This window comes from Sciurus vulgaris (assembly GCF_902686455.1).
Source record: "Sciurus vulgaris genome assembly, chromosome: 1".
Lineage (NCBI taxonomy): Eukaryota > Metazoa > Chordata > Mammalia > Rodentia > Sciuridae > Sciurus > Sciurus vulgaris.
In genome coordinates this window covers 178,557,481-178,701,659 of record NC_136461.1, presented here as the reverse complement: position 1 = coordinate 178,701,659, position 144,179 = coordinate 178,557,481, and the positions used below count along the sequence as shown (strand labels likewise).

The 144,179-nt window shown below is 39.2% G+C and overlaps 1 protein-coding gene across 1 annotated transcript; it reads right to left on the bottom strand.

Moving 5' to 3' along the window:
* Positions 1–80,672: 80,672 nt before the first annotated feature.
* On the bottom strand, positions 80,673–121,860 carry LOC306657023 (uncharacterized protein). The gene is made up of 7 exons (XM_079132680.1): positions 121,780–121,860; positions 117,798–117,912; positions 116,815–117,155; positions 115,100–115,249; positions 102,071–102,169; positions 101,429–101,570; positions 80,673–80,766 (listed from the first exon to the last, which is right to left on the bottom strand). Exons 4-7 carry the CDS (start codon positions 115,158–115,160, stop codon positions 80,718–80,720), a joined length of 351 nt encoding a protein of 116 aa, XP_078988806.1. The 5' UTR covers positions 115,161–115,249; positions 116,815–117,155; positions 117,798–117,912; positions 121,780–121,860; the 3' UTR covers positions 80,673–80,717.
* Between the last annotated feature and the right edge of the window lie 22,319 nt (positions 121,861–144,179).

Here is a 144,179-nt window from a genome sequence, read left to right as displayed (position 1 = left end):
CACAGAAATGAAAAGGTCTGAGGATACATATGAGGTACCAACAAGGCCTGCTGTACCAATTAGAATTGATTTTTTTGCTTTATCCACTATCTATTTAGTTCCATTTCTGCTCACCTCTATATCCTGGAAAAACACCCTTTTTTCTTGTTCACTGTTTGCAGGCATAATAGGGGTGGCATGTATAAATGCTGTCTCAATAACTCATTTTTGCCCTCAGTCAAGTTTTGCAACTATACCATAAGTGCTACTTCATTGGTTTGATATACATATAATATGTTTTGTAATCACCTATTTATCACTATGTCATTGCAATGCCCAACATAGATGCATAGATACATGTATTTTGTTAGCTTCAAAAACATGTTCTAAATTTCTGAATATTACAGTACTTTAAATTTAATGAGCCATGAGAAGATTGAATTGATACCTATTATACAGGTCACAGAATTTGGAAATATGACCTAATCCATGTCTTTGCTAATGTATCAGAGATATATGGAAATATATCACTTCAGCTTTACAAATAAACATCTCACTGAGTTTTAAAAGAAATCTGTGTCTTAAACAGTCTACTGATGCTGCCTAAAATACTATTTGGAAAGTTGATTTCTAGAATAGTTAAATTTAAAGTCATTTTAATGTACAAATTTCTGACAAGAACAAGAAGTGCAACCTATCACCCTGGGAAAAAAGATAAAATAAATGTAGATTTAAAAAGACTTGAATTTCTTTAAAGCCCTCAGAAAATGTTACCATTTAGTAATGACATTCCCTATTCATTTGACCTCAGCTTGACACACTGAATTGCTCTGAACGGCTGTGGCCAGACACAGAAGTTCTCCATCTTAACTCTTGCTTTTCTAATTTGTACAAAAATGCACATTAAAAGAATGCCAAGGCTAGAGCCAGAGACAATAAAAGAAGCAAAGCCATAAGTAATTATAAAATTCACATCTACCAGTGCAAAGAGGTTACCAACATTTCCCCGCAAACTTTGATAACATTCCACATGGAAATAGCTCAGACTCAGAGATATGCCAAGCTTCTTCCCCAATTCCATGGATTCAAAATGCCTGAATTAACAGTACCTGAACTTCTGTCTTTCAAATTGAAATTTAAAAAGGAACACCTTCGTGCCTGTTTGATGCCTAACTGGATTGTAATATGATTATGAGGGAAGTGAGGTGAAGAGAGGAGGTGTTGAACTATCTCAAGAAAACCCAGGAAGTAAAAAGATATATGAACTAATTTCCATGCCAGTGTTAGCTGTTCCCTATAATGATGACTCAACTCCAGAAGGTAGAAGAGAGAAAGAGACTGAGATCACTCAGGTTTTAGTGATTCTGCATGGTTCTCAGCCTTGGCCATATATTAGAATTACCCAGGAAACCAAAATGAACAAATTAACAACAACAAAAAAAAAAAAACAGGGGACCTGGCATCTCTGAGACTGAACTTAGGGACTGAGATGATGTTAATGTTCATCCTGAGTTGAGAACCACCACTCATTTTTGGTAGCAAAGCAAAGAATCACAATACTTATTACACATAGATACCTTTTGTTGATTTCCTACGAAGCCATGATCTAAATATTCAGTTGTCTATAAAAGCAAACATTTTAAAAGTATATAAGTATATACTTACTTGGATTAGACAAAGTGGAATGAAGGGAAGGAAGAAGGGATTGGGAAAGATAGTGGAACATCTCAGTCGTAACTTTCCAATGTTCATACAAATACGTGACCAGTGAAACTCCACATCATGTGCAATCACAATGGGACCCTAATTAAAATAAGTTATAGTCCATGTACGTCCAAATACACTCTACTGTCATGTATGTCTAAAAAGAACGAATTTTAAAAAGTGAAAAAACTATATAAGTATATACCTAATATATTGACTTATTCTTTCAGCAGAAATTCACTGAACAACTCTTGCATGCCAGAAACAGTAATAAGAATATACGTGTAAAGATTAATAAAACATAGACATTGAACTTATGCTCAGATAAGAAGAAACACAATTGTTAATAGGATTATTACAATGTACTGGAATAAATACTTTAAGATATGAAGGTAAAACAAAAAAGGAAGTAACAAATTCTACCTGGGGAAGTCAGGAAGGGCCTCATAGCAAAGGTAAAAATTAAATATAAATTGAAAGTAACTTTAAGTCTGGAGAACCTAAATGATTTGATGCATTTTTTTTCTCTTTTTAAAAATTCTTATTAGTGCATTATAATTATACATAACAGTGGGATTCATTGTTATATACATATACAAGCACACAACATAATTTGGTCAATTTTATTCCATAATACCTCCCCTTTCCCTTCCCTCCTCCCTCCCCCAGTCTCCTTTCACTGCTGTACTGTCTCCTTTCCATTTTCATGAGATCCACTATTTTTTCCCATTTATACTCTGTAGCTTCCACATATGAGAGAAAATATAAGATCCTTGACTTTCTGAGTTTGACTTCTCTCACTCAAGTTCATGCATTTCCATGCATATTACATATTTTCATTCTTCTTTATGGCTGAATAAAATTCCATAGTAGAGTTTTATTGATAACATTTTTTATATCCACTCTTCTGTTGATGGACATCTAGGTTGGTTCCATAATTTGGCTACTGTAAATTGTGCTGCTATAAACATGGGTATGCATGTGTATCACTTTTGGTATGATGAGTTTAATTCTTCTGGATAAATACTGAGGAGTAGTATAGCTGGATCATATGGTGATTCTGTTCCTAGTCTTTTGAGGAATATCCATACTGATTTTCATAGTAGTTGTACTAACTTACAGTCCTACCAAAGGTTTAAAAGTGATCCTTTTCCCCTGCATCCTCACCAGCATTTATTATTATTTTTATTCTTGCCAACTGTAATTCTGGAGTGAGATGAACTATCAGTGCAGTTTTGATTTGCATTTTCGATTGCTAAAGATGTTGAACATTTTGTCATATATTTGTTAGCCAATTGGATTTCTTTATTTTTTTCTGATAACTGTTGGTTTTCTTAATATTTTTTATTTTTTATTTTTTTATTTTTTTGTTCTTTTGTGTTCTGGATATTAATTTCCTATCAGAAGAATAGCTTGCAAATATCTCTCCCATTTTGTAAGTTCACTCTGCACATTCTTAATTGTGTCCTTTGCTGTGCAGAAGCTTTTTTAATTTGATTCAAGTTTTTAAAACAGCCTCCTGTGGGTAAAGGACGTATAAAGACATTTCTCCAAAGAAGATAGACAAATGCCAATCGACCCAAGAAAAGATTCTCAACATCACTAATCACTCAGAAAGGCAAACAAAAAACACAATGAGCTATGACTTTATACCATATAGAATGACTATTATTGAAATCCACAAAACAAAACAAGTGTTGGCAAGTATGAGAAATCAAAAACTTATGCACTATTGGTGGGAATTAAAATTTTATCTCCTATGAAAAACAATATGGCAGTTCCTCAAAACTATGAAAAATGAAATTACCATGTGATCCAGCAAGTCCACAATTCTAATTTGGGCATTTACCCAAAAGAATTGTAAACAATTTCTTTAAAAGTTATTTATTTGCATATCCAGGTTCATAGAAGCATTATTCACAGTAACTAAAACATAGAAACACCTCAATATCCATCAGTAGATGAATGAATAGCAAAATATAGTCCATACATACAACAGAATATTATTCAGGCTTAAAAAGAAAAGAAAATCTGACATATCCTACAACCATTGAAGACTAATATAAGCCAGGTAAAAAGCCAGACAAACACTATGGGATGCCACTTAGCTGAGGAAACAAAAAGTCAAAATCATAAAAACAGAAAATGGAGTAGGGCTGCAAGGGCCTGGGAAGAGTAAGCAAAGGGGAGTTGCTTTTTAATGGGACAGAATTTCAGCTTTGCAAGATGAAAAGAACCCAGGAGATGGATGACGGTGATGTCTGCACAACACGAGTGCTTGTCACCGAACCATCGCCTGAAAGTGGCTAAGATGGCAAGTTTTACGGTAGGTGTTCTTAACCACAGTATTTTAATGCAGGGAAAAAAATACCTTGACTTCCAATAACCTCTCAATAGCAGCACTTTCCGGAGGCTCGTCAATGACGTTGAATAATCAGTTCCTCACTGGGGTGATGGAGCTGGCCCGGTGAGTCTGGCAGTGAAGAAAAGGTTGGCATTGGCTGCATAGCGGTTTCTACACAGGTCAGTCTGGAAGAGCCACAGCCAAATGGCAGAGCTTGGGAGTCAGAAAAAGCTATGGCTTGAACTACACATACCAACTTTACAAAACTACTAAAGAAAGAAGATCAGGAGTGATCAGAGACAGGATTTAAGTGAAGGGATATTGGAAATAGGAAAGAAAGGGATCGGCGGTGCTTGGGTTAAGCTATCCTTCCCATTCACATTGCAGCAATTTATTTAAAAGTCCCTTTATTCCACTGTGTATCCAGCTTCTCATCTTCAGTTGCTGGAGCTTGGGCCCAAGAGTTTGGGATAGAAGACAAAACTGAGTTGATTGATTAAAACAGGAAGCAGACATGAACAATGGCAGTTAGAGAAATAAGTTTATGGCATTATCACTTTGAAAATGTTCTTCCAACGTGTGGCAGCCAGAATTTGGTTAATCAACAAATTAGTTTTATACGCACTTAGTATTTGTCAGGCACAAGAAACAGTGCAAGATCTGCCCTTGCAGAATTTATAATCTAGTGGCAGAAATAAACAAATAGAGTAAGTTACTCGAAGATAGGAATTATATTTTATTTTCCTTGCTTCCCCACCCCGTCCCTACTACTATCTCCATTCTTTTTAGAAGTGTTCAACAACTTAAAGGGAGAACATAGAAATGAATGGTTCAGACTTCCAACATCAGAACTATGTAAGTAAAAGGCTGAGTTAAAACTTATAACTTGTGCAGAGCAAACCTTTCATTTTATAAATAAAAAACTGAGAGGAAAAACTCTAACTTGCTCAAAGTCATAGCTGAATCTTCTATTCATTCAGGGTTCTTTTCACAAGAATCTTACACATGACCAAAGCCTTTCTTCTAGTCCCAGTGAAAATTTCTCTTCAGAAAAACTTGAACCATGAGAAACACAGAGGACATCATAAACTACAAGAATATTGTCAGAGTAAAACAATAATGTTTGGCCAAAGAGATTTAATTTTAAAAAGTTTAATGGAGGAAGGGAGACACTAGTCCTCTGTCTTGATGCATTTTCTGATGCTACATATAACAGAGTACCTGTGACTGAATAATTTTTGAACGATAGTTTATTTGACTTATGGTTCTGGAGACTGGGAAGTCCAAGGGCAGGGCACTGGGATCTGATACAGGTCTTTGTGCATCCTCAGAACACAGAGGAAGTCAGAAGAGCAAGAGAGTGCATGAGTTAATGAGAGAAAAATCAGGTCCAATTTGTCCGTGTGATCAGGAGCCCACTCCTAAAACAGGTGAGATGATACTGGCATTCATGCACTCATGGGGGCAGGGCCTGCATGGTCTAATGACCTCGTAAAGGCCACACCTCTTGACACTGTCACAATGGCAATACAATTTCAACATGAGTTTTAGAGGGAACATGAAAACCATACCATACACCTCATGTTGGAAGGAACACGAAACCAATACACTCTAATCACCATGCGGAAAGAGAAGAGAATACTTGACTCAGAAACAGAATTAAGAGCATATCAAAATTTGTTATAGTATGAAATGTATATGATAGATCAGAGGGTAGTTTACAATTGTTTTTTTAAAGGTACTAGAACAACTGAGAAGTGTTTAGAGAAAAATTAGATTTTTCCATGACATTATATTCTAAAATCCCAGCTGCATTAAGGAATTAAATGTAAAACAAAAGGATGGCAAAATAAAATAAAATAAAATCTCCCAAATCCAAGAAATTGTGAAACTTAGGAAGTCTTTGAAGATAGGAAGATTTATCACTTTTAAATAATGAAAAAACTCACAAAAGATCATGACAGATACAATCATAAAATGCTAAACTTGGAAGATTTAAAATGTTACCAAAATTAAAATCCAAATAACAAATAAAATATTGGCAACAAAGATAACAAAGGATTAATATATTTATTTTGGTAAAAATTTAAACCAGTAAAGAAAATACCACAAGTCTATAGAAAGGAAATAATTTAAGTGGACCATTTGTGAAGTTAAAAACAAACTTCTAATAAGCCCACAGAAAAATGCTTCATGCCAAAGGCCACTAAGAGACATACATGTGTCACCATGAGCCAGGAGCGATTCCCAGATGACACACTGAAGGGTAAAAAGTAATTACTCTCAAAATTCCTCTCAGATTATGAAACCGAGAAATGTTCATTTTTTTCATGTTGTTCCCTCATTCCAACCTTCAGATTTCTTAAAGTCAGACCTCCTAGCGGGTCTGCTTTAAAGACTGCCCTTTCAAAACAAAGTGATCTACTGTTAAAGAAGACAGTGTTGAAGAAAGAAATAAGTGAAAGGATGGATGGAGGGGTGGGTAGGTGGAGGGATGGTAGGTCTGGTAAAACCTTGCACCATTATAACTTTAAAACTCTGAAGGGCTGGGGTTGTGGCTCAGTGGTAGAGCACTTGCCTCACATGTGTGAGGCACTGGGTTTGGTTCTCTCCACCACATAAAAATAAATGAATAAAATAAAAGGTCTATCAACATCTTTAAAAACTTTAAAAAAATAAATAAGTAAAATTCTGATAAAATATAGCAGGGGAAAATCAACAAACTGCAAGGAACAACACTAGGGAAATTCAAAGCATTTTTGAGGCATCAAACCAGAATTAACAATTAATTCTAGATAAGTTGATGCATCTGCTAAGATGATGCAGATAAAATCATGTCCACTTTGATTTCAGCAAAACAAGTAGTTTTGTGAATAAAAGAGTAGGTTCTGATAATAAGCACAAATTTCTATTAAATTCTCAAAGGAATTGTATAGCCCTTTTTGAGGGTAGTTACAGACACTTGTAAATATTTAGTTGGAGGAACCACCCATCTAGTTGCTAAGCACTGGAGAAGAAAGCAGAGCCATATGCTACATTTGAACAGGAACAGGATGAAAAGAAAAGTCCAACCCGAGGGACAAGGGACCTGGGCTCTTGTTCCAGCGATGACTCAGGGACAGAATCCTAGGAAGCCACAAAATGCTAGTATGGAACCAAGAAAAAGTTTCAAGGAGAAGCAGGAAAGTTTGCTCAAAACTGAAAAGAATAAAGGAAGTGGTAAAGAGGGCTGGGGTTGTGGCTCAGTGGGAGAGCACTGACCTGCTATTGTGCCTGCGGCCCTGAGTTTAACCACAGTGACAACTAAAAAAACCTCAGCAAAGGTGATGGCCAAAAACAAGCCATAAAGGTTGGTAATTCAGAGAACTTCATGAAGGCTATTTTTCTAATGTAGGAAAGCACAAACCAGATTATTGTGAAGAGTCAATGTGGAAGAACTAAAAACATCAAATGTAAAACATTTTTAAGAAGTTTGTTGATATAAGAATAAGGAGATTCTCTGAGGTAAAACTATAAATTTTTAAAAAATCAACAAGCTACAAACTGCCAAAACAATACGAATGCAATTTATTATTGTTATAACAATTAGTTTTTGATAAATTATTTCAATGTTTTTGGATTCAAAGTCCCTAAATATTTCCCAGTATGTTTGTTAGTCTTCTTGTGTGATTTTTAATAATTGTAGGATCCTAATGTCTACTAGATTTTTGTAAACAGAATCAAATTATCTAATCTCCCCAGTTCTTAAAGTTGGCATTTTTTAACATTCACTGAACCTCACTAACTTTATTTCAAGGTCTTTTGATTGTGCCACACTTGGGAATATAACCTTTGCCATGTAATCCCTTTGTCAGCCACGCCCTTTCATGAATAGCCTGTGGAGATCCTTTCATGTGCCTTCTACCTTGCAGAAAAAGCACCCTTGTTATAATGTTATAGGAAGAAATATAATTAGCAGAGATAATTTATTAGAAACCAAAAGACTAAAGGCTCAGAAAAGTCCCAGGATTCTTGTTTAAGAATTTTTACTAAATTCCCAGACCATGGAGGAGGAGAGAAAGGAACTAAAACCCAGGGTGGTTTTACAGTCCTTTACATTACCCACATCCATTCAAACCCTTGATTTTCTGTATAATTCTTCTGCAACTGTTGTCTTGCTCCATAACCTATATCTACTCCATTTCTACTTAATATGCATTGCTGGCATGGCCACAACAAGGAACCTGTAGCTGTTTCTGCTCAAAATTATCTCTCCATTCTCAACGTGGCTAGAGGTTTCTGACTCAGCCACCTCCCAAGAAACATATACCCATGTACTTGACAGCACAATTCTATAGTGAGAAATGATTATGCCTCCAAGAAACTCCTTATCAATTTTTCTCCTGCCCGTGATAGAGCAAGCATGGCACCTAACAGGAGGTATTTTCTAACAATGAACTCAAAACTTCCCTCTCATCAGGAATATAATTGAGCAATTCACCTAGCATTTGGACTCATGGATTCACATTCCCCAAAATTTCTGGCTTTCCAGACCTGGCCCCACAAAGTATAGAGTGCCAAAAGACCTATTCTAGAAAGGTAGTTTACTATATAAACATACTGGGAAGACTTGAATCTAGTCACTAAGGCTATGTCACAACATCATTCTGGCTGACCACCTGGCCCATGCAACACTTTTAAAAATGTATGCAGAGATCGTTGGCAGGCCCATCCATGACAAGAAATGCTTCAGGTGTCAAGAAATGGCCTAGCCAACCCAAAGAAATACTGTTCCCCAAATATCTCCCAACTACCACCATATCACTCTGCATCTCTGACTTTCTCTTCCCTCAACTATGAGAGCATCCTGGTAGCCAAGAAACATTTAAACTCCTGATGGTTAAATTCCCATTCTTCTTACCTCTACCCACCTGCTCCCTCTAACTACACACCCCAGCTTGCAGTCCTGCTTTAGATAATCTTGTTCAAGTCCTTTCACATTCAAGCCCACCTAACCAATATTAGAAAATGGATTTAGGAGCATGCTCATTAAACTTAGAAGATCTCCTCATTCGAAACACTACTCATGTGTGAACAATCACCCCACCTACGTCATCCCTGAATCTGCTTCTAGCACCCATGTTCACAGTGCTCTGGTATCCCTGCTGACTTCTGTCATTTATCAGTGGGTCTCATCCAATAACGCTCCACCCAAACTCTGACAACTCCCATATCAGGAACCCTGGAGTGGAGAGCTGGTCTTCTGATGATGTCAGACCCCAGCCTGTCTGGGAGGTCAAAACAGAAGCTCACTGAACATTAGTAATAGGGAAATCTCAGTATGGTTCTGGGTAAGGGAGGGACCAAATAAAAGATCATAAAGCACTGCTGTCTGTCCCTTTATCTGATCCTAGTTCATCCCCACAAGATACCCTCAGAGCAGTTTAACATCTCAGCTTGGGAATTGCTCCAGGCCATCTCTCCCCTTTGGCTCATCTTTGGCTTTCTTCTGTATCAGGCTCACAGGACTGTGTAAATTAGTTTGATTCCTCTGTATTTCTTCCCCCTCCTCTTCACTTGGCTCAGTGAACAAGTTCTGACTGCTCAGTTTGTGTTCTGACATCTCCACAACACTCAGCACTCTATCTCAAGACCTATACCCTGCTTGGGTCCCCAATTCATCATCAGAGGGAATATGAGCAGGATCCCAATCCTGTAATTATCAAGTACAAGAGACACACCAAGGTAAAGGCTTCTCTTTGTCCCAGGGCCTACCAGCTTTTGTTAAATAGATCTTTTCCTTTCTTGAAACAGTCCACGACCTCAGCAGTGGCTCACTGTAGTTCCATCCCTGTGTCGTCAAATTGAAAGGATCAGTCAAGACCCTCTAGATTTCCTGACCCTTCCATGTACTTCCTCTATGAAATTTTATGCCTCTTCTGCTACCATTTCAGTAAAATAGGAATAAAAACATTTGTGTCTACATACACCATTGAGGTGGTGAGGATATTTAAAAATTCACACATGTATCATAGGCTCAATCATTTTTAACTTCATTACTATTTCTACTCAGAGAAGACTGTCACTCAAAAAGAGGAAGATGCAAACCAGCTCTCAATGTTTGCCTTCAGTAATAATTCCAAGATATAATGTAGGTTAGGAAAATAGCAAAATCAAAAAGGAAGAAGCAACGGCATTCTCCAACTAATCCCTCAATTTCATTGTTATTCTTTTCCCCTAAAGAAGCTCACATACCTAGAATAATTCTTCCAAAGTTTTATTCTGTTTGTATTTGTTTCAGAGGAGTTGAACATTCTGTCTTTCCAAGTCTCACCCCAGCCCCTGCCCCTTTTTCTGGAATATTATAATTTTTAGATGCCTCAGAGACATTCCATTAGATTAATTTGGAGGCAAAAATGTCTGTTTCATTTTATTTGTTTTCCCGTAGTTTCACAAAATGGCAAATATCACTTGACTGTCCCCAAAGTATTCAGTGTTGATTTCTTTCCTTACCAAGAAAATGGCATATACAGTAATCCCTCCTCCACTGTATATAAATTCCAGATGCTACCTTAGCAGAATTATGAAGTAAAAATGAATGCTTTTTTAAAGCATTTATGGAGACTGGGGAATAAATGATAGAATTTTCTTATATTTCTTGTATATGCAGATAACAGATACATTTAATGCAAGAAGGAAATAGAATTTTAATAGAATTTTTAACTAAAGATCTTGAAACAAAACTAGACATACATTTTAATTGAATTTCTGGCTCAAATTACAGGAAACCATTATAAATCATTAGGAATCAGTTTTAAAACTGCTTTCACTTTTCTCCGTATTACAAACACAGAGGTAAGCTTTTACAGCTTCAGATAAGTGTTAATAAATTACCCGAATTTCAAAATTAATGGCTGCCCGGCTGCTTTGGGGAGATATCATTGTGTTTCATGAATATTTTGATTTTGTGATTAGATCAAAATGCACTGAATTCCTAAACAGTCATAACCAAGGTCTGCTGATCATAAACTGTTCTTTTTTAATAAATTATATTCCTCACAAATCTGCTGATATGGAATAATTAGAAATTGGTTGCCTGCATTTACTGTAATATTTGCATGACTTTAGATCTCCACCTACTGATCTAGAGGCTGGCAGGAAATGTACATTTTGTACATTTCTAAATATACCTTGCCTGCAGAGATAATGGTTTATATTGTGATGGTAAGAAGGTTTTTATTTGCAAAAAACAAAGAGGTGTCACTTGCCAGTTCTGGAAGACATTGATTAGGCAGTTTATGTCATTCCTATTCAGAACTTATTCTTTACAGCTTTCTTGTTTCCTTTCCTTTGTCGGAGATAAAGATCTATATCTTGTAAACTGCTTAAAGAGTGTCTTATTTTGTCTTTTTAGGGAGTCTTGAAATGCATTTCACAAAATGCAAGCATCCTGAAATTAAGTGTAAACTGAGTAAAATAGAGAGTCCCAATCTATTATATATCTCCTAGTATAATCTTTAAATTAAGTGGTAACTAATAGTACACTGAGGAGGAAAAAAGAGTCCCCCAATGTGAATACATCCTTTGTTGTGTAGCGCACACACGTCTATACAACCTACATTATATAATCTGATAATTAAATGCAATAATATTGGAGAAACCACTGATCACAAACACTTCAAACTATTTTTTTCTTCTAACTCTAGTGATCTTTTACCAATTAAGTGACTACAACAGCTAAAAGTTAGCATTTTTCAAACATCATAATACATTAATATTTACGGAACATTTCTGCAAGTCTTGTTGAGAAAGAGGTTTTCAACAAGACGCCAAAAAATAATTCTTGACTGACTCCAGAAAAAGATTCAGGAGAAGGGTGCACAAGACTTTTAGCTGTTGTTTCTTATCATTTAAAGGCCTGAAAATTAAAGAAGGAGTCCTTGGTGGCTCTTCGTTCATTACAGTCATGAAACAATAATCTTCCTCTGAGCTTTTATAAACTAGATCCAAGGCATCCAGAGTTCCCTACACATGGGATTATCACAAGGAAGAACAGTCCTTCCATGGGCCTTCTGAGTGGAGATTGGGGTCAATCAATTGTCCTGCTGTGTTTCATGGAAGATGGCACTTTCTCAAAGGGCTTTAAGTCTTGACCAATCAAAATCATTCTCTCTCAAGATTCTTTGCAACCTCCGGACTAACTGCAAAGACCAAATGAAGCTTTACAAAAAGATTTGATTCAAATGCCTGAGAGTCCATGACAAGGTTTCCAATAACCAATATTTAACTTGATGAAAGATTCCACCTGTTCAATACCGGGAACACTTAATGTTCACTTGTTTAATGGAAAAGTAAAAGCTTACTGTGGTTTGGCACATTTGTAAATATATCTAAGAAAATATCCCAAAATCCTAGTTAGAGTCCAGGAAAGTCAATATAAAACTCAGAGAATAAACTAAAATTGACTATTTATCTCTCTTCATCACTATTATGTGGATTAAATGAGAAAAGCAGGTGAGATGCCGCAGAGTCTGGAGTATAGTAAACCATAAACATTACAAAAACACACAAAATAAACAAAAACCATGGAAATACTAAGGTTTTCACAAACTTTTCAGTATGGATTTTTGTTGTTGTTTTCATCTGACATTTTTATATGTTTTCAGTTTTCAACCATCTGCAATTCCACATAAATCTTTATGCTTATATTTGCATTAAAAAAATTCAGGTGAGAATTTTTTTTTTTTTTCTTTTCAAAAGAGAGGGCATTTACATTAGTCATATGTGTCAGCATTTGCATACCCAGGAAGCATCTTCATGGCCACAACCAGCTCTGTGCTCCTTAATGTAAGATAAAATCTGCAGAGTAGAACCACATTTTATCTAAAATCAGCCCTGTTATAAGGAAGCTTAATCACACTAAAATATATTCTTCCCTCTGAATTTTTTTATGCACCATACATGTGTGTACATGTATTTATATATATTAAGTTTATATTTATATATAAATTAAAATGTACATATTTTAATTTTAACTGGTTCTATTTCAGATATATGATTGCTACTTTAAAAATAAAGATGGCATTTCTAATAATAGAGTGGGTCAGTCAAGACTGACTTATCCACATAACTATCAATTGAGCATCTGTTCTTAGCTAAGCACTATGCTAGACTCTTGAGATCTAAGGGTGAATAGAACCAGGTACAAATTCAGGAAGTTGAATCCATAAGACAGGAGGAAATAAAAAAACCATGTCCAGTTTTAGCTCACTATGGTCAGCTCTATGGTAGAAGCTTGTAAGTTCACTGTGGGACCAAAGGAAGTTTTTAAGTCAGACTGGGTGGTCAGGAGAAGCTCTCTGAGAAGCTTGGAGTTTGGAAAGGTGAGGAGGAAGAAGCCAAATGATGGAGAAGGAGAATAGAGCATTTGGAGGGTCTACGCTTGAGGAGACATGAAGTCGCACACCATGTTTGAGAAAGATTGTATTGTATTTCATTAAGGTTAAAAAAAAGGATGTCTCTGGCTATCCAACAAAGATAATTCCCATTTACAATCCTTTTCACCATGTATGGACACTATGGTTTTCATCTGAAATGTCCCCCCCAAAGCCCATATATTAAAAGCTTGTTCCCTGGCTTGAAACTATTGGCAGGTGGTAGAAACTTAAGGATGGGGCCTCATGAAAGGCCTTTCAGTCACTGGGGGAACCCTGCTCTCTTCCTCTTTCCCTCCTTTCCTTCCCAGCAATGAGGTGAGTAGGTTTGTTCTACCACATTTTCCCACCATAAAGTGCCAAAGCCCCAAATCAACAGGACCAAGTGATCATGAACCGAAACCTCTAAAACTCTGGCCAAAATAAACCTTTTTGCTTTACAAATTGATTATCTCAGATGTTTGTTACAGTAATGGAAAGTTAACACAATAGGCATTATCTCTATTGGCCTGGGTGTAACTCTGCAAGAATTCTACTCACCACTTTTCCAATCCATTGAAGCTATAGGGAAATAAACACCTCATGAGATACAAAAATGGAATTCTTGATCTTCTCACAAGACTTACTTCTCCTCACACCTGCTCATCTTAGTCAATGGCACCAACATCTACTTAGTCAGCGGACCCACGGAAGTCATCCTTTAACGTGTCTCTCTCCTTCATGTAACCCCATCCACATCTCCAGTACTCTCCCAAGTACAGGTAATTAAATTTCAGATTATACCTCATTCATCTGCTTCTGTCCATTTCTCTTAAAACACTGTTGTTCAAACAGCCACCATATCATGTTACACTACACAACTATTTTCAACCCAGACTCTCCACCTCCATCCACAGAAACCATTTAAAAATCTCTTTAGCTTACAGCCCTGCAGTAACTACTCTTTGCTTGGTGAGTAAATCCTCACCAAGAGAGAAACTGTCAAGTGTCCACTAAAATTCATTCTTTCCTTCTTCTCTGACAATACAGTTACATTTAGGCAAAGGATATTTCAATAGAAATGCACTTCCTCTAGGACCTAGGTGAGACTGCAGAACGTGGTTCATGAAAGGGAGGGTGCGTGCCATTTGCACACCCAGGCCTTCAAACACACCCTTGTTCTCTCCTCGCTTTCACTAACCAAACACAGTAAGGAGAGAAGCAATTTTAGAAGGGAAGTATTGAGAACAGCAGAAAATGCACATTTATCTTGTATGAGTCATTGCACTTTGGGAATCTCTCTGTTCCAGCAACCTACCTTCCACTCTAATCCACATACTTATCCTGGTTTATAAATTATGACTCGAATGTCCCTACCAAGACTCATGCCGAAATCCAATCTCCACTGAGAGGTAGTAAGAGGGTGAAAATTTAATCTATGATATTTGGGGGCAGAACCTTTAGGAGGTAATTAAGGTTAAATGAGGTCATAAAAGTAGGGCTTTAATTCAAATGGGGCCATTACTTTATAAGAAGAGGCAGAGAGACCCCATCTAGGACTTATTGTTTCACATTGTGATATCCTACACCAACTTGGGACTCTGCAGTGTCCTCACCAAAAAAGTCCTCACCAACCTTCAAACAATGAGCTGGATAACCTTTTTTCTTTGTAAATTTTTTAGTCTGTAGTTTTCAGTTATAGTAACAGAAAACAGAAGAAGACAATAAACCTTTCATGACTGGTTCCCTGAGCATTATCTGTGGTATTCTCCCCATGTTCACATCTGGTTTGAAAGTAAGAAGTTCTTTTCTGCATCATGGTCCTTATACATTCGGATCCTTTCACTTTAAATGTGTACTCCTGTCCTTTTCACCCAACTCTCCTTCTCTTTCTGACTTCTATTTATCATTCAGGTCAGAGCTTCCAATAACTCATCGAAGAGGCTTTCCTTGAGCTTGAAAACTAAATCAGGACTCTCTCATTGTGTCCTATTCTTTTTTTTTTTTTTTTTCATTCTTTATTTCAATAAAGATTTATGAGAATAATACTGAAAAATATTCCAAGGACTGAAAACAAAAGTTGTGTGTGTATGTGTGTGTGTTTGTGTGTTTATACACACATATGGGCTGCAGGCTATGAGAAGAGAGAAACATACACTAATAAAATAATTTCAAATATTGGTAGGTGCTGTGAATGACTTAGAAATGAGTAAGGGACGCTATCACTTATTATAATTTCTAATTACTTCATTTATGAGTTTACTTATTCATGCCTATGTATCCCATTCTAAGTTGTAAGGGTACATTCACTACTTTGCACAATGCCTGGTATATAGAAACCACTCAATAAACAGTGTGTTGTACAACATAGGTACCAACAAAATATATTAAGCAAAAACTGACAGAAATGAATAGAGAAATAAGACAATTCAATTATAGTTACAGACTTTACTATCCCACCTTCAATTATGGATGGAAATCTAAGCAGAAGATTAGTCCAGAAACGAATGCCTGAAACAGCACTATAAAACAACTATACCTAACAGACATCTATAGAATCTTTCACTAACAAAGCAGAATATTACATAGAACATAGTGACTAGGTCATATAACAAACCCCAATCAACTTAAAAGAAAAAAAATAACACAAAATATATTCTCTGGTCAAATGGAATGAAATTATATATCACTGACAAAAAGAAATTGGGGAAGCACACAATCATGTGGCAATTAAACCACAATGTCATAAACAAAAATGAATTAAAGAAGAAATCAAAATGGATATTAGAAAATATCTTTGGGTGAATGAAAATGAAGGTATATCATATGAAAACATGGGTTGCAGCTAAAGAAGTGCTTAGAGGGAAATTTTTATCTGTAAATGCTCATATTAAAAAGGAATAAAGATTTCCAATCAATAATTTTATCTTTCACCTTAAGACACTGGGGGGAAAAAAAGAACAAACTAAACCTAAAAGGAGCAGAATTGAGCATATGTAAAGATTAGAGAGAAAATAACAGGATGTTCCAGAAGAGTGCTGAGAAATGTTCCAAGGTCACATCCAGACCAGAAGAAAAAGTGCTGTAGAATACTAATGTTTGTCACAATTAGGAGGACAGGGCTGGAAACGGACACAACAAGCTAGAAATCTGTACCCTGAATTCTGGTCTTATTAATGTAGATCTCTATTTATGTTTGTGTTGTAAACACACATTTTAGGCTTGTATTTCTGAGAGGGTACTTCCCTACCCGGATGCTTCCAGTTATTTTTCAGTGGGCAGGTCACCAAGGCACCAGACCGTCCTCAAGAAAAGTGGGTTTCTGTGGCCAGTCTAGCATTGCTAATGAGTCACAGCAGAACCAGGAGGACTGCCACACTTCAGCCTGATGTGGAGTGGTCTAGATTAATTTTCTTTACAATACCTCCTCGAGCCAGAATGCTGAATGGTTCCGGTTCCAATCCTCCAAAGCTATTAGCTGACCCTGAACTCACCTAATTTCTTGCACCATTTTGGTATTATTCTGAAGTTTGAAGTTATCATACTAATACATTTTACAGCGCAATATATACTGATGGTTAGAGCAGACATTGTGAATCTTGATTCCATGAATTCAGATTCTGATTTTCGGACTTAGCTCACTATGTGACCTTGAGTAACTTACTTAGCCTGTCTGTACCTCAGTTTCCATATATAAAATGAAAATGAAAATAACCACATAGGGTTTTTACAATGATTAAACAAATGCATTGAAAGTATTTAGTAGAATGCCTAATGTGCAAATGAATACATGTTGGTCATGATTTTTTTTCTACAGAGAGTTTACGCATATATCGTCTTATTTAATTCTCACAGTTTAGGAGGTATTTTATGCTCACCTAACAAATTGGGACATAGTGTCCCAGAAGTTGATGTTTCCCATACATTCACAGCTTTTCTTTACAATACCTCCTGGTTTAGACCCAGGGTTTTTTGTTTGTTTTTTGCTTTTTGCTTTTGTTTTTCTCTCTAATTCTTTTTTTTTTTGGGGGGGGGGGGGGGTTTGGGGTTCATGGTGCTAGTTGGCAACCTGATACTCTGAAACAAACGGGCTCTATGACAAGTAGACCTGAGTTGGAACCTCAGGTTGTCCACCTTGTCATGTATTTTGGGCTCCACATTTGTAGGAAGGGTATGCTAATTCCTACTTCATGAAGCAACAGTAAAAATAGCTGTGAAAAAATATCTCACATAATACCTGTTACATATTACATGATCAACAAATGTTAATTTTCTTCCTTTCACATCTCCTCTTAACAATAAAAATACTTCCCTCCTTACAGTGAGCTGTACTCAAGAGGATCCCTCTGAGGCTGTCAGATCAAGAGAGTCAGCTTTGAAATGCTCTCTCAGTGCTTTGTAATGTTAAACATTTAATACAATTACTATAACTAAGATGTGCTCATTAGTATTGGATGAGATGCAAGTAAAAAATGAGATTTCTCATAGTAAGGTTGTTGTGATTTTAATTTATCAAAATGCCATAGAGTGGTGAGAAGAAGTCTTATTTTGGTTTTTGATCACTACAAAATATGACAAAACAAACAAGGAGTAAAGCAGTTTTAAAGCAAAAAAGAGCGGCAGAGATCCTAAGGGAGAAAAGACATATGTAGATTATATTGATATAGGGAAGTATCCTGTAAATTTCTGCATCTCTAATGGAAATTAAACATTTAGGACTATATTGACAGATAATAAATATTCACTCTGTATATAATATTCACTATGTTCAGTTAGCAGACTCACATGAATGGAAGGGAAATATTAGTGAAGGAAAAAAACCCAGTTTCTGTAATTGCATGCAATTTTTATGTCTTCTCAACACAGGAGAATACATTTAAAAATACTTGCCAAATTAAATAAAGAAAGAAAGAAAAGAAAAGTTCCACTTAATATTATTTTCCAGGAAGGAACTGGTAGAAAAGAAAATAGCCCCATGGCCTCCCCCAAGCTGAAGGTTGCCATTATTATCATTTGCACGAGCAAAGAAGAAGGTAAACAACAGCTCCGCAGAGAGGCTATGGAGAGACTACATATGTGGGTTTCATCGAAGAAAAAAAAATGCTTTTGTTAGAAACCTGAAATAAATATATAGGATTTGATAAAAGGCAGTCATCAAAAGATAGAAACTATCGAGGTCAGTCCTAGATTTCCGTTTTCAGATTTGGGACCCAGAATCCCATAGTCAATAACATCAAACATAACAATTATATATAATAATTAATTGTGTAATCTAATGTATATACACATATATATGTATATTATATATATGCATATAATATATATTTATATATTTTCTACATATATTATATATATTTTGCCTTCCAATCATTGCTAGCATTGAGCAAAAAACAAGCAGAAATAGCCAAGCTTGGCTCTGTGGCCACACTATGAGCGACCTCCAGAAAAATAGGACTCTGATGGCCATGATATGATATAATGCGTTTCATCCAACTTCATTGATAAAGCTCTCCTTCTCTCTTAAATTTTCAAAAGTTATCATCCATACCTTACAAAATGGACCAAGCACTCACAATGGCTCTATTTCCTAGGCATTTAACAAGAATCAGGGACATTTATAGAATCATAAGAGGTCAAGGGAATATTTTATTAGGATAAATTTAAAATGCATTCTAAAGTTTGGATCACTGACTTTTGACATCTTATGTACTCTACTTTTGTATTTTTACCACCTGTAATTTAACGTTTCATGTTCTCTTCAGTTATATGTAAACTTCTGGAAATCCTGGCTTATATTTAATAGTAGTGAAGGTACTGATAAGTTATTGATGAAATGACATGATGTCTTTGAAAATCTCCAAATTTTTAATGTCACCATAGTACTTATTTCTCCTATCAAAATTAATTAAATTATAAATGCAAAATAAAAGTGAACCTTTGGTCTTAAAAACAGTTACTGTGTACAGAGAACAACTTGATTTGATTGAACCCAGGGTGTTGATAGTCAGCCATGTCCATTTCAGAGTTAAGAGGCTTAACACTCAGTTCTAGTCTTATAGCACCAGTGATTCAAATTCATTTTGTTTAGCAAAATGAAATCACTTGTACTGTGCTCAAAGTACATCTTCAAAATGTTAATTGAGACTGAGCATGAAGGTATATACCTGTAATCCTAGCTCCTTGGAAGGCTGAGGCAGGAGGATTTCAAGTTTCAGGCCAGCCTAAGTAACTTAGTGAGACCCTGTCTCAAAATAAAAAAGAACTAGAGATGTAACTCATCGGTAAATTCACTGCCTAAAGGGGTTCAATCCCCTTACTGAAAAAAGAAAAGTGATTTGATTGCATTTTCAAAGCACATATACATAGAAACATGTAAGTGACTCACTTACAATTGGGAGTCATTAGGATGACTTCCTTTCCTTTGGAAAGAACATTATTATTAAGAAAATAATAAAGTAAAGACACCAAGATATGGATCAGGTGCCAGTCAACCAAATAATTAGGATACTCAGAGTAAGCTAATTGTAAGCCTAGGCACTTTTTAAAAATGGCATCTAAGAGAAATACAAGGGCATTTCTTCATTGCAGGTCCTCCATGCACACCTCAAAAGTAAAAGATCTATTGCAATTCCCCACAGGCACTTGAGTCTTCTCATCACCACCAAATCAATGTTTCAAAACATGGCAACTCACCTCTGAATTGCAACATACATCCCAAATACCATAATACCCATAATAATACACCTACATTGCTAGGGAAGAAAAGATACTATAGTGGTATCTGTGCAAAGCCTGGAATGAGACATTTAATTGTTAGAATAAAGTCTAGATAATACTATCACAAGCTGGGCACAGTGGTATACATCGGTAGTCCCAGCAGCTCAGGAGGCTGAGGCAGGAGGATGGTGAATTCAAAGTCAGCTTCAGCAAAAGTGAGGTGATAAGCAACTCAGTGAGACCCCATCTCTAAACAAAATACCACAATAGCCAGACTGTGGAACCAACCTAGATGCCCTTCAATTGATGAGTGGATAAAGAAACTGTGGTATATATATACAATGGAATATTACTCAGCCATAAAGAATGATAAAATTATGGCATCTGCAGGCAAATGGATGAAATTGGAGAATATCATGCTAAGTGAGATAAGCCAATCTCAAAAAGCCAAAGGACGAATGATATCGCTAATAAGTGGAGGATGACACATAATGGGGGGAAGGGAAGTGTTAGTGTTAGGGTTAGAGTTAGGGTTAGGGACGGGGGGCAAGTATGGAGGAAGGAAGTACTGTATAGAGGGTAAAGAGGGGTGGGAATGGTGGGGGGAAGGGAAAAAATAACAGAATGAATCAAACATTACTCTATGTAAATTTATGATTACACAAATGGTATGCCTTTACGCCATGTACAAACAGAGAAACAACATGTATCCCATTTGTTTACAATAAAAAATAAATAAAAATAAAAATAAAAGGTTACCAATTCCTGTTTCTAATACCTCATTTTTGTCACCTTTATTTTAGAATTGGTACCTGTTGGCATAACCTTCCAAACTCTCCAAAGATCTGGCATTTCATTAAAAACAAAAAAGACTATAGTCAAATAAAAATATTAAATTCCCTAAGGTGTAATACAGGGAATAGAAGGTAGAAGGAAATAACTAAACTGTATAATATATAGTATGTTCATATACAAAAACACAGGTGTAAAGTATTAAGTAACATAATGGAGTGTTCAGTGGAAGAGAATCTAGGAATGCCTAAATTCTACTTTCACCCATTAATTTCTTCTCCCTCTCAAGTACTGAGGAAGCAATGGAAGACAAGACCAAATGGGCACATAGGCACTTTAGCAGTAGCTGGGCTACTATTCTACTTCAGGGTTCTCCCATAAAACTAGTTCTGACAGTGCATCTCATGCTCAAAATTCATACTAGGTTACCATGCCCCAATCTCAATCTCTAACTTACTCACCGATAGTGATGAGGTAGTGATGAGAATTTAGAAATTCATACAGAGGAGGAACAGGAGAGACTGGTAAGGGAACTTGGCACAGTTTACAGTCACATCTCTTGAGGGAAATGGAAAGGAGAAAGAGATATCTGGATGCAACAGTACATCAGTTTACAAGAGTAAATCCATCCACTAGCACACGTGGCCCAATTATGCTTCCTCTAATTTGACCAGATTGAGACACTGTAAAGAATAAGAAAGAAGAAAACTTCTATCCTCCTCCCTTCAACAGGAAGTCTCAACAAAAAGGGGGACGTTGGAATCAAGGGGAAAGTGTGTTTCTGATGATCTTTTTCTTCTCTCTTTCCTATCTACTTCCTTGGCTCCTCTTCCTCAATTATTTCTTAAGGTTTCCATCTGGGGTATCCTACAGTGCTACAGACTCAATCCAGCCATGAGATGCTGCTTGGATACTGGTTAATCCTAACTAAATCTCAATTCAGGCTTGTCTTCTGAACTTCAGGCTGTACTCCATGCTTCTCCTGCATTATCTAACTTCAAGCATCTTCACCTAATGAAATTATTAGATGATTAAAATTTGTCTCTAGCATTTTCCTCTGACTTCCCCTTCCAAATCTTTTCCTTATGCATTGTTTTTATTTTATTTGTTCTTTTTAGTCATACATACAGTAGAATCCATTTTGATGTAATTATACAAGCAGGAATATATTTTTATTCTAATAAGACCCCAGTACCTCTCCTTCCTCTTCCCCTCCCCTCATCCTCTGCTCCCTTTTCTCTATTGTTCTTTCTGCCATTTACCCATAGTTACTTTTTAAATTAATTTATTGTGGATGTGCACAATGGTGAGATTCACTGTGGTATGTTCATAAAAGTAATAGGAAAGTTAGATCAGATTCATTCCACTGTCCTTCCTTTTCCTAACCCCCTCCCTTCCCTTCATTCCCCTTTGTCTAATCTACTGAGCTTCTATTCTTCCCCTTCTATGCTTATTGTGGTTTAGCTTTTACGTATCAGAGAAAACATTTGACCTTTGTTTTTTGGGGATTGGCTTATTTCACTCAGCATGATAATCTCCAGATCCACCCATCTACAGGCAAATGTCATAAAGTCATTCTCCTTAGTGGCTAGTAATACTCTGTTGTGTATATGCTGCTTGGATACTGATTACTCAAGCAGTTATTGTGTATATATGCCATATTTTCTTTATCCATTCATCTGTTGAAGGGCACCTGAGTTGGCTCCATAGCTTAGTTAGGGTGAAATCTGCTGCTATAAATATGATGTGACTGCATCACTGTAGTAAAGCATTATTTTTTAAAAGCTCAGTTTGTAGTTCCACTGTTCTGTATGCAAACCGGAAGTCTGGGAGTCATCACTGACTCTCTTTTCCTAATCTCCAAAATGAATTAATAGATTGCTATCAATATTATTCACCAAGTATTTTTTTTCTTTTATTCCCTGCCCCCCATTTAATTCTCTCTTCCCCTAGATTATGTTAACATCTTCCACCTATGATCATTGGCTATGGTCTTTTCTTCCTCCAATCCCTCTCAACAGAGCTTCCTGCTTAGTTTACCTACAATACAAATCTGGTCATGTCACTCCTGTGCTAAAAGCCATTCATGTTCCCCACCATCTATAGGACAAATTCCAAAGTTTTCAACAGGTACAGCAGTTCCTCCCCAAATTCTGTGTAGCTCTCTGATTTCATCTTCTGCATTTCCTTACTGTTGTCCCTGCAGCTCACACAAAACCTACCTCCTGGTGGTTTCATCAAAAAACTCATTTTCTCAGCTACCTTGTGCTGTTGCTAGTGCTGAAGTTTAGAAAGGCCTGGTGGTTTCATCAAAAAGGATTGATGATGAATACAAATTGGGACATACTGAACTTGAAAGTGTATTAGATGTACTTGAAGACACCTGGGGTTGGAACTCAGGACAGCAAATGTGGCTTCAGAAATAGATTAGGAGTCTGTGGATGTCTGTATGATCTGTCAGCATGAGGGTATAAATGAGTTCATATTTTATCTGAATCATATCATGTTAGTATCTAAAATGTACTAATACAGAGCCTTCATGAGGTAATATAAGAATTCAACCCTTCTCTCTCAGCTCTATGTACTTTTTTCTGGATATGTATAGGAGTCTCACCTCAGGGATTACTTTCTTCTATTCTTCTGTTTATACCACACTATATTTTTCAATCCTGAAATCGGAAGGAAACTCACATGACGTCCATGTTGACTTTAACAACTGACTCGCAGGCTTTTTCTCCACACTATTCTCAGGAAGTCCTTGGTCAGGTCCATATCAACCTTGTGATGCTTCTACCACCTCATGGTTTGATACTGCTAAAACCAACATGGGTTTCGTGTAAAGCCATCCTTCAGATTTTGGCAATGAAATGCCACAGAATGGTATAAATGGATTTTTAGGGAAGTACATGAAGAGTAACCTAAAAATTACCATGTAGAGCAAATATTATATTTATTTGTTCCTCCCCTTCCTTCATGAAAGCAAAATATTTCCATCTATAGGAAATCAGTTGTGGTTTCAAATCTGTGGAACTTTACGGTATATAAAGCTATAGTTTCCATAATTTGTATACACCTAATAAGTGCTAGTTGCACATTTAGAGATTAATAAATATTTGTTGAATTGATCCGATCCAGAGTATACTTGTAATTCAGTATAATGGCCAAAAAATCAAAATTCAAAACCCAGAGAACACAACATAGAGAATAAAAGCATTGTAAAGCAGTCTCACCAATTATTAATAAAAGCTCCTACACTAAAACAAGTTCCTCTCTTTTGCTTAAAATGATAAATTTCCAAATGGGGATTTAAAGACAACCTCAAGGATTTGTAAGAATAGTGACTGAAGCGCATTTTTTCATAGGGCTACAGGCATTGTTAGAAGTTTGGTCTGCCTGGCTTATCAGATGTTGTACATCTCTCAGAATCCCAGTGTTGTTAATCAAGATAGATGGCCGACTAGTTAATGCTGCTGTTAGTAAGACTGTGGCAAAGATTAAAAGGTTATCAAACAGATATAAACAGGAATTCTAGGATTCCTATCTAACATATGAAATTAACAACTAATAGGTATCTTTCTTTGATAGTTGATTTGATTGAGTGCATGTGGATAAAAGTCAACAAGTGAACAACTTGATTGTCTGCTGAATTAATAGAATGGAAGAACTTTGAATGGTTCTGAAAGCTAATTTAATTCAGAAACCTCAGTGAGGTTCCAGCTCTTTTGTGAAACTAGTGAATAAAATGTTGGCAATTCATTCTGAATAAAATGTGAACATTAGCTGCTTCTGTTCTTGGAATAAAAAAAAATCATGTACAAAACTGATCTTTGCAAGGAGGGAGCATCAAACTTATGAGTATGCTCATATTATCCTCTAAATAAACACTGGGAATTAAAATAAAGGGAAATTGCCCTTCGAATTTACCTCAAGTTTAAAGTCAATTCTATTTCAATCGCTCTTGCGTTTGTCTTCCCAGACGTTTTCATTTATTTGGATTTTCTTCTCTAACAATTAAAATTCGTCCTTTTCTAGGCCCATTTAAATCTCTATTGCCAATAGGACTTGGTTGTTTCAACCGCTGGTGGGCATTTATTGGATTCTACTATGTATTCATCAAAGGATGCCACATAGGAAGGAATTTAATACTTATACACTGAACTCATTCACTTGATTGTCATGCTCCAACCACCCTGGTCTGTTCCCCTAGTCTAGGCTCCTTTCTTCCTTATGGAATTGGTATGTTCTTCTCCCTGAACCTCAATTCTCTCTTTAGCTAAATTTCCCTGGACAGATCTTATGTATCCCTCAAGTCTCCCATGAAAACTCTTCCTGGGGAAAGTTCTTCTCAGCTACCCGTTCCCCTCCAGCTTCTGCTCCCAATTCACACACAGGCCCTTCTCCTTTTCTTCCATGACACTTCCCAGCATTGTAATTAGGCAGGAAGATAGTAGTTTCTGCTTTTCTCTCCTACTGGTTTATAAACCATGGAAGCTGAGGCCATGTGGGTCTCATTAACTATGCCTAACAGAGTACCTGGTTCAGTGACGGCTCAGGGAATATTGTTCACCAAAGGACACTAGAGGACAGGGAAGAAGCACTAGGTTATTCCGGAACAAAAACAAACCCAAAACTAATGTCTGGTTTGAATCTACTAAGGTCCACCTGGACTCCTTCCAGAAAACAGCACAAAACATGTCAAAAATCAGGAGTCAGCTCAGTTTAAATCTTTCCTCTGTATTAGACATCTTCTTGGGTCTTTAAGAAACATCCTGCAAGAGAATTGCCACACATGGCCCTGCAGGACCTGAGAACTATTTTTTTTTCTTTTTGATAAATTTCAAACACTTCTACCTGCTCCTTTTCTATAATATTTTTCCCCTATAAAACCCCCTAGCTTACCATTTTCATGTACCTTTTATTAGATCAAGCCCTTCTTCTCAGTAGAAGAACAACACAGGTCAGATTATACTTCCCCAAAATTTGAAATAGTTATTCAAATTTTAGCTGGGACAAAGCAAAAAGAATAATTTTAAATAGGAAAAGCAGTATTCAAAATGGTTTGAACTGTATGAACCTTGTTGTGATCTGTTAATAAAAAATATCAATCTGTTAATTAAAAAAAAGACTGGGAAGAAATAACACCAAAATGTCAACTCTGGTTATCTCTGAGTTGAGAATTGCTGTATTGTCTTATGTTTCCCTTGCTGTATTTTCCAAGTTTTAAAAAGGATGAGTATGTAATATTTCTGTAATCAAAGAAATAAATTAATTGAACTTATAAACAATGTCCAGCATGTAGTACAGACTAGAAAACTGCCTGCCCCCTCTCAACTTTCCCTTTTCCTTCACAGACACCAAGTGCATGTTCTTAAAGCCCAATATTATATAGGTCCTGATAATTTCTAGTTCTCTCTTTGCATGGAAGGAACATGGGTTTTGGTGGCAGTCCATGGTTTTAACTCTATCTGCTATCTAACTAACATGATGATTGTAAGGTATTTAAGAATTTTTATCTCTAGAAAAAGTGAACTCAGGATTTTTAATTAAATAAACAATCAAATAATAGCAATGTTGTCATTACGCAATGTTTAATGTGCTAGCTACTCTGTTTTGAAACTTTCATAAAACTCCTATGAGAGGTGCATAATCCATTTCACTAATGAGGAACTGAGTCTCAGAGGTTACATGACTGGCCCAAAGCCACGCAATTAATACATATTCAAACAAGGATTGAAATTCAGCTGTTCTGATTGTACAGTCTGTCAACCACACTGTCTTTCAAATGAAGTGAAGACTTGTCAGACAACAGGGTGATTTTAAAATATTTACCAGACTCTTAGAATTCTTGAAGGAGTTGTTTGACAAGAGGTTTTAAAAACATTTATCAGAATCTTAGAATTTTTGAGTAAAAATAGAATTAAGAAAAAAAAATCCAGTCTAACACCCAAGGAACTAATGTAGAAGTCAAGTAAAAACCCAGGGGGCAAGTTTGTATGACTTTCAGTATGAAATATGGTCTTTTATTGTAAGCAACTTAAGTCAAATTTCATTTAATTTACACATATTTCAAATATTCTAAAGGATTTGCCATTCAAAAGACTCCAACCATAAATTTCATTTACAACTAAAGGATCATTTTGGCAAAGCACCTGCCCATAATTTATTTTTAAAGATTGTTAAAATATTCAACTTGGTTAAAGCAAGATAAACCTGAATGGAATTAATTAAAATGTAATATTTTACTATAAAATATAGTGAAGTATAATTATTATTGATAATTGGATAAGGAATAATCTTTTCATATTTTTGAAACATATTTATTATAAATTATTTGTTTTATATACACAGTATAAGTTCAAGTCCCACTGATGTTCTCATGACACCAAAATTAACTGACATCCTTGTCTAAAAATATTAGACTGAAACCTTCAATATTATTGTTATGAAATAAGGAATATTCAAAATAAGAGAGTATTAGCACTCCCAAAGTAGACCTGACTCTCTGACCCAAGATATCAAGAAATCACTGTCCCTGATTATTCTTTCCCCCATGTTGGCCCTTTTGACATTTGCTATAACTTAACAGATTCTATGAGACAAAAATTATGTACCCAAATTAATAGCAAAGATACACATTGCCTTCCTCAGGGAATGCTCCAGTACAATACATTACCTATATCAATTTAAAGGCATATATTCTAGTACCCTTCTTTCCTAGAAATGTCATTAAGGCAGAAATTCATGACACCCAGAACTCACTAAATGTTATTCATAACAATAATGATGATGTTATTACCACTATCATCTTAATAATTATGGGCAATACTGAAACCATAAGAGGCTCTTCAAAATACAGCTCCCTTCCCTCCTAGGAAAGATTCCCTTCTGTCCCAGGAAGGTTCCCTTCCTTCCCTCTTACTCCTTCCCCTTTCCTTATCCCAAGTAAGATACAGTGGAAAATGGCCATTTTCCACATAAAATGGTAAGAACAGTAACCTCCCAACTTGTGGGGTTCTTAGGAGAATTTAAATAAGTTAGGTCACACATACATAGCACACTCAGAAAGACATTAAGTGCATAGTAAGCATGCAACAAATATTTACTATTTTTATATGTATACCTCACTAGAAAATAGGAAGAACAACCCTGCATACCCAAACTTTTATTGAAAAATTGTTTTCAGATTGTTACTGAAATTGTTACTCTTACTTTTGGAACACAACGGTAATGTATATAGCATACAAAACTGATACAACAACTATAATTATCCTTTTACTGTATCTTTTGTTACTCATTTTCTATGTGTTACTTCCCTGAGGATAAAAGTTAACCCTTTTATAAATGTATTCTAGTCTTACCATCTAACTTGATACTGTATTCTCAAAAACCATCAATAAGATACCACTAACTAGCCTTTGTTCATTACATATTATGTGCCAAGCACCATCCTGAGCAGGTAGAAACACAGGCTCTCTCATCCTGCTGCACTGTAAAGTATTCTTATTGCCATTTTGAGTAAGAGAACAAAGAAGAACCAAGAAGCCAATTAACTTTCTCAAAGTCACAGAGTAAGGAAGTGATAGGGTATCTAAGCCCCCAACCCTGATGGCCTCTGCTGTCACATGCTCTCCCACCAACAGAGTGCAGGTAGCATGCCTGGCTTCTTGGTGGGTTTCTCAGAAGGGTCCTGAGGCACGAGCAATCAGAACAGCCTGGATGCAGGAAGTTCCTGACCCACTATGACTTCCGGGTGTTTGTTCCCAAATTGCAATGGACAGAAATGAGATTTGCCCAACATTCTCATCTCAAGAAGGGGAGTCCTGAAACCTAGGACTTCTCATGGAAGTTCTGAGTGAAAGTGCATTGAGTAGAACTGACCTGACTGTGCTACATGGGGAAGCAGATCCTGTAAAACATAATCTGGGTGACAAAGAAATGAGAAGCCAAGACAACAACACCTCTACTCCCACGTAACCTGTTTTGCTTTCTTCTAGAACTGTTAGTCCTACTCAGGGGGCCAGGGGTGTAGCTCAGTCATAGAGCAAGTGCTTAATACACACAGGCCCTGGGTTCAGCCCCCAAACACCAAAAACAAAACAAAGCAGTAGAACTGTTATACCTATCCAGATCTTTAAATTTGACTCCCTTTTCATGGTAGCATTTTTATTGAGTCTTTATAGTGTATCCCTCACTGGGATAAATATTTTCCACTCTCTTTTAAATTATTGATGTTTTACAACATCTCAGTAAAGAAGGTATTCCTATTCCAATGTTTTAAGAACCGAGGCATGTAAAAACCTTGCCTAAGTTCACATACCTAGTGGAAGGAGGGGCTTGGATTCAATTCCAAATCTTTGGACCACTAGGTTTTACTGAATATGAATTATTACCCATCCTTTTTATTACCATTGCCATTAAAACCAACACAATGTAAGCTTTGAACAAGACACCCTCCTTCCTTTAGCTGAGGGCCCACTGAGGACATCCAAAAAGTTCTCTGTGAAAAGAAAGAATTCCACATGCTTCTGACAGGCTAGAGAACCAGCTGGAAGGCACTGCTTGGCATTCTAGCTTTGAAAGGCCAAGTTCCACTAAATAAAACCTTCACTTTGTGTATGTGTGTGGAAGTGATTAGTCATTTAATACTGGAAGCTCTACCTGGAACACATTTCTTAATACATTTTTTTTCACATGCATGATGTCTTTCCACAATTTATTGCCACATTTTATTAAACTCTTGTTACCTAGCGTGTAATTGGAATCATCACTGATACATGAAACACGAGTATACAAATCTGAAACAGAGTGGAGGCAGGTCAAAGTAGCAGCAGCAAGGCTAAGTTTAAAACTGGGGGGTAAAGACATAGACTGCACTGCTGCGAATTGCTGCACCCCTCCAGCCCAGAGCAACTGCTCCCAGGAAAATCATCTTATCCTCTACACCCACATAAACTCAATCCTCTGTGAACCAGAAAGGATGGGCGAAAACATTAAAAACAGATTAGAGGATACGAGAGTGAGGAAGAGGTGAGTTACCACAATAGATGCTTTTACATGTTTTAACTTTTCAGAAATTGCAATTTTACCAGAATTAAGTATAAATTTCGCTTCACCTTTTACCTCATAAGGCCACTCTGGTTTTTCTCAATGTCTACATACCTGATGCAGACTTAAGCAGCTGCTTATACACTTGCCCTGAAATTTAACTATCTGTCTTTGTCATTTTGTCAATATTCCTTTTCCAGATGCTAGAACAGAGCCTGGCACAGTGTAAGACCAAAAAAAAAAAAAAAAAAAAGTTTTAGAAATGAAAGGATAGGAGGATAGGTAAATAGTGAATAGAAAAGAGGGATTAAAAAAAAAGCACTATTAAATAAACACTAGGAAGCTTGTTAGGATCCCAGGGAATTTTTCACAAGCAAAATTATTCCCTAGGTCCTTTTGTGAAATTACTGTCTCTTTTTCGGATTCAGTCTTTTAGAATATTTTTCTGAATTCACTGTCTCTCTTCTTTCATCTCCAGATTACAGCCTTATTTTCACCCCAGAGCATTATATCTATTTCCAGGTACATTCAAAGGCCACACTAGAAATTTCACAGTACAGATATTGTCACCTGTAGACAGAAAATATTACACTTATTTTACCGAGAGGCAGGCAAAGAACAACAACAACAAAATGAAAGGAAGAAAATGAAGAATTCCTCTCACAGTTCCCATCATAATCAGGCACAACCATTCCTATTTTCTAATTACCATGTTTATTATCATTATTGACACCATAATTATTAATCATCATCCTTTGCTTAAGCATGGCTAGCTGAGTATAACTTGTTACACATTCTTATTACCAATTACCATCTAGGTGTCTATGAAGATATATAATCAAAAATTTTTGTCTGATCAAGGTTTCATAGTACTTTAAAAAACATCATTCTGATTCTGAAAGTAGGTTTATTGAATAAAATACGTACAATGTAGAAATTATAAATAAAAATATGTAAAGCTCCCTAATTCCATATCCACAAATAATTACCATGATTATTTTATTTTATATGCAAAAACTTATAAGGATTTCATGTATAAAATAAATGACAAGTTCCTTTTCTTTCACTCTTCCAAAACGTGTCCCCACAGTCAAGGATAAAAGTCAATAAACAAACACTCCCTGTGTGTACCTGGGCACCAAGAACCACCCTGGGTGTTTGCCTGGGACTCAGTGTAGAACATGAGGAATAGGGCTCTTTCTTTGAGACACTCGCACTGTAAAGTCAATGAGAAAATTAAAAAGACCAGTGTTATGAAGATGATGGAGGTAGGAAAAGAAGCAGCAAATGCTCCTGAAAGCAGCTATTGCCAGAGAGGATATTTAAGTGTAGATCTAGATTTCAGGAAAAGTATTTTGGGCAAAAGAAACATTCAGAGCTGAGGTAAGACTATGGGAATGGGTTTGGATTTTTTGAGGAGCAAAAATAAGACCAGTGTTTCTAAAATGTGAAATAGAGACACGATGAGGAAGACTGAGTTGAAAAGTTAGGGAAGAGGCAGATCCAAGAGAGCCTTTGGAGAGTTTGGATATATTCTCCATGCAAGGGATGCCTAGAGAGGGTTCGAAGCAGGGAATTGAAGGGGTCTGATTGATGGTTTGAGAAGTTCACCCTGGCCACTGTGGAAATGGTAGGCCCTGAGAAGGCAGGTGATGGGGCAGGGCTGCTGGGGCCTCTCACAGGGGATGCTGGGGACTCAGACTCAGGTCATGGCAGTGGAGGTGACAAGTGGTTAGAAGCAGGATGCATTAGTAAAGGGATAGAACTTGCTGCCAAATCAGATATAGTGAGGAGGAGAAAGGAAAGAATCAGGCCCCAAGCTGCTCCTGCTGACCAGCAGCCTATGTCCATTAGACGTTCTTCTCACCCATGCCCCACTGGAATCTGTGAGGACATTTTCTAATCCCTTAACTGTTGATAATAATAACAGCCCCATGTGCTATGTATGGGAGCTTCACATATATTATCTCAATGAATTGGTACTCATTTACTAACTTTATAAGATAAATATACAGTATTATCAGCCCCACTTCATAAATAAGGCAACAGAATTAGTGGTTAAGTGGTTTACCCAAATTCACATAGCTGATATATTCAATGTAGACAGAAATCACACCTGTGCCTAGGAGACACTAAAACCCACTCTTTAATCACCATGGACATAGCTGACAAATATGCCCACATTTATTCAACCAGTTCCCCTCATTACACATTTAGTCTGTTTTCAGAGTATCCCTGCTACAAATAACGCTATTATGAGCATTATTGAACATATACCTTAGACGTTTGTAATTATTTCTTTAAGGTAAATTGCTAGAAACTACTACATTGGTACAAAAAATTACAGAAAATGTTAAGGCATTTGATACATATATGAAATTGGTGTTATTTTTCAATTTTACTTTCAATTTAAAGTCTTGCCAGGAGGGAATGCAGCCAGTTTATGCATCATCATTATTTTCATGATTATTTACTTTAAAGCCATGTTGCATCTTGACTATTACCACACATCTAGCAAGAAGCAGCACTGGAATTTGAACACAAGCAGACTAACTCCAGATAGCTGTTCTTAACAATACATTATACACTTTCCTGACTCTCTAACATAAGACGAAGTGACTGATTTAGAGACCTAACTTTTTTCTTCTTCTTCAAATTTTTAATACTACACCATTTTTGAAAACAAAATCAAACTTTTCACGATTGGTCTGTAATATGTGAAATGCCAAATTGATAATAACTATTAGTGTTATTATTATTTAATTAACCATTTAATATATGATAGGGGCAACAAAAAAGACAGATTCACATATAATGTTTATAAACATATAAGCATTATATCCCAATATTTTAATGGAGTAAGCTTACAAACAAATACATGAACATTTGTATTAGTTTAAGGATAGCTGTTGTAACAAAACTTACCACAATTTAATGGATTAGCACAATAGAAGTATGTGCATATTTTTTACCCAATTCAATTTAAATATATTCATAAGAATATAGTAAAAAAGAAAGAAGGAAGGAAGGAAAGAAAGAAAGAAAGAAAGAAAGAAAGAAAGAAAGAAAGAAAGAAAGAAAGAAAGAAAGAAAGGAAGGAAGGAAATTTGTGTTTTGCTCATATCTGGTCTATAATGACTTTGCTGATTGCCAGGTGGCTATCCTCCAAGCAAGATCAGGGACACAGGATTTTCCTTCTGAGACTTCACTTCTTCAGTACTTGTTTGCAAAGTATCTATGCTGATCTCTCTCATGCAAGCAGAAGGAAAAAGAGCTTGAAGGATCCCCCCATTCCTGAGAAGGTTTTAGGGGGAGATCATGTGTTCCCTTGACTGGAACTCAAACATGTAATCACATCTAATGGCAGGAGAGGATGGGAAATAAAGTCTCTCCGTTTGCCTAGAAGTAGAGAAACTGTTTAAAAACCACTGAAAGGAAACATTGAAGTCCACGCTGTCTATTATGGGTTTATCTTTTCTGTTGATCCATCTGTGTACACTTCAGCCAGTTCTATACTGATTAATCCAGTAGCATGGATCCTCTTCATTATTCTTTCTCAACCTTATCTTGACTGTTCTGGTAAATCTATAATCCTTTTCTCATAAAAGTCCAATTATAAACATAGGAATATAAATATCTATAAGCAGTATAAAAGTTATTTAATTCCATGAATAACCCAACCACTTTATATTTTTTAAGTATATCAAATTGACAACTATTTAAAATAACCCAAATTGAGAAGATGCAATAAAATATCCTTGCTGGTGATGATGGACATTAGTATACACCTTTTGAATGATGTCAGGGGTGGAGGTAAGGCTAGAATTTGAAGATATTAAACAAAAGTTATAAGTTGGCCATAGCCTTTAATCACCTACTTATTTTTATTATTTTCTCTTTAGTAATGAAAATGCTTTTTCTCTTAGTATGACTCTAGAAAATGTCCAACTTAATGCTGTGTTCTCATTGCTAGTATTTTCTAAATTATCCATTAAGTTTTAATTTCTAACTTAAGTCAAGAGCAATTTAGAAGAATATTTAAATTATAAGTAGTTGCAAATTCAGAAAATTTTTAATTTTATTACACAGTGGCTTAAAAATATGATCTATTTAAATTGTTTTGGGAGATTTAATGAGGTTATTTTTGTGGTCCAGTATATTATCAATTTTATAATTGTTCCATGAGCTACCTTAAAAACTAAATGAAATATTCTCCACATTTAGTACACAAAATTGGATGTATATGCATATGTGCATATTAAATCAATTTGCTCCATATTAATTAAAGTCTTTAATGACTATTTTCCCAATTTGGCCAATCAAGTTGGGGTATAGTTAAGTCTTCTAACAAAGGTTGAGCACCCTACTCAAAAACAAGAAATCTAAAATATTTCAAAATCCAAAACTTTTTGAAAATCAACATGATACCACAAACAGAAAGTTCTATACCTTGAAACAAAGTTTCATGGGTCAGGTGTGTAGCTCAGTATTAGGGTGCTTTCCTAGCATGCACAAAGTGCTGAATTCAATTCCCAATACAACAAAAACACATACATAGCAAAAGGTATATTCAATTTATGTGTATAAGGTATATATGAAACATAAATGAACTTCATGTTTGAATTTGGGTTCCATTCCCAAGATATCTCATTATGTATATAAAATTATTCCAAAATCCTAAAAATCTGAAATCCAAAACATTTCTGGTCTCAAGCATTTCAGATTAGGGATACTTGTTCTATATTTCTGATAATTTTTGTTCCTAAAGACGAGTCCAAAATAAATGGAAAAGTCAGTGTTATGACTTGGATGTGAGGTGTCCCCCAAAAGCTCACGTGTGAGCCAATGCAAGAAGATTTGGAGGAGAAATGCTTGGGTCATGACCTTAACCTAATCAGTGAATTAATCTCTGATAGGATTAACTGTGTGGTAATAAGGCAGATGGGGTGTGGCTGGAGGAAGTGATTCATTGGAGGCATGGCCATGGGATATATGTTTGAAACTGGTGAACGGAGTATCTTTCTCTCTGCTTCTGATCATCATTTGAGCTGCTTACCTCTGTCTTCTTTTGCCATGATGTCCTGCCTCACCTCAAGTCCCAAGGAATGGAGCCTGCTATCTATGGATTGAGATCTCTGAAACCACGAGTCCCTAAATAAACCTTTCCTCCGCTACAATTGTTCTGCTTGGGTCCTTAAGTCCAAGCAGCAAAAAAACCCAGACTTAAACAGTCAATTTATATATAACTTCCTTATTATTCTTCACTTTGGTGCTCTAGTTCAAAACCAGGGTCTGTATATGCTAAGCCATGTCCTCTACCACTGAGCTAAAACCCAAGCAGTACTGGGGATTGAACTCAGGACTTCTTGTATGCTAGGCAAACATGGTACTTTAGCTATTACCCTCAATCTTTTTTATTTTTTTTTAAGATTTTAGGCAAGTTCTCACTAAATTGTCCAGGCTGCCTTTGAACTTGTGATCCTCCTGTGTCAGTCACCCAAGTAGCTGGGATTACAGGTATGTACCACCATGCCCAGCTAACTTTTTACATTTTGAGTTTTGTATTTTGACATGTGAAATTTATTTGGGGGTACACAAGTGTTAATAGGCATTTATATCATCTTCACATCTTAATAATATCATAGCTTGATATAAATTTCCTGAGCCACAAAAATTTCTCCTTATTGCTATGGAAGCATTGTGCCATTATATCCAGGCCTTTACTGTTAGGGAGAAGACCCACAGCCAGCCTGAATTTCTTTTTTTTTTTTTTTTTTTTTAGATGCGTGGGGATTGAACCCAGGGGGGCCTTGTGCATGCAAGGCAAGCACTCTACCAACTGAGCTATTTCCCCAGCCCCCAGACGAATTTTTCTACTGTAATAGGTAATTTTTTTCTTGCCTGAAATCTTATAAAATTCTTTCACTTTGTAATTTTAAAATTTTCTGTAGGATATGGTTACATAATAATCTTCTCTTGCTAATTTTGTCAGGTATTTCAAAATCTCGTTTCACATATACTCTGAGGTACCTCTTTAGCTTCTCTGATTTCATTTTTCAGTCTTGCTTCTTTTTCCATTTATTCTGAACTCATCTTTAGGAACATAAATTATCTTCAGCTAGATTTCTAGCCTTCATCCCTCACAGATATAATTTTCTCTTTAAATATTTCTGTTCACTTTATTTTCTTTTATTTTCTAGAAAATATCTAATATTTCCCCCAAATAATTTTTATTTATGCATTGTATGTCTTACTTCCAATTTCTAGTTAATATGCTAGCTCCATTATTATATTTTGGTTTTTGTAAAATATTGCTTTATTGTATACAGCATCCTCTTTTCAAGATTACATTTTACATTATTCAAAATAGAATATATATCATGTAAAATATTACATTTTAATAAATAGTTTTTAAAGCATAGTCTTCCTATACATCTTGCAAATAACCAGTCACCTTTTATTTTCCAGAATTCTTTAACTTCTTTTTACTCTGCCAAAGATGAGGAGAGTACAACTAGGTCTGCTATTTTCCTAAAATCTGAGATGACAATCTTTTCTTAGCTCCTTTCATTTGTTTCCCCTCAGATTAATTCAGAGGAATGCTTTATATTAATGAGCAACACATCCTAAATAGTTCTGGGAGGAAAAAAAGGATAAATACAAAGTTAGAGATAAGAGAATTACTGGTAAAAAGATAATTCTCATGATGAGTCCAAAATGATGAGTAGATGTTATTCAAACTAACTGGAAAGAATTGGGGTGGGGAGGTTGGGGGGAATTTTCAGCACATGCAGCTTGGAAGAGTATGCCAGGGAAATGCAAACTAAAGGTAGGTAGGTTCCAGATCATTCCACTCACTCCTTGCTTTGCTCACAAATTTCTACTATGCTGTAAACCAGAATTTCCAAAAATATGTCCCACTCCAAATTAATCCTGCGAGACCCTCCATGAAAAGGAAATAGGTCCCACAATCAAATAGACTAGGGGAAATTTGCATATTATATGCCCCTAAGTTTTGGAAATTCACAGTGAAGGACCGCACTGAAACTCTTGAGAAGATGGATTTATAAAAAAACTGCTAATATCAACGTAGAACCTCCCACATCTTATATTTAATATCTACTAATATCCTACGGCAGTTATTGATAAAGACTTTGGGAATTGCTGATGGAGTCACGGAAAGAGACTTGGATGTCTTCTACCAGGGAAGGGGCATGATGAGATTGACATTTGTACAGATTACACTGAATATTGTGAAACAAATTAATAGGGACAAAAGTAGAAGGGAATAAAGTTAGCAGTTGCTTTCCTGATCTAAAGCAGAAACATAACTGTGGAAATAGAGAAATTTCTAGTGTCCTAGTAACACCTTGGAACCTTAGAGAGGGAAAAAACCCAAAACCCGTCATTTGAGGTTTACTGGGAGCAACAAAAAAGCCAGCTATGGATGCTTTATCTCTTTCTATACCCAGATATTACATAAAGCCCATTTCCAGACGACTGTGACAGAACTTCAACCTTCACTTTGTGTCTTCAAATATCTTCCAGCAAGGAATCTCAGCATACTACTAGTTGTTTTTCACTCTTTAAATTGGGTAAAGGACAATTTTGTCCTTTGTGTTTCCTTTGCCATTTCCAACTACATTTATTCCTGAATTGTTCAATCCAGTTTTCTTTAAGAGAGTTATCTTATTTTTGTTCTATAAGAGTTTGTTGCTTTCTTTAAAGGCAGAGCACAGTCCTATGGCTAAACAGCACGGGTCACAGAGATGTCTAGATCCATTTTATTTTTCTAGTCCATTCTGCCAAATCTTTTCAATATTACTCTGGCTCCAGTTGATTTACTTTCCCACTTTGTACTAAAACCTAGAGAGTTTTCTCCATAGAATTGCTCTTTACACCACTCATGGCTAGCCACACATTTAGCACAAAATAATCAATATCAATATATCCTTAAAAAGCGTTAAGGAGAACTCTTGGCGCATTCCTGTCACATTAATTCAGTTATAATTTTTTATAAACTTAAATTCCTTTTCACCCTTTGCTTTCTAATAGTAAGTAAAACTCTTAATACTGAATACTATGAACTAAGAATAAAGGAGTTGTGAAATTTTATCTAAAACAAGCCTATCATTGTAATATGCCAATAATAGGAAATATGCAGATTGTCCTGAATGTCCTTACCAGAATTTTTGACAATAAGTAAAAGATACATTTTCTTAAAATATGGAATTTTTTCTTTGCTGACATGTCTGCAGGAAAAAAAAAATCCTAATATAGTCCAGCTTTCCAAAAAACACAATAATTGTGAAATCTAATACAGGCAGTCATAAGTCTCTCCAGTGGCCTGCCTATTGTTGGGCAGTCTCAACTGATCTCCCTTGAAAAGAGTTGAAATCATTCCACGTTGCTGCAACATCAACAAATTCAAGGTATTTACCTAGGCCTTTGGATGAGACAAACTTTAGGTTTAACATTTAAGAACCATGAGACTCTCGTGTGTTTCTCTTCCTGGTCACACATTTTCTTATATTTTAAATGGAAATAATTCTATCACATACCTTATGTACTCTGTACCTTTAAATTGTGTCAGAGGATTGCCCTCCTTGAAAAGGTGACTTCCTTAACAAGAGTCCTAAAGCACAAGAAATAAAATTGAAAATCAATAAATGGGATGGCATCAAACTAAAATGCTTCTCCTTAGCAAAGGAAACATTCAAGAGCATGAAGAGAGAACCTACAGAACGGGACAGCAAACTGGTGCAATAGTATGGAGATTCCTCAAAAACTAGGAATAGAACCACCATTTGACTCATTTATCCCACTCTTGGCATATATTCAGAGGATTTAAAATTGGCATACTACAGTGACACAGCCACATCAATATTTATTGCAGCTCAATTCACAATAGCTAAGCTATAAAACCAACTAGATACCCAGCAACAGATAAATGGGTAAAGAAATTGTGGTATGTATACACAGTGGAATATTACTCAGCCATAAAGAAGAATGACTTTATGACCTTTGTCAGCATATTAGATGGATTTGGAGACTATCATGCTCAGTGAAATAAGCTTTTCCCCAAATATCAACAGTTGAATATTTTTGTTCATATGTGGAAGCTAAACCACAAGTAAGAAGGGAAGACAAAGAAGATAAATTCAGTAGATTTGACAAAGGAGAACAGAAGAAAGTGGGGTGATAGGAATAGGGAAGACAGCAGAATAAATCTAATATAATTTTCCTATGTACGCATTTGAAAATACCTAAGTGAATTGAACCATCAAGTCTACCCACAAGAATGGGGTCCTAATTAGAATAAGATACATTCTGTGCTTGTATAATATTATCAAAATGCATTCCATTGTCATGTAGAACTAAGAACCAATAAAAATACAGGCAAAGAACCAGAGGAGATATGAGAGGAAGCAAGGCAGTTCTCTGGAAGAGAGGTCCTCCAAGTGGAAAGAACAGGAAGTGCAAAGGTACTTCTGTGGCAGAACGCCTGGCTAGTGTGAGGAAAGGGCCAGGTTTTGTAGGGCCTCATAGCAACTCAGGAAATTTAATCTGAAAGATGGTAAACTAATCAAGATTTTGATTACACTTATCAATGTTTTTATCAGAAAAAACAGAAATCACTACAAGTATTTCAAGCAGGAAGGGATTTATGCAGGGGAATTAGTGTTCATAAAATCACCGACAAGGTTACAGAACAAAAATCAGAGAAAGCTGCTGCCTACCAGTTCTTAGGTTTTTTACAAGATTTCAGAGAGTCAAGAAGTTTTGGAAATTTTAGAATTGATCAGAAAAGTGCCAACACAGAAGCAGGTGATTCAAAGAAAAGTTCCTGAGACCCTGACACTCTCTCCCATTGTTGGCATTTAATCTAGAACTTTTTTTAAAATTTTTTGGTCTTGTGGCAACACCACTAGCCTTTTTTGTATTTTATTTTGAGACAAAGTCAAAGTCTTGTTAAATTGCCAAGGTTGGGCTTGAACTTGTAATCCTCCTGCCTCAGACTCCTAAGTAGCTGGGGTTACAGGTGTGCACCACCACACCCAGCTAATTAAAACTATAGTGAAAAGAATTCTAGAAAATGTTGGACATAGAGGTGCCTATAACCCCAGTGACTCAGGAGGCTGAGGCTGGAAGATTGCAAGTTTGAGGACAGCCTTATAATTTAGCAAAGACAGAAGCAACTTGGCAAGATCCTATTTTCAAAATAAAAACTAATTTTTTAAAAAAGGGCTGGGGATGTATCTCAGTGGTAGAATGTCCCTGGGTTCAATCCCCAATATCAAAAAAACGAACAAAACTGAATTCTAGGAAATGAGCTGGGTGGAGTAGCACAGACATGTAATTCTAGTCAAAGGGGAGCCAAAGGCAGGAAGATGGCAAGTTCAAGGACAGTCCGGAAAACTTAGCAACAGCCTATCTCAAAACAAAATAATGAAAGGACTAGGGATATAGCTTAGTGGTAGAGTTCCCCTGGGTTCAATCCCCAGTCTGTCTGTCTGTCTGTCTGTCTGTCTGTCTGTCTGTCTGTCTGTCTTTTTCTCTCTCTCTCTCTCTCTCTCTCTCTCTCTCTCACACACACACACACACACACACAACATAGAATTCTAGGAAATGTAGTTTCCAGATTCCTATCTTCTAGGACGCAGCAGAGGATTTTCAAAGGACAGAGTGGTGCTCAAATGCCAATAGACAATTCAGTACAAGTAGCATAATCAGACTTTTGTTTTAAAAGCATCACTTGATCTTCAATGGTGAGAAGAGTCTGTGGAATACAAGAGTAGAAAAGAAGGGAGATCCGTTAGAAGGTTGTTTAAAAAAATCGGTGAAAGAGAAATAGAGACTTGGACCAGGGCATTAATATTGGAGAGGTTGTAAAATGATAATATTCTAGTGGTTAGAGGGTTAAAAAAAAATCAGAATTTTCTGATATATTGGAATAAGCCACACAGAAAATGAAAAATCAAGGATGACTCCAACATTTTTGACCTAAAGACCTGAGAGGATGGTGTTTCATTTAACTGAGATCAGGAAGACTGCAGGATGAACTGGTTAGAGGAAGGGAGGCAATCAGAAGTGGGAATTAGACCAGTGTCTCCCAAATTTAAGTTTGCATCAGAATTGCCAGGAGGCCTTGTTAAAATGCCATGTCTCAGGTTTGTGATTTAGTAATCTGAGGCAGGGACTGAGAATACATATTTCTAAGGTGTTTCCAGATGTTACTGATACTGTGGGCCAGGGACCATTCTATGAGAACCACTGTTTTTAAGTAACTAAGGGGCATCAGAACTTCCCTTAGAATTTTTATGTGTATTCAGGTGAAAGGAAGGAAGGAAGGAAGGAAGGGAGGAAGGGAGGAAGGGAGGAAGGGAGGAAGGGAGAAAGGGACGGACTACCAAAAAAATCATTTTTTTCTCTTAATGAAACTGAAATTTAGCAATTATGATGTGCCATTTGACTACTTAAAATATATCAATACTACTTGGTTTGCCAGTCATCTGAATGGGATCATTTATGTTTCAAATACATTATCAATGAATAATTGATTCTACTCTTGTTTACATTGAAAAAGAAGATGTGAACATTTGCATTCATTTTGTTTCAGAATTTTTAAATTTTCTCTTCTGGCAAGAACAAAATTGAAAAGACTAGAAAAAGTAAAGACCAAGTTTTCAATAATCATTGCATCTGAGATAGCTAGAATTTTGCACTTTATATAATTGAATCCACATGAAAATCATTTTGAATGATGTCTACATTCCCTTTTCAAAAATGAGGAAATTGACTTTCGAAGAGGTTAAATAATGTGTCCAAGTTTATGTATCTGCTAAGTCTTAGATCCTGAATTCTCACACACAGATTAGACTTGTTTTAAAGCGATGGATTCTTTCCATTGTTTCCCAAGCTCACTTGCTAGTATATCACATGGAGTGCTTGTTAAACATGTAGAATTACAAGCCCACTCTAAACTCAAAAAACCAGAACCATCCTGGGAATCATCTGGAAATCGTTAATGTTTAACAAGTAATCCATGTGATTCACTGCAAGGGTGAGTTTGGGAAACGCCATAGCACTAGATTCCAGATAGGTAAGTGTAGACATGGAACGTCCATGACTGATGTGGAAACCTCCAAACTGTATTTCATTCATGAGGTTTTAAATTTTAAAAGGTAACTAACAAGATGTATTTATATTTATTTTACAGTTCTATAATATGTATTCCCTTCTAACAGCTTTTAAGTGATGCTAGGCATTGCTGTATTCAGAATAGTAATTTCTTCAATTTTCTTTAAACTATTTTCATGTTTTATCACATTGCTGAGGAAATGTAAATGTTATGATACCAAAAGAGTACAGATCACAAGTCTATCAGATGGATTTAAATTTAAAAAATATATTTGCTGTTTAGGAAAGAAAAAAATCATTTGAAGAAATCATATCTTTCATGCATCTCATGGATTTTATGGATAAACATTGAACAAATGTTCTGTGCCAAAATTACAGAATAAAAGGAGAAAGTTGTTCTCAATGTTGAAAGACTAAACTGATCAAAGAAGTTCTTGGTCAACAGCAAAAAGCAAATTTCTTAATTCCGAATTTCTTTCTTCTCTGTAAAAAAAAAAAAAAAAAATCACATTCCATCTTAAAAAATTAGCATCAGTAATCACAGGAGGGATGAAAAATGTCATAAAAAGATGTTCCAATATTCTATATAAGTTAAAGTCATTTTGTGACTTCCAGAGATGGGAGGGGGAACCATGTACTGGTGGTGATATTTGCTGGTAGAAAAGTTTCCAGAATATTTAAGATATACAAATACTGTTTTAATTTTCAAATAAGGAAGCAGTGAATAAGATACAAACCATACAAACCATACACCAGTAAATTGGATGCTAATTCCTAAGCAACTACAAATCACTAACAGAAAAACAATAGATCATTAAATGGGTCACTAGGGAACAGGACTGGTTTTCTAAGAACAGTTTACGTTAAAGTAACTTCTTTTTTTAATCTTACGGACAGAATTATAACCTGTGAAATTGTAAAAAATAATGAACATACTATATCTGGATAGCATCAAAGTTTTTGACAAATTCTCTCATTGATCTTTGTGGGAGTGATGAAGAACTATCACTGAATAAAGTGATATTTGTGGTTCTATAACCTTGCAAAACTGTGCTAGTGAGTCCAATGTTTTTATATGTGGCATGGATGAAAACACAAATCACATGCTCACCATGTGGCAGAGGACATGAAACTCAAAAGAAGATGAACTATACAGGTACCATAACCAACATCTTCAAAGAACCACATAAAGTAAAAGTCAGAAACTAAAAAATGTGAAATGTAAGTATTATAAATATCGAGGTTTTCCTTTGGATCAGAAACAATTCCTCCAAAGAAACAGAAGCTCTGAGAGTGATAAGGAATAATGGATTCATAATAGGGACTAGATTATACACCAGGCGGGGAGTCGCAAAGAAGAAAGTAGAGCTGCAAGGGAAAAGGAAGAGTGGAGACTAATTGCCCAGCGTCTGTGCATCGCATCCTACAACCTTGATGGCAGCCAATCTGCAGAAGAGGTAGGCACCCTTCACCTTGGAGCCGCACCTGCTCCTGGTCCAAGACAAGGTGTCACTAAAGAGGAGACTGGACCCTGGTGCTGGAGGAGTCCTGGAATCCAGAGCTGCAATACATTCACAAAGTTATCCTAAATAGGAACCACAAAGTTGAAAGAATTCTGGGGATGCTGTTCTCACCACCTCTTTTGCCACCAAAGTCATCACAGTCTAACCCTTGACCCCTTGGCACTCAGCTTACTTCTTTTAACCTTATTTAATGTCTAAATAAATGACAAGAGCATGTGTCCACCTGACATGTTAAGGCTATCCCTTACACAACTGAAAATACCTAAACAGTGTTACCAAAAGCATCATACAAAAATGTCTCTTTACCCATCTCAGGGTAACGATGTCCTTTTATCTGCTGCGTGTCCCACTTGAATATTCTGTAAATTAAATACTGAGAAATAAATTTAACTAGTATTAACACAATTTATGTTAAATGGTGAGGAGATCAGAGAGGGGGGAAAGAATTGGTTAATAAATAATATATTCATCTGGATATAAGGAAGTAATACTCAAAAAAACCACATCTCTATCCCTCCCAGCTACATTCAAACTATTACAAATGGATCCTGCTTACATTGTAAGTGGTAATATTTATTTGAATTATAATTGGTTGTTTATGAATCTATTTCCCCCACTAGATTGTGAGCTTCTTCATGGCAGAAACTATATATTGTCCACTGCTGTATCCATAGCAACTAGCACAATGTCTGACATGTGCTCAATATATATCTGATGAAACTTGCATTTCTATAATTTTATCATTAATTAGGTATAACATTCTTACAGTATTTCTCAATGAATAAAATTCTACTGGCATGGAGTGTTTAGGCATTTGACTCTCTGAATAAGACAGAAAATATGAGGGGTAAGAGCCATGGTGGTAGAAATTTGAGGACAAAAACACTGAGCTGCCCATGTTGTGTTGAGTCAGGAGCCCTATGTATCCAGCAAGCAAGAAAGTATCTGCTTCTAAGAGACAAAGGAGTGCAGAGAAAAACAAAGGAAACACCAAGAATTGGTCCTAGTCTCAGTTTCCAATGTAATTCATTGAGTGACCTTGGAAAACTTGCCTATCATCTCTGGGCTTCTGTTTCAGCTATGTAAATAAGAAAGTGAGCCAGACAATCTCTCAGATCTTTCAAACTACATCTATTATACACTGTTTTCCTCCTTTTCTATTCTAAAAGGTTTTGTTACTAGAACCTTCCTTTAGATTAGGCCAAAGCATCAGAGTCCTGATCATCCAGAAATCAGTAACCCTCATGTGGGTTAGAGTGAGATTATTAGACTCTCTGCTGGTCAGTTTGGAAGTAGGAAGATATGTATGTCTTCAAACACCAGGGTCAAGTAAAAAGTCAAATTGAATCTACATAGATCCCAATGTACTCTATCCCAAGGTAGGACAAAGTCTCACAGCAGGTGAAGCACAGCAGAGGTAGATGGGCCGTGTCCTGATGAGCAGACCCTAGGAGACCAGAGAACATCTTAAAGCTCCAAAGAAGAAGGAAATCCTTTAGAGTGGCTCCAGCATTACTTCTGGCCCTTAACTTCATGGACTAGGAGAAAAAGAGAAGGGAGTGAAGACAATGGGATACTGGCCATGAAGTTGATCTCAAAGGCAAGGCCAAGAGGAGCCACTAGCAGGGAGTCTCTATTATGTACCAGGTTTTGTTCTGACCTCTGCAGAAATCATACCCCTCAATCCTCCCAAGAACCCAGTTAAGTCAGAATTGCATCCATTTCACAGATGAAGAAATAAATTACATGCTAGTACAGTGACTAAAAATGTTTTTACCAATCATTATGAAGAAGCAAATAATTTTCAGTCAGTTTAAGATCCATCAGGACAAGGATAAAAATAACAAGTCTTTGTAGAGAATCCTTTGGATATTTCTCCCTTCCAAGGACCACAGCTCTTCCTAGCTATAATCTGCTAAGAATGAGGTTTTTCTTCTAGGAATCCCCAGACTGTGTACTGAAAGTTATAGCCCCTTAACTTTTCACGTAAACATGGATGATGCAATTTGACAACACAGCAGTTTGGTTTTAGCTTAAGGTGCCATTGTGAAATATATAATTATCACCTAGCATTATGTTTAAGGATAAATAAATTATTTTGCTTGGGTACAGGGTGATGCCTAACACTTGTCTATCTGAACTTAAATTTTTAAGGACTTTTGTGGTCCAACCCATCCCTAAACACTATTCACTTTTAACATGACTGGATTTCAGGCCCTTGCTCATCTGACCATTCCAATGAAACAGAGGGGTGTGGGTGGGGTTCTGTTACCGACTGACCTAAGACAATCAACTTAAAAGAAAGTTTTGTTTTGGTTTCAGTTCAAAGTCATTGGACCCCAGTGCTTTTGGGTCTGTAGCAAGGCAGTACATTATGGCAGGAAGCACATGGTAGAGTAAGCTGCTCACCTCATGGTGACCATGAAGCAAAGAGAAAAAAATAGATTGCATCCTACAATCCCCTTTGAGAGTATGCCCTCAACAACTTAAGACCTCCCACTAGGCCCTGCCTCTTAAAGGCCCATCACCTCTAATAGCACCACACTAAGGCCCACCTTTGAACACATGGACTTTTGTGAAACATTCCAAATTCAAACTATAGCACTGTGTGTGTGGTGTGTGTGTGTGTGTGTGTGTGTGTGTGTGTGTGTGTGTGCAATGCATGTGTGGCTGCAGAGATTACATTCACATCAGAAATGAAGGCTTACTTCCATTTTTACCTACAGTCCAGAAATTTCTATCTCTATAGAAACACCCATCAATTTGGAAAGACACTACTCTAACCACCCCTCTGGAACTAGATAGTATTTCATCAGACTACCAAACAATTTTGGAGATACAATGAAAGTCTATATAAAAATTATATTTAATTTATAAACACTTCTTGCTTTCAAGTTTTTAGTTTCACATCCATTCTATAACAGAATAATACCTAGACAGGCAATAAAAATATACAAAGAAGGAAAGGGACAAAGCATTTTCCCAACAGAGGAAGTAGGGTTTAAAGTTGTTAAGACAAGAAGAAAACCTGAAAGACACAGAAAATGACATAAGAATGACAATAAAGGAAAAGGAAGTCTTCAAAAGTATGGAAACAGATAAGGACACCCCCTACATGGAATAGAAAAGGAGCATTCTGAAACCAGCCTGGAATGAAGCCCCACACATGGAAAACAGGGTCTTGAGTTTCTTCCAGTTCTCAAATTCTGTGGTTTATAAATCATGTAGTAGCAAAATATTTGCTTAATGAATTATCTTCAGAGCACAACACCTTTTCTGGGAGAAGGGACACGTGTGCTTATTCCCAGGCTCCAACTGAGAAAGACAAAACTCCCTTTCTGCATTGTATCTGAGCAGGAGACTATGTTTAAAGCCCCTTTCCTTGTGACAGCTTGACAGGTATGGGACATAGAGAAACCCACAAAAACATAAACTGACACACTTCAAACCCACTGAAGTCCTGGCCCTGTCAGATGGCTAGAGAAATGGACTGCTCCCCAGATTCCTCCACTCTGAAACTCTCTAATGCAAAAAATAACATAAAATATTACACACTCAAACCTTCGATGTTACAAACTTCTGCCTCACAAAAGCTGTTCACAAATATGTCCTTTAACAGGAAAAGCTCACCATGAATCTTTCTTGAAGGCAGTGCACATTTTAATGAATGCTAACATGTTTGCAAACATAATGAAAATAGTATTTCCCACAGAGCAGTGTGAGATTATTTGAATAAAATATCTGCCTTTGGACATGAGTCTCTGCCGATGATCGCGGTAGGATCTGTGCTTTATTTGTGGATTAGAAGCCACAGTGCAGTATGGACATGTGCTTTATGAGAACTGGCTGTGGAAACCTCTCACCCGCTGACATCTGCCCAGATTGCCACTGGTTTTAAATCTCTGTTTCTGAATTTTAGAAGCTAAAACTTTGGCACTGCGAAAGAGCCAGGTCTCTAAATGGAAAAGTCTCACGAGGGGATGAAATTCAATACCAGAATTTCAAATATTTTATCATTGTAGAACAGAAACTGACACAAGAAAGGGAATACAATGAAGATGGCTGGATCTCAGGACCCCAACAAACGGAAAAATGGCGGCATTTCAATTATAATGGAACTACTACACCCTTGGGAGGGATTAACACATGTCTCGTAGGCATTTGCTTCGATTGGAAGATACCTTCTTCATTCTCAGAAGCAGGTTCTGGATTCTATGTCTCTCAGATGCTGCATAAGGCTATGTGTTTGTTACATGACTACAGAAATCTGAGAGTATATGTTTCTTCTAAATTCTGCCTCAGATGGCAGTTCACATTTCTCTCAAATCTCTGTATGCAGTTACTTCTTTATGCAATTGTTGCCACAGATTTTTCTTTTAATAATTGCTCGTCTTCCTTTTTAACAAAGGCCTGACTTGGACATGTCAACAGGTAGAAGCTCTAACAGAGAGAACAATAGAAAGTGCACAGCTCTTTAAGCATCCGAAAACTAAGGGTAATTTGGACTTACAAGAAGTCATTAGAATGTGTCCAAAAATGTTCAAAACCTGGCCCATGTAAGAAAACAACCACCACAGATCAACTCGGAAACATCAGTGGTTTAACACAACAGACTTCTGTCTGTCACCCACATGAAGTGCAATTGGCTAGAGGGATAGTGAAAGTGGTGTTGGGTAGGACACAGTCCTTCAGCATCCCAAGCTACATAGAGTTACTCTGCTCCTAGGTTCCTAAGTCACTCTCAGTGTTAGCATCTAGACAACAGAAAAAGTGCAGGATCACAGCAGAGGTGTCTTGAGACAGGACTCTATATGGCATGCCTTTCTTTTGCCATATTGCACTGTCCAATGCCCAGCAGCATGGCCAAAAGTGCAGAAGAGATTAGGAAATGCTGTCTAGTGATGTGCTACCAGGTTTGGTAAACCATGACTCCACTATGCCTAATTCATGTGGAACAAAATATTTTAGGGGAACTTGAGTTGATCTACAGAACATGCAAATTAGTAACAAGTAACAATAATAAATCTGATGACAATATCAGATTTTAAATACTTTCAACTAATACTGTAATTCTCCAGAGTAAAATAAATTGGAATACTGTGATAATGCGTAAGTCAATACACTCATTCAGGGCCAAGACCATGTCTGTCTGTCTCTCCACTATACCTGACAACACCTCATCCGGCATGTGTGTGCTCAAGAAAGGGTCTTGAGTCAATTAAAGAAACATCTACTTTGGGCTCAAGTTCAGAGGACTACGTTTTCATCATGTATAAGTCGGGAAATGTTTTGTAATAGACCAAGACCTACGTCTTTGTTTATGTTTCTCAAGGGAAACATAAAACTGGCTTCTGTGTTCTACACAATAGGCTCCTATGCAACAGACACACTCCTGAGCTGTCCAATGGTTTCAACAAAATCTTTAACCCATTGTCTTCTGAAAGACAGAGGCAGCTTGCGCAGGGCCACTGGAGCCAGACTTCAGAGTCTGAGTCTGACTTTGCCATTAACCGTCACGTGGCAGGAAGCAATAGAGCCAAATTCTGTCCAGCTCCTTTTCCCAATCTGTAAATATGGGATAACACGACTCACCTCACATTATTTCTACAAGCTTTTAAATGAATGTAAAGGCACTTAGCCTGTGCAATAGTAAGCACTCAGTATTAGCTGCAGTGATGGCACATGCGCCTTGTGGAAGCTCTGGTTGAATCATGGTCAAGGTTGCCTTAGGGGCAGCTCCTAATACTCGCGAACATCTTTGTCATATTTCTCATGTAGTTGGAATTATAGCTTGCACTGAAAGTGAGCATTCCCTTTAAACATTGATATCTAAGGTTGTAGAAATGAAAATTAAACTTCAGAGAGTATTTATTATTTTCCACACAATTTATATGCATTTCTCTTCTGATACTTATGGAATTTTAAATATTTGCCCCAAATCTCTCATCAGATATTAAAGCTTTAATTTGAAGACAGGGGATCTTACATTAGAATCTGTGCATTTTTTTTCAAGGGATGGGCATCCTGATTTCCTACAAGTTCTGGAAGAAGAAGAAGTACTACATTATGTTTTGCATCTTCTACAGCACTACCCAACGCGCATAGTCACACAGCATTATCTCCCTAAACATCCGTAGAGAAGACGAATAGATAAGTGGGTGGATGGGTGGACAGCAATTTGATCTGTGAACCCTGGCACAACATTTGAGCTCCCAAATTGAGATAGCAGTATATTTCATCACAATAAATTCAATTTTAAAAACCCTAAGTGCCTTACACTGTGAGCAACTCAAGAGCACAGAGTGAGGAGCACTAACAAGGAGGAGGCCATTCTAAAGTAATTTAGAAATGTTTTTACTTTCCTAGGCTCCCTGATGGTGAAACTGGTACTGGATTGTTTCTCACACCTATCTGTTGAATATTCACGTTGCTGGAAGGGGTAGTGATGCAGAAAATACATAACATCAGATAATCCAAAAGTCATTTATATTTGGCTCAGAAATGCTTTGCATAATAATTTTGCAGCTGATTGATCCTCCTGGGTTTACTTGTGCAGATATTAAGGCAATTTTCACTGGGAGAAAATACTAACAGGAAATAGTAGGGTGTATGGCTAAACGTATGCGTAAGAAAGTTGTTCATTCATTCCTTCCTCCATCCTCAGTGAGAGTTTACTGTGCCAAGCACCGTGAGAGATACTAAGAATAAAAAGAGAAGTGAACTATTTGTAATCCTCAGCTTGGAGGAACTTGTAAATAAATATAATTAAATCAGCCAAATGTCATTTTAGTCGTCTGAATAGTATGCTGCTGTGCCCGAGATTCCTCTTGCCACATACGAATATATTTATCATACCTGAAACAAAAAATAACCTAGATATGTGTATTTAAAATTCTAGGTTATAGTATTTATTCCCATGAAGAATTCATTATAACACACAAATAGTACTACTATATTCTAAGGTTGATTTAAATACATACAGACAGTAACTAAGTTAGACCAGACCCAAAATATTATGAAAAGTACTATTAGTATTACCCCAATTTTCCAGATGAGAAATTAAAGTGCAAAAATCAATTTACCTAAGGTTACAAAGTTTGTAAGTGAACAGATCTGGGACTTGAATTCAGGCAGTCTGACTCCAGAACCTACGATCTTAATCATCATACTCTGCTGCCCTCTTTGATCAAAATGTCAAATTGAATGAAATCTAAAGAATATCAGTGATTCTTAGAGAAAAAAAAGTAAATTAGATTCCTGTTTCACCCCAACAAAAATTAGATTTCGTTCATTAGAAAATTTCAAATATTGTGCATGTCAAAAGATACCATAAACAAATTTCAAAGAAAAGTAACAACCTACTGAAATAAGACATTGGCAAAATATGTTAGAAAGGTAATTAGCATAACCTAATAGGAAAGTGAGAAAATGATACAAAGAGTTCACAGAAGAAATTCAAATGGTCATTAAATCTTTGAAATGATGTTCAATTTCACTAGTTATTAAGGAATAGCAAATGAAAATACCCATCAGATTGGCAGAAATGCAGAAGTTTGACCACATCACACACTGGCTGGGATGAAGAGAAAAGGGAACCCTTGTATGTTGATGCTGAAAGTCAAACTGGGTAGAGCTGCTTTGGAGAACAAAGATCCAGTTAATGGGTGTACCTTTTAACCCCTTGTTTCTGTTACCCTTGAGAGGAACTCTGCCATAACTGTCATGTGTTCTCCACAATTCATGTGTTAGAAATGTGATCCCCATTGCAACAGGGTTGGGAGGTGAGGCCTAATTGAAAGGTGGTTTGGTTGATTAACAACCTGATTTCAGAAATGGATTCATTATTCCAGGAGTGAATTCCTCATAAAAGGTGGAGTTTGGCCTCCTTCACTCTCTTGCCCATGTGACACCTTCCCCATGTTACAACACAGCAGAAAGCCCTTACCAGGTGCTGCCTCTTGTTCTTGGGCCTCCAGCCTCCAGAATAAATATCTGTTGAGATGAAAAAATATCTGTTGATTATAAATTACCCAGTATGTGGTATTGTCATAGCAGCAAAAAATGATGACAGACCTTTCCTGAAAGAAATGTTTGTATACTTATTCAAAGACACACACACACACACACACACACACACACACACACACACACACACACAGAATGGATTTAAATACCCATCACTAGTGGAAGGAAAAAATAAAACGAGATGCAGTTCCAACATAAGATACTAAAACAGCAATACAAGAAATGAACTCATTCTGTATCTGTTTATTTCAACTTATATTTCTCTTAAAATCACCATGTTCAATGGGGGTAAATGCAAAAAGTTTAAAAGTTTGATATCACATATCACAAATGTAGTAACAAACATATGTATGGAAAAATATTAAGTGAGGCCTGGGTAGACACACACCAAATTCATGAAAAGTAATTGAGACTAGAGGCTAGCCCAGGGGAATGAAGTTGGAGATCAAAGAAAACTTCAGCTTTGTTTTAGCTTTTGCTTTTAATACTAATACTACGAAAAAGCTCATAAACATATGACAAAGGATCATTTTAAACTGCTGAGTTTGGGGTGGTAGAAATTTGCTGTTTTTAATATTCCCTGTGTACTTTGTAATGTTTTGCATATTTTTCTAAGATAAAGAACTAAGTGCAGCAATGTGTATGTTTAAATTGGAATATGAAGTCATCTTCATCTATTAAATGGCACGTTACTCTCGAGCTTTGCTTCTGCTCATCTGTGCCCATGCCTCAGCTCTTGAGCTTCTAAGAAAAAGGTGCCATTCAACTGTGTCATCCTTGAAGCCCCTCTAATTTACACACACATGCATGCACACACGCACACCACATCCACAAACATCCACACATGGGGCGGTGGAGTGTGTGTGTATGGGGACAGCAGAGAAACTCCTCCTGGTTCAACCAGAAAGCACTCCCATCGTATTTATTTGTTCATGCTTCAAAGTCAAATATCATTTGAAAAAAATAATAATCACTGCTAAAACCATTTTTAACCTCTAAAGCAGACTATTGGACTGAGTGGTCTAAGAGGGGTAACCACCTGTTGCCTCATTTCAATCAAAATTGGCTTTACTGTGTGAGAACAAATTACTAGGTCAAACTATCCAAAGTGTAGTTTGTGCAAACTGTTCATTCCTTCCATAAGTGTTTATTGAAAGCATACTATGTGAAAGGTACTGTTTGATACCAGAGACTCCCAGAAAAATCTTAAAATGCAGCAAAGCAGAACATAAAAACTGCTGTATTTAAGGTGAAAATAACATCATGTTCTAATGCACCTTTAGCAAATGGCTCGTGCAGGAAATGTTGATATTTTCTTGTGTCTTTTGCTGCTCTGTGCATTAACTTGGCCTTCCTTTCAGCCCCACCCTATCTCTCCTTTGAAACCATTGTCTGCTTGACATGAAAAATGTACTTCAGAAAGCCTAATGGCTAATTACATCAAAGGGAAGAGGGTCCAAACCTCAAACAAGGAATGATTAACTGCATAAGCTTTCACAGAAGTTATCACATCCTCAAAACTACTCCTCTTCTTTAATAAAAATGTTTCCAGTAATTTATTTTCTGACAAAGTTTGTGTTCTCTGCCCAGGAATGACTTCTGTTTTGTTCACTTCAGGGTTGCACCCTATCTAGGGCTGGTCCTGGCCATGGGCAAAGCAGGCAGCCACCTACATAATATGATTTATGCAAATGCAACACATTGAAGGAACAGATACCAAGCCCCATGGGAGAGGAAATTCTGCTTGTTTCAGTGGTGTCTCCCATATTGTGCTTTGTGGCATCCTGGTGGGTTTTTCAACAGAAAACCATGACATGAAAGGTTGTTTCTATGGTCAAATCACAAGGAAAATGTTGGGTCAGGCAAAAATAGCAGTTTTAATTATCAACAGATATTTTAATACTGTTTTCTCAGAATAGGCACCAGGAAAGGTTATTTATGCATGTGTTGTCCTTCTTAAAGTGTATTAAAGACCACATCTACAACAGTCAACAATATCCTCAGTGCTTTGCTCATTCAAACATAACAATCACATCCTTAAATAAATTAATAAGTCACAAAGCATGTTGGTGTGAATAATATTTTATACCTATAGAATGACTTGGATGTCCTCATGAGCATCATCCCAACTGTACCTCAAAACAATCCCTTGGAGATGCAGGACAAATATTAAAATTCAGATCCCATAGATTGGGAAGCCTAAGGTCAGATAAGTATGTGACAACATGACATAACCATATCTAAACTAACTTAAATGCTTCTGGGCAAGTTGTGATTTTCTTTCTTTTATTTATCATTTTATTTTTCTGATTCAACTATAGATGATCCAAAGATCATAGGATCCATGGTATGGGAACAATCTAAAAGAGTTAGGATTTATGATTTTGAAAAGACAAAGATTAAGAAAAGAAATAACTGATAAGTCAACAATAAAAAAAAATTCTCTCTGTTCTGAAATAAAGTAAGCTCATGGAAGCTGAGGTACAAGTAGAATAATGATAGAATAAGGTCATGATGGTTGAGATGAAATTCTGTAAGGTTGTCATGTAATGAAAGATTTTTTTTAAATGTGCATATTCATAGTTTGCTTCTTATTTATTAGACTGTGATAAGTGTTTTGTGCAGATTATCTAAATTTAACCTTAAAGCCAAAATTTCACCTTAAAGTAGATGAGGTACCTACTTTTAATACATTTCTCATGAGGGCACCAAAGCAGAAAGGATTTTGAGTAACTTGGCCATGATGATACAGGAAAATAATCTTGATACTCCCCTTCACACTTAATTAGCACTAAATTTCAAAGGGCAGTTATAAATATAATCTGTCTGGTTCCTAACATCAGCCCTATAAGGGAGGAGAACAACGTGCTAACCTCCGGGACGCAGATCCAAATCAATGGGTAATCATTTTTCTATGACAGAAGAAAACAGATGATAGACCAACTTGGTAGATAGGGAAGTGTGTGCAGCAGTATGGCCAATCCCAAAAGAAAAGCATGAGGTTAGAAAGTCTGAGGTGGCAGACAGTGGTTTTGAAAGGTCTTGTCTCTTTTCTAAGGTTCTTGGCAAGAATTCATTATAACAATGCCAGATCCTTGCTTTTTCAACATAACATATTAAGAAAAGGGGTGCCCAGCACATAAAAAAGTCTTAATAAATGCCAGCTCACTATGCATCTTTTAGTTGTTGGAATAATCAATATTCTAACTTTCCTTGTTTTAAAATATTTCCTTGTGACCAAGAAAGAAAGATTAATAGCCTCAAGAGTCCTGTGTGCGCACCTGTGTGTGTGTGTGTGTGTGTGTGTACATACCATTGACTACAATTGGCAACATGGAATGGTAACTGACTTGGAGCACTGAGCTATGAATGATACAGCACAGAGAAAACCTGAAAGAACACATTTTTAAATGCAAGGTCTGAGTGCTGATTGACATACTCTGTACGATAGTAAAATCTGGCAGGTGCATTAACGTGCATCCCTCTGATCTGTACACATCCACACTTGTCTTCTTAGGGTACTTGGTAATAAGCTTCTTTAAAGATCCCTGAGTAAGCACTGGAGATAATATCTGGAGTATGTAGCACTCAGTCCTTTTAGAATGGCTTTTTCCTGTTCCTTTCGTTTTCTTAAGAAAATGTCAGTTTAATCATTTCCTAATGCTTTGATAATGTGTTTCTTTACATAGCTGTAGAACACTCACTTCAGTGTTTTAAAAGCATGAATGTAGATGTAAAAGTGCCAGTTACATGAGATTACTCTTTCCTAATGAATAACCAAAGAGGACTTGGAAGTTTTCTAAAGTTGCATGACATTTTGCAGGGCAAATAATAAAGTGCAAGCCTTCTAGCGTGTCTCATTTGAGAAAATAACATTTCACATCTTGATAAATATAAACAATTATTGAAAAAATAGGGAAATCATCCATCTGAGGCAATCTGTCATACTCTAGGCTGGTTAACTTCCAGGTAAGTGGGGTCTTGAGAACACGGGATGAAAAAAAGAAAGAAGCTAGGACCAGATGGATGGGAAAACATCACTGAACCTGATGTAGCACTGACCTCCACAGGGTTAGCAGGTTTAAAACGCCTGGACTAGACTGTGTGGAGACAGGTGGCAAATGAGAAGTAAATGTAAGAAGCCAGTTGTCAGAAACCCTTATAATGGAAAGGCAATTTCATATTTCTGCTCAATCTCTCCTTGCACATCCACCTCATTGGGAGCTAACTCCTCGGCCTGGAGACAGAAACCAGTCACATAAACAAAGACAACAAGGCGGAATTTGGATCAGGAGCACGGGAGTGACAGGGACAGTGAAAGGGCACTCAGGGCTCACCTCAGTGCTTTGAGTAGCAAGAATACACATGGGAGCCTCCAATATCTATTGGGCCAAATTTAAAATACCCTCAGTGTTCATGGGAGCGCTGAAAATAGGACAAGGTGAGCCTTCATGGGAAGTGCAGAGGAATGAGAAGATAGGCACTCCTGCTCTTCAGCATGTATGCGAGCCCCAGAAATGCCCTAAAACAACCTTTTCCAGAGAAAGAAAGAGAGAGAGAGAGAGAGAGAGAGACAGAGAGAGACAGAGAGAGACAGAGAGAGACAGAGAGAGAGAGAGGAGGCTGTAGTAGCATAGGTTCTTCCATATTATTAAATCCATAAGCACCTAAACATATTAAACTAGTTAAGTCTTAAGTATTTTGAGGTATTACTAATTCATTTCTGATAATAACTGAATCTCTAAGAAAAACTCATTTTTTATTTGTTCTTTTTATGTATACACGACAGTAGAGTGTATTTTGACATATTATACATATTGGAGTATAACTTCCCATTCTTGTGGTTCCCTCCTCGTAACTAATGATCCAGTTATCCTTGTCTCCCATGCATGTCCAAAATGTAGGAGTGGGTTAGAATTTCAGAAAGGACAATAGAAATGCTCTGCAAATTGGTCTTTGGACTCTGGGTGAATTGAGGATGCAGACCTTGTTAAGAACCCCTTGAGTCCCTGCTGACAGAAGATGTCATACTCACACCTAAGGTTTTCTATCTTCAAAACTTAAATAACCGAATAAGCATTAATTTTCCCTTCATTATTTTTGTCCCCATTTCAAAGAGAAGACTATATATATCCAATATTTACACAGTATGTAGTACAAATGGTCATTTCTTAAAGAATGTTGCTTTCCTTTACTTTATATTTTAATTGGCTTTCTAAAAGTTTTTCCTCTAAAAGAGATGAGCTTGCATTCAAATGCAGAGGCTGGTAACCATGCAGGGGCTGGTGACCCCTCATTTTCTTCCTCCCTTCTGGGACAGATATTCCCTGTCTCTTTCTTCACCATCCTCTCCCCTGACCTGCACCACAGGACCATGGTAACTGTAGATCACCTTGACAGACAACCTTCCTTTCTCTCTCACTTCTAGGTGGTTTTGCCATTGCAAGGCCCTTGTAGGAGACCAGGGGTGACAGCAAAGAGAAGTCTGGTGTTGTCTGTCCAGGCCCCTGCCTTGTGGAGCTGTGGTTGCCAGAGGCTACCATGCTGTAGGGAAGACCCCAGCTCCGGCCAAGTCCACTTACTTGTTAGGTTCCACTCACAGCCCTCTGCTCCTGCTCCTTTGCCCCTAGGAGTGGGAGGATCTTCTGGTCATGGTGGCTAACCCCATGGTGTATCCTCAGCTATTTAACCCCCTGTAGCCCTACTCACACCTTTGAAAACAGTCCTATGTTAAACCTTTTCAACCACCTTCTGAGTACATTGTATTCTTCCTGTTCAGAACCTGAAAGATAGAGTCTCTTCTATGAATTTCATAGTTTCTCAACCCCTGTAGGATAGCTGCCGAGTCAACTCACAGAGAGGGGATGCCACTCTTTCCTGATCTGCTAAAAAAAGCTCGCAAGGCAGTCAGCTACAATTGAGGGTTAAAATGGAACCTGCGGATTATCTGAGGGTTTCAATTATCCTCGTTACCCTCATTCTATCTTGCTCAGAGTTGAGAATTGGCTGTGTCAAGACTAAGTTGACACACATCACAGAGGCTATACAGCAGTCTATCTGCTCATTAAGAGTTTTTTACTATGTCCCACTGATCTTCCACTTCTCGCAATGCTTTTGATGTGGGTTTAATTCTAAGTTCTGACAGAGAGAGGGTCTCACATCTGCAGTTCCCAATGCAATCTTCACATGACTGTCAAAAATGCAACTATTTGTCCCCAGGCTTAAAATACCAGCTCTAAAAAAGGTCAAGGACTCTCCCGGGGAGCATCTACAACATTCAAGCATATATTTAAGGTCTTCATTTTATCTCAAACTTTCCTCCAATCTAATGTTAATTTGGATATCAGATTTTCATGGTCCAAGTTGTGCTTAGGACGTTCCAAAAACAGATAGTAATAATTCAGTTCTCATTTTCTTTCCAACATCACAAGTCCACCTGCTGTGCAACAAAAATTCTGCTAGGTCACACTTAAACCCAAGAAATGTAACAAACTGTTTACCTTAATAAAAGTCACTTTTCTTATCTCTATATGTAACTCTTAGAGTTCTTTCATTTCTTCATTCTCAATAGTCTATGGTTAAAAGAGAAAGATGAAGAAATAAAATTTTTACCAAGCAATAAAAAAGCAACCTCTTCCTCAGTATCTCAAAAATAAAATTTTTTTTTTTCACAAGCAGCTTAGTTTTGCTTTGTTTTTTTTTTTTTTTTTAACTTTTGGATGAAAATTGATATAAATAATTTTTAGACATATTTTCTTAGAAATGATAAAATTCTCAATCTTCTTAAGAATTGGGAGCCTCCTTGAAATTCAGAATTTCTCTAAAAATGACTTTTGTAGATACTGGAAACATCACTAATTACTTTGCCCTAACAAAACTTCTGTAAAACAGGTAAAATGATTTTTCAAGATTCAAAGCAACCTGGTAACTTGGCAAAATTGTGTTTCGAGAATTCTCTGGAAGATCTGCAATTTTGATTGTCATACTTAAGTACATTTCCTAATTTATCTTCCTCTTCTTTTAAACTGCTAAGTTTGGGAATAAGGCATGTTGTATCATTTATTTGGCCCTCAGATGAGCTGGAATTGCTTAGAACTGGCAATCTGAAAGTGCGTGCTTTTAGGGTCACCAAACATGACTCAATTCCTGGTCATGCCACTAGTGTTATGCTGTTTTATATTCACTTAGTAGAATAACTGAATGTTCCTATTAAGAGAAGCACATTCATCTCTCTATAGTTTATCACCTGTGTGTAAAATGTACTAACATGTTATAAAGATAGTTGCTGTCACTGTGACTGTGAAGCAAGAAGATTATGACTACTTTTTGGTAATTCTGCAAACAATTAATTCACTCCTTCCAAGCAGGCTGAGGGGCTGAAATTATAATTCTAGGCGATGAAATTTTCACTCCAAATGTATGGTATGGCAAGAATACCCATGATTGTTTCTATGAAAAGATAAATAATTTAAACATTGTGTGGAAGAGACTTACAAATAAACAAGCAGCTACAACTAAGCATAGGAAAGTGACCAGGAAATAGGATCATAGCCCCAGGTTTGTTAATAGTCCCTTAACCTTGAGCATATAGAGCATCAACAACAAAAAAGAAGTTTTTAGGCTCAGTTTCCTACCCTGTTGAAAGAAGTTAGATTTAAGTGAGCTCTGGATTCACATGGCCTTTTAGTGCTATAGTACAAGTATTGGTTTGCTGGTTGTAGCAATTAAACACATGTGCTTCAGGGCTTTGCCAGTTTAAATTCTCACTCTTTCCCTTGCTCTCTGTGAACTTGCATGAGTTACTTAACTTTCCAAGGTCACATTCCCCACTAATAACAGGGAAATTTAGTGGTATGCTTACTCACAGGGACACAGGAGAGTATTAAGTGCATCTCTTTCCAGTTTCACTTCTTGTGACATCATGACCCTGGTACCTTGAGCTGCCAATGAAAGTTCACTAATTGCAACAACTGTACCACTGTGGTGGGGAATACTGACAAGTGGGGTGGGGGGAGGCTGTGTACGTGTTCAGGTAGGGGTGTATGGGAGCTATCTGAATTTTCCACTCTATTTTACTGTGAGCCTAAATTTTTCCTTTAAAAATTGACATTAAAAAAATTTTTGGTGCATGAATGGATGAGTGACTGAGTGAAGGAATGACCAGATTTAGCCAGTTCTGTCATTCCCCAGGTTCCCATTGCACTTAGGGTAAAATCCAAACTCTTTTCCACACCAGGAAGAGTTCATATGATCAGGATCTTGCCAACATTTCCCTCCTTCTACCCACTAAACTACAGTGCTTTGGACCTTGATTGTCCTCAAAACATCAATTTCAATTTTGGGACCTATGGGCTTTCTTACTAGAAAATTTTCTGGATGCTCCTTCTTCCAACTTTCTAGTTGTATCTTAAACTTTATCACCTCTGAGATTCTTCCCTGATCATCAAATCAAAAGTATCCCCCGCTATCCAGTTTAAACTGTCTCCCTCCCCTCTTTTTATTTCATTCATAGCACTTAACTATGTGAAATAATCTCCTTTCTCTTCCTACTATCTTACTGACTAGATGGCAAATACCAGGAAAGCAGGGACTTTTTATTCATTTGGATTCTTTCCACACTTTATTTCTTCTCTAATTTCCCCATAAAACTTAAATCTGCACAATGTCTATATTTATTTCTAACATGGGTTTATTAAGTTTTAGCAAAAAGATCTCTCTGTTAAAGATTTTGTATCTCCTAAGGTTTTTTTTTTTTATATAAACCAGTTTTCTATCAAGTAAAGAAAGCTAATTACCGACATGCATATACCTTTAAAACAATTTTTAGCATAAAATTTTCACAAATACTTGAAACTCTTATATATAAAGCAGTATAAAGAAAGACAAAGTAAAGTATTTGGTTTTATACCATTCTAAAGAGTACTTATCTTTAAAGAAGAATGAAATTATGGCATTTGCTAGTAAATGGGTAGCTGGAGAATATGCTAAGCAAAATAAGTCAATCCCAACAAAACCAAAGGCTGAATATTTTCTCTGATATGCAGAAGCTAATTCACAATAGGAGGGGGCTAGGGAAGAATAGAGTTACTTTGGATTAGGTAGAGGGAAATGAAGGGATGGGAGCGGGTATGGGGGGGTAGAAATGATAGTAGAATTTATCAGACATTATTACCCTATGTACATGTATGACTACATGACCAGTGTGATTCTACATCATGGACAACCAGAAGAATGTAAAGTTATATTCCACTTATGTATGCTATGTCAAAGTGTATTCTACTGTCATGTATAACTAAATTAGAACAAATTTTTAAAAACATTAAACAAAGAATAGTTGGGCTCTTAGAAATATAACTTTTGATTAATACAATCTGAAGTACATGTGGTAATACAATCTGAAGTACATGTGGTAGTACATTCAGGGTTTTTTCCATTAATTATGTAATTTATAAAAATGGTTAATCTGTCCCTAGTTTGGATTAGACACCAGTGTATAAAAATAAACCAGTTTCTGTCCTCACAGAGCCTCTAGTCTTAGGAAGGGATTTCCATGCTCAATTCTTCTTCATAAAGTTGTGTTTCTTCCTTCTCTCTGCCATTTTGTATTTGTTTAGGCCCATATCCTCATGTAAATTTCCAAAACATCAAGGCACAACTGGATATAGTAACTTTTTCAATGTAGCATGCCCTCCCCTCTTCCCCCACCTCTTTGAGATAATCACATAATCTCTTAGGACTTTGCTTTATTTATATGCACAATTGGAAAATTATTATTCCTCCTTTCAATGCAGGAATATTGGAAACAGTAACACAATAAGAACATATAGACTAGCAAACATCCACAGTAAGATAAAGGCTGGGGCTGAGACAATCTTGCCTTTCTAGAACAAGTTTCCTGAGAGCTTCTCTTTAATCCAAACAATCCACTGATCCTATTGCCAGTTTTTCCTATTTCTTTATTGCTAAAAATCTTTCAAAGCAGTTGTTGATTTCCTCACCTATTCAATTGTTGCCCAATTCTGAAGCACTTACCATGAATGGAAATTGTTAGATTTAAGTTGGCACAAAAAACATTAAAGTCCTAACCATAAATAGGTAAACTTAAAAAAAGGGCTAAAAATTTTCACTTAAACAGACCTTTAGGTAAACATTCACTTATGACTTCAGTCCTTGAATAGGCTAACTTCAGCTATAATGAAATGCAAATAACTATGTTAATGCAAATGTTAAGGCTACAAATTCAAACATAAAAAAGTCAAGAAACACAAAAGTTAAGGTTCTCCTAGAAACATTAACTCACTCAAATTGTACATATAGAATATTTCCAATTACACAGAAGACAGCAAAATGTGATCCCTTAATGTGCTATATGTGCAACACGGGTAAGTTAATGCTGTTATGAGGACGTTAAATTTTATAACCCCTGACTTTGTTTTAAAAGTTACTGCCTGAATACTGCATTATTCCCAACAGCATGATGCTATTTTCTTAAAATAGAAAGAAAACAGAAGAGGAACAAATGCCATTATATTTTCCATCAATGTAAGTTTCCAAATTTAGGATCTATTTTCATTAATAAATGAGATAAAAATATGTTTGGAGTCATTCTGAAACTTTTTTCAGTTGAAAATATCTCTACTTTTCATAGATTAACTGAACAGTGCATTGAGATATTCTAGGTTACACATTTCTAAAATAATAAATATATGTATTTGTTATTTATGTGTAAATGTAAGTTACACAAATAACCAAAATTCAATTCATAAAGGTTTTATAGACCTATAAAATATAGGTTTAGAGGACAAATAAATCAAATGATTGAAAAACAGGGAAATCCATGATATTTCTTTCCTTGATCTGGAACCAAAAATTCTTTTTTAGTGTAATTTTCTTCTGAGCCATTCTTCCTTCCACTTTGTTTAAATATTTCTGGAATCTAAAAAACAAAATACATGTCATGATTTATTTTCAAATTTATCTAGCAATTCTGTTATAAATATTGGTGCAACAAAATGTTTCATTAATTACATAAGGTTGAACCGGACAAGTCTGTCTTAATTAAATTTTGATGTTGCAGAAACTAGAGGAATGAAAGAAGAGCAATAAACGTGCAAACCAGAAAAATCTGCAGTCGTATTATTAGGAGTGATCATCTCTGAGGACAGGGGTCCTGCACTTTATGCAGGGTCTCCCAGTGTCATCTTTGTCATTCAGTAATGAGACACCACATTACCCCAGTCCCATGAAGGATGGAGAGTTTAAACCTGGGGAAAAAAGAGCAGGCAGGGACGAACAAAGCCCCAAATGCACACTCTACCCACAGCATACAATGTTCTAGATTGATTACTCATTTCCAGTTCTTTGCTGCAAAGCCCTTGATTATTGCAATTGTCGATGGTGCTCGTATCCCATTAAGCAGGTTCACTTTAAAAATTTGTCAAGCTTTTGAACTCCTAATATTAACCTGTATTTTCTTGTCTTCTGACGCCAATTATTCAATCAGACTTCTTTTGTAAAGACTGCAAGATAAATACCTCCACAGCCTGAAAACCGTAGCATCATGCTTGAGCAGCCTGATCTTAGACTTTATGCTACGAATAAATTGGTATGTTCTTAAATAATTACCAGGCAGTTTGTCTGTCACTTCTCCCAGTGGTTGAAATACCTGACATTATCTCCAATATCACAGCAGAGCCCTCTGAACCCACCCAGGCCTGTTGTTTTCTCAATAGGACTGTACCATCCTCAGGACAGAGGACCTGTGGTTAGAACAGGGCTCAGACATGGGAACTCAAGACACGCACAATCCACTTGACTTCTTTGTTCTTTGTCCATAAAATCAGTGTCACCCTATGGACTGACTGACCCCCACCCCCGCCCCCAGGGTTTCTAGAGTCTATATTTATCAGACATTGCTTATGCCCCGGAAATCCCAAAATTAAAAATCCCAGTTTTGTATCATTTATTAACATCTCACCTGTTTGTTTACTTCCCCCCTCAGCTTTAAGTCTGGGCTGTTTTCAATGTTTGCAGCAATATTTTTACAAAATATTCATCAGAGGAGAAAAAGAATTAATACCCTATTACCTAGAATGGTTCAGGGTTCGCTGCAATTTAAAAGGCTTAAATCGATGTTAAAAGTAGAGATTTCACAAAATAGAAGCAAACAAAACATGAATAAATAAAGGAATTAATAAACAAAGAGGCAAAGGGGAAAAATCCTTTTCCTCCAGTTTTAGTTGGAACTGCTATTTTTTACAGCTAACTGAAATATTTCAACATTTGAAAAACATCAAAACAGCTAGAATTCATAAGTCCGAGAAGGGGAAAAGAAAGCACCTTACTAAAGTGAAGTAAGTTCAGCATTTGCAATGTAATTCAAATTGCACTTGTAATTCAGGTCCTGGAATTAACCCACTCAACCAAAGCTTGAAAAGATTTAGATTTACTCAGACTAGCCACAATACAATGCTGCCTTACAATTGCACAACCACCCTGTCTTTTGGTGATACATCCAATACACTCTAAATTATAATTCTAAAACTCAGTTTGTTGTTAAAAAAAAAAAAATCTGTGCATCATATCAGAGTCTGTCTTGTTGCAATTTAAAAGGAAGAGGGAGGACTCACAACCAGTTTTAATCGGGCTAGAATAACACCTGCGCCCTTCCTATAAATACTTTTTAAAAACGATTTTTACCACACTTTTTAACAGTTGAGAGGTGAATTTGGAATAGAATTCTTGTATTTTCAGCCCATTGACTACAATGAAAAGAGTAACTTTCAGGGCATTGTGGTGCTCAGGGTACAATTCAGGTCATCAAGCTGCCATTTTATTTTTCCAAGGTTGATCCACCAGGGATTCAGCTCATGGAAGGTGGGAGGATGAATAGGATGGGGAACTGGATTCGTGGCACTGCCTGTTTAGACTGCCTGCCCATGAAAGGTATTTGAAGGTTTTTCCATGCAAGCAATTTAGGAAAACACAGCCATTTTTACCTTTATTTACTTTGATAACAGTTCAAAACATCCAGCAAAAGTTTTTTTTTTTTTTTTTAACAAAAAAATAAAAGAAAGAAAGAAAATCTAATCCAAGCAGATCTAATTTCCTTTTTTTATGATGGACATCTTGTGACAGTAATAAAGAGCATTTAGGTAAATGTTATGGTATCTTTTAATGAAAAACAAAAACTTTGCAAGTGTTTAGAGCCAGGTTTTGAATGGAACTTGTTTATTTTCATGCACTAGCACACAAGAGTACAGAAAATGTTAGTGTTGGTGAGTGTAAGTCAGAATGGTACTTACCTACCAGGCACCAACCAAATTAGAAATGCAGAGGCAATGTCCTGAAGGACGTGTCACAGTTATATTTTGTTTCTTTAAAGAACAGCAAGGCAGCATGTTCATGATATTCCAAAAGACTGATATTTGATAGTATAAAATGCCTACACTTTGTAAGTCAATTCTTTGGTGAAGAGAAAGACCTCCAATTTGACTTTCTTAAGCCTTACAAAGCAGCAGAGTTGCATATTTATTTAACTTAGTACTTTCATTCTATTTAAAACACTTATTAATGAGAAAGGCATCTATGATGTCTAAATTTCATTTTCTATGCCCTGTAGATTAAAATACATCTGTTTCAGTCATCATTCAAGAAATAATTTTAATACGTCATTTTATTTTAAAAAATTATGTCAGCATTCAGTCTGACAAGAACAGGTCAGTGGCTTGCATAGAATACTAGGAGGAAGCTTTTCTTATTCCAGAACTTAATCCAAATTGAGAAGAACCATGTTCCTAAAATATCTGATGCAGGCCAGGTCACTCTGCTTCCAGATGCAGTTGCTGACGGTGACTTACTAAAACACCAGGTGAAGTGTTCTTTGTTAAGCTTGATCTGTGATGTCCTAGTATTTTCATGATACCGTCATTAAAATAATGCAGCTCTTCTTCCAGTGGACTTTGTGCTTGTATTAAGGCAAAATATTCAGGAAATCATTGTTGAACTGTGTATTTAATGAACTTTTTTTTTCCCCTTCTAATTATGTGCAGTGTAGTTTAAGAGCAAATGATGTTTATACAAAATGTCTAGAATAGGCAATTTTAAAGACACAGAAAGTAGCTTAGTGGTCGCCTGAGGGCTGGGGTGCAGGATGATGGGGGACAGAGTTGACTGCTAATGGGTACAGGGTTTCTTCTGAGAATAATGAAACCACTCTAAAATTGATTGTGGTAATGTCCGCACAACTCTGTGAATATATTTAAAAACCACTGGCCTATACACTTTCAGTAGGTGAAATATATGGTTAGGTGAACTATATTTTATTAAAATGGTTTTGTTACCAAAAAAAAAGAAAAAAGAAAAGAGTACGACCCCACTCCAGGGCCTGGTCCTGGAGCTCTTCCCTGAGGAAAAGCTTTCCTGGCTGAGGAAATAGTATACGACAAAGTGGGAGGGCAAAGACAGAGGAGAGTGTTAGGTTTCCAGACAGATTAAAATATTTTAACTCCAAAAGTCAAGGAGTGGGTACCTAGGGAGAGGTTGGGGACGTCTGAGAAGATTGTGGAAAGGAATTGCCTGAGCGTTTCTATCTTAGTTTAACGTTGCCGAGGGAAGCAAGGGGAAAAAATAACATTACTAACAGTTGAAGGTTAATGATAAAGGCATCCAGTTGTAATTAGGTGCTTATTTTATTTTTTATCTTGTTCTAATTGCATATTCCATACAGAAAAACTTGTGGCTTTGACCTATGTTTATGTTTAGTTATTTTAATAAAGAGTTCTATTCTTCTTCAGACTGTTAATAGTCCAATGGGGAAAAACAGTCAAATTGTTCCTTTCTCTTGAAAGATCAGTTGACTGACCACAACCATGATGCCCGGCCTCTTGAGCACCACAGTTCCCTTTGCAGCAGCACATTTTCCTACTTAAAGACACCAACAACCTAAAGCACAATTCCTACCCTGTTATGTGATGGCAAATGCTATTGGTGCCTTTTAAAATCAATTTGAAAGGAAAACCAAACACTGTTAACAAATGTCTTTTGCAACAACTAACTGAAAATGACTATGATACTATAACAAAAGAAGTTGAATGCTCAGATTGGAGAAGGCCCATTGCATGCAGATCATGTCCATGTTGATAGTGGCACATGCCTGCATCTGCTCAGATCAGGGGAACCTAGAGTCACTGCTAAACACAGAACTACTGGTTATTCCACGTCCCTTTTGAAGTTCAGCATCCTTCTCTCTCCTTTGCTTCCTTCTCAGGTTCTTTCTTAACACCAGAACAATGAAAGAGAAATGAATTGTATTATCAAAAGCTTCTCATGAGCAGGGTGCAGTGGTGCACACCTATAATTCCAGTCACTTGGAAGGTGTAGGCAGGAGGATCACAAGTTCAAAGCCAGCCTCAGTCACTTAGAGAGGTCCCAAGCAACATAGGGAGACTCTGTTTCAAAATAAAATAATAAAAAAGGGCTGGGGATGGGGCTTGGTGGTTAAGCACCCTGGTCCAATCCCAAGTACCAAAAAACAAAAAGCTTCTCATAACCAGTCCTACACTAAGTGCTTAAAATGCAGGATTCCTCTGTGGGCAATCAGCCACCCACACAATGTCTTCCTCATTTGGTACTCATATCAGACATCTTCTCATTAATCCTTCAGCAACCCAATGTGATAAGTATAATTATTATCAATTTGAATACAGAGATGGAGAAAATGAGGCTGAGCTAGACTAAGTAACTTGCTGAGGATCAGATATAGCAAGAGGTGGGTCCTGGATGGATGCCCAGAAGAGTCTGATGCCCACACCCGTGTTCGCAACCACTTCATCCTTCTGCTCATTAACCAGAAAGCTCAGGCTTCATGCTGCTACAGCAGAGGGCAACTGGAAGAGGGATGAAGTCCCTGGGGAACTGAGAAACAGAGAAGCTAGGAAGTGGCCAGAAGCTCCCAGCCATACACTGTTTTAAGAGGGAACTAGAAAACTAAGTGACACAGAGCAACATTCCTACTTGGCACCACCATCCACACCATCTCCAGACTTTCATGGTTGGAAAATCAGGACTTCCTTGACTGCTGTGGTTGAAAATTGCATTGTTTCACCATTTCTGAACCTCCATCTTTCCTGAGCACATTCCTTTTCCCCCTATTTTCAGCTAATGTTATCATTCTGTCGATATTTATTGAGTATTACTATGTACCACACTCACTTCTAGGCACTAAGGATACAAAAGTGAATGAGACAGAGTTGCTGCCATATGTCTTACATTACGGTGGAGTCAGATCATACACAGACCAGTACATATATCTCTTCCTCCCAACTGTCCCCACTTACAAGCACTGTCTAACCTAGGGTGAGATTCTTAGATGGTCCAAGGGTCAATGGAAATTTAGAAAAAGATCTAGAATTTTAAATATGTGTGAACCACCTTCATAACAGAGCTTGAGGCTAGAATTTCCTAAGTCCATTTCAGAAATTTGTTTTTAAAAGCTGACAGAAGAGCCAATTCTCATGAATTATCAAATCTAGCTATTCCCATTCATGCACACTGATTCATATAATCACGGTTATGGTTTGGATATGAGGTGTGCCCCCAAAGCACCTGTGTTAATGCAGGAATGTTCAGGAATTAAATGATGAGATTATTAAAGCAGTAACCTAACAAGTATATTAAACCATTGAATGGATCAATAATTTGAATGGACTAATTGAGTGGTAACTGTAGGCAGGTCGGACACAGCTAAAGGAAGTAGCTCACTTGGGGCATGACTTAAGGGTTCATTATTTACCATTGGCACCTTGTTCTCTCTCTCTCTACTTCCTATCATGTGTTGAGCAGATTTCCTCCTCTGTGATCATGGAATCCCGTAATATTCTGCCTCACCTTAGGCCCAGAGCAAAGGAGTTGGCCAACCATGGACTGAATCTCTGAAACCATGAGCCAAAATAAACTCTTCCTCCTCTGAATTATTTTTGTTCAGTATTTTGGTCACAGCGGGAAAAGATGACTAACACAATCACTACTATGATAGATCTGAACATATCATTAAGGCGACTTCTGTTTTTCTTTTTTGTTTTGTTTTGTTTTTCTGGTTATTTTTGTTGTTGTTTTTAACTTCTAAATCTGTTGGTTATTGCTCTCAAATAAAAGACAACTATCTATATTGCTTTCCATCACTAGATGTGAATATACCAGTCTTCTAGGAATTGCGAGGTAATAAAGAGATCTAACTCCCATAAAACTCACTTCTCAAAGAGACAATCATTCCAAGCGTAAAAGAGATGGTGTCAACATTTTGGCAAGGGAGAAAATTTTATAAGTAAATGGTAGACAGAAAATGTTTGCATCGAACTCTTTCTCCTACAAAATTAAATACAGAAGTCTATTTATTACAGGACAGAAATAACATACATTATTTTCTATGTGATAGTGATAAAAAGAATTCTGTTTTCAAAATGTATAGAAAAAGATAGTTCACTAGATCTATGCAACTATCTCTATTATCAGGAAAGGCTAAAGAAAATTGGGAATGCATTTCCTTTAAAACTAAATTTGCTAAAATTGAGAGTCTCTATGAGTTTGAAGTGAGGAGTTTTTCATGGTCTCCTTCTCCTGCCCTCCTTCACCCCACTTCTTTAAGATTAATTTTAATGAAAAACTTCATTTAAGAAAAGATGCTACAAGTTCATTTTTATAACAGCAAAATTAACATTTCAAAAAATAAGCATATTTTTGAATGAATAAAGACCTACTCAAGAATCTGAACTTATATAATAAAAGAAGAAATTCAATGGAATAAGGTTATTAACTTATTAATAGTTTAGTGAAAGATTAAAAAGTTGCTTTTGAAATTTTACAAATCAATTATTTTCAGTTAAAGTTTAAACCAGGCCTTATACTCAAAATCAAAGTTTTTTATTTTATTTTATAGACTGAGATCAAAATCCAACTGCTCATGTTTGGAACCAATTAAGTTACATTTTGAAAGCACAAGAGATATTCTTGCTTTTTTAAATTTAAAGGTGCTTCATTAAATGATACTTTAGGCAGCTTTTCCTATTTTCAATAAGTTACATTTGCTAAAAACCATAATGAGAAGACGTTTGCGATAAGAAGACATGTATCTCAATTGAAGGGTCGCTTCACTGAACAGATGAGAGAAAAGTTAAAACATCTAATCCAAAGTTGTATGCTTTTGTTTCTAGAAATGGAAATGTCTCTGAACTAAGTTCTTGGAGGATTTTTAGTTAGATAATGACACAATTCATTTTTACCAAATAGGTTAAAAAAATCTACAATTACCCTCACCCTTCGGCCATTTGTATTTGGCTTTAGGGACAAAAATAAGGTGTCATTTCACTCCACAGTTTAATTCAACCGAATTGACCAACTTTTGATAATAGCAAACAGTTGAGCTCCTTTGCAACAGGCACAGTGAGGAGACTGGGCATTTCCTCATTTAATCCTCAAAGACATTTTCATCCCCACTTTTCAGGTGAAACTCCCCCAGAAGGAACACAGATCATCCCTTCACCCCTGCCAGATCCCTCAGCAATAAACACAGTGTGGTCCCCCTTTTTCCAGAAGCTTCTATTAACCATTGACCTACATCCTCATGTGAGCAAAGGAGAATCACCCAATGTGCTTATCATTGTCTCTTTGTCAAAACAGACCAAATATGAGTCAGCTATGTATCAAAAACCTCTCCATAAACATTCTTATAATTTATGAAGGATAGTTAAAAATGTATGATAGCCCCCACCAAAACAATCAATGACAATGTGAGCTGAGGCTGACATACTGAATGGGCATCTTACAACATCACTGAAAAAACAGGAAGAAAGACAAACGACGAGGAAGGAGAACAAAGGCTAATAATTTTTGAAGTGGGGGTAATTTTTTAAACACCACAATTATCACAACTTAATTTCTCTTTTTCCTAGCTGTGGGCTAATACAACGTACTGTGGTGCTATTTGGGTTTGTGCTTCAGAAATTTCCATGGACACATTAGCTTAGATGGTTTCATTACCCACCCTCATTATTAAGTAGCATTCAATTACTGAGTGTTGTAATGCCAAAGAGCATAAAAGAGAGACAAAATCTCGGTAAGATCTAAGGGTAAAATGGCATTTTTATATTGCTATAAAGATTACTTAACTCTAGTGCAGTACTAATGATCATTTCTGTGACTAAAAACATCCCCTTATGATTAATTATGTAAACTCTCATCATTTCAAGCCCAATAAAGACTTTAAAACATTTTTCATGCATCTTGTAGTCCCAGTATTTTTTTCCATTAACCCATAGAAGAATCAACTCTAAGGATTAAAGTGACTATTTTCCATTACATTAAAATGGTATATCAGGGAATATTTAGGCATACATGTACAACTCAGATAAATACGTGTGGGGGAAGAGGGAAACATTTTGTATTCTTTATAAATGTTTACTTATGTTTCTCATGTTCCTGTAAAAGGAATGCAGTCTCACATTGGAAGGAATATTTTCAATAGTCAGGTACTATATATTTGATATATTTGAAAATTAGAATACACAATAAAAATCACCCCTGAATATTAATTACAGTTTTGTTTGTATCATCAATAAAAGGGGAGAGAGTCGCTACTGTTCAAAAGTAAGGGATTGTTTACAATGGAATACAAGGTAATCATTAATTTGTGAGGCTACATATAAATGCTTTGCAATATAAAAATATATGATATACATCATTTTGTAAATAAAAGTCATAAAGCAGTATTATAAAATGACCACTATTCAAATATGTGTGAGTGTGTGTGTGTGTGTACGTGTGTGTACTGAAATACATATAGATATTTGAATTCATATGTATACACACAAACACACACACACACACACACACACACATACATCTTTGGCTAAAGGATATATAAAAAGGCATTAACAGGGTTGATATCTAGGTGGTAGGATCACAAATGATCTTGATTTTTTTTTCCTCTGGAAATAACTGTTTACTAGAATTTTTCTTTAATAAACATAGTTTACTTTTGTTTAAGATAAAGAAATGTGAAGAAAAACAAATGAAAATATCCTCTCTTGCTGAAAGTGATCCAAGTCTGAAATTTGAGACATTTCTTGGATAATCTCCCATACTTAGGGAAATTGGTTCAAAGTTACACCCAAGTGGCAAAGCTTCCGTGTCAGCCACTGCCAGACCCTGGAGCCTTTTCTCCAGCCAGACAGGTGGAAGGAAGACAAACAGCCAACAGTGGTCACAGGCCCGAGGGCAGCGGCTACAGTGGTTGCCCAGTGGGTGGGACCGGTAAAGGCAGTAGGGAATAAAGTCCTTATCATTCTTTATTATGCTGCTTTGAAGAAGTTGAAAAGTAGAACATGAACTGGAGAAACAGACAGCCCCTGCCTGAGCTTTCAGGTCAGATAGGTCCAGATGTGTCCACGGTTTGAATATAGGGTGCTTAGGACTACGGAGAACTCAGGATGGGTCACCAGAGACATTTCCTCTAGCATGATGCCTCCTGGCTTTCTTTTTCTTCCTTCCTTCAACTCCAATTGGGCCCATCTGGAAGTACAAGAGCCTCTATCTACATGGAACAGGAATTCAGATTTCAAAAATGGAGTTCTGGGCACCTTCTGAACAGAGACTGGCAATAATCCCAAATTGCATGTTTTATTTTGTGGGCTTTATTTGTGTTTCATACAAAATGAGCTGAGACACTCAAACTCATTTCAGATAGCAGCCAAAGCTAAATGGCCACAATGTCCCTAGGTAGAAGGTCAGCACATTACAGGCAAGACTGTCCAGCTCCTGAGTATGCTTGAAAACTTATACATGAAGACAAGCTTCAGTCATTGTTTTCAGCAAACCATGGATTTTATTCCTGAATGGCATGACTGCCTTGACCAATAAAAGAGAAAGGCAAAGATTTTTACTTGACTTCAAGATTTTTCTATAAGGTCACATTGTGATTAAATAAAAAAATCACTTTGAAATTTTATGCGGAATAAAGGACAAAAAGCCTTAGCTTTTTCTGCTAGTGTTTTATAAATAGATTGAATCTGCTTATTTTATGGAAATAAAACAGTTGAGTTCACATACTGGTTGTCCAAGCAATTTCTAGAGGATTTCCTCTTTTAATCAGTTATGAGGAATAATGACAGTCTCCACAACTAGCCACACCCTGTGGGGGCAATGTGAATAAACAGTAGTAACTTCTGCCAGAAATAAATACCAGATTAATAGCATGCCGCCTGCACATTGGGGCATTTCCACCTCCCTGAGACCCCAGATGAAAAATTAATTAAGCTAATACATTTAAAACTAAATCCATTTTACTCCAAATTATCATCCCCCAAAAGTTCAGCTGAAAACGTGAAATGCCAAAATTGTAAACTTGCATTATATATGTATTCAGACCCGGGTAAAACAGATTCAAATAAAGAAAACATGAGATAAAGAAAGCCAGCTGGTGATGATTGACTCAAGATCCCCATCTAGTGGCGATATGCTGAATAGCACTTTGTTCGCATTTCTGGGTAGGCCTGTGAATCAAATGAATTAGGCATTTGTTTGGTTCATTGTGCAGAATTAAAATACCTCCTGTTATGAATACTTCAAAAAGTATCAAAGATTCATTCTTACCAAGAGACACCAACAAAACAAAGAAAAAACAAAAAAGTATTCGGAAGAACCATTTAATCCCCTTATACAATCGGGAGTCTCACTGCTAAGCCTACTTCCTCCTTTCCCTGATTTCACCATCTACTGCCTAACTTGTGTGGCACCTGATTAAAGAATTTTGGAGCTCTCACATGAGTTTAATTCATCCGAGTAAAACTGCAGAGTGTAATTCACATATATCAGTACATTTAATAGTCAGACAACATGTATTTTATGTTAGGAACCTCTCTTGGTGTCCCTGTGTATATTGGTTAACAAGAGCTAACCATTTACAGGGAAGGGAACTAATGGACTTCTCCTGATAGACTTAAAATGCATCCAGTGCATGAATCTATTTATATGAAATTGGAGAACACAACAAAACCAGTTGGTGATGATGATAGAAGTCAAAATATTATCCTCTGCGGAAAGAGTAAATAACTTAATGTACTTTATAATAAGTTTTTTAAATGAGGATTCTCCAAACTCTACCCATACTTTGACTACCAGTTTTTCATTATTCCAGGACCCTAAAAACTCCTTCAAGTCCTATAAGGAGAACACAGCCCAAAATCTTCAAAAGACAACAACTTTCCAACAACTTTCAAAGATAATATGTGCAGAAGTCCCTCTATCATTTTTTCTTCTAAATTTTTTCTTACATCTTGCCTTCCTTCAATTTTTCATTCCTTTGGTCCTTCCTTCCTTTATTTCCTCTTGTATTTTTATCCCCCCACCCCTGTTTTACTCAGCTTTTTTGCTGCTGCAACTAAAATACCCCACCAGAACCATTGTAGAGGAGGAAAAGTATATTTGAGGGCTCACAGTTTCAGAGATCTCAGTTCATTGACAGCTGGCTCCATTCTTAGGGGTTCCAGGTGAGTCTGAACAACATGGAGGAACAGTGTAGCTTAGGGAAGCAGCTCACAGGATGGCCAGGAAGCAGAAAAAGACTGCACTTGCCAGATACAAATATAGACCCCAAAACCACGCCCCCAAGGCCCCGCCTCCTCAGGCCACACCTCACCTGCCTTCATTACCACTCAGTTAATCCCTATCAGGGGATTCGTTAAGGCTCCCCTAACCCAATCATTCCTCCTCTGAACCTTCTTGCATTGTCTCACACATGAGCTTTGAGGGGACACCTTCACATCCAAACCCTAACAGACCCCTTTCATGTTTTTCTCTTTCTCTATGGCATGCTTACTTGTAATCAAAGTTTTCTCCTTGCTTTGCTTCTCAACAGTTAGGAATGGGTAAGTAATTAGAATCATTGCTTTCCAGATTTAACTCTGAGTCAAAACTCAGGGATGGGGCTGGCCCTGCTCTCCCTCCTGCTTGAGAGTAAGAGTCATGCCACACAACACCCCAGACAGATGCTCAGTATTCCTTTGCAGAAGTTTTCCCTGAGCACTACAAAGGCTTCACCGTTTGCTACCAGGAAGGGTGGAAGAGAAGGATCCCAGGACATTCTTCCTTTATTTGTTGCTGCCCTGCATTTTTGCTCATGACCAGGTGCTTAGAACTGACCATATAACCACTTCAGATTCCAAGTCCATTTGAAAAAAAAGTCATCTAAATCCAGGATGGCCTTTTCCCCTCCACAACCTGCCTACACCCACATCAATCCACAAAGCTTTCTTTATTGCCTCCTACATTCTCAGAGGTGTATAAGACTGATGTCACATCAGAACATGATTGTGATGTTGATTCCTGACCTCAAACCACTTAGGACCTGGCTGAATCCACAAAGCTGTTGGAAAGGCAGCTCAAGGCAGTCATCAGCAATGTTATCTTTCATAAAAAAAAAAAAGCTCTATTGGATTCTTTCCTTAGGTTTTTAACTGTCCCAGGAGTTCAGAGAAGGAAAAAATTCAGTGGAGGGAAGAGAAAGTTCAGCCTGCAGAAGGAAGAACCTTGTCTCATATAATGCCCTGTAATGCTTGAATTTATCAATATAATTAATGTTCAGTCTAAGTTTTCCAGATAATTCAATAAAGAGAAAAAGACAAGGTAAAAATTAACTTTAATCATTTTAATGTCACTATTGTCCCCCAAACACCTACCTTTAGTATTTTGGTATATGACCTTCAGACTTTTATCTATGCATGTTTTTAATTCATTAATACCAAATATGCCATGCCTCGGCTGCTTTCATTACTTAACAACATATCTTAAACACCATATTATGCTAATAAATATGAATCTACATAATCATTGCAATGTCTACATAATGGCTCTCATTTGCATATAGATTGCTGATTGGTATACAGATAGCCCATAATTTATTCGCTTTACTGTTTATTACTATGTTTGCGGTTTCCAGTTTTTCACCACTATAAACAAAGCTGAGATCAACTTGTTACACATACATATTTTCATGCTTGTCTGATTATTCTTTTGGGATAAATTTCTAGAATTGTAGACTCAAGGGGAACAATTTGCATTTTGATCCTTGAGACCAAATTGCCCTTCAGAAAGGCTTGAACAATTTATACTCCCTCCAGCTTTCCTCACCAACACTGGGTGTGATCGTTTTTGTCTCTGCCAATCATCATAATATGGTAACTGTTGTTTCCATTCATATTTGTTTGACTTGCGCATATTTTAAACTTCCATAATCTGCTGTCAACTTCTCCACCTGATGCAACCTTCTGAACTGCATCTTTAACCATCCTAACCATGACCTTTTCTACCCTGACACTGGATGGAATTCTCCATACACAACTCCATTTGGCTGCAAAGCTAATGAAGTTGCCCCTAACGTACCCGACCCCATCTCCTCCCACAGTGATACCGCTCCTCCCAGCTTCATCTCCTCTGGATTATTGCCTTCTAGATGTGACTACCTCATGCCCCGCCTATGCTAGAAGTTGACCAAAGCTTTGTGAGGTTCCAGTACAGTTTTCTCACCTTGGAGAAGTGATTTTTAACCTGAAAAGGAATGAAATTGGAACTGGACCATCATGGAGCCTGGAGTGCCATCCTTCACCTTGGGGCAGAGGACCTTCTGCAGTATTTCAGGTGGGGGAAAAGGTACATAGGGTCTCACTGCCCTCCATCTACATGGAATCTGCTTTGCTTTCTTCTTCCCACCTGAACTTTGGTTGTTGGTGCCTAAAGCTGTGTCCTCCATGTCCCCAACTGCAAGGTCCCTTGAATCTACTGTCTCTCTCAGGCTGCTCTGGAGGGAACTCCATCTACCTCATCCCTACAGAGCCTCAGGTCTGCTGTGGGTCCCTCTTAGGCAAAGGACATCATTACATTGAACCTTTTGAAGTGAAAGCCCAGGGCACTGGAGGTTTGCCATTTTGCAAGCTCTACCCTGAGGTCTGGGGCACGGCCTTCTCTATTTTCTGCTCCCCAAATTAATGGTAATTTCATGCATCTCCAAACCTCTGACTCTTGAAAACTGACTTTTTAGGAATACACCTACATAAAACCTCTACTCCTCTGATTTTCTTCAGCTCTCCTCCCTACCCAGCCTTGGGTAACTTTATTTTCAGTTTTGTAATCTACTTATCACACAGTTGTCTAAATATCTTGTTTCTTTCCAGGGCTAGGTATTTGAAACAAAACCCAGCTAATGACTAGTGCCACCTGACCCAGGGATGAAAGCGCAGGCCCAGCTGCTGACATTGAGGGAGGGAGGGAAAGGATTACAGAAATGGGGAGAATCATCCTTTTGTTCTTCAGTTGGTACAAGGAGGGCATTTCAGACACAGCACTGGAAAGAGGTGAGAATTTGCTGGAGTCAAAGTCTGGCTGTACTTAAACAGAGGCCCCTATGGAGATCTAGTAGAATTCAGTTTAGATACATAAAGTGGGCAGAAGCCTGCCAAAGAAGCATGGCAAGAGGGACCTACTGTATCATCTCAGTGTGACTTACTAACATAAAATTCACAACTAAAAAGCTCTTTCTCAGCAAAGGAAACAATCAACAATGTGAAGAGAGAGCCTACAGAGTGGAAGAAAATCTTCCACATGTACTTCAGATAGAGCACAAATCTCCAGAACTTACAAAAAACTCAAAAAAACTTTACACCAAAAATACAAACAACCCAATAAAAAAATGGGCTAAGGAATTGAGTAGACACTTCACAGAAGATTTACAAGCCATCAATAGATACATGAAAAAATGCTTAACATCTGTAGTAATAAGAGAAATGTAATTCAAAAATACCCTAAGATTTCATCTTATTCCTATTACAATGACTATTATCAAGAAAACAAGCAACAATAGGTGTTGGCAAGGATATGGGGAAAAAGATACACTTATATATTGATGGTGGGATTGCAAATTGGTGTAGCCACTCTGGAAAGCAGTATGGAGATTCCTTAGAAAATTTGGAATGGAACCACCATTTGATCCAGCTATCCCACTCCTTGGCCTATACCCAGAAATCAGCATACTACAGTGATACAGCTACATCGATGTTTATAGCAGCTCAATTCACAATAGCTAGATTGTGGAACCAACCTAGATGCCCTTAATTAGATGAATGGATAAAGAAACTGTGGTATATATACACAATGAAATATTATTCAGCCATAAAGAATAAAATTATGGCATTTGCATATAAATGGATGGAGTTGGAGAATATCATGCCAAGTGAGATAAGACATCCCAAAAAGCCAAAGGTCCAATGTTTTCTCTGATAAGTAGATGATGATACATAACCGGGAGTAGGTAGTAAGTGAAGAATAGGGGAAGGATGGATTGTGTAGAGGAAAATGAGGAGTGAGGAGGGAGCAGAGGGAAGAAAAGACAATGGAATGGAACAAACATCATTACCCTATGTACATGTATGATTATACAAACGGAGTGACTCTACTTTGTGTACAACCAGAGAAATGAAAGTTGTACCCCATTTGTGTACAATGAATCAAAAAATAATAATTAAAAAAATTCCCTTTAGCTTGACTGCATGGTTTTTGGGGTATTTTTTTTTAACTTTGTAAAGGAAAACAGGACATGGCGCTGCTGGGTAGGACACAAGCTTCAAATCCAGACAATCTCAGGTCTGAATCTAGGCTCTGCAGCTTATTATCTGTGATATTAGACTCAGTTTACTGACTAACACAACAGGAATAATAAAAACTCTTTTAAAAGTTGATATTCGTGAGTTATTCCAGAGAACAGACACCAGCTGGAGTTTAGAAGATATTCTGTTCAGCCCTGTTTGAGTCAACTTTTTCACTGCTGTGAGTAAAGGAACTGACCAGAACAATTTTAGGAGAGGAAAATTTTATTTGAGGGTTCACGGTTTCAGAGGTTTTAGTCCATAGAATGCCAACTCCATTCCTTAGGACTTGAGGTGAGGTAGAACATCATGTCGGCAGAGGGTGGCAGAGGGAAGCAGCTCACATTGTGATCTGAAAACAGAGAGAGGCCTCCACTCGCCAGATACAAATTTGTACCCAAAGCTGTGCCCCAATTCCCCCTCCTCCAGCCACACCCCACCACTCCAGTTACCACTCAGTTAATCCCTATCAGGGGATTAAATCACTGATTGGGTTAAGACTCTCACAACCCAATCATTTCTCCTCTGAACCTTCTTGCATTGTCTCACACGTGAGCTTTTGGGAGGCACCTCACATCCAAGGTGTAACAAGGCCTTTGAGTTTTTAGCCTTAACTCTCAACTAATGCACAATGTGCCTCATCCTTTCCCCAAATTAATCTACTGCTACTATTGCTTGGGATCCTACAAATACATTGAGAAGTGTGCATGAATCATGTGCATAGATTTTACATGCTGGCGGATCACAGGTGTTCACATCTTTTATAAGGAACTCTATTATACTTTTCGTATTTAGTAGGATTTATAGGAAATAGTGATGTAAGTGCTTTGTAAACTTGAAGTCCAAGTTCATAAAACAAAGGTTCTGCAGTATAATTGACTCTAGAAAAATGTAAGTACCCTCTCCTCACAATTCTGTGCTCCTTCCTTTCTGCCCACCACTCAAGAAGAGACCCAAGGAGGTCACAGTGAAGAGCACCACTGGACAACAGGGCCAAGGAGCACAACATGACTTTTGTGATGCTGAGTCAAGAGGTGAAGTCCTGGCTCCTATATGGAAAGGCCTCTCCAGCTTGACATAAATATATGGAGAATATAGGCTCTATGAGGGTGATGGGCATGAAAAACTTGAGACAGCACCTCTCTCTGGATGTGTCCCCTCACTGGATGGACCAAAGGTGGAGTGAATCAACTCTGCTCCAGGGAAAAAGCTCCACTCAGGCAGAGATTCCTGTAATCTCCTTTTCCTTCAGGGTTCCTCCTCACTGCAGCAGAGATGAGAGTACACAAAGAGTTGAGGGTTACTATGGTTTAGATATGAGGTGTCCTCCAGAAGCTCACGTGTGAAAAAATGCAAGAAAATTTAGAAGTGAAATGAGAGCTTTAATCCAATCAGTGCATGGGTCCACCTGTGGATTAACTGGGTGGTAACTGTAGGCAGGTAGGTTATGGCTGGAAGAGGTAGGTCACTGGGATTATGGCTTTGGGTTATATATTTTGTCACTAGTGAAAGGAATCTCTTTGCTTCCTGATTACCATGTCCTGAGCTGCTTCCCTCCCTCACACTTCTGTCCTGAGGTTCTTCTGCCTCACCTCTGGCCCAGAGCAATGCAGTTAGCCATCGATGGACTGAGACCTCTGAAACTGTGAGCACCAAGCAAAGTTTTCCTCCTCTAAAAGTGTTCTTTTCAGGTCTTTTGGTCACAGCAGAAAAAAAAAAAAAACTGATTAAAACATTTTTTTTAGCATTTTCACTCTGCAGTTCGTTGATTCTGCAGAAGCAGAACCAGTAGATACAGAAGGCAGACTGTCTGGTACTACGTCTTTCACAATCATTTTTTAATTTAATCCTTCCCACAACACTGTGAGGGAAGTGCGCCCATTGTGTGTTTGCTAAGGAGGAGGAAACTGAAGCTCAGTGGGCTTACGTAAATTACCTGAGTTTTCAAAACTAGGAGATAATGGAGCCTGAATTCACAGGTAGACAGTGTGACCCACAGTAGGTCCATGTAGCCCAACCCAGCTCTCCAGAACCAGAGATCCAGAATCCAAGGCTCTTCAACAATCCCCTCCTCAGAACTCCTCAAGACAGGTGTGGTAACCACCTACTTGAAGATTCAGGATCCTTCATCCCAGAAATCTTTCAATCCCACAAGTCTCACTTGAAATGTGCCCATTAAATATTGCCATCTTCGAAGATCTGTGGCTTGGCTTGGAAGACAGTGCAACCATGGAGCAAGCTTTGAGAATCTTTTGTAAAAAAAGGATGCCAGGAGTCTTTAGCAGTCCTTCATGCCCTGAGAAATGCAAACATCCCGACTCATCTCCAATACAAGATGCGTGACATCTCATAGGGGTATGGATTACGATCATGTCGCTTCCCAGAAGGGTTGGCACTCACCACTGAGCTTTCCAAGTCTATGAAGAAAGAAAAAAAAAAGAGATTATTTGTATTATCTGTAAACACTGATCTTCATGAAGAAATACAAGGAAACATCCTTGTCACCTCCCTGGTATGATACATCTCAGGAGGAACCTGAAACATCCTACACCCACAGGAATTCTCTAGAATGATGTCTTACAGTGGACCCAAGCTCCTCTCTTCTGACTTCTCTCTGCTGTCCATACACAGTGTTGCTAGGTTTGGGCCTCAGGATTTATGGGATGGGAAGCTGTCCCATAATACAGGCTACAGGCTTTCTCATTCTGGCCCATCCAGGACCAGTCGTCAAGTAAGGTCCTTTCCTTAAATCTCTGTGGGCCATTGTTGATTTTATGACTACTTCTGAACCAGTGGGATTTCATGCCCCAACTGACTTAGAGCTGAATTAAAACCCATCAGTGGACAAAAACAACAAAAAATTCTGCCAAGGAGGTTGGATGTTTTTGGTAATTACTAATGCATGTTAAATGTGCAAATTCATGACTTTGACTATTATATTTCCCTATATGCATTTACTGTGTTTTGATCATGCCCACCCTCCCTTCTTTCCTCTCTTGCCTTCCCCTCTCTCTTCCCTTCTCTTGTCTTCCCCTTCCTTAATGGTCAGAAGTGGAATTTTCTGAAAGACTTAGGCAATTAAGATCCATCCCCAGAGGTGAGCTAGGTTAGCCCTTCCAAAGTATCTTGGTCTGTTCTGCTGCTAAAACAAAGCACCATAAACTGGGTGCCTCATAAACAAAACAAATTTACTTCTAACAATTGGGAAGGAGGGAGGGAAGTCCAAGATCAAGACTCTAGCACATGCTGTGTCAGCTGGTGAAAGGGGCTGGTGAGCTCTCCAGGTCCCTATTTAAGGCACCAGTCCTATTCTCCAGGGAGGAGCCCACATGACCTAGTCACCTCCCAAAGTCCCCATCTTCTAGTACTCTCACACTTGAAATCAGGTTCCAATTGTTTGGATTCCAAGGGGACACAAGCAGTCAGACCATAGAATGAACCATAAGTGTAACTCATATATTTGGGGTGAGAAGCAGGTATTCTTACCAAAAAAAAAAAAAAAAAAAAAAAAAAAAAAAAAAAAAAAAAAAAAAAAAATCTGGTTGTCTCACTCTAATCAGAATGGCAATTATCAAGAATACAAGCAACAATAAATGTTGGTGAGGATGTAGGGAAAAGGTACACTAATACATTGCTGGTGGGACTGCAAATTGAAAGCAGCATGGAGATTCCTAAGAAAACTTGGAATGGAACCACCATTTGACCCAGCTATTCCACTCCTCAGTTTATACACGAGGAACTTAAAATCAACATACTACAGTGATGCTGCCACATGAATGTTTATAGCAGCTCAACTCACAATAGCTAAACTCTGGAACTAACCTAGGTGCCCATCAACAGAAGAATGGATAAAGAAAATGTGGTATACACAATGGAATATTACTCAGCCACAAAGAAGAATGAAATGATGGCATTTGCAGGCAAATTGATGGAGTTGGAGAATATCATGCTAAGTGAGATAAGTCAAACTCAAAAATCCAAAGGCCAAATGTATTCTCTGATATGTGGATGCTAATTCACAGTAAGTGGGTTGGGAGGCTAGGGAAGATTAGATTTACTTTATATTAGATGGGGGGGGGAGTGAAGGGAGAGAAGGGAAGGTGTATGGGGTAGGAAGGATAGTAGAGTGAAACAGACATTATTACCTCATGTACATATATGACTGTGTGACTGATGTGATCCTACAACATGAACAATCAGAAAAATGAGAAATTATACTCCATTTATGTATATCAAAATGGATAAATGCATTCTACTGTCATGTACAACTAATTAGAACAAATTTTAAAATTTTTAAAAATTAAAAACCTGGTTGTAGTTAGGAAGGGAAGGAAAGAGTGTCAATAATGAATAGGAGACAGATAAGTGCTACCTAAGATAAGACATATAAATATCTAAAAAAAAAATAACAAAGTCCAAAGGTTAGCAGTGGATCTCTAGTGGTAAAATCAGAAATCATTATTTGATACTCTTTTTTATTTTTTACTTATTTATTTATTTATTTATTTATTTATTTGTTTTTGGTGCTGGGGATTGAACACAGGGTCTCATGCATGCTAGGCAAGTACTCTACCACCAAGCTGCATCCCCAACTCTTTTTCTTTTATTTTGAGACAGGGTCTCTCAGTTGCCCAGGCTATCCTCAAACTTGCGATCCTCCTGCCTCAGCCTTCCTGACTAGTGGGACTACAACCGTGCACACCTAGCATAAATACATCATCATTATGTGATTGGTGAAAATAGAAAGGTGCTTTTAAAACAATTTGAACATATAGTATTTGTTAAGAGTAGAACCAAGTGAACAAAAATCAAACAGAAGACAATCCTCTAAAATGCTATACTATGGTAAGGCAACAGCATCAACTCAATTACAAAGCAGAGAGCCTATTTCTTGAAGTCTTGCTAAGTGCCCAGTTGGAGTGAAGACACATTGTCCAAGAGATAGAGAAGAATTAGTCTGAGGATGTTTTAGCTTTTTCACTGCTGTGACTAAAAGACCCAACCAGAACAATTGTGGAGGAGAAAAAGTTTAAGGACTCTCAGTTTCAGAGGTCTCAGTCCATAGACAGCAGGCTCCACTCCTTGGGGCTCAGGGTGAGGCAGTGCATATGGCGGAAGAGTGTGGCAGAAGGAAGCAACTCACATGATGATCAGAAAGCAGAGGGAGAGAGTCCACCACTTGCCAAATATAGGCACATGCCCCAAAGTCACACCCCAGTGCCCCACCTCCTTCAGCCAGACCCTACCTGTCTTCAATTACCACTCAATGAATCCCACGGGTGATCAACTCAGTGATTGGGTTAAGGCTTTAGTTACCCAATCATTTCTCCTCCAAACCTTCTTTCACTGTCTTACACTTGAGCTTTTGGGGACACTGGACATCCAGACCATAACAGAGGACGTGCAAAATAAAAAACCACACAGTATGAGACTGCTCCAGAACACTGAATGTTGGTGCCACACTTGGGCGAGACAGTAGTTCAAGGGGAAGACAACCTGTAACCATGCCAGCCCACGTTTGTTAAGATTCACTCCACAGGCGTTTCCATGTTTGACTGCATTGAACACTCACAGCAGTGATACCAGTGTTGGAGCTCAGGAATAGGTTCTGGTTTCCCATTGTGGAAGATTAAACTCCCAAGAAACACAGAAAGCAAGTTTTATTTAGGAAAAGAGATAGCCACAGACTCCTCGGAAGAGAACAGGTGCCCAGAGCTGGGTGTCCACAGGAGTGGGTGTGTGTTGCTCTTTTATAGACCCCAGAAGCCCCGACCTTGTCTTTCTTCTGTGTATGTGTGTGCACACCTAAGGGCAGGAAGGAGCAGAGCATGGGAGTAATCCCTAGCAACCCATTGTTCGGGGAAGGTGCCGTCCTGGAGGTTAGTGTCAGCAACCCACTGTCCTTTCTTTGACGACCAGCCTTCATCCTCTGGGCCCATCATTCCTTACCTACACTGACTGCCTGACCTTCACCCCAGCCTCAGTTTGCTGAGAAATGTGACATGTCTGTCCACTCAGACCAGGTGGGTCTGCAGGCAGACTGCTTTTGGCAAAGAGAGCATGTCAGTACAGTGGGCTCATTTTATAGAATTATTCTCAACCTCGTGTTCCCACCATCCTGATCTCTCTGTCCCTTAACCACGTGGAGGTAGTGTTACTAGTTCCACCCAAGGAAACCGTGCTGGTGCCTGTACTCCCCTAGGGCTCCCATTCCCGTCCACATTGATCGTTTCCTTCCAGAGGCACCAACTTTTCACTGGATTTTTTTGGCAGGTGCATGGGCACAGCCCAGAATTCCTATGGCATTGACATCCCTGGGAGCTGCCCAGAACAGCATTTAGTAAATAAATACTCTAGCTTCCTCCACCCTTGAAAGGGCTAATGCAAAGGCACGTTGTATATTTGCCTGGGTCTGGGGTTCCCAGTGGCATGGAGCCACCCACAGTGATAACTGCTCCTTCACAAACCTGTGTTGGCTTCTTCTTTCTCATGTCTCACTTTTCCATTATCTTTGTGCTATAATCCAAATGTCTGTGTCCCCCAAAATTGGTATGTTGACATTCTGAACTCCAAGGTGATGGTATTTGGAAGTGAAGACTTTGGGTGGGAATTTATATAAAAGGCCCCAGAAAACTGGCCAGCCACTTTGACAATGCAAAGACACATGAAGGCACCACCTCTGAGACATCAAATCTGCCCCTATCCTGTACTTCCCAGCTCCCGGAATGGTGAGAAGTAAACGTCGGTCACTTGGAAGCCTCCTGATCTCTGGTATTTTGTGCTAGCAGCACACTAAGACTCTGCTTCCTAGGAGCCAAATATTATCTACACTCCAATCCTTGCCTCAGAATCCACTTCGGAAGGTATCCACTCAAAGGCACCTGTTTAAAAGAGAAAGTCACTGGGACCTAACAAGTCAGTAAGTTGCCCAAATCCTACTACTGTGAAGTGAATAATGCCAGTTCCCAGCCCACCAGGGACTCCACTTTATCACTCTGCTAACAGCCCCAAACAGCACTCATACCCCCGGGGGTACTTGAGAAGCTTTTAGGTTATACACAGATGGCCTGTTTTGTTTTTATTTTAATATGTATTAGAAAAGTCAGGCAATACTTCATCAAATTTGAGACACTTTCGAGTGTGACATACCAGTATTTTATATACTGCTCAGAAAAAAAAAAAAAAAGAATACTGCCATCACCCAAGGTTTTCTCATTTCTGAACATCCCTATTTAATTCCTACTGAAAGAACTCTGTTTGGCTTCTTTAGACATAGAATGTTAAAGTAGATTACACATAAGCATACATAAAAGGGAATACATGTGCAAATTTAATTGGCTAAAATATTCCTTACATTTCTTTACAATCAAGCGTTCAATTCTGAACCACTGTTGAACTCCAGGACAACAGTGCCCATGTTGCTGGCTGCGTCACCCATCACAAGGGGGAAGCTGCACTTATTCAAGAGTGCCCTCCGCTGCCTTCAGGATTTTCACCCACTTTGCAACATCCATTCTTCAAGTTTTTATCTGCTGCCTTCTTCTTCTCACCAGAAGGTGTCAGGCAATGACAACTATGTCCTGATTGCCGCCTGGTCAACAGAAAGTGCAAGGACGGGAACTGGCGTCCCTTGTGAGGCTCATCATGATTTCAGAGACTTTGACAGAGTGGAAAAATGCGTATTGTGTATCTAAGGAAAAACAGGCACGCGAGTGGCACATCAAATCTGTGACAGTATTGCTTAAGGTGGGACGAGAGCTGTGTGTAAGCTTTGAAAATGTGAGTTAACTTAGGGGAAGTTTTTAAATAAAAAATTGTGCAGGCAATACATTGAAATGTCAAAAGTTATAAAAATAGCCAATAACTGACCTTTGAGAAACCCAGCATTATATCATGCCCCTGAAGAAGATGGAGACGTGTGCAGTCACATGCAGAAGTCTCTGTAGCCAGCAATGACTGAACATAACATACCATTCACATGCACTCATAATATGGACCCATCCAGAGCTCTCAACAATTGTACTTATGGCATGAAAGCAGCTTTAAATTACTACTAAGGATGGATGGAGGTGGTGTGGTGGTGCACACTATAATCACATCAAATAGAGAAGCTGAAGCAGGAGGATCACAAGTTCAAGGTCAGGCTGAGCAACTTAGTAAGATCCTCTCTCAAAATTAAAATAAATAAATAAAATAAGTCTGAGGATGTAGCTCAGTGGTAGAGCACTCCCCTATGTTCAATCCCCAGTACCAAAATATAAAAAAGATTGGAATTTGGGCATGTGATTGAGGAACATACCACCCAATGAACAGAATCAAAACAACTTAATAGACCCCTCTCGGTTGAAGATGAAATGAGAATCAGTGTTTGTAAATAAAGAACAACGACTGGCAGCATTTATTTAAAGTCAAGTTTACACTTCAGTTGGACATATTTTTATGTCCTTACAGCCTCTTTCACTGGTGGTTGCTAAGATTAAATTTCATCTCTGAAGGAGACTTTTATACCATGCTTGCCAGCAAAGAACATAGCTTTATACTTTCATATGACAGATGTTTCCATGAAAGGACTCACTCAGACTAATAAATAGTTACACTCATTATCCTTAATAATCAAACTCAGACAGAGCCCCAATTAAGGAATTCTCTCATACTGGTCCCCTTAAGACATTATTAACTCAAGTTCAGAAACTATATCAGACATATGTTCAAATTGAAATCTGAATAGAGCAACCACCAAAATGCAAGATTGTTCAAATCTACCTCTGCTTGAAAGAGGTAAGAGACTGTGAAAGAAAATGAATCAGACAATGTGTGAATGTTCCATCTGCCGTGTCTGTTAATGTCTACTACCTAGGGCTAATTAAAGGAAACTAAAGGACAGGGGGGAAAATAATCAGGTGGCATGCCTCCCTATTTTAGATAGGTCAAGTGTTGTGAACTTCTCATGGCTCTTAGATGAAATAGAAACTTCACATTTTTGAAAGTATTCTGATGGGTATTTAAAAGATTTATTCCCATCCAGTCTTGGTGGCAAAGACCTATAATCCCAGAGGCTCAGGAAGCTGAGCCAGGAGGATTTCAAGTTCAAAGCCAGGCTCAGCAATTTAGCAAGGCCCTATGCAACTCAGCAAGACCCTGTCTCTAAGTAAAATCTAAAAATGGACTGGGGATGTGGCACAGTGGTTAAGCATCCCCAGGGTTCAATCCTGGTACAAAAAAAAAAAGATTTCTCCCCCCTCCTGCCAACTGATGGTAGGAAACCCAAGGCATGGGATTGTTGGGTTGTAAAATTTAGATTTTTCTATCTCTTTCTCCACCCCAAAAGGGGTAGAAAGGCTGAAAGGAGAAAATTTCTCTATCAGAAACCGTCCCTGTCTCCCTCCTGACTTCCCTTTCACAGTGCTTACCTTTTCTTTCTCTTCTATCTAATCCAATTAAAGTTTGGCTACTCAAATGCAAGACAATACACAGGAAGATTTCAGAACCAAATTCCAGATTGCAAACCTTTTGTTACTCGGCATGGCACAGGTCCAAAGAACTAGGTGTCCTTTTATAACAGCTGTACGGAAGGACAGAAGGATGCACTCCACGCCACCTGTAACACACAGAAGACTGGAGCTCCCTGGATGCAGCACGCAGGTTGCTCTTTTGGCCCCGTCTTTGGATACCAGTGTCCAGATTTTTCTTTGTGGGTTTTTTTATTTTTTATTTTATTTTTTTTTTTGGTGGTGCTGGGGATTGAACCCAGGGCCTTGTGCTTGCAAGGCAAGCACTCTACCAACTGAGCTATCTCCCCAGCTCTTTGTGGATTTTAACAGTGGTCCACTTTATGCTTGAGTATAACTCTTGCTGCTCTGCCACTGCCACTTATTTTTTACAAGAACATGTTTCTTTCTCTTCTCTCCCTGCTTCTCCCTCATCTCTCCCCATGCCTAATCTCAGGGGAAACAGGGTTACCTTTCTTTCTATCTTAGGCAGAGGTATCTGTCCCTGAGTTCACACCCACCATAGGAACAAAGTAATCCAGACTTTGGGGATGGCACCAGATCTCAGAAATGACCATCTCCCAAATTAACAAGTGAATGACAACTCTGACAGAGAACATGGGGAATGTAGCCTTTGAGTCCCTCTTTAAAAGCTCCCTGTTCCTGCTGATGGGCAGAATCACAGCCTCTGGGACAGGGGTCCCCTGTGTTTCTCCTTTGCTAGCAAAGCAATAAAATTTCATTTTCCTTTTCCTCAAACACCGTGTCCTCATTATTAGATTGGCATCAAGGACAAGGACCAAGCTTTGGGCAACATTAGGGAGGAACCACCTTCAAGGTTTCAATGGAAATTACCTCTCTATCTGAAGTATGAGTGGCAAAGATTTTTCACCAGCCATAAAGAATAATAAAATTATGGCATTTGCAGGCAAATGGAAGAAATTGGAGAATATCATGCTAAGTGAGATAAGCCAATCTCAAAAAACCAAAGGACAAATGATCTCTCTGATAAGCGGATGATGACACAATGTGGGGTGGGAGGGGGGCAAGAATGGAGGAAGGAGGGACTGTATAGAGGGAAAAGAGGGGTGGGAGGGGCGGGGGGAAGGGAAAATAACAGAATGAATCAAACACCATTACCCTATGTAGATGTATGGTTACACAAATGGTATGCCTCTGCTTCATGTACAGAGAAACAAGTTGTACCCCATTTGTTTACAATAAAAAAATAAAAATTAAAAATAAATTTATAAAAAGGTTTCAATGGCGCATTGAGGGGATCATACTGCAGCTGGTCTCCCATAGGCACCACATCCTTGTTTAGTTTCCCACTACCCTATCCTCTTTTCCTCATTCCCTTCTGAGAGTGTGCCTTCAAATTTCTGAGTTTCTGCTTTTAGGAAACTCAGCCTAAGATATTACCACTTGCCCTCGTCTGCCCTTCCTTTTCTTCTCTTCAAGAAGAGCCTTAGCTCAAGGCCTGTTCCACTCCTCATTAAGCTGCGCCTGAAGCTAGACCCTGCCCTGGAGTTTTCTCCGTTAAGTAAGCTACTGCATTCTTTTTAATGTGACCTAGTTTGGTTTGGGGTTTGTGTTGCTTATAAACTACAGTCTGTCAGAAGCCATTCAGGGCACAATTATTACCTGGTTCCTCTATTCTTTATTCTGTGAATTTTTTAAAATTTATTTTTATTTTAAAGAAATGGGATACATCTTGTTTCTCTGTAAATGAAGTAGAGGCATACCATTTGTGTAATTATACATTTACCTATGGAAATAGTTTTTGATTCATTCTGTTATTTTTCCTCCCCCCCACCCTTCCCACCCCTCTTTTCCCTCTATACAGTCCATCCTTCCTCCATTCTTCCGCCTCGACCCTCCATTATGTGTCATCATCCACTTATCAGCAAGGTCATTCGTCCTTTGGATTTTTGAGATTGGCTTATCTCACTTAGCATGATAGTCTCCAATTTCATCCATTTGCCTGCAAATGCCATAATTTTATTATTCTTTATGACTGAGTAATATTCCATTGTATATGTATACCACAGTTTCTTTATCCATTCATCAATTGAAGGGCATCTAGGTTGGTTCCACAATCTGGCTATTGTGAATTGAGCAGCTATGAACATTGATGTGGCTGTATCTCTGTAGTATGCTGATTTTAAGTCCTTTGGGTATAGGCCAAGGAATGGGATAGCTGGGTTAAATGATGGTTCCATTCCAAGTTTTCTAAGGAATCTCCACATTGCTTTCCAGAGTGGCTGCACTAATTTGCAACCCCACCAGCAATGTATAAGTGTACCTTTTCCCCACATCCTCACCAACACCTGTTGTTGCTTGTATTCTTGATAATCACCATTCTAATTGGGGTGAGATAGAATCTTAGGGTAGTTTTGATTTGCATTTCTCTTATTACTAGAGATGTTGAACATTTTTTCATATATCTGTTGATTGCTTGTGCATCTTCTGTGAAGTGTCTGTTCATTTCCTTAGCCCATTTGTCGATTGGATTATTTGTATTCTTGGTGTAGAGTTTTTTGAGTTCTTTATAGATTCTGGAAATTAGTGCTCTATCTGAAGTATGAGTGGCAAAGATATTCTCCCACTCTGTAGGCTCTTTCTTCACATTGCTGATAGTTTCCTTTGCTGAGAGAAAGCTTTTTAGTTTGAATCCATCCCAGTTATTGATTCTTGCTTTTATTTCTTGTGCTATGGGAGTCCTGTTAAGGAAGTCTGCTCCTAAGCCGACATGTTGAAGATTTGGACCTACTTTTTCTTCTATAAGATGCAGGGTCTCTGGTCAGTTTAGTCTGTAAATATTTATCAAGCATCTACTGTGTTCCAAGAACTATGTTAGGATCTGTGAGTATAAAGAAGGAAAAGACAGCCCTTGACCTCATGAAACTTTCTTAATAATGCAGACTAATAAGTGATGGAAACAGTAGTGCTGTGGGAACACAGAGACGAGGGGCAGAGGGTAGAGATGCCTGTCAGGGAATATTTCCTGGAGCTGCCAGGTAACAGTGGTCCACTTTATGCTTTGAATATAGCCCTGGCTGCTCAGCCACTGTGACTTATTTTTAAAATGGACATGTTTCTTTCTCTTCCTCTCTCTCTTTCTTTCTCTGTTCCTCCCTCAGCTCTCCACATGCCTAATCTCAGGGGAAACAGGACTGCCTTTCTTGCCCATCCTAGGCAGAGGTATCTGTCCCTGAGTTCACACCCACCATAGGAACAAAGTAATCCAGACTTTGGGGATGGCACCAGATCTCAGAAATGACCATCTCCCAAATTAACAAGTGAATGACAACTCCGACAGAGAACATGGGGAATGTAGCCTTTGAGTCCCTCTTTAAAAGCTCCCTGTTCCTGCTGATGGGCAGAATCACAGCCTCCGGGACAGGGGTTCCCTGTGTTTCTCCTTTGCTAGTTTCTCCTTCTTTTTCCTTTTCCTCAAATCCATGTCCTTCTTATTAGATTGGCATCAAGGACAAGGACCAGGTTGTTTTCAAGATGGCGGCCTAGAGGGTGGCTGCATTACGTGTTGCTCCAGAACTCAGGATTCAAGAGAGGAGATATTGAGACGCTTGGGACCAACTCAAAGTAGCCGGGTGACTCTCACCCCCTGGGGGGGCATCCCGGATGGGACGGGGGTCCCGGAACGCAGGAAACTGTGAAGTAGAACTGCCGGCGAGACGCCCCTCCCCCCGCTGGAGCGCCATAGAGGAGGCCGCTCGGCACAGCGCTGGGACTCGGAGCAGCCACTGGGGCTCGGGCGGCTGCCCGGGGGAGGAGTGGCGGGGAGAACTGTGTGGACTCAGGACACCGGGGCCTGCCCTGAGGAGGAGGAGAGGAGCGTGGCCACTTGGATTCGGAGAGACTGCGCCAGAGCTGCAGGCGGTTGCCAGAGGAGAAGCCGCGCGGCGAGCTGTTTGGAATCAGAACGACGCTTCTGAACCCCGGGGCCTGCCCTGAGGACAAGGAGGAAGAGGAGCGGCCGCTTGGATTCGGGTGACTATACGGGAACTACAGGCGGTTGCCAGAGAAGGGGCTGCGTGGCGAGCTGTTTGGACTCTGACCACTTCTGAACCCCGGGGCCTGCCCGGAGGAGTAGGAGAAGGAGGAGAAGGAGCGCGGCGGGTCCTTTGGACTCGCAGTGACTGCATTAGCGCTCCAGGCGGCTGCTCAGAGGAGAAGGCGAGTGGTGAGTTGTTTGGTCTTAAAGTGACAGCTCCTGAACACAGGGGGGCTGCCTGGAGGAGAAGCGTGGTGGGACGCTTGGTCTTGAGGGACCACACCAGAGCTCCGGGCGGTTGCCCAGAGGACCCGTGCAGCGGGTCACGTGGATTCAGAGCCACTCAGAGGGACTGCTCCTGAACACCCGGGGGGTTATCTGGAGAAGGAGGAGGAACGGGCAGGGTCACTTCGACTCGGAGTGATTGATTGCCCCGGGCTACGGGTGGTTGGTGGGAGGAGGAGGCACGAAGTGAGTTTCTTGGACTCCTAGTGACCGCACCGGCATACTGGGCGGCTGTCTGGAGGAAGAGGCCTGTGGCGGGTCTCTGGGACTCAGAGCAATTGTTCGGGGCCACAGGTGGCTGCTCAGAGGAGGGGCCACGCAGCCAGGCGATTAGGTGCAGAACAGGGTCCCAGGATCTAGGAGGCTTCTGGGTGGAAGAGCCGCACAGAGACAGGCTTAGGGCGGAGCGAAGGTTCCAGGCCTATGGGCAAATTCTCTGAGGAGGGGCAGCCTAAGGAGATTCATCTGCGAAGGGTGAGGCGCCCAGGCCCAGGAGGTAGGGCCGGGCCCCTGGAAACTTTGCAGAGGAAGGCAGCCCAGCCCAGGCAGTAGCTGTAAATTGAGGGGAACCTCTAGGAGGAAACTGACCAGCGAGACCTCCCCACCGGGTGAGTCTTCCCTGCTGGGTGAGGTTTCCCACAAGGACGGTAAAACCAGAGACTCAGGCCCAAACAGGCCTTGCCTCAGCCCACAGCCTAGGTCCCCTTTGGATGACCATTGGTCAACAAGTGGAGGCACCTCTGCCCACTAGCAGGGAATATACCCCACCTGAAGGCCACCACTCCTAGAGAGGCAGCTTCCTTGTGGAGCACCGCATTATCAACCTCCTCCAAGACTTCAGCCTACTGAAGGCTAAGAGGGGATATATATAGAAATCTTCAGGGTCATTGTAAATCAACAGAGGAAATCTGCAATATCTCAGCGGTCCACTGATATCTGAACAACATGAGAAAACAAGGAAAGAAAATGCTGCAAACAAATCTAGATGTTACATCAATAAAACCCAATGACAGCATGGCAGAAGAAATGACAGAAAAGGAGTTCAGAATGTACATAATTAAAATGATCAGAGAAGCAAACGAGGAGATGAAAGAGCAAATGCAAGCATTGAATGATGAGATGAAAGAGCAAATGCAAGCATTGATTGATCGCACCAATCGACAGTTAAAAGAGCAAATACAGGAAGCAAAAGATCATTTCAATAAAGAGTTAGAGATATTGAAAAAAAAACAAACAGAAATCCTTGACATGAAGGAAACAATAAACCAAATTAAGAACTCCATAGAAAGCATATCCAATAGGATAGAACACCTGGAAGACAGAACCTCAGACATTGAAGACAAAATATTTAACCTTGAAAACAAAGCTGAACAAACAGAGAAGATGGTAAGAAATCATGAACAGAATCTACAAGAACTATGGGATATCATGAAAAGGCCAAATTTAAGAATTATTGGGATTGAGGAAGGCCTAGAGAAACAAGCCAAAGGAATGAACAACCTATTCAATGAAATACTATCAGAAAATTTCCCAAATCTGAAGAATGAAATGGAAAATCAAGTTCAAGAGGCTTACAGGACTCCAAATACACAAAATTACAACAGACCCACACCAAGGCACATTATAATGAAAATACCTAACATACAAAATAAAGACAGAATTTTAAAGGCTGTGAGAGAAAAGAACCAAATTGCATTCAGGGGGAAACCAATACGCATATCAGCAGATTTTTCAATCCAGACCCTAAAAGCTAGAAGGTCCTGGAACAACATTTTTCAAGCCCTGAAAGAAAATGGATGCCAACCAAGAATCTTATACCCAGCAAAACTTACCTTCAAATTTGACGATGAAATAAAATCCTTCCATGATAAACAAAAGCTAAAAGAATTTACAAAAAGAAAGCCAGCATTACAGAACATTCTCAACAAAATATTCCATGAGGAAGAGATGAAAAACAAAGAAGCAAATCAGCAAAGGGAGGAATTATCCTAAAGGAATTGTCAAATAAAGGAGGAAACAAGATGTGTCAAACAAATAAATAAACAAAATTTTAAAAATGAACCAAATGACCGGGAAACCAAATCATTTCTCTATAATAACCCTGAATGTTAATGGCCTGAATTCATCAATCAAAAGACATAGACTGGCAGACTGGATTAAAAAGAAAGATCCAACAATATGTTGCCTGCAAGAGACTCACCTCATAGAAAAAGATACCCATAGATTAAAGGTGAAAGGATGGGGAAAAACATACCATGCACATGGACTCAGCAAAAAAGCTGGAGTATCCATCCTCATTTCCGATAATGTGGACTTCAAGCCAAAGTTAGTCAGAAGGGATAAAGAAGGTCATTTCATACTGCTTAAGGGAAGCATAAATCAGCAAGATATAACAATCATAAACATCTATGCCCCAAACAGTGGCTCATCTATGTATGTCAAACAAATCCTTCTCAATTTCAGAAACCAAATAGACCACAACACAATAATACTAGGTGATTTTAACACGCCGCTCTCACCACTGGACAGATCTTCCAGACAAAAATTGAGCAAAGAAACCATAGATCTCAACAACACAATCAATAATTTAGACTTAACGGACATATATAGAATATTCCATCCAACCAAGAGTGAATACACTTTCTTCTCAGCAGCACATGGATCCTTCTCTAAAATAGACCATATATTATGCCACAAAGCTAATGTTAGCAAATACAAGAAGATAGAGACACTAGCATGTATTCTATCAGATCATAATGGATTGAAGTTAGAAATAAATGAAAGAGTAAAACACAGAAACTATTCCAACATCTGGAGATTAAACAATATGCTATTATATGATGAATGGATAACAGAAGATATTAGGAAGGAAATTAAAAAATTCTTAGAGGTAAATGAGAACAAAGAAACATCATATCAAAATCTCTGGGACACTATGAAAGCAGTACTTAGAGGGAAATTTATTTCATGGAGCGCATTTAATAAAAGAAGTAAAACTCAACAAATAAACAACCTAACATTACAGCTCAAAGCCTTAGAAAAAGAAGAACAGAACAGCACCAAAAGTAGTAGAAGACAGGAAATAGTTAAACTCAGAGCTGAAATCAATGAAATTGAAACAAAAGAAACAATACAAAAAATTGACAAAATAAATAGTTGGTTCTTCGAAAAAATAAACAAAATTGATAAACCTTTAGCCACACTAACAAAGAGAAGACGAGAGAAAACCCAAATCACTAAAATTCGGAATGAACAAGGAAATATCACAACAGACAGGATGGAAATACAAAACATAATTAGAAGCTATTTTGAAAATCTATACTCCAACAAAATAGAAAATTTCAAAGACATCAACAGGTTTCTAGAGACATATGAATTGCCTAAACTGAACGAGGAGGACATAAACAATTTAAATAGACCAATTTCAAGTACTGAAATAGAAGAAGTCATCAAAAGCCTACCAACAAAGAAAAGTCCGGGACCAGATGGGTTCTCAGCCGAGTTCTACAAAACCTTTAAGGAAGAGCTCATTCCAATACTTCTCAAAGTATTCCATAAAATAGAAGAGGAGGGAACCCTCACAAACTCATTCTATGAAGCCAATATCACACTGATACCTAAACCAGACAGAGACTCATCAAGGAAAGAAAATTTCAGACCAATATCCTTAATGAACATCGACCCAAAAATTCTCAACAAAATTTTAGCAAATCGCATACAAAAACATATTAAAAAGATAGTGCACCATGATCAAGTGGGTTTCATCCCAGGGATGCAAGGTTGGTTCAACATCAGGAAATCAATAAACGTAATTCACCATATTAATAGACTTAAAGTCAAGAATCACATGATTATTTCAATAGATGCAGAAAAAGCATTTGATAAAATACAGCACCCCTTCATGCTCAAAACACTAGAAAAAATAGGGATAGTGGGAACATTCCTTAATATTGTAAAGGCCATTTATGCTAAGCCCATGGCTAATATCATTCTAAATGGTGAAAAACTGAAAGCATTCCCCCTAAAAACTGGAACAAGGCAGGGATGCCCTCTTTCACCACTTCTATTCAACATCGTTCTTGAGACTCTGGCCAGAGCAATTAGACAAACCAAAGAAATTAAAGGGATACGAATTGGGAAAGAAGAACTCAAACTATCCCTGTTCGCTGATGACATGATTATATATTTAGAGGAACCTGGAAATTCCACCAGAAAACTCTTAGAACTCATAAGTGATTTCAGTAAAGTAGCAGGTTACAAGATCAATGCCCATAAATCCAACGCATTTTTATACATAAGTGATGAATCTTCAGAAAGAGAAATTAGGAAAACTACCCCATTCACAATAGCCTCGAAAAAAATAAAATACTTGGGAATCAATCTCACAAAAGAGGTGAAAGACCTCTATAATGAGAACTATACAACACTAAAGAAAGAAATTAAAGAACACCTTAGAAGATGGAAAGATCTTCCATGTTCTTGGATAGGAAGAATTAATATTGTCAAAATGGCCATACTACCTAAAGTGCTATACAAATTCAATGCAATTCCAATTAAAATCCCAATGACGTACCTTACAGAAATAGAGCAAGCAATTATGAAATTCATCTGGAAGAATAAGAAACCCAGAATAGCTAAAGCAATCCTTAGCAGGAAGAGTGAAACAGGGGGTATTGCAATACCAGATCTTCAACTCTACTACAAAGCAATAGTAACAAAAACGGCATGGTATTGGTACCAAAATAGAAAGGTAGATCAATGGTACAGAATAGAGGACACGGCCACAAACCCAAATAAATACAATTTTCTCATACTAGACAAAGGGGCCAAAAATATGCAATGGAGAAAAGATAGCCTCTTCAACAAATGGTGCTGGGAGAATTGGAAATCCATATGCAACAGAATGAAACTAAACCCATATCTCTCACCATGCACGAAACTCAACTCAAAATGGATTAAGGACCTCGGAATCAGACCAGAGACCCTGCAGATTATAGAAGAAAAAGTAGGTCCAAATCTTCACCTTGTTGGTCTAGGACCAGACTTCCTTAACAGGACTCCCATTGCACAAGAAATAAAAGCTAGAATCAACCACTGGGATAGATTCAAACTAAAAAGCTTTCTCTCAGCAAAGGAAACTATCAGCAATGCGAAGAAAGAGCCTACAGAGTGGGAGAATATCTTTGCCAATCATACTTCAGATAGAGCACTAATCTCCAGAATCTATAAAGAACTCAAAAAACTCTACTCCAAGAATTCAAACAGTCCAGTCAACAAATGGGCTAAGGAAATGAATAGACACTTCACAGAAGAAGATCTACAAGCAATCAACAAACATATGGAAAAATGTTCAACATCTCTAGTAATAAGAGAAATGCAAATCAAAACCACCCTAAGATTCCATCTCACCCCAATTAGAATGGCGATTATCAAGAATACGAGCAACAACAGGTGTTGGCGAGGATGTGGGGAGAAAGGTACACTCATACACTGCTGGTGGGGCTGCAAATTAGTGCAGCCACTATGGAAAGCAGTGTGGAGATTCCTTAGAAAACTTGGAATGGAACCACCATTTGACCCAGCTATCCCACTCCTTGGCCTATACCCAAAGGACTTAAAATCTGCATACTACAGAAATACAGCCACATCAATGTTCATAGCTGCTCAATTCACAATAGCCAGACTGTGGAACCAACCTAGATGCCCTTCAATTGATGAGTGGATAAAGAAACTGTGGTATATATATACTATGGAATATTACTCAGCCATAAAGAATGATAAAATTATGACATTTGCAGGCAAATGGATGAAATTGGAGAATATCATGCTAAGTGAGATAAGCCAATCTCAAAAAGCCAAAGGACGAATGATATCGCTAATAAGTGGAGGTTGACACATAATGGGGGGGAGGGAAGGGTTAGAGTTAGGGTTAGGGAGGGGGGCAAGTATGGAGGAAGGAACTACTGTATAGAGGGTAAAGAGGGGTGGGAGGGGTGGGGGGAAGGGAAAAAAATAACAGAATGAATCAAACAACATTGCTCTATGTAAATTTATGATTACACAAATGGTATGCCTTTACGCCATGTACAAACAGAGAAACAACATGTATCCCATTTGTTTACAATAAAAAAAAAAAAAAACAAAAAAGGACAAGGACCAAGCTTTGGGCAACACCAATATCTGCCCTAAAACTTGAAGGAAAGCAGAATCATGGAGGAGAAAAGTATCCCAGGTAGAGGGACTGATGTACAAGTGAGCAAAGGTGAGCGAAAGCATGGGACATCTGGGGGAATCCAGGAACATCAGAGGGTCCCTTGCCTTGCCTCTGATGTGCCTCAGAGTCTGTGGAAAGCTGCTTGGCCCACACATGGGATTAGTGGGATGTTTGGCGGAGGGGGCAGTGCAGCCCACTCCTGAGGAAAACAGGATGGGGCAGTGGAAGACTAAGCAGGGACGTGGGAGACCGGCTGCAGCATGAGCCCATCGTGCTTTAGAATTGCTCTCTGAAGCTGGGTCCTCCTTAAGGCAAGGAGAAGAGCTCGGCATACAGTCCAGCTCAAGGTCCAGGCCTCCAGCCAACAGAAACAGAACAGTAGAAATCTTGCCCCAATCCTATTTCTTGGAGCAATTCTGAGAGGACTTGCTAATAGATCCTCCATGGTCTCCAGTGAACTGAGGTCAGTCATCACCACAGTATCCAGCTCAGTAACAAACCCAGCACTGCCTTTTTCCTTTGCATTCACCTGATTTCATGACTCTATCCCATAGGACCACCTACCAAATTACCACCTCCTGAATTCACATCTCAGACTGTGGTCTCTAGAGAACCTAAGCTAAGATAGCCATCTGACTTTATTCCAAAGGAGTGGGGAGCCAAGAAAGGAACTTGAGTGAGAGTTGGATGTAATCATTCCTATGCTTTAAAAAAAATCTATCCAGGCTGCCCTGCAGAAGATGAGTCTGAGCAAGAGATGGAGAGGGACTGGACTAATAGAAATACATGTCCAAGATTGGTGAGGTAAAGTGGATTTCCCGTCCCTCTCGTCTCCTGATGCCTATGTGACCCAGTTCAATTTCTACCCCACCCTTATCTTGCCTGTCTTCGAGGACAGGATGTCTGCAGGCCAGAAGTTCCTCTTCAGGTGGGCTGGCCTAAAGCAGCTTGATCTAAGATAGCCGCCAGAGTGACGCCAGACAACCCCTGACTGCATTATCATCCCACCCGCATGCTGAATGCACTCAGCCCAGCGCCATGACAGTTGATGATTGCCATGGCAACAATCAGAAAGGACCTCAAAAGGAGCAAAGAGGGGCAACTCCAAATTCCTGAAAGTATCCACCCATTCCCAGAAATACATGCATCTTCTTCCCCTCAATCCGCCTTCTCCTCCCTCTGGTTTTTCTCACCCTATAACTATAGCTTCTTAATCTCGGGGGTCCAGAAGCCCATCTGTGACCTTCTCTCCCTGCTTCTCCCATTCTTGACCAAGAACAAATCTTCCTTCACTACTCGATTGACCCTCAGTTTTGTCAATTATTGGTTCCATACTTCCAAGAGGCAAAAAGGACTCAGTTTGGGGTCAAGAATTGGTAACAAAATGAACAAAACATGACGATTGACTGGATGAGGGAGGGGGAGGAATAAAGAATGGAAGCTGGAAAAGAAGCAAATGATTATAAAGAGACCCTCACCAGCAGTTTTGTACCCTCAAGAATAATCACCAGGTTCCCAGTCCTCAAGATTTCCTTTATTCATTTATTCAAGCACTTTTCTTCTATATGCCAAGTTGTAACAGATACCATTTAATTCTGTAGTATCCACAATGGTATAATAGGTGCCATAACATGTGCACACGCATGCACACGCACATACTCACACACAAGTATGTGTGTACAAATATGGTCCCTGCAGTATAGTAGTTTACAGTCTAGAGGAGAAAAGGCACAACTATAATAAACAAACAAGCGAAACTAAATAATGTTACAAGATAATATATAAATATTACTGGAGGGTGGGAAAGTTTTTCCTCTACCCTCTTAAATTTGTGACCGGGGCCTGCAAATTAAAGTAATGGACAGATTAGCAAGAGAAGAGAATTTATTTAATTACAAATGTGTGCACAGGAATTGTCAAAGAAATGTGACTCAAGGAGGCAGTTAGAATTGGGACAGAGGGGTACCTCTGAGAGAATAAATGACTTCCCAGAAGTGGAAAGAAAGGCACTTATGGCAAAAAATAAATGACTTCTTGGAAAGATAAATGGACCCTTAGGAGACTAGATGGGACATATGATAGTTTTGTGACAATGTCAGTTTGGGTGTGATGCCAATTTCTCTCCAAGAAGAGATCAGAGGTGCTCCTGGAGACCAGCTACTTGGAAGGGGATTTATAACAACTGTGCTCTTGTGGGAAACTCTGCTTTTAGGCAGATAAGGGATTTCAGAGACTTCAATGTCTTTAGCTTGAAATAGGTTTTATGCCACACCAAACTCCTCCAATACGTAAGTTCTGAGGTGGCTGCACAGAGCAGAAAGTGGTCATATGGACTGAGTTTTAGGGTGTAAGTAAATATTAATTAACAGTTTATGTACTTATTAAATCTTGTTCTGTACCAAGCAGAGCATTTATTTTATGTGCTATATTATTTAATGCAATGGGCATTATTCAGCCCCCATTTTTTTTTTTTTTTTTTTTTTTTTTGTGGTGAGGAATAATTCCAAGGAGAGAATTGGTAAAAATGTGTGCAGGAGCACAGGCCTGCAGTGAATGAAGGAGTAGAGTCTGGGGAGAGTAAAGGAATTATGCCAGGGAATACGTGGGGGTAACCTCAGAGGGAGACCAGGCAGCCAGGCAAGGTAGAGTCCACCATGCTTGGCTAGCGTTAGGATGAGATGGCATATGGAAAAAGAAAGACATTATATATTCTTAGGGCAATGGAAGCTTATAAAATTCATTTATAAACAATAGTTCCAGGAGCTTCATGCCAAGTACACTGAATGAGGCGCAGTTACTCAGGAGACTATTAAGAAATTAAACATGGAGTGATGACAACCTTGCACTGTCTGCATTGGAAAATGGAAGAAAACTGTAGATATAAAAGAAGAAACAAAGTGGGCCTGTAGTTCCAGCTACATGGGAGGCTGAGGCAGGAGGATGACTCAAGTCCAGGAATTTGAGAGTTCGAGATCATCTGGGGCAACATAGCAAGACCATGTCTCACAAAAGGAAAACAAGAAAAGGAAATCTCTAGGTTTGGATCAAGAGTGTTAGAAGGATGGCACACTTACTGTAATGGAGAATGCGGGGTCTTGGACAGGTGCAGAGAAGGCCAGAGCATGGCTCCAGAAGAATCTCCCAGGATTCCTGAGGACAGGGACAATTTTTGCTCACTTCCATCCTCAGAGTGGTGAAATCTGTTGTCCTGAGAACCTGCGGACAGAGGCACGAATTTACGAGGGATGATAAACAAAGACCAACCAACCATATTCCCCTGTTTGCCCTCAACTACAGGGTAGGAACTGATAGGAGTCAGGTGGTAGAGGCATATCTGGAATCGGAAAGTTTATTTCCAATTTTTGGCTTCTATACTGAACCACTTTTATAATTTAGGTAAGTCAATTATTTCTAAATTTCAGCTTCTTCCTCTGTAAAAAGAGAAAAACAACACCCGCCCTCTTTCAACAGAATGCCTACTCCTGAGCATTGGCTGGGCCCACCTACCGAGTACTTTAATCATGGGCATAGAAGTGATTCTGCCCCCATGGGGAGCTATCACTGTCTTCTCTCCTCTCCTCCCTTTCCCTCTCTGGGTTCTCTTTCTCTCCCCAGCCCTCTTTCCTGGATATTTTCCAGTAATAATGTGTTTGTTAACTGGAATTGTGGCCCAATCTTCCCCTTAAAGGACAAAAGTGCTTCTCTGTTCCACTTACCCCCTGTGTAAACAGAGAGCCAACAGGAGCGTGATGAACCTCGGAATGAACACGGGGATTTACTAGGCTTGACTTCCCACTTCACTACACCAAATAAGCCTGTTCAGAGTAGAGCATCATCACGGAACAGTCAGACACTTACTTATAAAGTGCTCCGTTTGTGTTTTAACTTAACTCTTCTCTCTCTCTCCCTCTCTCTCTCTCTCTCTCTCTCTCACCCCCTCTCTCTCTCCCTTTTTCCTTTTTTTAATGAAAGGGAGTGTGCCTTATTTCCTGCAAATCACTCCACCTTGATCAAATTCTTGGAGGAAAGAGACTCTGCCTTCCTCACTCGTGAGTCTTTCCAGGCTCCTAATGCAGTTGTCTACTCAGAATAAGCATTAGGTTGGCATGCATTTAGAGCAGGAATAAATCTTTAAAAGAATGAAACTCATTACCATTTTATCATTAATATACTTTTATTTGTGAAAAAATAAGTACTTAAAAACAGAAATACCCCTGGGCGCGGTGGTGCATGCCTGTAATCCCAGTGGCTCAGGAGGCTGAGATAGGAGGATCCAGAGTTCAAAGTCAGCCTCAGCAACAGTATGGTGCTAAGCGACTCAGTGAAACCCTGTCTCTAAGTAAAATACAAGATAGGGTTGGGGATGTGGCTCAGTGGTTGAGTGCTCCAGCATTCCCCCCACACCCCCCCCAAAAAAACCACAAAAATACCACTGACTCTTTTCCTTCCATCCTACACTTAACGGCTTTTAATTACATCCTTAACAAATGTCCTTCACAAGTACAATGACATGTGCTGCAGAACATGTTGACATGGATCATTTCTATGGGAATTGCCTTCCAAGGACAACGTAGAAACTACTGACGGGCTACGTCATTTCTTTCCTTGTCCTCCCCCCCCCCCCCCCCCGGGCCTCCCCTACATCACTGTCTGTGCCTGAAATTCTATATGGGAGACCCATTTCTTCGAGTCTGTAGTATTTATTTACTCTGTGGATATTTATTAAGCACCTACTGTGACTGTGTTAGAAACACAAAGGCAAACAAGACAGGGTCCCTGCCCTCAAGAGTCTTAAAACTCGTAAAAAATACTGTTGAGAAGGAAATTCTGCTGAGAAGAGTCTCATGCTGAGCTCCTCAAGGACACCCTGTCATTTTCTTTCTGTTTGTGAAAGCCATGAAACTTCCTGTGGTGACCCAGTGAACTTTCTCAGGATCCTTGTACATGTGGTGTGAGTTCTGAAACACTAGACAGCACAACTGGAGTCTTACACCAAGCAATGGACTTCCCTTGATTTGGAATATGAAGAAGGCAAAGCGTGGTTGAACCTGTCCCTCACAACATAAAATACTGTTTTGTTGTACTATGTTCATATAACCTGTATGAAGTAACAAAACATAGCTCAATAATTAAATATAAAACAGCACAAACAACTGCAATCCATGTCGTTTGAGTGACTTTCTGTCTCCTGCACACGTTTGTCCTGTTTTTGTTCATTTGGAAACTCCCAAGTCTTTCCTGATCAGGTAATTCTTCCCCTCGCCCTCATTTGATCTTTGACACCTGGCACTAGCTATGCTGTGCTTTTCTGTCTGCTTCCCTGGCCTCAAATGCCTCATGCTGCTACCCCACCTGCCTAATTGCTTTATTGATTTGTTTCTAACTATAGTATAGAAGGTCCATTCCTACTGAGAACCGCTGCTTGCCCCAGGGCTACTTCAAGTGGCTCCGGTTACGGAGCAAAACCGCTACTTCTTTCCAAGCAGCTCCACTTACGGAGGAAAACCGCAGCTTCTTTGCTCGGCTTGCTCCAAGCGGTTCTGCATGGCTTCTTGCTCTTTTTGCTTACCTAAAACCGCCGTTTCTCCCGCTTACGGCCCGACCAGCAGAACAGAAGACACGTACACTTCAAAGGTTCATGAAGCAGCTTCCCCTTTATTCAAATAACACCCTCAATATATAAGCAGTCTCGTGCATAAGCAATTGTAACCAGATATGTCCATCTAATCCTGCTAAAGGTCAAGTGATCACTCGCTGGAGCATACATGTAAAGTATATCTGTCCACGTGCTAGGCAGCTGAACTGATTATAATACAGCCAATTGTAAATGCATTCTGCCTTTCTCCATGCATAATCAGAACGCCGTTTGCTCTCTGCCAGTCGCCATCTTTGGATGCACGTGGCGTAACCCTGGACCCCAGGTTCCACCCGCCACACATTCCTGCTCAAATTCCGGCATTTTTTGAGTCTAAAACAAACTCCCGAAACATCAAGTCTGGGATGAAAGTGGGGATGAATGTCCTCCTTAAAGGATATTTGGCAGTATTTGGAGACATTTCTGATTGGGAGGATACTACTGACCTAGAGGCCAGGGATGCTGCAAACATACCTACAAGATGCAGGACAGCACCCCCCCACCCCAACAAAATCAGCTCAAAATATTGAGAGACTGAGAAATTCCTACTTAGAAGAGGATCCAGCAGGAATTTACAGTCATAGGAGTGTTATCAAAGCCGACCTGGGATTGTAAAGAAAATGTGAGTTATTTCCCTTTATGACAGAGAAGATTTCCATGTAATAGTTCAGGTGTCCTGTCATCTGTCGGAAGCTTAGCTTTTGAAAGATTACTATAAATATGAGTTTCCTTTTCTTTCAAAAGTCCAAAACATAGTCCAAGCATAACTTTACAAATACCATTTGTATGTACATCAGAACCTTAGGTTTTTCATACTTTACAAAAAATTAGTTGAGAACTAGTAGGAAATGAGATAGGAAGCCAGCTGTGTGGAAGGACCTTAACTCCAGAGGTGGGAAAAGCAGCACAGACACACATGCTTGTTCAGTTTGCCTGCGACAGCTCTGAACTCAATCTGAACCCTGTGCTCCTGGAAAACAGCTACTGTTAAGAAATCCCCCTCCAGTCCTACTGTGAACTAAGAAAAAGCAAACCACAAAGGGCTGGGCCGCCCTCATAAATATTCCTGGAATCTCAGATAGACTCTGTGTCCACCTTGCCTCTGAAAACCTCCAGGTTTCTCCATTTCTTTGACATGGTCCTCATTAATAAATGTTTTCCCTATTGTGAGAGCCTAACAAAATCAACTCCTTAATGGTCTTTCAGATTCTATCTGTTTTAGTCAGATTTTTCACTGCTGTGACGAAAGGATCTGACCAGCATAATTATAGAGGAGGAAAGTTTATTTGAGGGCTCACCATTTCAGAGGTCTCAATCCAGAGATAGCAGGATCCATTCCTTGGGGCCCAAGGTAAGGCAGGACATCATGGCGGAAGAGTGTGGCAGAGAGAAGCAGCTCACATGGCGATCAGAAAGCAGAGATAGAGAGAGACTCCACTTGCCAGATACAAAATACACCCCAAAGCCCCCAATTAACTACCTCCTCCAGCCACACCCCACCTGCCTCCAGTTACCACTCAGTTCATTCTATCAGGGACTAATTCACTGATTAAATTAAGGTTATAAACCCAAATCATTTCTCCTCCAAACCTCTTGCATTGTCTCACATGTGAGCTTTTGGGGGACAACATATCTAAACCATAACACTATCTATTCCCATTCCTTTCATGATGTTTTAGAGAGCCAGGTCAGCATCGCTGGATAGACTATTTTCTTCAGCTCTCCTGTGGGCCTCACAAACTGAGCTGAGAACAAGGAAAGAGTTGGAGTTCACACTCCCACATTCTCCTTAAGGATGCTCTGACAATTTCCAGTTTCCATGGTGTTTTTAACCAGAGCCTCACCCAAGCTGGCACTATTTCCTGTGCACCTCCGCTGCCCTGCTAGGTTAACACATCCTGCCTCCTCTGTCTCTGGAGGGCACTAACTTGTGGGTCAGTTGGGATGAATCCCATAGGATAACCATGGATGTGGTGAATCGACTGGGTGGACCCCGTTCCCCACCAGCTGTGAGGGGTACAGCTGGCAGGATGTATGGCAGGGGAGGGCTCATCTCCCAGAAGCTCCCTTCCAAACTTTTCACTCAGCCCCCACCCCCCACTTACCTACCTCACCTGCCTCACTCACCTGTCACTTCATTCCAGGTGCCCTTCGCACTGTAATTCTCTTCCTTAGTTTTCCAACTATTGTCACCACATAAGCATTTAAACCCCACCTTCTCTGGGGCTCTCTCTTTTGATTCCCAAGAGCAAAGTTTGGAAGTCAAACAAGCTATAAGCTAATTCTTCCCTTTACATTCTGGAATTGAAATTCTTCTTCCTCTTCTGACAATGCCAAGAGATGGCAAGCAGGGATGGGGTCAGAAAGTAAGGGCAGGAATATAAGAAAAACAAAAAGGTTAATGCAAAGTGAATCTTGGGATTAATTCTTTCAGATTTCAGTCTGATAATCACTCATCACATAAGTATTGGCAACCAGGTGGATATAAGATATAAATAAGAAGGAAGAAAAGAAGATGATTAGAAAAATTTGAACCAGGGTAACTATAAGAATGGAGGTGTCTACTGTGGCAGGAAGGGGCAAGCTGCAAGATAAGGTGGATCTACGAAAGATTAAGGCCATGACCTGTGCCCAGGGCTTGTTGGGACTGGGGTGATAGGAAAACCTCAATAGAACATGGAAGGAACCAACCTAGTTGTCCTTCAGCAGATGAATGGATAAATAAACTGTGGTGTGTGTGTGTGTGTGTACACACACACACACACACACACATATATATGTATATATGTATATGAGATGGAATATTACTCAGCTTTGTATGTATATGAGATGGAATATTACTCAGCTTTAAAGAAGAATGAAATTTATGGCATTTTCTGGTAAAGAGATGGAGTTTGAGAATATCATGCTAAGCTAAATAAGGCAAACCCAGAAAACCAAAAGCCTAATGTTTTCTCTGATATGCAGATGCTAATTCACAATAAGCACCACCCCCAGGGGCGGACTCTAGAGAAGAATAGAGTTACTTTACATTAGGAAGAGAGGAGTCAAGGGAGGGGAAGGGGTATTGGGAGATGGGAAAGATAGTAGAGTGAAACAGACATTGTTTCCTCGTGTACATGTATGACTGCATAACTGAAGTGATCCTACAATATGTACAATCAGAAAAATGGGAAATTACACTCCATTTATGTATGATTTATTGAAATTCATAAATGCATTCTGCTGTCATGTACAATTAATTAGAACAAATTTTAAAAATTAAAAAAAAATAGAACACGGAGCTAGAGAGGGGTTCAGGGTTTAGGGCTGCAGCCTAGTCCATTGAGGCATATGTTAGCGTCAGATGCGACATTAGCAGTCCTTGAAAGTAAAGCAGAATTCTCTTGCCCAGGGACAAAGGTAAAGAGGGAAGATCAAACTGCTAAAAATCAAAACGGGGAGGGGCCGCCCACATTGAGAGGGAAAGAGTAAGAAGAAAACTCGACAATAGTAAAAGAAGAAATTAGAAGAAACCAAAGTGCGCTCTTGAGATAATTTGAGAATAAAGGGAAAGATACTGAGTCTCAAAGGAAGTACCCGTAAAACCACTGAAATGTAGAAAGCACTCAGGAATAGTAACTCCTGAATGACATGCCCTTGGTCTGCACCCTTGTAAAATGAGAGAAATGCTCAAGTGCAGAGGAAACAGGCACAAAATTGTGTAGCTCCACCCTCGTCCAGCCTCTAACACTGGCCCTCTATGAATGTTAACACCCCACACCAAAGGGTAACAGTCTCTCCCTTTGGAGATTCTCCTTGAATGCATTTTCCTTGCTTCATCCCAAAGGTGTCTCTCTTGAGGTTGCCCCCATTCTCCCTTGACTACCTATCTACTTTCTTTTTTTAATAATTTTATTTTTATTAATTTTTTTTTTAGTTGTCAGTGAACCATTATTTTATTTATATGCAGTGCTGAGAATCAAACCCAGCACATCACTCATGCTAGGCAAGAGCTCTACCACTGAGCTACAACCCCAGTCCTGTACTTTCTCTAATACATTTCTATCTATGTCTTCGGCTCATCCTGAAATTCATTTCCATCACATAGGCCAAGAACCCCGCTGGTCCTAGTCAGGGTTCCCCTTCTCTCTGGGAACTCCTAGAACCTTTCTTTGGAGATATGGCGTCTCCCATGACTTTTTCACACGAATCCCAGAAAGGCTTTAAAAAGTCAGAGGATGCAATTCAAATGCTGCAGAGAGATCAGGTAGGTGAGTTTGAGAGAAAGGTGACATTGGAACATCACCAGGGACCTCACAGAACAATGGAGGTTGGGTAGGGAGTCAGGGGCATGAGGGCAAAGCAAACCTGATTGCCTTTCCTGAACCCTGGGAAGTCATTCAGGGAATTTGGGGAGCCTGTAAGAGCATCCTTATTCATAAAAGTCACTGCTAAACAAACTACCTTTGATCTAACCACCTTTTAAATAAAATTTTATGGCGATCCAAGATGGCAGACTAGAGGGTGACTGCATCGCCAGTAGTTCCAGTCAAGAAGGGGAGGCATTGAAAGACTTGGACTAAAATAGAGCCACGGGGTGAGTCTCCCCCACCCGGTGAAGCGCTGCCTGGGCGGCAGGCCCGGATTCCAGTGGCTTATTAGAGTAGGGTACGGCAGCTACAGTCTTCCCCAGGCAGCCCTGCGCACTCCGGCTGTGGGCTCCTCTCACAGAGCCAGATTCTCCAGCATCTCAGAGCAGGCCCCCCAGTGAGAGCCTTTCTGCACAGAACCAAGCTTCAAGTCCCTGAACCAGGGCGGCGAGTTCCTGCCCACAGGTTGCTTTAAGGACCAGTACAGGGCAGCCAGGGACTTCCCCAAGCAGCCCGCAGTCCGGCCCCCTCCGGCAGGAAGTGCCTTTCCAGGCTAGCTTCTCAAAGCAGACCCCCCAATGAGAGCCTTTCCACACAGAGCCAGCTCCAAGCCCTGGAACCAGTAGCAGGCTAGGGGCAGCTTTCCTTGGAAGCACTGCATTATCAAGTTACTCCAAGACTTCAGGCTACTGAAGGCAGGAAGGTGTTACACTGGAAATCTACAGGGACAATATAAGCCAATAGAAGAATTCTGCAATATCACAAAGTCCCACTGACATCTGACCAATATGAGAAAACAAGGGAAGAAAATGTCCCAAACAAACCAGACACTATATCAATAAAACCCAATGACAGCACAGCAGAAGAAATGTCAGAAAGGGAGTTCAGAATGTACATAATTAAAACAATCAGGGAAGCAAACAAGGAGATGAAAGAGCAAATGTAGGCATTGAAGGAGGAGATGAAAGACCAAATGCAGGCATTAAATGATCGCACCAATCAATAGTTAAAGAAGCAAATACGGGAAGCAAGAGATCATTTCAATAAAGAGCTGGAGATATTGAAAAAAAACCAAACAGAAATCCTTGAAGGAAACAGTAAACCAAGTTAAAAACTCCATAGAAAGCATAACCAATAGGATAGAACACCTGGAAGACAGAACCTCACATATTGAAGATAAAATATTTAATCTTGAAAACAAAGTTGACCAAACAGAAAAGATGGTAAGAAATCATGAACAGAATCTACAAGAATTATGGGATATCATGAAAAGACCAAATTTAAGAATTATTGGGACTGAGGAAGGCTGAGAGAAACAAACTAAAGGAATGAACAATCTATTCAATGAAATAATATCAGAAAATTTCCCAAATCTGAACAATGAAATGGAAAACCAAGTACAAGAGATTTATAGGACTCCAAATATACAAAATTACAACAGACCCACACCAAGGCACATTATTATGAAAATACCTAACATACAAAATAAAGACAGAATTTTAAAGGCCATGAGAGAAAAGAATCAAATTACATTCAGGGGAAAACCAATAAGAATATCAGCAGAGTTTTCAATCCAGAACATTGGCTCATCCATGTACGTCAAACAAATCCTTCTCAATTCCAGAAATCAAATAGACCACAACAAGATAATACTAGGCAATTTTAACACACCTCTCTCACCGCTGGATAGATCGTCCAAACAAAAATTGAATAAAGAAACCATAGATCTCACTAACACAAAGAGAAAGAGGGAGAAAACTCAAATTACTAAAATTCAGAATGAACAAGGAAATATCACAACAGACAGGAGTGAAATACAAAACATAATTAGAAGCAGTTTTGAAAATCTATACTCCAACAGAACAGAAAACCTTGAAGACATCAACAAGTTTCTAGAGACATATGAATTACCTAAACTGATCGAGGAGGACATACACAACTTAAAAAAATCAATTTCAAGCAATGAAATAGAAGAGGTCATCAAAAGCCTACCAACAAAGAAAAGTCCAGGACCAGATGGATTCTCAGCCGAGTTCTACAAAACCTTTAAAGAAGAGCTCATTCCAATACTTCTCAAAGTATTCCATAAAATAGAAGAGGAGGGAACCCTCCCTTATTGATATTCTATGAAGTCAATATCACCCTGATACCTAAACCAGACAGAGACACATCAAGGAAAGAAAATTTCAGACCAATATCCTTAATGAACATCGATGCAAAAATTCTCAACAAAATTTTAGCAAATTGCATACAAAAATATATTTAAAAGATAGTGCACCAGGATCAAGTGGGTTTTATCCCAGGGATGCAAGGTTGGTTCAACATCCGGAAATCAATAAATGTCATTCACCATATCAACAGACTAAAAGTTAAGAATCACATGATTATTTCAATAGATGCGGAAAAAGCATTCGATAAAATACAGCATCCCTTCATGCTCAAACCACTAGAGAAAATTGGGGTAGTGGGAACATTCCTTAACATTGTAAAGGCCATCTATGCTAAGCCCATGTCCAATATCATTCTAAATGGTGAAAAACTGAAAGCATTTCCCCTAAAAACTGGAATAAGACAGGGATGCCCTCTTTCCCCACTTCTATTCAACATTGTTCTTGAGACTCTAGCCAGAGCAATTAGACAAACCAAAGAAATTAAAGGGATACGAATTGGAAAAGAGGAACTCAAACTATCCCTGTTCACTGATGACATGATTATATATTTAGAGGAACCTGGAAATTCCACCAGAAAACTCTTAGAACTCATAAGTGAATTCAGTAAAGTAGCAGGTTATAAGATCAATGCTTATAAATCCAATGCATTTTTATACATAAGTGATGAATCTTCAGAAAGAGAAATTAGGAAAACTACCCCATTCATAATAGCCTCGAAAAAAATAAAATACTTGGGAATCAATCTCACAAAAGAGGTGAAAGACCTCTACAATGAGAACTACAGAACACTAAAGAAAGAAATTAAAGAAAACCTTATAAGATGGAAGATCTCCCATGTTCTTCGATAGGCACAATTAATATTGTCAAAATGGCCATACTACCAAAAGTGCTATACAGATTCAATGCAATTCCAATTATAATCCCAATGATGTACCTTACAGAAATAGAGCAAGCAATCATGAAATTCATTTGGAAGAATAAGAAACCCAGAATAGCTAAAGCAATCCTCATTAGAAAAAGCGATGCAGGGGGTATCGCAATACCAGATCTTCAACTCTATTACAAAGCAATAGTAACAAAAACGGCATGGTATTGGTACCAAAATAGACAGGTAGATCGATAGTACAGAATAAAGGACATGGACACAAACCCAAATAAATACAATTTTCTCATACTAGACAAAGGTGCCAAAAATATGCAATGGAGAAAAGATAGCCTCTTCAACAAATGGTGCTGGGAAAACTGGAAATCCATATGCAACAGAATGAAACTAAATCCCTATCTCTCACCCTGCACAAAACTCAACTCAAAATGGATCAAGGACCTTGGAATCAGACCAGAGACCCTGCATCTTATAGAAGAAAAAGTAGGTCCAAACCTTCAACTTGTTGGCTTAGGATCAGTCTTCCTTAACAGGACTCCCATAGCACAAGAAATAATAGCTAGAATCAACCACTGGGATAGATTCAAACTAAAAAGCTATTTCTCAGTAAAGGAAACTATCAGTAATGTGAAGAGAGAGCCTACAGAGTGGGAGAATATCTTTGCCACTCATACTTCAGATAGAGCACTAATTTCCAGAATCTATAAAGAACTCAAAAAAACTCTACACCAAGAATACAAATAACCCAATCAACAAATGGGCTAAGGAAATGAACAGACACTTCACAGAAGAAGATGTACAAGTAATCAACAGATATATGAAGAAATGTTCAACATCTTTAGTAATAAGAGAAATGCAAATCAAAACTACCCTAAGATTTCATCTCACCCCAATTAGAATGGCGATTATCAAGAATACAAGCAACAATAGGTGTTGGCGAGGATGTGGGGAAAAAGGTACACTCATACATTGCTGGTGGGGTTGCAAATTAGTGCAGCCACTCTGGAAAGCAGTATGGAGATTCCTCAGAAAGCTTGGAATGGAACCACCATTTGACCCAGCTATTCCACTCCTTGGCCTATACCCCAAGGACTTAAAATCAGCATACTACAGAGATACAGCCACATCAATGTTCATAGCTGCTCAATTCACTATAGCCAGATTGTGGAACCAACCTAGATGCCCTTCAGTTGATGAATGGATAAAGAAACTGTGGCATATATATACAATGGAATATTACTCTGCCATGAAGAATGATAAAATTATGGCATTTATAGGCAAATGGATGAAATTGGAGAATATCATGCTAAGTGAGATAAGCCAATCTCAAAAAACTAAAGGACAAATGATCTCGCTGATAAGCAGATGAGGACATATAAGGGGTGGTAGGAGGGGTTAGCGTTAGGGATAGGGTTAGGTTTAGGGTTAGGGATAAGGAGGGTGGTAAGAATGGAGGAAGGAAGGACTGTATAGAGGGAAAAGAGGGGTGGGAGGGGTGGGGTGGAATGGAAAAAATAACAATGAATCAAACAAGATTGCCCTATGTAAATTTATGATTTTTAATTAAAATAAATAAATAATATAAATAAATAAATAAATAACATTTTATGTTCATAACTTGGGTTTCAAGAAAATGAATGGGGAAAACACTAGAATTAAATTCCAAATCCTTGGACTAATTGACGTTATGGTTCTGCCTTCTATCAACTGTGAACCCTTGGCTTCTACATTTCTTCCTTCTTGGAGTACTTGAAGGATTCATATTCAATAAAATTTGTTTTATTTTGTTTTTATTACAGTAGAATATATAATATGTAAAATACTTAATACATTATTGCCATAGAAAATTTCATCAAAATAGTCTAGAAACAGGAATGCTGAGATTTTATTTCAAAATCCCACAGTGACGGCAGATTTCCAAGTCTTCTAGGCTTGTAATAAATAAAATTAAATGAAGAGGATGTGCTGCCCTTCACACGTGGAACATGCGTACCTAAAACAAAAGCAGATCCATTTCTGCTAGTCCATTTCTGATTGAGTGGTCTGACTCCATGATTCTCCCTCTGGGGTTCCCAGTTTCTCAGCTGGGCAAGGTAGTTTCCCACGGTTACTAATAGTGCAGCAGGCTTCCTGGAATATCAATTACATTCAGATTTTGAATAAGAAGTATTTTCTGTATATAGCACAAGGCAAGGGGGTATATTAAGATTCAGGAATGCAAAATGTATCCGATATTTGGGATAAGGCCCAGTACTCCAAAGTGATTTCAAAATTCTTACTGGCTGTTTGTAGCCACACAATCTCAGAGAACTGGGAATATTTTTAAAACTCTTCCCACCTGTTATATGCAATTCAGTGAGAAAGTCTGACTAGCAGTACGACATTATCCCTTTTTCTCTTTTTGACTAGTAAAGGACAAAGTCCATCTTATCTCATTCTAAGGTTGATGTTCAGCCCTATCAGCAGGATCTCCTTCACATAGTAGATTGCTCATTGTCATACCCACAATTAAGTGTTTGATTAGCTGACCTAAAACGCTCATTTTCATTTTTGTATTATCCCCACCCCCTCCATCTCATTGAACCTGGGCTGCTCTGAAGTTTTCTAATGCTCCTGAAGAATGTCTATCCCTATACCTGGCATACAGTGGGCACTTAATAGACTCAAACCAAAGACTGCAGATGGCTACTTATTACCATTGGTTCTAATAAGTCACATTTATGAAAATTTACTTCTTAAAAATACTATGGTAAAACATATGATCTCATCTGATTTTCATAAGAACTTCGCGCACTAAGACCAAAGCATGAGTCATAAAGTCTGAAATAAAACCATGCTTTTCATGTAATTCAAAAATAATGACCGAGCCATTTCCTACATGGTAGGCCTTCTCTTGGGCTTCAGAAACACAGTGTGTACATAAATTCAGCTCAACTCTTAGGCCAGATACAAGGAAGGAAGAACCCAAATGGTAAATAATTAATTGCCAATGTATTCACTGCTGAAAAGAAGTTCCAGGAGTCACAGAAGCATTCTCCAAGGAGGTTCTGGTTCCATTAGTGAACATTAGCTTCCCACCTGCTCTTGACAAAATTTCTTTCTAGACACCTCTCTTTGGGTGCACTGAGTCCATTTTACATCAGGAGAAGAAAATATGCCTTGGAAAGTGCTAGAGCTGAAGTAGTAGAGAAACTAAATAATGGGAACAAATATTTGGTCAAAGATCTATTTAACATGTCTCACTGGGGAGGACAGGTCCAATAAAGCCTTATTAACATAAGAATATGCTTCTTCTTTATTATCTTGTTAGCCATAGATTTGAATTTTGATGGGGCAATTTTCAGGACTTAAACGCTTGATTGCTACTAATAGCCAGAGTAATAGCACAACTGCATTTAGGTTTAATTTATAGGCATTTAACATAACTTTAAGTATGGATTTCTCCAAATGCACTTGCTATTTCACTGGGGCTAACCTGAAAGGACATCAAATCCTGCTGGAGTAATTGTGAGCAATGCAAATGGCCCCATGTACTTATCTCAACCTTACAGACCCCGTGTAAAACAGAGCGTGATGATCAGCAATTGCTAACACTGCCGACAGGTTTTTCCCCTAGCAATCTTGTTTTAGTAGATTTTCAGTAGTATAGACAAGTCAAATTTGATTTTTCAAATTCTTTTGGCTTTTTAAAACAATTCCCTTACCTTTCTCAAACAGGACGGGGTGGCTGGCAAACGTTTGTGCCGTTGAGCCCGCGGACTTCATCTGCAGTCCACCAGGGGCCGCTGTTCTGCAAGCAGTGACATCTCCGGGGGCCGATCCGCTTTCTAAATTCCAACAGGACCGAGGAATTGCTGCAAAAAATATTCCTTTTGAAATTGATGTTTTTCAACCGTGAAACAACTCTGCTAAGTAAAAGAAGTCAGACACAAAGACCACATGTTGTACGATTCTATTTATATGGAATTTCATAATTTGACATCATGAAACTGATCAGACAAGAAACGTCGTCAGACCTTAACAGCTGAATCTTGCTTCAGAATGGAGCAAGATTCTGGTCTGTGTCTCGTATTCCCATACCTCTGGCCCCCACTTGACACCCTTGCAGCCCAAGTTTTACAGCTGCCCTGCCACTTCGATCACCACTGTGCACCTCAGTTGCACCACCTATCTCGGACACAGTGAAAGGGACCTGTAGGATCCTGCCTGGAAGACAGAGGGAGTTAACCCACGGGGGGGGGGGGGGGGGGGGGGGCGGGGGCGATGGCCTGGCGGACAAGGCCACCTTCCTCTGTCCTTGATCAGACAAGCCTGAGGTGCATTCCCCACCACTCCACAGAGGGTCCCTGGGAAAGCTGAGCGCCAGTTCCTCAAAGCAGTGACAACTCAAGATCATGCCACTGTAGGATCCCCCTCCTTTCCCTTTTCGCCCGTGCCCCCCACCCCCTGCCAACTCATGTTCTCTGTGGTCTTTTCCTCAAATAAAGACCAGAACACAAGGCATTGCCTCAGGATCTGCCTTCCAGAGGGGAGAGCCTGCGGGTCAGAGAGCCCCGTCCATAAAGAAAATCAGAGGCGAGAAGGGAGTCACTGCTGAGGTCGGCTCCCAGCCCGGGCTTTATGCTTAAATTGGATCCACTACTCCTCTAGCAGAACCTACTGCCGCCCGGATGCTCGACGGTCCTATATCTCTAGATTCCTGTGGCACAGGCATAAGAGGAAGGTAAATGGCCCTGAAGTTGGCCACGCCTGGACCCAAACCAGGTGGCACAATCACTGCCATCTGTGTAAGGTGGCACAAGGTCTCCATGAAGGGAGGGCAATCCTGCCACTTTGGGATCTTGCCAGGAGGGCTAGATGAGTAAATCTTCAAACCAAATTATGGAGTAGGTAGCAGTAGTTTCCTCCTCAGAGCATACACAGTGTCCTTCTCCCCTGCCTAATGTTATTTCCATAGGAACCTAGAAAGGAGCATGGGTTTTAACAGCAAATAGATCTGCTTTTAAGTCCTGTGTCCCCTGTTATTAGCTGTAAGGCCTCGGGCAAGATCTTTACCTCTCTCTTCCAGTTTCTTCTATCTGTGAGACAAGACTCATGAACTTGTTTCAATGAGGTTTAAATGAAACAGAAGCTATGTGCCCATACATGACCTGTACGAAATAAAGTCTTATTCCATTTTCACCAGTCAGTACCTATGCACACAGGTTCTAGCTTTCTTTCAAATTCTACATTAAGTACCACCTTCTGTACAAAGCCTTTTCTGATGCTTTCCCCTCCCACCTCCTATCTATCATCGCTTTAAACTGCCATACTATTGAGTTATACCTTTCCTGTTGTGTTTGGCTTTACACAACCAGCACAGATTCTGATTCCTCCCTCATTCCGTCCTTACACACACATTGTAAAGTAAGATCATTACCTCCCTCATTGATGTGGCTCCTGTGGTTTGGGCTGCCTTATTGCACAACTCTGCAGTGGCATTTACACTGTGGGATCTGGGAACCACATTCCTGGATTTGATCAGCATGCAGATGTTTCGGAGGTATTAAGAGTCCCCACAAGTGGTTGTTAGATGACCTCTGTGGTTCTTGTCTCACTCATCTGCAAATCAGAGTCATGTATCCATGAGCCAGGAGGTCAACAGTGTAGGACTGACATGCTGGATCCTTTATGCTCCTGTGAGCTTTCTATCAACCATCTTTGACATGTGGCTTTTTGTCCTATCACTGTCACTTCGTGCCACAATTTTGAGCATCATATCTGTGTTCAACATAAGAATAAGGAAAGCAGAGATAGTTCCATCAATATCTGTTCCTTTTTATCAAGAAAGTGAAGACATTTATAGGAACACCTAGAATATTTCTCTTTAATGACTTCTTCAGAATTCTCAGCACATTCCTTTTGATATCCTCACTCATAGAACCTTGTCATTTACAAATCCAAATCCAAGCAGTTTTTTAATTGAGCACCTACTATGAACTAGGCATTCTGATAACCATGTCACATTCATTATCTCTCATCTTCCTGCTCTTCTACAAATATGTATTGAATGTCTACCAAGTAAAAATAGTAAAATTTGGCCTAACTTACAAGGAGCAATGCCAACCATGACCCAGAAGAAGTTGATGTTCTCAAGACTTTTACTTCAAGAGATAAGCCATAAACGAAAAGTTTTCTATTCTAAGACAAGCCATGCAGGCACAACACAAGAGCTGGAAGTGAAAGGTTGTTTTTCAGCTTTATCTTAATAAGAGATAAAACTTTTTTTGTCAAAACTGGCCCAAATGTATATAACCAGAATTGCGAAGTACCATATAATAATTTCAACTACATGAATCATGCTCTCCCTATTTTCTGAGAACCAGTTAATCTGAAATCTGGGCTCTTTCACATATATTTTACCTTTGCAGAGTAAGAGAGAGAGGAAAAAGATGAAAAGCCTTCATTCAAAACTCCAACATTGTCTCCGTGGTTCTTCTTTGACCTTTGTGCCAGGAACTGAACAAAACAACAACAACTGTATTCTTTTTTGTTTTTTTTTCCCTGTTTAACATAGATGCAAAAATCTTTAATAAAACATTAGTAATCTTTATTCTAAACCATATTAAGAAGACCATACACCACAATCAAGTGGTCTTCAAGTCAGGGGATGCAAATTTGTTTCAACATGTGCAAATTAATAAAAATAATTCACCACTTGAGATGGTTTACATATGAGAGTTCCTCAAAATTCATGTGTGAGACAATGCAAGAAGGTTTTGACGTAAAATGATAGGGTTATGAGAGCATTAATCAAGTCAGTGAAATAATCCCCAGATATGTATTAACTGATTGGTAACACAAAACAGGTAAGGTGTGGTTTAAGGAGGTGGGTCATTGGGGTCATGATGATGGTTGTATATTTTGTCCCTCAAAAGTAGAGTTCCTCTTATTCTTTCTGAACATGTTCTGAGTCACTTTTATCCACCACACCATTCCACCATGATGTTCTGCCTCATCCCAAGTCCTAAGGAATGGGACATATTGGCAAAAGACTGAGACCTCTGTAACCCTGAGTCCCCTAATAATTTTTCCTCCTCTAATTTTTCTTTTTTTTTTAATTTATTTTTATTGTAAACAAAAGGGATGCATGTTGTTTCAGTTTGTACATGGAGTAATAGCATACCATTTGCATATTCATATATTTACATAGAGTAATGATGTTTGATTCATTCCGTTATTTTTTTCCTTCCCCCCACCCCTCCCACCTCTCTTTTCCCTCTATACAGTCCCTTCTTCCTCCATTCTTGCCCCCCTCCCACCTCCCATTAAGTGTCATCATCCACTTACCAGTGAGAACATTCCTCTTTTGGATTTTTGAGATTGGCTTATCTCACTTAGCAAGATATTCTCCAATTTCATCCATTTGCCTGCAAATGCCATAATCTTATTATTCTTTATAGCTGAGTAATATTCCATTGTATATATATACCACAATTTCTTTATCCATTCATCAATTGAAGTGCATCTAGGTTGGTTCCATAGTCTGGCTATTGTGAATTGAGCCGCTATGAACATTGATGTGGCTGTATCTCTGTAGTATGCTGATTTTAAGTCCTTTGGGTATAGGCAGAGGAGTGGGATAGCTGGATCAAATGGTAGGTCCATTCCAAGTTTTCTAAGGAATCTCCACACTGCTTTCCAGAGTGGCTGCACTAATTTGCAGTCCCACCAGCAATATATGAGTGTACCTTTTTCCCTACATCCTCTCCAACACCTATTGTTGCTTGTGTTCTTGATAATCGCCATTCTAATTGGGGTGAGATGGAATCTTAGGGTAGTTTTGATTTGCATTTCTCTTATTACTAAAGATTTTGAACATTTCTTCATATATCTGTTGATTGCTTGTACATCTTCTTCTGTGAAGTGTCTGTTCATTTCCTTAGCCCATTTGTTGATTGGGGTATTTGTATTCTTGGTGTAGAGTTTTTTGTGTTCTTTATATATTCTGGAAATTAGTGCTCTATCTGAAGTATGAGTGGCAAAGATATTCTCCCACTCTGTAGGCTCTCATTGACCAATTTCTAGAGACATATGCTCCTCCCAAACTGAACCAGGAGGACATACACGATTTAAACAGATCAATATCAAGCAATGAAATAGAAGAAGCCATTAAAAATCTACCAACCAAGAAAAGCCCAGGACCAGATGGATTCTCAGCCAAGTTCTATAAGACCTTCAAAGAAGAACTCATTCCAATACTTCTCAAAGTATTCCAGGAAATAGAAAAGGAGAGTACCCTACCGAACTCATTCTATGAAGCTAATATCACTCTCATTCCCAAACCAGGAAAAGACACATCAAGGAAAGAAAATTTTAGACCAATATCCTTGATGAATATAGATGCAAAGATCCTTAACAAAATATTGCCAAACCGTATCCAAAAACATATTAAGAAAATTGTGCACCACGATCAAGTGGGGTTCATTCTTGGAATGCAAGGATGGTTCAACATTCGTAAATCAATAAACGTAATCCATCATGTCAATAGACTTAAGGATAAGAATCATATGGTTATTTCAATTGATGCAGAAAAAGCGTTTGACAAAATACAACACCCCTTCATGCTGAAAACACTAGAAAAAATAGGGATAGTAGGAACATACCTGAACATTGTAAAGGCTATTTATGCTAAGCCCATGGCCAACATCATTCTTAATGGAGAAAAACTGAAACCATTCCCTTTAAAAAAGGGAACAAGACAGGGATGTCCTCTTTCACCACTTCTATTCAACATTGTCCTCGAAACTCTAGCCAGAGCAATTAGGCAGACTAAAGAAATTAAAGGGATACGAATAGGAAAAGAGGAACTTAAGCTGTCACTATTTGTGGATGACATGATTCTATATTTAGAGGATCCAAAAACCTCCTCCAGAAAACTTCTAGACCTCATCAATGAATTCAGCAAAATAGCAGGCTATAAAATCAACACACATAAATCTACAGCATTTTTATACACAAGCAACGAAACAGCTGAAAGGGAAATGAGGAAAACAACTCCATTTGCAATAGCCTCAAAAAAAATAAAATACTTGGGCATTAATCTAACCAAAGAGGTAAAAGATCTCCACAATGAAAACTACAAAACATTGAAGAAAGAAATTAAGGAAGACCTTAAAAGATGGAAAGATCTCCCATGTTCTTGGATAGGCAGAATTAATATTGTCAAAATGGCCATACTACCAAAAGTGCTATACAGATTCAATGCAATTCCAATTAAAATCCCAATGACGTACCTCACAGAAATAGAGCAAGCAATCATGAAATTCATCTGGAAGAATAAGAAACCCAGAATAGCTAAAGCAATCCTTAGCAGGAAAAATGAAACAGGGGGTATCACCATACCAGAACTTCATCTATACTACAAAGCAATAGTAACAAAAACAGCATGGTATTGGCACCAAAATAGACAGGTAGATCAATGGTACAGAATAGAGGACATGGACACAAACCCAAATAAATACAATTTTCTCATACTAGACAAAGGTGCCAAAAATATGCAATGGAGAAAAGATAGCTTCTTCAACAAATGGTGCTGGGAAAACTGGAAATCCATATGCAACAGAATGAAACTAAACCCCTATCTGTCACCCTGCACAAAACTCAACTCACAATGGATCAAGGACCTTGAAATCAGACCAGAGACCCTGCATCTTATAGAAGAAAAAGTACGTCCAAATCTTCACCTGTTGGCTTAGGATCAGACTTCCTTACAGGACTCCCATAGCACAAGAAATAAAAGCAAGAATCAATAACTGGGATAGATTCAAACTAAATAGCTTTCTCTCAACAAAGGAAACTATCAGCAATGCGAAGAGAGAGCCTACAGAGTGGGAGAATATCTTTGCCACTCATACTTCAGATAGAACAACTGTATTCTTAAAAAAAGAAAAGAAAAGAAAAAACTCTATGCAGCTGGATACCTAAATTCTGAAAGCACTTATGTATATTAATATGGAAAATATCATCTTATCTTGTGATCACACTTTGTTTATTAACACTATCATTGTTTGTTAGTACAACCTGAGTAATAATAATGTTAGCTGAGAGATGTACCAATTTAAAAAGCATTTTCAAATGCACTGTGTCCTTAAACCTCACATCAACCACCTGAAGTAAGTATCTAATTCTAAAACTTAAGAAACAAAGTCTCAGAGAAAAGCTCAGGGACATCTTAGGATCAGACAGCCAGTGACTGGGGAGCTAAGATTTGTACCCAGGTCTTTCTGTCTCATGTCCAGGGTTTTCACTGCCTTCTCTCTCCCAATGACATAACCAGAAGCTCAGCTTATCCCACTTCTAAAAGTCCCATCCCCTGGTCTCTATAAATACACTCAGACTTGACTCACCAGCAATTTTTAGTTCAGAAGAAGTGGTCAAAGTCTTGATTACACACCAGGCAATGTTGACCACAAAGAGTCCTCGGGCCATGTTCCACAACAAAAAGGATAAGTGGCAGCAAGCTGCTAGACACAGGCCACCATCCCTCATCAAATGTGGAGAGGAAAAGGGAACAGCAGTGTTCCAGAGGCCATCTGCTCTGCTGGTTGACCCAGTCTGTTTGTTCTGCACTGACAGAGCCTCTGAAAAGCTGTGCTTGATGAGCCAGGGTTACACATTCAACCGGGGAAAATAACCTTTCCTTCATCTCACCTGTCACCATTCCTTCTCCTCGCTGCATTGCTGCAGAGTTTTCTTCTACAGCCGACTCCTCGACATCAGTGCTGCGGCCGGGCCGCTCTTCATGGTGGAGGGCTGCCCTGGGCACCGCAGTGTTTAGTACAGCCCCTAACCTCCATCTGCCATGCTCCGATTCTACAACCACAGGTATCTGCAGACATCACTGAATGTCCCCGAGAGGCAGAAATGTCCCCAGTTGGGAATACTGATCCATACAACTGGGAGAGAAGGCATGACAACAGAAGGCAATAGCTTCCCCATATCCACCCAGTAATGATGAGACGTGTAAGAGCTGCCATTTGAGCTCCTGCATCATGTCTGTCACTCCTCTAGTGCTTCACTTAAAGTATTTCTCATTTTTGCCACATTCCTGCCAGGAGCCTATTTCCAGACCAATAGTAAAAGGAAAAGGGGAAAAAAGAATGCACGCAGAGCTTAAACAACACCCACAACTCACTAGACAGTGGCAGATTCATTTCTTGCTTGGGGTCTCTCCTCTAAATCCCAGGCACCTTCAATTGTACCATCCATCGGGCTCCAATCCATTGGTATATTTCTGCTGATTATCGCGTGATGAGCTCACCATTGCGCTGACAAAAGCAGAATGCCATGCCCAAGGTCATAGTGCTGGTAAAATCAGTACTGGGATGCAAATATTCTTTCTACAACCCAACCCGGGAGAAGCTATAAGAACACAACTTTGGGCTGTCAGCTTTCCATGTGACTTTGTGGGCAGCACACCTAAGCATGTGGCCAAAAATATAATGAGGTAGAAATTACCTAAATACTTGAAAAATGAAGTTGCTCATTATCAACTGCTGGCCACATTACCTCCCGAGGGGTAGGAACAGGACTCGTCTAATTGGTCACCAAGGAAAGAGCATTCTGTAGAGGGGACACTGTTCTAGAGGATAGATGGCAGAGGGTTCTGCCCTATGGTTCTGGCAGGAATGTGGTAAAATTGAGAGATGCTTTATTTAAGTAAAGTGCCGGGAGGGTGTGCAGCATACAGTAGGTACTCCAATCTTAGTTCTTACATGATTCAATTATTTTTTGGCAACTGGGTGAGAGCCATCTGTCTTCAGCAAAGCGTTCTGTGGAGTGTTCTAAGAGCTCTGACTCTGAGCTCAGACAAACTTAAAACCAAACTCCATCTCTGGCATTTTCCAAGTGCAGGACCTTGAACAAGACCCCTCTTTTTGTCTTGGTTTCCTCACTCGTAAAGGAGGATGATACGTCCACTCATGAGCAGTTGAGTTGATTGCATGAGGTAGTACAAGTTAAGCACTTAGCATGAGTGATCATCATGTAGGAAGATTTCAAAAATGTGAGTTCTTTGGATGAAGTTTAGCTAATGCCCCATTTCTTCTAGTGATCACATTTATCAACAAAGATTCATACCCTGCTCAGAAATCCTTTATGTTATCCCCAGGGGGGGTCCTGTTCATACTGTCCATCATGGCAACTTAATAATTTCATACTCTGCTCCCCTTCCCGAGTTCAGTCCACACTGTACCTTTTATTTCAACTAGTCTGTGCCATTTTCTTCACAGGATAAAGGTTGTGTGAAATATTTTCCCCTCAGTTCCTTCCCTGCTGGATATATTTATAACCCCCTAGCAATCTGTATCAATGTCTACATGTTTGTACTCCACCTCTTTGTGTCTTTCATAGAGTCAAAGGACCTCTCTTCTCCAACACCAAATCCCCTCTATACTATCTTCCAGTGCTTGTTCTCTTCCTGAAACCCTTTCTCTCTCTTCTGAATCTCTAATCTCATCTTCTCTATTAGATTTCATCAGAAAATATCAAAACTAAGAAACTTGTCTTCCAAGGGAATTTGCACAACAATCTTTAAAAAAATATATATCATAAAAGGCTGGTTTGGGAGGACTTTCAGACTCTACAGGGAAAGAGAAGCACCGTCTCTGGTCACTCTCCAGATAAATGGCCCTTGATCTTTTGGAAAGAGAAATCTGCATTTAGCTTCCCATCCTCTTCCTCCACTTCTCTATTTACCCTATTAATTCTGTTTTCTATTTCTTATACTAGAGACAATTTGGAAAAGGTGTCCTGCACACAGTTGTTCCCCAGGTAGCCAGGTTTGAGACATTCTAACACTTTTGAGAAGATTATCTCCACCCCTGGACTCTTCTTCACCCTAACATGTGTTCCACACAGGAGCTGCTATCTTCTTACTAAAGCACATCTAGCTGGTCACAATGATGTATGGTGAGGAAGCTTGGCTCATTGATCCAGGCCTGGGCCTAAAGGATGAGCATGTGACCCAAATAAGGTCAATCAAAATTATTCCTTGGAATTTTCAAACAGGACCTGGAAGGGGGAAGTTTTTTTTTTCCTTTTAGGCTGAAGTTACCAGTAGCCTATTCCCCATGGAAAAACTTGCTAAGAGAATAAAATTGGCACACAGAGAGAAGCTGAGCTAAGAGACCAAGAGGTCACTCTGCCATTCCAAAGGCCAGCTGCACTCCTGCCCTACAAATATTTTGGTTAAGTAGGCTGGTAATTGGTACTCAACCTTTGTACATCCTTAAGCTAATTTGTGTGGGTTTCTTTCACAGTCTTAATTCCTTTAGTTACTACTGTTTCCCCTTCCTTCCCTTTGCCCCTAAATTTCCTGAAATAGAACTCAACATTCATTATCTCTGATTTTTTTAACCTTCCATTCAGTGTCAAAAACCTCTGCAATTTTACTCCCATTTGTATTACTCTTCTAAAATGAGTTGAGCACAAATGATTAAAATCTCCTATGAGAATTCCTTTGACTTATTTTAGGTCTTTGTCCCACTTGATCTTGCCACAGAGTTGAAAATATGTACCACCAAGTTTCTTCCGGCTGTCCTTTCCAGCATGCTACTCTCTCCCAGTCCCTTGCTGATCATTACACATCAATCTTCTTCAAAAGCTCCTTCCACTCTGCCAACTTTTTAAGTTCTGATGGATCCCAGCAGTCCATCATTAGTTCTCTCCTCCCTTGACATATTCTGGCTGGAACATCTTATCTATGCTTCATCTTCTATCTCTATGCTGACAATTTTTCGGTTTATGCCTTCAATCTCATCCTTTCCCCTTGCACCCATGAACATTCCTGCTTGGATGCCTTACAGACATCATCAAAAATAACCTCATTACCAACAAAGCAGTTCATGGCATCACATTCATCCCATTCACCTAAATATGTGCTGACCACCTGCTCCGTGCTGGGAACTGTCCTCATGCCTGAGAATAGATCCATAAATCCTCAGCAGTGAGAACAGCTCCTCACTCCAGTGAAACCTCCATTCTGGCTTGAAACCTCGTTTTCTTCTTCTCCCTCTCCTTCTTATCTAGTTGGTCTCCCATCCTATAAATTTTTACATCAAAAATAACTTCTCCATTCTTCCCCCTTCCCCACACCTGCCACCATGACTCTCAACTTTTCTTTTTTTCAACAGCTTATTTGCCTCCAAAGTCCCTTCACCCTCCAATTTATTCTGCACCTAGATACCAGAATTTTCCTCATGAACAACAACAAAAAATTATTTATTTTCATGCCCTTGCTTCAAAATCCCTACTGGCTTGCTATCACTGGATGATAACATCCAAGTTCCCTAATGAGGCACATACAGTTCTCCACAATCTGGTCAGAGTGTGACTCCCCAAATTCCTCTCCTTCCTGTTTCACTCCCAACACGTGCTACACCCAGCCACACCAAGCCTCTCATACCTCTGAACACAGGAGCACTTGCACATCTCTGACCCTTTGCCATGCTGAGCTCTTGGTTATAAATGCCCTTCTCTTGCCCCATCCTCTCTTCTTTTCTATGTAGCGACCTCCCACTCATTCTTTTTGATTCTGTAAAACATAACCTCTCTGAAGCTTTCCCTAGCTCATGAAGCTATTGTTATTCTCTCCATCCTCTGATTCTCAAAGCACTTGAATCACAACATGAGGTGTTTAGATCTTTTCAATATGTGTCCACTTGCAAATGTGCTTCTTCCACAAACAATAAGGCCTTCAAGGACAGGAACTGTGGGCTGTTCCTTCTCTCATATCCTCCAATCTTGTACAAGGTCAGCATATGTGTAGATACAACACAGAAGAGGATTCGCTATCATTCATTTGGTTTTGTTTCAGTTATAATTTAGATAGCAACTACTATCGCTAGTTTAAGCACAGAGGGATTTATACCAGATATTGGATGGCTTCCAAAATTGCTGGGAGACTGGAAGAACAAGCTCTTGACTCACCTTCCAAGAACAACTCTAGGCTCCCACAATCACATGGCCTTTGCCACAGTCAGGAAAGTGGACACTGCTGCAGGAAGCCACTCCCTAAGGAGCTGCTGACAGAATCACTGTGCCTCTGTCTGAAAAAGAGTATCTTCTTTCCCCTGCCAACAGCTCTCTCTTCTTAGCTGTTTCATGGTCAAATCTCATTTGAGCACAGGCATTTGGAGGAGAACTAAGCACATCCAGAAGTTTAGCTGTGAAAGAGTCTAATAAATGTCTTTTCAATCTTTGGAGAGAGGTGGTAACACCATAGGGAGTTTGGAATGGATGTTAAATGGATGAGTCCATAGTATCCACCAACGTCTCCTAGGCAGCAGGCCTTTTGACAACAATAAGGACATGAACTATGATCTCACTTTTTAATTGGAAGATGGAAGTTTATAGAGAATAGAAACTTGTCCTCGATGACAGAGTGGTTTGAGTAAACTCTAACTCAAAATCAGTTCTACCCGATTTCAAAGATTGTGTTCTTTCCACCACACCAGTTATCTGAGTGCTTCAGTGAGGACATCTCACACGGGTCTCAAGGAAATAAGGCAGAGAAATTGAACAATTCTATGCTTGTTATGGTCTTTGTTGCCATTACTCCTGATTTCAGAGAATATGTGTTTGTGGTAGAAATCTATGCCTTTCTATTGGGGCCAAAATGCATTGGCTATCAGTCCAATGAGAACTGGATAAATATAAGGTTGCATAGAGCCTGGTATGAAATATCATTTTTCCGTGAAAGCTTGTGAATTCCAAATGTAGGTGGAGTGAAAAAGATTCCCAAAATAGTCATTTCCCAGTGCCTTGTTAATGTTTTAAAAGATAAAACAGCCTATCTGACTCAAATCAATGCAAAGTTAACCCAGATCAGCATCAGCATCAGACTAGAACTAAATCTTCTGTCGCTACGATAAGCGTCCTTTATTTGGTATAGTGAGTCACTTAGTGATCACTCCGAGGATTAGGAAAGTCAGCAGAGTCAGCTGATCGCAAAAAGCTTCAGCATGAGAAAATCCTCAGAAACATATGGGGAATGATCTCAGATTAGGCTTCCTTGCTATAAACATGCTGAGGAAGAACAACAACAGACACTCCATCCCCCATATCACCACTCAGGGTGACTATCTGAACGAAAGTCTGGGAAAGCCCAGGGGCCCCAAAGATAAACCTCATGAGCACATGACTAGACAATGAAGCAGAGTTCATGGTCATAAGAGAAAGCCAGGCTCCCGTGCATTTGGCATGTGCTATGTTTTTGGCAATGAATATGCCCAATGATCCATGTGTTAAAGGCTTGGTCCCCAGGATCATGCTATTGGGAGGTGCTGTGGGTCTTTTTAGGAGGTGGTTTTGGGGCCATTGAGGATTGTGTGACTCTGGCTCCTTTTTTGCTCTTTGCTTCCTGGCTTGTCATATAAGCAGTTTGCTCTGCCATCAAGGACCCACAATGGTGTGCTGCTAGGGCCAGAGGTCCAAATTAGGCCCCACCAACCCCTTCTTGGACTGGAACCAATTCAAATAACTGTAAGACAATAAATATTAATCTTTTCTATTTACATGTTAGTTACATTAGGTATTTGGTTATAGTAATGGGAAGCTAACACAGTGTGTATTTTCTAATAAAAATCCTAGTCCTGAACTAGTTGACAAGATACCCGATATCTAATTCTTCTCTGCAGAAGTCAAGGCAAAGTCAGCACAGCAGAGTTCAGTTCAAGAGAGACAGTGTATGTGTGTGGCATGGGGACCAGAGATTTATTTGGATGGTTCCCTGGAGCAGTCAGCAGTAAAGTGTCAATAGAAGGGTAAAATCTATGTTGTGAGGTTCATCATGGTCATGGCCAGAAAGGCTAAGTTCCATCAATAGTTCACAGGACCTGTGAACAGCTATAAAGTGGAGACAAAAGTAAGGGAATCATAGGTTAAGTTGGAGTTTACCACAACCTGGAGAGAGAGTAAGGACTGAATTAAAACCTGGTGTGATGACAATTCTTTCAATCTTCCGATTACCTGAGGTTCATTTAGATAAATTATTTTCATATCTTTGCAATTTGCCCTCCAAAATCCTAATCCAGAAAGATATTACACTCTGATCACACTCTCCTCTCCTTCCACCTTTGCTGTCCATCCAACTGGACTACACCTATTTCAGGACGTCGCTGTCTAAAACATCCTTCCTCTAACAACTGCATCCCTGTTCAATTTGAATTTCGTGCTGCATCTTTGAAGTTATTCCCTTGACCTCACACTCAGCATCCTCACTTATCTGACCTTTCTTTATCCATTGTTTTGTCAAAGACCATGTGTGGCCAAGCATTCCCCACTGCCTTCTTCATACTTCATTGAGGATCCAAAGGGGGAAAACATTCAAGTGGAAAGACAAGATCAAGAAAATGCATAGTCAACAAATTTAAATGGGGACCCAGAAAGAAAAATCTGAAGAAGAAAATCTGGGATGGGTCTGACATGTATGTGTAAAAACTCTGCAAGATGATTCTGAGGTACTAGAATGGCCCTTTAGAGGAATCTCTCTCTCTCTCTCTCTCTCTCTCTCTCTCTCTCTCTCTCTCTCTCTCTCTCTCTCTCTCTCCCCCCCCACCATTATAATCTAAGATCCTAAGATCCTAACTGGTTTGATGTTTTCATAATCCCTATCTGGAGATAAGCACATAAGAAAGACAACTTTACAAAAGAGAGGGTGTCACCCAAACAGCAATGGCACCCAAAGGCTTCCGTGGTCCTTAGGCATGCCAGCAAAAAGCAATGCCAGCTCCATGTGAACTAGTAGATGGAACATCTCCAGGAACCCAAGCAATAGGACAATGTGATCACTGTGTCCCTTGGGTAACATTCAGCTAAGAACAGCCAGGATAGAAATAGCAAGGTGAAGACTCCAGAAAGTACTGGTGGGAAGTAGAGTTGATTAGTGCATGTCAGAATTTAGTGAGTATTGGCAACACCCAACCTAGTCTGACTCATCCAGGGAAAGCAGGATAGGTAGAGCTCCTCCAAGACAGAGTGGAGGAACCTTGAGGTTGAGGGGCCTAGGAAACATCCTGGTGCTAAGTTGACCAAGAGAGAAGACACAGAAAATATGTGTTATAATAATGATGGACCAAAGACCAGAGATCCTTTCTGAGTCTACTGGATTGCATAAATACTGATGTTATAATACTTCCCCAAGGGAAGAGAAGGGGCTTATATTTCTCCCCAGCAAGAATTGAAATTGAATTTCTCAGCAATCCTGGCTATTCTGAGTCAACCCAGATATGACCCGATTTAATAAATACGATGTCTGCACCTGAGTATTGGGGTGAATTCATACACAGATTCTGTATGTGCACAGCTCTTCAGCTAATCTCCAACAGTTAGTAGAAGTTTAACAGATGCTAATTTCCTTTGGGGACATTTCTTCTTAATGACCAGAAAATTCTATAATGTTCAACTTTGTTGATCTTGGAAATACTGGAAGAAGGTCTCTACTCAAAACTGTGGTCTCATTTTGCCAAATGAAGAAAGCTGTTCAAGTTCTCCAACCTCATTATCTCGATTCCCTCCTTTCTACTCCTATAACTGTCCTACTGCTCCCTCAAGACTACTCCAGCTACTCTTCTTATTCCTGTTACGGTTAGCTATGAGGTACCCCCCGAAAGCTTATGTGTGAGACAATGCAATAATTATCAGAGGTGAAATAATTAGATTATGAAATGTGTAACCTAATCAGTGAATTAATCCACTGACATGGATTAGCTGGGCAGTAATTATAGGCAGGTAGAGAGCATGGCTAGGAGAAATAGGTCACTAGGGATGTGTCATTAGGGTTTATATTTTGTCCTTGATGAGCAGAGCTCACTCTTTGCTTCCTGGCTCTCATGTCGTTAGCTGTTTTTCTTTGTCAAGTCTTTCCATCATGATGTTCTGCCTCTTGTGGGACTCTGAGTCATGGAGTCTGTTAACCATGAACTGAACCTCCAAAACCATAAGCCCAAACAAACCTTTCCTACTCTAGATTGTTCTTGTTGGATCTTTTGGTCATGGTGACACAAAGCTCACTAAAACAATTCCTTAAAGATATTATGCAAACATTCATATTTGGGTTTATTTTTTATTCACTTGTCTTCCTGCATGAAATATGGAATATTCATCCTTCTTCCTTCCATTCTTCTACAGCCAACCCATGTGCCGTGTAATTACCTCCTATTTTATTCCTTTATAAAAACTTCCCCATGCCTATCACAGGCGCATTTTCATTCACCCCTGAAGTTTTAGTCATCACCTCTATGCATGTTCATTTGTCATATTAAGGGTTAATTTCTCATCTTCCAAAGGAAAAGATAAAGTTAAGCTCATTTTTGTCTGTATGAGGAACCTAACCCAGAGAAGGACATTCTCAGAGTTAAAGATGCAGCACAGCCTTGAAATGACTTCTTGTTACCCAAGACACAGAGAAAGAAAGAAGACTCATGGAGAATGGAGTTAGAATTGCATTTTCTCTAGTTCAGGTAGATGCAACTCACACTAGCAGAAGAAAAGGAGTTCTGACACATGATTTTGGATAGGCAGGAAAGAAAGGCTGTCCTGATATTCACAGCCATGAGAACTTGCCAGAGGAGAAAATTCCTTCCACTGGGTACAATAGCAGCACAGCTAGATTGCATGCATATTAACTTAGTTAATCAAATGTTCCTGATATTATTCCAGCTTACAGATAAGTGAAGGCACAGTCTCAGTAACACTCCCAGTGTTTACAGAGTATAAAAATAGATAGATTGGACCCAGCCAGAGACAAAAGTGAAAGTTTTAACCGTGATACCATATGATCCTTCTAAGTGTGAAATGATATTTTCCTGGAAGTCTGATGCTTCCAGGTATGGTTTACCCCAGACACACCTTAAAACAAATTATTAGAAACAAATACATATTTTTTAATCCTGATCTCCTGCTTAATTCCAGACCTTGTTTCCAACTGGGTTCTAAAAAAAAAACTCATCATTTTGTCTCACCAGCATGGACAAACCCAAAATATCTAAAAATGGAATTATTACTTTTGTTTTCCGTATCAGCTTCTCTTCCTGAACTCTCTAGTCCTATTGACACTACCCCATGTGTTCCGTCACACTGTCAGGAAATATCAAGATCCGTGCTTACCCCTCCCACTTCTCTTCATCTGCCCCAAAGCTTTGACTTCTGCAATATCTTTAGAATGTCTCCTCCATTCAATTGCCACAGCTTCAGCCTTGATTTCCACCCTTCTCTGATAATAGCTAGTAGCCTTCCAAATGTCTATCTTGCTTCACTCCCTCAAAACATCCAGGAAACCTTTATTGTATTAGTCTTCCTGGAGCACAATTCTCACTGTATTGCTGTACATTCAATAATCCAGCTGCAATGGTTAATTTGAATTGTCAATTTGATGGATTAAAAGATGTCGAGGATTAAGAGGTTTCTGGGTGTGTCAGTGAGGGGGTGTCTAGGAATGATTGACATGTGGGATAGCCAACAGAAGTGGAGACCCTCCCTAAACGTGGGCAGCACCGCCCAATGGGATGGTGGCTTGGATGGAATAAGAATTGGAAGAACAAGGAAGTAGGAGCAGATGCAAGCTGGACTTTTTTTGAAAAGTTCGTAGTTGCCCTGTGATCACCTGAGAATATCAGACTCTCACTTCTTCACTCTTCCAGAATGGACTCTGCCAGTGATTCTCCAGGAAGTTTCCAAAAGCCTTCAGTCTCAGACTATAATAGCCCTGTTCATATCCCTCTTGTTCTGAGGTTTCAGCCTCTTGGACTATGCAGTTGCTGGTTCGTCCAGCTCTCCCACTGCAGATGGCCTTTGTAGACTATCCAGCTTCTGGTCGTGTAAGTCAGTCTAACAAATCCCCCTTTTATAATCGTGCTTCCTGTTGCTTCTGTTCCTCTAGAGAACCCTGACTAATACACTAGTCTTTGATGACCCCTCACCTCAGCTATTGCTCACCTTACTTTGCCTGCCGTTTACCATATATATATAGTACTTCCGTGTCATATATATATATATACCATATATATATATACACACTATATATATATATATAGTACTTCTGTGTCATTGTTCAAATACTCTCACCAGCTCTTTAACCTTTGGAAGTCTTCCTCATCCTTCAAGACCCACAATAAAGGAAATATCTTGTGGGGCCTCTCTGAGCTCCCACATGACTGCTGTGTCTCCCTCACTTGCACTACCATAGCATTTCTGTCTTTTATTTCTATTCCTTCTGTCCTCCCTGCTCCCAGTCTCACTTTCGTTCATCCTGTTAGTTAGCTTTTTGTTGCTGTGACAAAATACCTGAGAAAAAACAACTTAAGGAAGGAAAGATTTATTTTGGCTTTTAGTTTCAGAGGTTTCATTCCACAGCAGTTGGCTCCATTGCTTTGGGCCTGTGGCAAGGCAGAACATCAGGTGGAAGGGCATGGCAGAGAAAAACTGCTCAGCTCATGGCAGCTTGTAGCAGAAAGAGAGGGAGAAAGGAGTGACCAGGGATAAGATATAGTCCCCAAGGGCACACCCCAAGGGCTCACTCTCTTCAACTGGCTCCACCCCCTACAGTTTCCACCTCCTCCCAATAGACCAATCAGCCATCTATCCATCAGTGGATTAATCTGCTGATGCGGTCAGAGTCCTCATGATTCAATCAATTCCCCATATCATCACCTCTGGACATTGCTGCACTGGGGACCAAGACTTCAACACGTGAGTCTTTTGGGAAAACCTCATAGTCTAACCATTACACTTTCATACCCCATCCTGGGTCCAGAGTAACTTCCCTCCCTCCCTCATTGCTTTTCTTCCTTCCTTTCTTTAAGTGAGACAGGGTCTTACTAAATTTCGAGACTGATTTGAACTTATGTTTCTCCTTCAGCCTTCCAAATCTCTGGTTTACAGGCAAATGCCACCATGCCTGGCCAGAGTAACTTTTCAAAGATGCTCATATTCTTCACACACACACACACACACACACACACACACACACACACACACGTATACACACACACTACCTCTATCCATATGTCTTCTTTATATTTTGTTTTTCAGGGATTACAGAATCAGTGAAGAGAGGGTTGGTGAATAGTATGTCACTTCAAACACATTCATAAAGGTTCTTATTCTACTGTCAATCATCCAAATTGCTTTTGTTCCCCACTTCCAGAAGTGTTTGCACACCAATCCATCCTGTACACAAATCACGCTCTCCCTTCCTCTAGCTCTTTATGTGTGTGTAGGGGGTGGGCGCGCCTCTGTTTTCTTAGGTACATGATTAGAGAGTAATTTATTTTGTTTTAAAATTAACCAATTCAGATCCCTATTTCCATTATCTCAGTAATATATCTCAATACTTTACTGACCCCCACACCCCATCCTCCAGTCACAAGATAAGCCAGGAATTCTAGGGAATTGAAAACAATGTGCCTTTCTTCTGAAATGCTCCATTTTCTGCATTAAGGGGTCTCTGCCCAAAGAGGCCTCTAGCCAGGCACTCTGACAATCCTGAGCCATCTCTGGTCACTCCTGGCCATGCTCTGGTAACAAGAAACTTGCTGCTATGGCAACACATCCTTGGAGTACAGGCAAGGTCTGGAGTAGCATCTCTCCCCAGCCACATGCTTAGCTGTGCTCACAGCACCCCAAAACCAGCCTATGCATCCAGAGTCACAATCTGCCAGGAGGCAGTCTAGTGTCAATCACATCTGTGTCTACTCCAAACATGTCCCTGGGCATCACTCAACCTCTTATTATGAGTTTCATCTTAGGCCTTCGTCTATAAACAGCTCTCTCCAATCATGGCCATTTCAGTCCATCAGACATGTTAGAGAAGGTGGGGTGTAGCCTCAAATGCAGAGGCATTAACTCCCTTCCCCCAAGAAGCCTCCTTCATCTACATAACTAAAAAGCTCCACTACAGTTGGTCTGCTATGGTTCGGATGTGAGGTGTCCCCCAAAGCTCACATGTGAGACAATGCAAGAAGGTTCAGAGGAGAAACGATGGGGGTGTAAGAATCTTAACCCAATCAGTGAATTAATCCCCTGAGAGGGATTAACTGAGTGGTAACTGAAGTGGTGGGGTGTGGCTGGAGGCAGTGGGAATTGGGGTGTGGCTTTGGGTATACATTTGTATCTGGTGAGTGGAGTCTCTCCCTGCTTCTTGATCACCACATAAGCTGCTTCCCTCTGCCACACTCTTCTGCCATGTTGTTCCAGTCTCACCTGGATCCCTGAGGAATGGAGTTTGCTATCTATGGATTGAGACCTCTGAAATAAACTCTTCCTCCACAGTAATGCTGGAAGGGTCATTTAGTCACAGCAGCAAAAATGCTGACTAAATCATGGTCTTTCTAAAACAAAGAAAATGTACCTGAAGTAAACTGATATCTCCACATCTAGGACTAGACCCTACCCATAACTTATTAAGGATGAACATTGTGGTTATAAAACTGTTTTGAGTACCACTCACCTTCAGTGACTTCTCAGGCAATAGATATCTAAGGAATCACTGAATCCATAAACAAGTTTCCCTTAGACCCAAATATCTTCTTTTCCACTCACTCTGGACCTCTGGGATTTCTCCTTTATTTGAGTACTGTATTTTATAATATTTACTTTTAATAAAAGAAAGTTGTGATCTTACATTGGTGTAGGTATTGGATGTATGTGGTTCAAGGCCTTTGGAAAGCCAAGCAAGGGAACTCATACTTCATTTGGCTAAAAAACAAAGAACCTGAATACTTAATTTCAAAGTAATAAAACACTAATCCTTGGCTTTATCAAGACTACAAATACAGCATATTATACACCAAGTTTTTTAGAGAAAGAGGTAGCTGGTTTTGGTTTTGGTTTCATTTCTTTCGTCTCCAAAATGCTGCCTATAAGCCCTTATGTCTGCAAGACAGAATGAAGGTTTCCATAAACAACTCTAAAAAACAGTTCCAGATTGGAGAATTTTCAAATACTCCTTATTTTTTCAAACCACATTTCAAAAGAGGGAACATTTGCATATTCAAGGTGAAATCCCATGGAAAAATGCTTCATGCCCAGTTTTATAGAGTAATTATTTCTACATTTTTGAACTGGTACCACCTTCAAAATATGTCAGCTCAAACTGCACAATACACATAGGTATTAATTAGCCACGCTAATTATCCAGACTTGTTTAGACTAATCAAGTGATGAAACAGCTTCAATCTGTTGAATTTTTCTTGAACAACTAACAGTAAAACATGAACTTGTTACAACTAGTAAATTGCAAAAACACAACTTGCAACTGAGAAAGAGATTCTGTGTTCCCTGAATGCAGCTCTTGCTCACAAAGCTGACTCCACAGCCAACTCCACCTCCAAAGGTACTTTGAAGAAAGGGCTTTCTGTCTCCTTACAGTGGAAAATCAATACTGCGTGCTGGAGGGGAAGATGGAGAGTTAAAACGTCCTCTTCACATGGGTGAGTAAACACCACCTTCGTGCCCGCCTGGGATGGCGACAGCACAGAACTGCAGGCTGCAAGACAGACTCCAAATAAAGCCCTTCCCAGCACAAGCAGCCAGGCAAGCACTCAGCCCCGGAGCTGGCGCAGGGAGCCTTTGCCGCGTGTAATTTCATTTCTGTGCCACTGCAGATTTGTGTGCGACTGCAAAATTGCATAATTTGCCATTTACCCAGCTGTTATCCAGCAAACCTATTCTTTGCACACCGATTTTCCTGGCTGCCTAATAAATCCACAAAAAGGGGGACGGGGGAGGGAAAGTTTGCATCACCGCACGCACAGAGTTCTGTTTCTCCTTGGCCTCAAGCTACCTGCCTCTCCCACATTCAGAGAAAATCACAAGCCTCAGAGCTTCATTGAACAGGAGCTTTGCATCGGCTCATCTTTACCGGGCCATCACCACTTTCTGGAAAAGATGTGTTTTTCAGGGTCTTGGCATCTTAACCTGGTTCTATCGCCTCCTCAGGACTGTGACAAAGCCTCCCTCCCTTTTGGCTTCTCCCTTGGTGTCCTCAAATTCTCCCAGAGAAGCCCTGGTATTTCTGCTTCTCCCCTCATTGAGTCAGATCTGAGTTTGAGTTGCAGAAAGCGTCTAACATCATCCCCCAAATGCTGAACGTAGGCAGGCTCTGAAGGCTTCTTGCAGCCCACTTCCTCAGGCTAGTATTTTTCCACTACGCTGATGACAAAAGATAAGACTTTGTTCAAATGTTCCCATGCTGGGAAATGTCAAAAAGCAGGGTTTTGAAAATACAAAATACTGCTCATTCCCAGCAACAAAGGGCGCATTTTTATTTGCACTATCACAGAGCTCTCTCACATCCCCACATTCTGGGGCAAGGCAGTCCTAACTTCAGAGGGCATGCTGGAGGATCTCAGAGCAACCCCAAAGGGGGCCAGTCCATGAAGATGGGACTGGGAACCACAGCCTGGCGAATGGAAGTAAAAGGCGCTACTGCCCTTCCCCCTAAAACTCCCTGAACCCAGAGGCAGCTGGTGACTTTTTATAATGATCTTTTTCACTATTAATGAAATCAGAATGTAGAATAATTTCTGAACTGTGAATCCCTGCTAATATTAAGCTAGGTCTAAATGCTATTTGGGTCGTAGGACATAAAGTGAGGGTATGCACGTGTGACTTTGGGTTGATGAACAGATGCATGTCTTGAAAATGTGAATGGATTGTATTTTATAAATCAAATCCAAATCCTTGGGAGTTTTGTTACGGAAAGATATTACTGTACACCTGCACATAAAACATATAACATTTCCCATAGATTTGGTTTTTCTCATGGTTTTGGTCAAGTGAGATAATTTCTTATCTTAAAATGGGCATATATTAGTATATTACTTCAAATAGAAAATTCTGAAAATTTTTTTCTTAGATTTCTGCCCAATCTGTTTCAGTGTTTATTCAGGTCAGATTTTGAATATCCACAGTTAGATACTGGCATATTCCAAGACATAATTTCTGTATCCCACAGAAGACCTTTCATTTTATCTATTTAGGAAAATGCAGCCACCTGGCTTTAGACTAGAGCACGCTTTCATATAGTTGTCCCTGCAAGAATGTTGCCCCTTGCCCAGAACTGCGTCCTTCCTTATGGCAAAAATGCCAGAATGGGCAGTTTCCAAGATATCTGACCCTTTCTATTCTGATCACTCAACAACTCAACAGCCCTTCTCCCTCCCTCCCTCCCTCTCTCTCTCTCTCTCTCTCTCTCTCTCTCTCCCCCTCGTATCTCTCTCTCCCTCTCCTCTCTCTCTCCAGGATCTCTCTCCCCTCCCTCTTCCTCCTCCCTCTCTCTCTCTCTCTCTCTCTCTCTCTCCCCCTCCCTCTTTCCCTCCCTCCCTCTCTCTCTCTCTCTCTCTTTCTCTCTCATAGGTAGATAGTGAATTTCTAACACTCAGGGCTTCCTGAAAATGAAATGAGCTGACTTTTGAGATGATAATTTTTTTTCTTAGTAAAAATAGGTACAACCTAAATGGCCACTAATTAGGTATTTTGTGGAAACACCTTAGAGAGTAAAGTTTGTATTAACCAATGTATAATTTTTCTTCAATGTGGTTGTGTGTGTGTGAGTGCATTTCTCTTATCCTGATAAAATACTCTTAATGTAAAAATCACCGTTAGTGACATTTGCAATGTCCTTATTTTGGGGCCACCACCACCGTTACCCAATTCCAAAACATCCCATCACGTGGGAAGGAAACTAGCACCCACCAGCAGGGACTCCCCATCGTCAACACTCTGTGCTCCATCTCCTGGCAACCACCAACCTGTTTTCTGTCTCTAGGGATTTGCCTATTCTGGATATTTCACATAAACAGAGTTCTGATACGTGGTGGTCTTTGGTGTCTGGCTTCATTCACTTGGCAACCGTAACCCTTCTGGATACAAATCATTTCTAGCTAATTCCTCAAAGCCCCATCCTTCATTTCCATCCTCTCTGCCTTTCCAGGCCCTCGACTTGCTCTTTGCGTGTTCAGCATGAGGTCTCCATCCCTGGGATTTCCGGCCCCGCAGGAGCTTCCCACGGGCCTCACTTTGAAGCCTCTGCCACCAGGTTTCAGGCTGATTCTCAGGCCACTCACGAATGGGGTGGAAGGCAGCATGTCACCCTCAAACTTTTCCAAGGTTTTCATATTTTAAAATAAAATGTTAGAGGCGCTTTTTGCTCTTTCTGACGATTTAAGAGATAATTAACTGGTAGAAAATCTCCCCTGGAGTGTCCTAGGTGTTTCCCTCTTACCAGAGCCGCCCTCTAGATCTGCACCACAGATTCACTCCAAGACGAGCTCGTGCCTCGGACAGAAAGAGCAAGCAGTGCTCACTGTTCCAGGCGTGCATGCTGACACAGTGTTCATTCCACACCTGCAGCGCCTTTTTGTTAACAGAAGCAACCTCCCACCATAGATGATCTCTCTGGCTTGCAGTGAGTGCATCGATGCAGACCCTTGCTTGAATCTCACATGGGCACAAAAAAATCCACCTGCACAAGGCAATTTTTGCACTTATTATATCATATAGGTGACTTGGAGGAAGACTGAAGACACTTAAAGGGCAAAGAACTTCAAAATTGAAAAAAGTGCTTGGCAGCCCTCAACCCTGCCACCACCCGAACACTCCATAGGCTACCTCTCGCTCTGTAGTTCTCCAGCCTCATGCATTGCCTCCAGAATTCTCTCCCTTTCCCCTCCTCTGCTCTCACACCCTCCTACAACAGCACACATGCAAAAATGCCTCTTTCAATGTGTTGAGCAGTTTGCCCTGTGTTTCTGGGTCCTTGCCCCATCTATACCCATGTCACCTGTGGAGTGTGAGACTCCATGTCAGGGAGTCTCACACTCTTTCCTTATAGATTTCCTAGAGGACTCAGCCTCCCAGAGCCAGATCCCATCTTGAGATGAAGTCTGCTCCTGCTATTAGTTGCAAAGTTCTCCACCTCCTGGTGCCCCTTTTTCCAGAGACTTAGCAGATGATTTGGGTATAATCCTTTCAGGAGTTTATTAATCAGCTTGCATAAAAGCCATATCACTGGCTTTCTTGTCTTGTGGAATTCAGTTCCTCCTCTGAACGTGTCACAGTGCATTACCCTGCTCAAAGTTAGCATGGTAGAACATCTTGTCGTCATTTGAGTAGCACGGCTGTGGCATACCGAGCTCATCTTTTACTTTCAAAGACTGATTCAGGCAGCTTAGGATCTTGGCTCTTTAAAATTACACCAAGAAGAATCTTTCTGCATACATGCTTTTTATTCAAAAGTAATTTTGATTCCCAAATCCTGTAAGATTCTGTATCTTCAAATTATATTCAAAATATCTAATGCACATGTAAGCCTTTCACTAACTTTTTATTTGCCCTTAATATAAGTGCAGTTGTGAACAAAAGGCCAAGTCCTTTCAAGAATGCTCCAGGAACTGGGGTTGTGGCTCAGCGGTAGAGTGCTTGCCTAGCACCTGTGAGGCACTGGGTTCCATCCTCAGCACCATGTAAAAATAAACAAAAAAATGAAGGCATTGTGTCCATCTCCACCAAAAATTATTTTTTTAAATATTAGAAAAAAATAAAAAAGAATGCTCCAAATGTTAGAAGTAGTTTCATTTTAAATATCGCTGACCTGATATAGATAGGCAAAGGGGAGAGGAGGAACCTAGTCAAAGAGAGTTGGGGACCAGCCCCTTGTTTGTGCGTTTCTTTTGTAGATAATAAGAGAGTGATTCCTACAGGACCTGCTAGCAGCTTGACTTCAAGGTGGCAAGAGACCTAAAGGAAATCCAGATTTGAAGGACTGGGGTCAAATTAAATTGGTATTAAGTCATTTAAATCACAAAGTATGGGATTTCAGAACTTCTGTGTTGTTTTGCCTTAATCTGGATTTATATATTTTATAGTTATTTTCACCTTGGGACCTTGTCTCAGTCTTGCTTTTACTGTTGCATTTACTGATTTGGTTAACATTAAAGATTTCTTATGAATTAAACATAATTTGAAATTGTGTCTCTCTTCCTATCCTATTATCCACACATTTTATTGTTCACTTGTAGAAGTACTTTGTATTTCTTTGACTTCATAAACTATGTACACCAAATCAGAGAGGCATAAAAGAAGAAGGGACTACTAGAGGTCAAATGTCTCAGGCTTTAGCATTTGTGACTAATGTAAAAACTTTGATAATCTAGCTTTAGTTGCTGTTCCAATACAATTAACTGCAGATTACAGAACCACTAGCAGAAACACCCACCACTAAAGAAATAATAAACATCATGTGGTTTAAGCCCCTCTTGGTTCGATTACCTATTATGTCAAGATGCTAGATCTGGCATCTCTACAAATTCTCCTCAAGAGAGAGAACTTTCCCTCACGGTCACAAAATGGTTGCCACAGCTATAGGCATTTCACTCAGCCAAAATCAAAGACTGGAAGCAGGTAGGTATTCAGAGAGTTGGAGAACACTGTACTTGTGTACTTCTTTCTTTTTATCGGTGAGAAAAAAGTCTTCCCAGAAACCCTACAACTTCCTCCACTATCTCCTTGTCCTGAACTAGGTCACATGGAAACATCTAGTTTTAAGGGAGGCTGTGAGTGGGTAATTTTATTTGCCACTCTGGGAGAAGGTTGTCAGGCATGGATGGAACAGTGACTGTTCTAGAAAATTTTGCATGACCAAATAAGATCTCTCATAAGAAAATTGTCCATAGCCGCCATGTATAAACCTACTTCAGAGCCTCATGACTGCCTAATAATACAGATATAGGTGCCACACCAAGCTGTCTCCAGCATGATTCGGATGGTGACCATAAAGAAAATCTTCCTATAAGGAATAATCAAAAAGAAAACCAGAAAACAGAATGTGAGAGAAGAGTCAGAGGAGTTTCAAGATGTCAACCAAATGATATCTGAGGCTTTTTCTCATTCAGGAGATCTCACCAATAAATCAAAACCAGAAGAGTGAGCAGCAATCCTTCATTACATGTCCTGAATTAAGAATAGACTGTTCTGATGAATGTAAATCAGAAAATAAGCTGATGGCGGTCTGTACATCACCCCTTCCAGATGCCACGCTGCCCTCCCACTAGCCACTCCTGAGTCCACTCCCTGGCCAGGCTTTCATGCATAAAGGAGAATTAGTCAATGCAGAAAGTAAGCTACAGCTTAACAATAAGCATTTGGTGACTCAAAGAGACACGCATCATGAGAGAAATGTCACAGACTTGGCAGACATAAATGTCTAAAAGAAAACATTCCAATAGAATGTACTAAAACACACAAAATCCAAGCAGTGAGCCAAGCTTTCCAAAGCAATCCAAGCATATTCAGGGGTTCTGGGAACATCAGAGAGATAAAAAAAGATATATATGATGCTTAAAATAAAACTCCAAATGTATGCTTCTTCATTTGTGTATGGAAATGATACATGTGGGGCTAAAGTTACTGTGCTAAGCACATTTAGGTTAAGTATTTATTAAATATGTTAAATGTGACCAGTGTCAGAACTTTTTTTTTCTACCAATAAATATCCATCAGCTTCTCTACTTGCTTATCTTAATCAGAGGTAAATGCAATCAAATCCAGGTGCCTAAGACTTTTTTCCTGTAGTTCAGCATTCCAGGGACTTGCTGGCCATTTAGTTAATATGGGAAACAGAGGAAATATCAGCACATGTGTGTCCTTGGTTTCTTTCCTGGACACTTGAGGGGAACTAGGAAATTGAGGCAAAAAGGCAGAAGTGAGCAGAGGAGAGGTCCTCATGGAAGGGGCTGGGTGGGCAGGAGATGCCACAGCCTGCCAGTTCAGTGCCCAGAGCCTCTCAGTGAGTCTCTGCCAGCCCAGAGCCTCTGGAAACCCCTGAACTCTGTGCCACTGGAAAACTCTCAGAGAGGGGATACCCCAGGTCCAGTCCAAGCAGATCGCAAACCCTAACCAGGGTTCCCAACCAGGAATGCTTTTTCCGCAGGGATACTTGACAAAACCTATGGGCACTGTGGTTGCTACAACTGGATATTGAAGGGCACTGCAGGCGTCTGGTGAGGGGAACAGGGAAGCTGTTCAGTGTCACACAATGGACAGCACTATTCCCCTGAGTTCTCTAGACCTCCATGTCAACAGTGCCCAGGTGGAGGAGCCCTGCCCTGCCCGAAACCACAGAAGAGGAACGGCAAGGTTGGGAATAGCGGACGAAGAGAGCTGCATTTCACTCCTCTCTGTCAACAGCATTTAGTAAGTTACACTGAGAGTGATAAACCAAGTCCCTTAGCCTAGGGGACACCAGGCTGTAACCTGGGTCAGAGAATTCTTTCTGTTTCTACCACCCAGGCTGTAGCTACTTTAGAAACCAAGGAATCCACTTTGGCCATCAACCCATTCTAACAGTCAAGATATGTTTAGAAGGTTGTTTCAGAGTAAACCTGTGTCCCTATGAAAGAACTCTTCCTAGGAAAATCTGGCCTAAGCCCCACAGGTTGAAGACTTCGGGGAAGCCATCTTTCTCCAGCAAAGTCTCAAGGACTTCTTCCTAAATCTCAGAGTAGAATAAACAACAATTATAAGGACATAAAAACATTAAAAATTTCATGTTTATAAACACTAAGAACACCTTTAGTGCTCTTTGAAACAGTATCTATAACCAGTTTGGTGACTGTGTTTTTCCTACCTAAAAGTCAAAACTGAGAACAGATGTACCAGCCTGCTGTGTGAGCCAGACCAGCCTATGTCTGGAAGGCATCACACATCAGAGGGTCAGAAGCACCAGAACCATCACCGAAAAACTATAATACAAGTAAAGAGAGAAAGGGAAGAAAAGGCAGGTATTCCTCCAGTTCCACACAGCTAGTTTTCAGGCACTGATAGCAAAGGGGTATTGACGTTTTCTGAACTTTGGTTTGCATGGAATTGAGGAATACGGTTTCTCACTTTCATTGGGATCCCATTTTATACTCAGGTTATCAAAAGAATGGATTTATAAGAAGTTGGGTTGCTGTCATCTGGCTGAGTCAGTGAGAGCAGCATCTGCCCCAACTAGCCCGTCCTCTAAGGACAGTTGGTTCCCACCAATGCTCTCTGCCCCCGTGGCCCCTAGATGGCTCAGGGTTACACTTGTAGACTTCCCACTAAGTCTTCTCCAGTGATTCACATTAGAGCTTCAAATTACATACGAGATTCAAATTAGATACGTCAAATTACAACCATCCCCCCAAGTCAAGACTGGAGGGAGGAAAGAAGCTTCCTGAATGATCCCTTTCCCCACCACATGGCTTCTCCCTGTCCCATGTTGTCATTGTCCTCTAGTATATTTAAGAGAAAATGAATTTATTTTATGGCCCTACATCTATTTGACAGCTGCTCTTCTCTGCTGCACCTCACTGTTCAGTCCTCGTCGCTTCTCTATGAGTTGCTACCTGGAACCTGTGCACCATGGTATTCCCTCAATATGTCCTATGTCATGCAAGACTCACTGTGAAACTTAGGGGACAGCCATGTCTCCCCAAGTTCCCCACCCTGCTATGAACACAGGGTGTGTGTAGTTGTTCACAGGAGATTTACTGAGAGACTAGAAATAAATAGAATTGCAAAAATAAACACACTGAATCTAAAACTTGATACAGAATGCCCCATACTATCCTCTGCCTCATTCCAGCACACCATTTCCTGATCTCGCCTTGCTGTTTGGACTCACTCCATTTTCCCCCAAAGAGACATTGCTATGGATTGAAAGCTTTTGTTCCCCCACTGCCTCCCACTCCAAATTCCACATGCTGAGTCCTAATTCCC

What these genes read in the sequence shown, in the direction of transcription:
- LOC306657023 (XM_079132680.1), bottom strand. Translation starts at nt 115,160, where the DNA reads ATGAAGTCCGCGGGCTCAACGGCACAAACGTTTGCCAGCCACCCCGTC. An exon ending in GCTCTCTGTTTACACAGGGG is followed by an intron (nt 101,571 to 102,070) that starts GTAAGTGGAACA and finishes CTCTGTCCGCAG; the next exon opens with GTTCTCAGGACAACAGATTT. An exon ending in ACCCCGCATTCTCCATTACA is followed by an intron (nt 80,767 to 101,428) that starts GTAAGTGTGCCA and finishes CTTTCTTCATAG; the next exon opens with ACTTGGAAAGCTCAGTGGTG.